This window comes from Adiantum capillus-veneris, chromosome 27 (assembly GCF_014529385.1).
Source record: "Adiantum capillus-veneris isolate H3 chromosome 27, ASM1452938v2, whole genome shotgun sequence".
Classification (NCBI taxonomy): Eukaryota; Viridiplantae; Streptophyta; class Polypodiopsida; order Polypodiales; family Pteridaceae; genus Adiantum; species Adiantum capillus-veneris.
In genome coordinates this window covers 92753276-92887862 of record NC_140957.1, presented here as the reverse complement: position 1 = coordinate 92887862, position 134587 = coordinate 92753276, and the positions used below count along the sequence as shown (strand labels likewise).

Sequence of the window (134587 nt, the reverse complement as noted above, 5' to 3'; positions counted from 1 at the left end):
TATTAGGTTGTGGTCACACGAGACTTAGTTATCAATAAGCCTAACATATAATTAAGCCTCATTTGCGATCACACAAGGAAATGGAGGAGGGGTAGAAACTATGCGTGATGTTTTGCAACTGTGCTGATTTTGGCATAGTTGAAAAAATAACGTGTTAGGAGCATTCAATGATTGAAATAAACAAGGTGAGAAGGCACTAAGGCTTGCTAAGTTAAGAGGGGGATGAGAGTCATGGAAAGTAAGTTTAAATAAATGCCCAAAATCACATGGCATTTTATTGTGTTATAATGTGAAATTGTATAATCAATTGCTTCTTTATACCATTTCACAGTGTTTCAAGATTACGAAATTTCATTGAGGTCTTCCTAGTCTTGGTCGCCTCATCTAGCGAGTGATGATTTCATCTTGTTTTCTTTTTCAATTCTTTGGGGTAATGCATATTTATCTACTCTTCCAAGTTATTTATTTAATCTTTGCTGGCTTTGCTTTCGTACCTTGTTTATTTTTTTATCTTGAATGAATCAACCACGTCTACCCATAACTCTCTTGCTATGGATCAAAAGATTGATGTCCTTTTTCAATTGCTTGAAGAATGCTTGTAGTCTCCTTGAAGTACAAATAGAGAAGTTACAACAACAAAGCTCTCACAAAAACAATCGTGAAAATGACCGAGATAACAAATAGGATGATTGACCTATACACGTGATTAAATACACTTTAGATGCTCAAGTTAAGAGGAAAGAGAGTAAAATTGCTTGAGGACTTTGACTTTTTCAAAGTATGATTGAAGAAAGGAACAAAAGCATTCATAAATACGAATTCTTCCTAGAATGTCCGCTCGTAGGTAGAGTTTTTCGAATGATGTTCAAGGAAAGTGTTTCTCAGTTTAGCCTTGTGCCGGTTAGACATTCAAGACAATCCATTAAGAGAACACCAATAGGAAAAAAAACAACATTCAGCAAGGAGAACCCAAGGTTGAAACGTTCAATAGGGAAGCTCTCAAGAGAAGAAAAAGAGTTCGAAGGTTCATGAAGGAGAGAGGACAAAGAGTGTAGCAAAGGAAAAGCCAAGGAAAAGTGTTCAAGGAGAAGTGAACCAAGAGGAAGATGGGATTTGAGAAGCTCAAAACTTAGAGTAACACAGGGCAAACCCAAGAGTCAATGTAGGATTTTTGAAGGGAACCTAGTGCAGGAAATAACTCGATGTTTTCAAATTTTCAAGGATATTGAAGGATATCAAGGGTTGTAATCAAAGATTCAAGAAGATTTATGTATGATTTTTGAATCAATTTAAGTTTAGGGTTTCAAATTTCAAAGTCAAAGTACATTATCGGTGTAATTTTTTTTGGTCGTTTATTTTCTCTCAAACCTTGCATACCCACTGTAGTAACACATCTTTCTCAAGTCACATTCACTCTCTGCCCAACATTTAGGTGAGAACCCGACATGAAACAGTCAAAACATGAGCAAAAGAGGATTTGGTCGATCTACAAGCAACAATAATTCTACCAATGATGGACAATTTTATTGCTTTTCTTCAACAAGAGGGCAAAACTGACTTGGTTGAGATGATGCCAAGTTTTTTGGATGGAGCAAAAAGCAAAACAACAAATCAAAAAGCGATGGCTAATGTAATTGCAGAAGCACTAGATGCAATGTATAATGAAAAGAACATTTTCTATAGATATGATCCAAAAGGTTGCATTGCTTGTGATGCAGTAGAGATGGAGCTCTAAGGGATTGTAGAAGTCAAAATGATTGTGGATTTTGAATAGATAGTGAGTCCCAAGCTCAGTGAACAAGTTCAATGAATTGCAAAAGAGTTTTCCAACAACTGGGGTGAACGTGCAAAGCGATTATAAAAGAAGGGCTAGATTATCATGAACTAGAGATCAAACAATGTGCTACTAGAGATGACGAAGCCATACAAGTGGAATAAACTCAAGAACTATTGCAGATTCCAAATGAATCAAAGTTTGACGCTGTTTTAGAGGCATGTCTTCTGGAAGATGACAAGTTATTATTGGGGCTAGTGATGAATACATAGGGAAAATTGTGTTTGCAAAAAAATTCTCCACGCGAGGATGAAACTATGAAGCTTCCAGATTGAGAAACTGAAAAAAAGAAGTGTTTGGGAATTCTATACAAGTAGAAGTGGCATCAATGGATGGAAAGACTAGATAAGAAACCTATTTAAACATGTTATAGGATATGGGTGATATATATAGTCTAAGTGAAGATGCAAATAAGAATGCTTGCTACTATGAATACTAATTATGCAGGGTTCTAATGATTTTGCATTGTCTATGGGTATATTCGAAAAAATTTATGGGCATCTATCTCCTATAGATTGGAAGGTTATACATCAGGATGACTTGAAGCAAGAAGAGAACTCCAACTCTCCGCTAAAGCCAAATTTGTAACATTTAATGCATTAGTAACTTGTGTGTAGCGGAAAATGACAACATAGTGAGCATTTCATTAAGAACAAGTTCCTAATGAGCATAGAGAGGGTACTTAGTTTGAGAAAGCAACATAGAAATTTACACCTAACTAGTTTGGCATATAGAATACTTGAAAAAAGAGAGAAATAGAACAATTCACAACAGTTGAGGACCGGATTTACATGGAGCCGGTCCCCCCTCCAAAAAGGCTTTGTATTATAGCTTCTTCCATCAAAGGAGACCTTTGTACAATACAGTCTTTGTGTTCCTTGATAAAACTCATTGGTGCAATGAAGATGGAAGCTTCATGCACCAAATTATGCTTGAAAAACACACCTAGTGGACCTAGCCTCAATCCCAAGACCTCACACACCTTCAAAGAAGTGTCTTACAAGAAAGAAGTATTCTCCTCACATAATCACTCTAATAGCATAGCTTAGCTTAGTGATTAGCATGGTAGAGGAGATGAGCATGCCATTGAAGGTTGGCTCTTGGTTGGGTATGCATTCCATAGCCAAGAGTTGCTGGTGTAGGCCTCTACTTCTCAATGCTTGGAGAAGGAGATGGAGTTCTTGCTCAACACATAAGTTGTGTGTGTGTGTGTAGCAAAGTGGGTTAGCCTAAAAATGCCAACTCTCTCTCTTCTTGGTCACGACCCCTCTTCCCTTTTGCTCTTGCTGGCTTCCCAATGGTTCTTGCAGGGCTTAGCCAATAACAATAAAGAAGCATAATTGATATCCTTGTGACAGGTGTTCCCCTTTCCCCTTTTTTGAGAGCTTTAGGTAATTAAAATAATTTATTTAAACTCTCATTGGACCTTTTAGTCTTCTGACCAATAGGAATCAAGAAAGCCATTGGGCTGTTGGATGCTCATTGGATCCCTTGATAGGCTGTCCAATAGTCTTCTAGGGAGCTTAATTTCTATTGGTTTCTTTTATCAAGCATTTTTAAATTGATTAGACTAAGTTTACCCTAGCCTAATTCTCATTTGTCCACCTCTATGGCCATCGTAGGTAGGATTTGAGGGGAGATTGGGGGAAAACGCTAGGAGCCTGCCATGTGTCCATTCTTCCCTTTGGGGAGAGCTTGGGTGTGTGTGTGTGTGTATGTGTGTGTGTGTGTGTTTCTCTCTCTTCCCCTACCATTAGGGCTCGCCCCCTCCTTCGTAGGAAGGTGGAATGACTTTTTAGTCTTCCCATAACCATCCAATTTTTCCCACTTTTGGCCATTGGACAAATTCATTAAATTTAGGAACTTTAGCCTATGGAAATCTTAATGGAGAGAGGACAAAGAGTGCAACAAGGGAACGTGTTCAAGGAGAAGTGAACTACGAGGAAGGAGGGATTTGAGAAGCTCAAAACTAAGTGTAACACAATGCAAACCTGAGAGTCAATGTAGGCTTTTTGAAGGAAACCCGGTGTAGGGAAAAACTCATTGTTTACACATTTTAGGGATATTTGAAAGATATCAAGGGTTGTAATCAGAAATTCAAGATGGTGAGTTTTGTATTAGTTTTGAATTAATTTAACTTTGGGTTTCAAACTTCAAAGTAAAATTATATTGCCAATGTAGTGTTTTTGGTCGTTTTTCTTTTTCAAAGCTATAGTAACACATATTTCTCAAGTGAGATTAGATCTCCACCTACAACGTGCTTCTCTTTGCTGAAATGTAATCCGTAATTGACATAATTGACAAAATACATGGAAAAACTCTTAAAGTATGGTAAACAACTTCTTGCTTCCTTCTCAATATAAATGAAAAACATTCAAAAATACATGGGATAATCTTCAATTTGTGGATACAAAACTATTACACCTTACACAGATAGGTTTTGAACAGATCTACTTGCTGTTAAAATTTGAAAAAAGCTCTCCTCTCTACCTCCAACAAAACTATGTGGTGAGTAGAAGTATACTTTGCATATTGGAGTGAATAAGTATACTTTGAAGCGAGCTATTCACTTAGGTTATGATGTTGAAGTTGTTAAATGGAGAGATCCAAATTAAAAGTCATGAATGCTTCAAAAAATCAATTTCCCTTTTTCACTTTGACATGTGCATACAACTACTTCACAACCAAGAACATCTAATGGCAATAATAGTCAACCACACAAACGCTACAATCAATCTCAACAACTGAATATTTGACATAAAAATGGTTTTGGCCAAATAAAGGTAAAAAATTACACTTCAAAAAATGTTTAGACCTTCCAAGATTCATTTCTTCAACTAGTAGAACAAAGATTCTCAAATTCACAACAACAGCGATAATGGATTAATTAACAAGAGAAAAATTTGAAGTACGTTGTTTGGCACAAGTGTCACAAGATGGAACATACAATCTCCATAAATACAAGATGACTTTGATTATGGTAATCTTGAGCAACAAGATGATCAAGATCACCCAAGTACTCCTACTCTTCAACTATTTTGTCTTTTATGTTTGCAAGTAAAGATTGATGTTTCTTTTATATTTATGCAGGATAATGGAAGGACACATTATTTTATTTTTACACATATTGCACAAAAGGTGAAATTAAATATGACTCACAAATTATAAAATTGAAGCAACTTTTCAAGGATAAATAAAGTTGTATGAACATGGTAAAAGGTCTACAATATCAATTAAGAGATTTCATTACACCACAAAATTCTTGTCGCACCATTCAAAACAATGATTTAATTTTAGATATACCTTGGAGATGCCATTTTACATTGTGAAAAGTAGTATACATTACAAGCAGACCTAAAGTTAGAAGTCTTCTTGATCTCACCCACACTAAAAGACTAGTGTAGATGATAGCAAACATTTTTGGGTCTTATCAATGAGATTGAAGCACATGAGGATAAGTTATCTCCTTTCAAGAATTTTTTTGAAAAAATATAAATAATTTATTGCTAAAGACTAACCTCTAGGATTAGCCCTCTCTAAGATAGAGGACCATACCATAGAGTTAATCTCATTAGTACACCATCATGTAGAGCACCATAATGCCAAAATCAAATTGAATGAAAGAAAATTCAAAGGCAAGTTAAGGAATTAATAAATTGTGGTTTCATTAAGATGAATAGTTCACCTTTTGGTACACTAGTTCTCTTAGTAAAAAAGAAGAATGAAACTTATTGCATGTGCATTGATTATAGAGCACTTAACAAACTCACCATAAAGAATCAAGTTTCTATTTCTTATCTTACTAATTTATTAAGTAAAAAGCCACCATTTTTATCCAAAAATTGATCATGATAAGCATTATAAATTATAAGAAAACCTAAAGCTAGAAGTATAACCTCTTTTTAGTCACATCCAAGCTAAAAGGATAACACAAAATGATATCAAACATTTTTGGTTCTTATCAATGAAATTGAAACGCATGAGGATAAGTTATCTCCTTCTTAGAAAAAACTGATGGTATAAAGAATTTTTTTTTTGAATGCTAACCTCCAAGATTACCTCTCTGTAGGGGTAGATGACCATACCATAAAGTTACTCCAACGTAGTGCACCATCATGTAGAGCACCATATTGCCAAAATTTAATTGAACGAAAGAACTTATTGCATGTGGATTGATAGTAGAGCTGTTGCAGGTCAGCGACGGTGGATAGTAGCCATCACTACATCAAGTCAAATCCCCGCCTTTTTGTATTAATTTTCTGCTCTAAAGCCGAGCTTGTAATATTTTTGCTATTCAAATGTAAAGGGTTTATCTTCTGGGGCCATGGGCTTCCAAGTTGTACTGATTCCCAACTCAAGCACACAATTGATTATTGAGCCATGTATCTATGGGAAACCCTCCTCCCACAAGACCTAAGTATAAAGGTCAAAATGAAGGGTTTTGTAGAATGGATTTTATGAGTTAAAAAAACTCTCTGCGTGGACAGCTTATCTATTTTTGTGTGTGCATCTTCTTTGATTGCTATCTTGTGCTGCACGAGTCGCATTGTAGAACCGAGACCACAGGCGCGTTCAGCTCATCGAGCTCTTCGATTCAACGCCAACCATTCGCCATGAGACGCTACTTCACGAGCATCGACCTACGGACTTATAGGTGAGTTTTAGGGAGTTTATGGTAGATTTCAGCGAAACCAACCATAGAGTAGGGTAGCTCTCCCTTAGACGCAACTGTAGAGACCATCTGGGACCGTTTCCGACAACTTTCATTTTGCTGTTAGACAGTAAGCGTGTTTTCTGCCAGGGTGCAGAATTCAGGTTTGAGGGTCTAGGTAGCTTGGGGACATGTAGGAAATTGCCTACGGTGAGTTTCGTGTCAAACCGAGGTCATTAGCCCAAGGTTTAGCTTAGTTTCGTGACGTAGGAGGTTCTTGGCAGATTTGGGTATTACCGCACACACAGGACTTAGAGATCTTAGATGACCATTCCATAGGTATTCGACAAGAGGTTGAAACCCTCTTGGCGCGCCTCCATGCCCTAATCGGGTCAGTGACGTCCCTAGTTGACATCTTTATGTGTTGAGTAGGTTCTCGCTTGCTACGAGCGACACACGAAAAACAAATGGCGCCGCTGTCGGGGACGAGTCACCTAGATTAGAGTGGATACCTTAGTGTGTGGTTATGGCTGTACGGAAAGAATCTTTCATTACTTTGCCAAAGTCGAGGTATCCTTGGCTTTGTTAGTCTAGGATAGGTGAGTTTCTTGCCGCTGTCATTGTTAGTTTAGAGTATCATTGTAGTTTAGTGTAAAAGTTGTGTTTTCAGCATTCAGTAGCTTAAGAGTGTTTGGCTTAGTGTGTGCCAAAAGTGCATGTTAGGTCAAGCACAAAGACATCCAAAAAAAAAAACACCTAAAAACTGCTTTTTCTTAGGATTTAGATACCATTCAGTGTTTTCTTTGTTGTTTCAGGGTTCGAATAAGTAGGACACGTGTGGAGTGTTCTGGATGTGAAGGTACAATTTACTTTGGATTTGCCCAAGGTTTGTGTGTTTGGTGTTGTAAAGTGACTGCAGTGACCTAGAAAAGCCATCTTGGTGTACAGAGTTGGTATTAGTGTCCAAAAGCACTTAAAATCACCTTTAGTAACCACAGCAAGTGTCAGGTACCAAAAAAGGTGCAATCTGCAAGTCCAGACAGTAAGCGCTCTTACTGTCTCCAGACCCAGATTTGGCCAACTGACCAAGCAAAAGCATGTACACATGTTGTAGGCTCAGTAACAAGCAATTTTGTGTAGTTATAATCCAAATTTGATGTGTTTTGGTCTTGTCAAGTGCTTGGTATACACAACAAAATCTGCAAAAGTGACCATAACTCAAGCCAGCAAGCCCACAACCCAGGTGAAGACTCCAGAAGGTGAGTATAAGCCCAGGTAAGAGGTTCCTATTGCTAGGAGTGTCAAAATACATCCTGTGAGCACAGAAAGCGCCCTTACTGTCCTCCGGACAGTAAGCGCCCTTACTGTCTCCAGTGCCCAAATTGTGATATTTGGCTTGCCACCTAATCTATACATTGAATGCATGTATATATACAGTTTCTATACTGAGAAATACTTCAAATAGATAGTAAAAGTGTGTAAACTGCTTGCAGGGTGTACCAGGAGCCTGAGAGCACAGCCAGTTGGAAGTAAGGTAACTTTCCAGGTTAGTGCATCCAAGGTTAAGCACGTTTCATGTTTTTGAGGTCAGGAGCTGTAGTACCCTCAGGACATAGTCCACTTAGGGACCAGGTGAGTCAAGTTTCTACGGAAGAGAATGTCAATCACACCACCCAGGTATCCTTAGTCCCAATCCCACAGGATTACATCTCTGACACATCATCAGAAGATCTATACTTTCAGACCATGGCAGGGGGACAACCATCAATGAACTTCAAAGAGGGAGTTAACTTTATGGGAGAATCCTCCAAAGACCATGAGAGACCTCCAACAATCTTGCTGTATGCCTATAACAATGGACAAGATGCCAGAATCTTCAAGGATTCTATGAACCATAGCTGTGTTCAAATTGGAGATAATCCAGTCGAATTACAGTATAGGGTCCTGGCCACTTATGATGGCAAAGGAGGTTATATGGATGAACAGGATGCTTAATACATGATAGTCAAAAGCCCTGATGTCACGGACAAATGGGGACGAAATGCGTCCAAGACGAAAGCTGATGATGAGGTCAAGGAGAAACCGCCTCTAGAGGAAAACAACAATAGAACCATGTTTAGATCTTTCACCACTAGAAGGCTTATGTCCGACAATCCTCGATGGGGAATTTACAAAGCCTTTCCTGAAGAAACCGCTGCGTACTATGTCAATGAGGATGTAAACGAGAAAGAGGCTACTCCGGATAAGACTTTGTATGTCTACCTCTTGAATGAAAGCAAATTCTTAATCGTAGACAAGTTTGGTCAGGAGTACACGCCGACCTCTGCTACAAAGATGAGTAGGTATACATACTTAGGGTTACCCATTGTGTACACTGAAGTAGCAAAGCCCGCAGCAAGTGCACCGCCTACAATCCCAGTAAGAAACTTAATGGACGATGACATCTCAAGACCAATCCAAGTAGAGAGGCAACCTATGCAGAATCCTGGTCAGACTAGTTTCTTTGAACCTATTCAAAAACCGTAATTCCACACGCAACAAGTGCCAAACATGAGTGGATATTCGTTCCAAGCGGGAGCAAGGAATCCACCACGCGACGAAGAACTCTCTGGAGGAATTCATCGACAAAATGAGACAAACATAAACTCAAGTAGAGCTACTCAAACAACGCAAAATGTAGCTAGGCCACAGCAGAGAACCACTACTGCACATACAGGGGACACTATACAAGTACTTGGGACACCAACTGTAGGATTCAGACCCCTAAAGCCGCATCAAGTCGCCAAATGCGTGTCGTCTAAATATACAGGATCTGGGGATCCATATGCCCATGCTTCTGCCTTTAGACAAGTGCTGAGAGCAGAGCAAGTACATGACTTCCATACACAATATGAGGGCTTTGGATTGACCTTAGATGGTACTGCTATGACTTGGTTCCAGCCATTAAGTAAGAGCTCATTCTCTGACATAGAGGATCTCTTATCTGACTTTGTCCAAGAATTCACCAAACGTGGGATAAAGCATGACACAGTCTCACAAATATACTCTTTCAAACAACAAGAGAAAGAGAAAGTAAAGAAATCCGCCTTGAGATTGAAGCAATATGTGGAGAGATGTCCTCCCAGGGAGATCCCTCAACAAGAAAGGCTAGCGTTGCTCTTCATAGAAGGGTTACTAGACGAGAATCTCAAGAAGGATTTGCATATTCAAAGATGCCAAACATTAGACGAGGTTATCAAAGAAGCGGTATACCTGGTCGACAATTGCAATATATATGGAGAATCCCGAAAGTATTCTGATACCAGGTCAAGCGACTCTAGGGTGACTACCAGTGTTGTGAACACGGGACCAACAACCCCTGTGCGAACCGCTGGAGAAACCGATGCCCTTATAGACAAACTCCTTGAGCGTTTCAACAATGCTGAGTTGGCACCTCAACATGTGAGATAGCCACAATTACACTTATGTAGCATCTGTGGAGGGAGTCATCTCACAACCCAGTGTCATGTGATGCAACCTCAGCCACGTGACCAACCTAGACTGCGGCAGCAAAAGTGGTGTGAAATAGAACAAAAGTGGACAAATCATTCGACGGAAGAATCCTACCACCAAAGGGGATATGTGAGAGAAAGGCAGTACCAGCCAAACCCTGTGTACCAGCCACAACAAGGGCAAGCCATTCCTCCATATCAGATGAATAGGGCACCACCACCACCACCTAGATATGCCACAGGACATCCGGATGTTCAGCCAGGGCTGGAAAGAGCGAAACCTATCCTTGGACATCAACCACCACTGCCAGGGGAAGCCCAGGCAGCAGTCAGGTACGTGTATACAGATCAGCCAATAGAGGAAAGAGCCTTAGTGCCTACACCGCCCTACCACACGGACGAGAACTATGGATGTGGTCAAACTGTAGAACTCAGTACAGGAGGGGGGGAGATGTATGATCCATGGATGTCGAATCCTACCACCAGTTACATTCCACAACCAGACACTTCCATGATGTCTAACGAGGGAGTGACTGTGGGTCAAGGAACTTTGATGTTCATAGCTAATCAGCAGGGAGGAATGAAGCCAAGATCTTATCCTCCAAGGCAAAATTTCACCCCGCAACCTCCTCAACAACCACCAAGACCATTGGGACCATGTTACTGGTGTGGTGGAGATCATTTGATGAACAGTTGTCCAGTGGGGGAACAGAGTATCAAACCTCAGTGTAATCAATGCGGAATCACCCACTTGTATACCGACTGTCCAAACGAAACCGACAATAAAGAAAAAGCGACCATAAGTAAGATTGGAGTGATACCTTCTTCGAGTGGATTGGAGACTGAAGCAGCTGTACCTGTCAAGGCAGTTACACGAGCTCAAGCTAAGGGGAAAGAAGGTGAGAAAAAGGATGAAGGCCAAGAGAGAGCTAGTCAAGCTCCTAGTCGAAGGGTAGAAAGACGTAAAATCCACTCTAAGGAGAGAGCTAGAAATCATCATAAATACAAGACTGTATCTGCTGAGCTTGCAAAAGCTCAAGAGAAATTGCAACAGCATCTTTCTGGAGTAGCATCTGATTCTGGGGAAGCAGAACCAAACAAGATAGACAACATGAACAGCCAGGAAAAGAAAGATAAGGAGAGCAGTAGCCTAAGTTCAGGTGGATCAGTCCTGGTTGAGAAGGTGTGTGAACCCTTAGATGCTATAATAAAAGCCTATGAAGCTAGGATAGAAACGTATCAAACTCAGGCAAATCAATGGCTGACTTATCCAAATGCGGAGCTGGAGAAACAGAGGTTCGAAATGTGCAAACAATTGATCCAAACAGCTCGGGCATTATTAGAAAAGCCTCCTGCGATGCCAGTTGAGGAAAGGATAAGTCAACAACCTCCATTTGACCTAAAATCTGATATACCTGAGGAGGTGAATGTTCCAGAAGCTAGCTTCAAGGAACCAGAAGAGAAATCTGATCCACAAGTAAAGATTGAAGAATTGCGGGCTGAAGAAGAGAGCAAAAGACAAGAGTTGGACCATAGAGTGGCGGAAAATAGCACAGACAAATCCATCTATAACGAACCACCCATGGCACCTGAAGTCGGAGATGATTGGCCTCATAGATTGTGGGAGCTAATCAGAAACGCCAAAGATGGAAGCATGACACTCGAGTCAGCTCCTCTAGAGGAAGTTGATGTAGAACGCCAAATGCCCGATCTAGATGCTGGGTCAATGTATGGAGACATAGGGTCAGAAAAATCGACAGAGAGCATAGATGAAAATCTTAAGGAACTCCCTGCTTATCAAGGCGAATATGAAGCCAAGTCTGACATTATGATCCTTCCGTCTCAAAGAAAGTTGTTCAAGCCAACCTTAGACTCTAACGCGCTTCATGAGTTGCTGTCCACGCAAGTGAGATGCACTTTAACGTTGGCAGAGCTGCTCAAGATACAACCACATATGTGGAAAGAAGTGAGCACATGCTTAGAGAAATTGGGTCTAAAGGATTCGCAAGAGACGCCTGAAGCAGAGTTGGGTGACGATCAAAAGACAAAAGTTAGTGTCAAACCTGTACCAGTAAACAAAGTTGGAGATTACTGTGAAGGTGAGGAAGGCAACACGCGCGATGCTACCACTGGAGTTCAATGACGTCAAAACCATGGCAATTTTGGATAGTGGAGCAGGTGTAGCCATAGTCACAAAAGATCTTTGGGAGAAATGGGGAAAACAAGCACTCCGAAAGACCAGAATGAAGCTACAATTAGCCGATGGTTATGTCGAAAGACCCTTGGGAATATTGGAAAAAATCATCATAACGTCATGTGGTATAGAATATGAGCATACATTCGCAGTAGTTGATTTCCATGACAGGAATAACTATGAAGTTATTCTTGGAAGACCCTTCATGCGCCAGCTCATGATGATACAAGAGTGGGGCTACAACTACCTATATCTTCGCCACATGGACAACATCACAAGGATAAACCTCGAAGATTACTCTTATCGTGAAGTGCAGCGAACACCTATGGAGGATTTTGACTCAGCCACAGCAGCTAATTCCGAAATTCAAGCATTTCTGGTCGAAAAACCTCAACTATGGATGTGCGGAGCTTCAGACAATGGAAGCTTGGATAGAAATGAGTGCAAACTGGAAAGAAGTGTAGTGGATGATGCATATATTGTAGAGCCATTTCCAGAAGAAGCCTTTGAGCCTTTGGAATGGATGCAGATCTTAGCTACACTTGATGTAAGCACTAACGAGACCACTCCCACAAAGTTTTGTGACAGTGAAGGTTTGGACTTAGTCCCCCTACGCATGCTAAAAGCACTTCACACGATAGACAAAGGCAATGAGGAGACTACAACGGTCAATGAAGTCGATGAGATAGAGAAGCAAGTCCAATGCCTGACAATTCAAGACGAAATCTCTATCAGGGACTTAACTCCTTGCTCTTCAGCTCCGGAGACGATAGACGACACTGAGTCAAAAAACGAAGGGATCCAACGAGAGTGCCTCTTCATAGAAGATGCAGATGACGAACACTCGAGTGGGAAGCATAGTGAGTCTGAGGATGAAATGAGGATTCCTTTGACGATACCTAGACCACCCCACTATAAATTGCAGCGCTACAAGAGGAAGATCTAGAGAAGATACAAGAAAACCAACCCGATGCCAGAGCTAGAAAGCGAATTACATTTCTTAATGCTAGTCAAGGCTGAAGACTGCATTAAAGATGGGGTAACAGGGATGTATTTCATAGAAACAAAACAAAGGATGAAGAATCAGCCACCTAAAAAAGAACCGGAGGCTAAAAGCAATATTTCCGCTAAAAAAGCGCGACGTGAACGACGACGAGAGAATTTAGCCAAGAAAAGCTTGCACACCAACGAAGAATGGACCACAGAGCTATCAAATAGCACAGAAGGAAGCAGTTCAGTGCAGGATGGAATCAGTGTTCCTTCCCACTACAAGCGATATACTATTCAGGATAGGCATATATGTTTGGAACAGCCTGTTCGAGAGAAGAAACAAGTCGGGACATCGTATGATGGTCCTGAAGAAGCGAAGAGAATTGATTTGGCAAACTCTAGAGAAGAGCCTAAACCTGCCTACATTGCCACGGATCTTACTCCAGAGGAAGAGTTAACATTAATCGATGCCCTTAAGGAGTATAGGGATGTTTTTGCTTGGTCTTACAAGGACTTGAAGGGTGTGGATCCTGTTATCTGTCAGCACACCATTCCCCTAAAAGCCAATGCAAAACCTAGCAGACAACGTCCATATACGTACAACGAAACCTTTGGTAGAAAGATAAAGGAAGAGATAGACAAACTTATGGAAGCAGAATTCATCTATGAGATTGAACATACGGAATGGGTGTCACCTATTGTGGTTGTCCCCAAAAAGAATGGCAAGTTACGAGTATGTGTCAATCTTAAGAAAGTGAACGCTGCTACAATCAAGGATAACTATCCTCTTCCCATAACCGAACACGTGCTAGAGAGAGTAGCAGGCAAAAGAGCGTATAGTTTTTTGGATGGATTCTCTGGTTACAATCAACTGGGGATCAAGCCAGAAGATCAACACAAAACCACTTTTGCTACAGAATGGGGCATATATGCGTATAGAGTGATGCCATTTGGGCTCACCAATGCACCAGCAACCTTCCGGAGACTGATGAGTCACGCATTCAAGGAGTATCTTCGAAATTTCTTGGAAATCTATATGGATGACATGTGTGTTCATTCCCTTGTGAGAGATGAACATGTAGTTCACCTTAAGAAAGTCTTTGAGAAGTGTAGAACATATAGAATCTGCCTGAATCCTGAAAAATGCGTATTCATGGTTAGACAAGGGAAGATATTAGGGCACATAGTGTCAGCAAATGGGATATCCACAGATCTTGAAAAGATTAAAGTCATAATGGAATTACCCAGACCTACAAATGCCAAAGGCGTGCAAGCTTTTATGGGCCATTGTGGATACTATCGCAGATTTATCTATATGTATGCTGTGATTGCACGACCTTTGTATGCCCTTATCACTGAATTCAAATGGACTGAAGAATGTGAGGAATCCTTTAGAAAGCTGAAGGAAGCGCTGATCACGGCTCCTATCCTCAAGGCTCCAGATTGGACGAAAGAATTCCATGTTCACATAGATGCTTCAGCTATAGCGATTGGGTGTATCTTAGCTCAACCTGGTGACGGTAATATGGATTTCCCAATATCTTACGCCAGTAGACAGCTGAATAGTGCTGAGAAGAATTATACCACCACTGAAAGAGAAGGTTTGGGAATGATATACGCTGTAAAGAAGTTCAGACACTATCTTCTAGCCAATCATTTCACCTTCTTTGTAGATCATCAAGCACTACTCTACTTGGTGAACAAACCATGCCATACGGGAAGAATCGTCAGATGTTTCATCATATTGCTAGAGTTTGACTTCACTGTAGTAGTTAAAAAAGGTACAACCCGCCAACGAGCTGATCATCTGTCTCGAATCTTAAGCAGAGAGCCACCAATGGGGATTGATGATGATCTGCCTGACGCTTACCTTTTCAATATAGAAATGATTCCTCGATGGAGTCACAAAATCGTCCAAATCCTGTCTATCGGACAAGTTTCAGTAGGGCCTGAACAACTGATGTCACCAGATGTGGTCTTTGAAAGCAAGAACTTCAAGCTGATTAGTGGAAGATTGTATTGTCAAAATGCTGACGGTATATTCCAATTATGCGTTGAGCCAAATGAGATTCCAATGTATCTAGCTGAAGCTCACACAGAGGTCATTGGAATACATCACGGATTCCACCAGACTTCTAGGAAGTTGAATCGACTTGGAGTGTATTGGCCGCAGATGAAGAAGGATGTGCACAAGTACATTCAAGAATGTGCACGATGCAGAGCCAAACCACCGGTGGATCATGCCACCTTATACCAAGTGACCATAGCACCTAAATGGAGTCAGTATATAGTCGATTATCTTAAGGGGACTCCATTTCCTGAGAAAATGAGCAAGACAAGGGAACGAGCGATAATAAAGGAAGCAGAAATGTATCAACTGATTGGCAATCAATTGTATAAACGAAACAAAGACAATCAGTTAAGGCTATGTGCATCGGAAAGAGAATACCTGCCAATCCTACAAGAAGCACATGCAGGGCAGGCTGGTGGCCATTTCTCAGCAGAACGCACTGCGCAATTGATTATGTTTGCAAGGATATGGTGGTCGACACTCCTTCAAGATGCGGAGATGTATGTCAAGCGATGTGACGACTGCCAACGTGCAAAAGTTCCTATGCAAAAGGACCATATGCCTCTTAGACCTATGCTAGGAACTAGAGCATTTGCCAAATGGGGAATTGATTTCGTGGGTCCGATCACACCGGCCTATAGGAGTCACGCTGAATACATCATTGTGGATACAGATTACTTAACGAAATGGGTCGAAGCAAAAGCCACAACTAAAAATGATGCACGCACCACCGCTCAGTTTCTATATGAAGAAATTTTCACCAGATATGGGCTACCCATAGAAATAGTCAATGACCGAGGAACCCACTTTGTCAATGAAGTGATTGAATACTTGCTTGACGAGTTCCTTGTCATACATAAGAAGTCGGCTCCATATCACCCGCAAGCCAATGGCTTAGCGGTGTTGGGATCGGAGAGCACACACACAGAGAGCCAACACGAAGAAGGAGATAGACACAGTGTGTGGCGGGGCGGTACTCACACTACAATGTGTAGTTATGAGTATAGTTATTATGAATGAGTAAATGAATGGATGTACATGGGCGGCTGAACAACGGGCAGCCGGGCACACGGGCCTTTAACCCAACAATCTCCCACTTAAAGGCAGTGTGCCTTTAAAGTGGCCAAAGTACAACAAAAGAAGTCAAGCCATACCCATCAGCGATCTGCAGTGTGCAAACCGCTGTGAGGCTAACGACTTCGTGAGTAGATCAGCAGGGTTATCGTCAGTGTATACCTTGACAAGCTCTATGCGCTTGTCCTCTAGCACCTCTCGTATGAAGTGATACCTCACCTCAATGTGCTTTGTCTTCGCATGGAAGACAGGATTCCGTGCCAATGCTATGGCACTCTGGCTATCACAATGTAGAATCGGAGCATCACAAGCCATACCAAGATCTCCCACTAGTCGTGAGAGCCATACGGCCTCCTTGGCAGCCTCAGTGGCAGCCATATATTCAGCCTCTGTAGTGCTCAAAGCAACGCATGGTTGTAAACGTGATGCCCACGAAACCGGTCCACCTGCAACTGTGAACACATAGCCGCTAGTAGACTTCCTCGAGTCCACTGACCCTGCATAGTCTGAATCTGTATATCCGCAAACAGACATATCCTTCTCACCATAACATAGGGACAACTCTGAAGTCCCTCTCAAGTATCTGAGAATACCTCTCACTGCATCCCAATGACGCTTGCCCGGGTTAGACATGTACCTGCCAACCACACCAACTGCATGAGCAAGATCTGGACGCGTAGCCACCATGGCATACATCAAGGAACCAACAGCTGATGCATAGGGAATCTGAGACATCTTTGTAGTCTCCAAATCTGTCTGAGGGCAGTCATCATGGCTGAGTTTTACATATGGAGGCAACGGGGTACTAATGGCCTTCCCCCCTTCCATATGAAAACGCTCAAGCACCCTGTCAATGTACTCTTTCTGACTAAGAAAGAGCATCTTGCGAGAACGATCACGAGTGATCCGCATACCCAAAATATGACTGGCATCCCCAAGATCCTTCATGGAAAAGGTCTCATGTAGCCTATGTTTCAAGGCATCCACATCAGAAATACACTTCCCTGCGATCAGCATGTCATCCACATACAAAACCAAAACAATAAGACTACCATCTGCAGCCTTGCGAGTATAGAGGCATGGGTCCTCATAACTGCGTACATAACCCAATGAACTCATGAATGCATCAAACTTACGATACCATTCACGAGATGATTGCCTCAGCCCATACAAGGTCTTAAGAAGCCGGCATACCATCTTCTTTGAACCATGAATAACAAACCCACTTGGTTGCTCCATGTACAAATCCTCGTGCAAGTCCGGATGTAAGAAAGCTGTCTTTACATCCATTTGCTTCAACTCCATGTCTTCTGTAGCTACCAAGGCAAACAACATACGCAAAGTAGACATCTTCACCACTGGGGAGAAGATCTCGTCAAAATCAATGCCCTTCTGTTGCTTGAATCCTTTAGCCACAAGCCTTGCTTTGTACCTAGGCTTTGCATCCATTGAACACAATTTTATCTTGTAAATCCACTTGCATGGTAGTGCCTTCTTACCCTTTGGCAAAGGAGTAAGCTCCCACGTTTTATTTTGGATCAACGAATCCATCTCTAGCTGCATAGCCTGCTCCCACTTGAGCTTGTCAACACTAAACATGTCCTCATCATAACATGATGGCTCCCCGCAATCAGTCAACAATACATAATCCATAGAAGGCACAAAACGCTGAGGCTGTCTTGCACGCCGCTCTGAACGCCTCAAAAACTGTGCAGGAGGTGCATCTGGCTGTCCCACATCTACATGATCTCCCAACAAGGGCTGATCTCCCACTTGAGGGTCAATGGGCTGCCCACGAGCAGCCATGGGACCATCATACCGATGACCATCCTCCTCAAATATCACACGCCGAACCTCAACCGTTCGCAGTGATGCTCTATACATAGAGTCCTCATGAAAAACAACATCATGGCTGCGCACAATCTTCCTGTCAATAGGATCCCACAATCGATAACCCATCTCACCAGAGCTACCATAACCCAAGAAGATACATCTCTTGCTCTTTGGATCCAATTTGCTGCGTTTTGCCTTAGGTACATGTACATAAGCTTCACAACCAAAAACACGAAGGTGACCATACGAAGGTGGCAAACCTGTCCATACCTCTTCAGGCACTTTGAAGCCCAAAGGAACACTAGGTGAACGATTTATCAAATGCACAGAAGTGGCAACAGCTTCAGCCCAAAATCCATTTGACAAACCAGCCATAGAAAGCATACTACGGACTTTTTCCTGTATAGTCCTGTTCATGCGCTCTGCCACACCATTTTGAGGAGGTGTATAGGGAGCACTAAGCTCGCGCCGTATACCCTTCTCAACACATAATGTTGTGAAAGCATGAGACATAAATTCACCCCCATTGTCCGTACGTAAGCACTTCAACTTACAACCTGATTGGTTCTCAACAAGAGCCAACCATTGCTTAAATATATCAAACACCATATCCTTCTTACGAATGGGGTATGCCCATACCTTCCTGCTAGCATCATCAATGAACGTAACAAAGTACATAGCACCTCCAAGAGAAGCATTGGGCATCGGCCCACATACATCACTATGCACCAAAGCTAGCTTTTCCAAAGATCTGTGTGGAACACTTTTCTTATGAGAAGACCGAGCATGTCGACCATAAAGGCAATGCTCACAAAACTCAAAACCACCAAAATCTGAAACGGGAATGTAATCCGCACGTGCCAACAACTTCAAACCTTTTAGTGACATATGCCCCAAACGCTGATGCCATAAAGAAGCAGGAGGTTGCTCAGTGATCCCCACAATGTGATCAGCCACACTAGCTACACAAAGGGAATACAACGTATTCCTCTTAGCACCTTTAACCAAAACAAGGCTGCCCTTAGTGATCTTCCAACCTCCATCACCAAAAGATACATTGAAACCAAGTGAATCCAACTGACCCACACTAATCAAGCTTTTTGCAAGAGCCGGCACATGACACACACGCTGCAAGACAAACGTAGTAGAGTTTGGCATAGCCAAATGAATATCCCCAATGCCATGAATCTGCATAGAACGCCCATCGGCAATCCTGACAGTACCTGTGCTCGAAGCATCGTAGTCATGAAACCACGACCTATGAGGCGTAACGTGAAAAGAAGCACCACTGTTAATGACCCAATCCATAGGCATACTACGCTCATGAGTGAGAAGAAAAGTGTCATCAAAATAGGATGCAAGCAACACATCACCAAGCTCTTCACTAGTAGCACTAGTCGGAGCACATACATGGTCATCTTGAGAGCTACACTCTCCCTGTGTTGCATTTAACTCCTCAATCTTGACATTGGATTTAGGCTTGTCCTTAGCATCATGGTCTTTCTTCTTACCATCTCCATTTTCCCTTTTCCACTTGTAACAATCCTTTTTGAAATGGCCTTTTCTACCACAATGAAAACATTCCACATCCTTTTTACTTGTGCCTGCACGGGACTTGCTTCTAGATTTACCCTTGTTGGACTTATACTTGTCCATAGTCCTGCCTCTGACAACCATTGCACTAGAAGACTTACTACCTGCATTATTCTTTCGCTTAATCTCTTCCGTGAGAAGACTAGACTCCACATTAGTACTTGTCAACTCATTCGCAGGAACCGAGTTACTTATGGCTGTCCTAAATGTGTCCCATGACTCAGGCAACGTGACAAGTAAAAACATAGCTTTTACATTTTCCTCAAACGTAATTTCCTGCGTAGCAAGTTGGCTGAAAATTGTATTGAACTCATTCAAATGCGCATTCATGGAAGCACCTTCCTCCATTCGCAAATCAATAAGCTTTTTAATCCAATACACCATAGAAGCAGCCGAATGCTTATCATACATATCGCAAATCCGCTGCCATAGCTCATAAGCTCCACCCTGTGCATCTTTCACATTGTAATAAACATACTTTGAAAGGGAAAGCCTAATGGTAGACCTGCACATCTCATCCAACTCCTCCCAATCATCCCTCTCCATGTTCTCTGGCTTAACTCCCTGCAACTTTAGAGGTCGAATCTGTTTCTTCTGCACCAAGACATCCCAAATCTGATCTTTCCAATATGAGAAGTTAGCACCATCCAACTTCTCAATATTGAAAACTGTGTCCTCTTTAGTGCCCATTACAACAAGAATGCAACAATGAGAAACCTGTAACCAACCAACAAACTGCCACAACAAAGTAGTGTTGCAAATCTGACAACACCTGCTGCTCAATCAAAGAGCAAACGCATAGAGTATAAATCAGCCCATAATATGGTCAAAAAACGTACGTAGAAATCCACAAACAAATGCATAAACCCGTGACACCTGTAACTCAACCGGCCTAGGCAAACTGTGCCACAAAATGCATCAACAATGAGCTGTCATAGAGGCATAAACATACTCCATGTCTGAATAACCACAATAGAGACATAAGCTGACCAAGCTTACACAAATCCGTGAGCATAAATGGATCCAAGTGAGCATATAACCAATGCACAAGCTCAACGAAGTCCAATCTCTACTGTCAACCAAGTACCTATCCGTACTCAAACCGCAACACTGCAATCAAGAGCAAACCCGCTCTATGTATAAGTGAACCAAATCTCCACAATATCATGCATAAAGAGTGTCTGTCAAACTGCCATATCCACATCCATCAACATACATAGATGATGTAAACCTGTAGCTCAAGAACACGCATAAACAGACTGCCGAGAAGAGTAGAAGCTCCCACTCAAACCACAACCATATACATGGCTGTCCCACAGTCAAAATACATGTTTTGTAACCACAGAAGAGACCTGTATCCAAAGCTCCCTGTAACCTGTAACTTGTACCTGTATCTGTACCTGTACCTGCACCTGTACCTGTACCTGTAGTCGAAGAAGACAATGTCGCCAAAACTCCCACTCTTTCTGTGTGTATGAGGCCACTCCAAGAAGAGGCTACACACTCTCAAATGAGTTGTGGGCTCACATAAGTGGAAGACACTACAACAATGGCACCTGTAATGGCTATGGAAGCTCTGGCAGCAGAAAACTACCAAAGAGAGCTGAAAAACGCAGCTCCTAGTCTGTAGCTCGGATGGGATTTCTGATGGCACGAATGGCTCCGAAAGGGGGGTTAAACCGCAGGACACCTGCTGAAAATACTCGTGGAGTGCTGTACCTTCCAATGCCAAGCTCAGAAAAACCTTCTGGTCTTTAGAAATGCGCGCGTGCGCGAAACCGAAAAACGGCAATGAAACAGCAGCAAGTTTCAACACACTCAACAATGATGATGAAGCTCACAATGCTCTCACTACCAAGCTCTGATACCACTTGTTGGGATCGGAGAGCACACACACAGAGAGCCAACACGAAGAAGGAGATAGACACAGTGTGTGGCGGGGCGGTACTCACACTACAATGTGTAGTTATGAGTATAGTTATTATGAATGAGTAAATGAATGGCTGTACATGGGCGGCTGAACAACGGGCAGCCGGGCACACGGGCCTTTAACCCAACAAGCGGAGAGCACAAACAAAGTCTTATGCACAGTGCTCACAAAAATAGTGAATAACAATAGGACTGATTGGGACCAGAAATTGCACGCTGCAATTTGGGCATATAGAGTGGCCTGTAAGACTGTCCTAAATACAACACCATACAATATGGTGTATGGTCTTAATGCAATATTGCCAATGGAATTCCTAATTCCTACTTTAAGAGTGGCACAAGCACTCGAATGGACAGATCATGAGCTCATACAACGCCTAGATGACTTAGAGAAACTTGATGAAACAAGAATGAAAGTTGTCATGGGCATCTACGCGCAAAAGCGCGGAATGAAAGAGTTCCATGACAAGCACCTGATAACGAAAGAATTTCAGAAAGGTGATTATGTTCTTGTCTACAAACTCAAACAAAAAACCAAGAAATTGAAGAAGCGAGGCATTGGACCCTATTTGATTACAGATATATCATCTAGTAGGGCCATCAAACTTGCCACATTAGAGGGAGAGGAAATGCCTAATTGGATTAGTGGATGCAGGTTAAAGAAATATCATCTCTCGCTAACTCCAGAAATGCTTGAGAGGGTGCATGCAGCTGGTTGTCGAAAAGCTACAGCCAATTTATCAAAGAAGAAGCACGACTTCGACAACTCAAACGAAAGCAGCAGCAAACAGGGATTCAACAAGCATAAGTGGACTCGGATGTATTAGATTACTCCTTTTGATCTGGATGATGAAGATGTTGATCCTTGCATTCCGATTGAAGTGACCCTGGATAAAGTTCCAACCTATGCCTTAGTGGATTCAGGAGCTCATTACAGCTACGTCACATACAGTTTCTTTAATTAGCTGACAGGTGTTCAGTTAGTGCCGGAATTTCGCTGCTATGAAGCCTTCAATAATGCAATTATCATAACCAAAGGCTCGGCGGAGATACCCTTGTATATCAATGGCTTGCTGTGCACTCATCAATTTCATGTGTGCGATGTTCAAGATGATTATTCCCCCATCATATTTGGTACAACCTGGCAAAGGAAATACAACGCTTATTTGCACTGGTCAGGTAACCAAATGTACTTTCAAGCAGAGGGAAAGGTCAGCAAAGTGTTGTTTGCAAGCGAGGAGGAGGTCCCTCATCAGCAACTACGAGAAAACAATAAAAAATTCCTTGCTCCACCACCTGCACCTGTTTCAGCAACTGTACAACCGTCACAGCCAAAGGAAACTGCTGATGCTGCATATCAGGTCAGCATTGAAGAACCAGTGCCACAACCTGCACTTCCTCACACAAAAAAAAGGCCTCAACATAAATCCGGAATTCCACAGTTACCTCGCCCAACATACAAGCAAGTTTGGCGGCCAAAACAATCAAATCCACAATCTCCACCGCCAAAGCCTAGCCAACAACTTGTCTAGAGAGCGAAGCCACCACTAGTGCCCAACACATCGACAACATCCAGCAAATATAGGTGGACTCCAATCAAACCTGCTAATGTCATTACTTCTATACAGAAAACCAAGCAGGTATGGTCGTCCAAGCAACCCAAGCCAGCAGTTGCTCAACCCCCGCTGCCAAAAGGCAACCGCACAACAATCACAGCTACTCGACAATCCAAACAGTACACCCGAGCCCACCCACCGCCCAGGCAAATCAAACCCAAAAGTCCTATTCACTACAAACAAGTTTGGGTTCCTAAACAGCCCACCAAATCTGCCGTCTTGTATAAATGGCAACCCAAACGAAAGATTCCACACCCGAAACCGGCTACATCCAGGTTGCAATGGCAACCTAAAAAACATCAACAGGTACTCAACACGTCAACATTGGTCAAACCACCACCATGTCCAAGAAACTTAGTCTCTTGAAAGCATTCTACCACTTGGAAACCTCGCCAGCAGATGCCCTTAAGCAATCTGCTTAAGACCCTCATCTTGCACAGCATTAATTTTTCCATGCACTGACCGAGTATGCATGCATAGGGCTAATTACACGGCCTTGCATAGGCACCAATGTTTTACCCATGCACAGCACCACTAGTATGACACAATGTCGTCCAGGAGGACTCCAGATAGGCGGGGGGGAGGCATTCCAAATGCAGACCCAAAATGATGATAGGGCAGTGTATTCAAATGTTTTCCGACTTATTTTGTGTTTTATTGCGAATTTTCTTGACCAAGTTTGCATTTTCTGCCCTAAATAGTGGTTAAAAAAAAGGGAAACTGCCAGATATATACCCCTAGGTGTGTGTAAATATGTACAAAATTTAGTTTTTATCTATCTTAAACAAATACGAGATATCGGGACATCCTATGATTTTTCGGATAATTTTTGGAGTGATTTGCTATTTCTTTGCTATTTTTCTCTTTTTATTTTCAAATAAATAATAATAAGCCGCCAAAAATAAAACAAAGATACAAGAAATGTTTCCTAATATTAGGAAACCCGCAGGAATTTCAGAATGGATTTCCAATGTCAACAGGTCAGGTTGCGGAAAATGACGGAAACCATATTTTTAAAGCGGAAAGGCTCAAAGTGCAAAAGTGATGGAATTTGGCCATACGGTGTCCAAATCGCAAAATTTTTTATCTGTAGGTCATCTAACATGTGAGTTGGGACTAACCATGGGGGTGGTTGCACTTGCACATCCTAAGCCCCAGGTATGTATACCCCAAGCCCTCATTTCTAAGCTCATTTGCTACTTGTCCTTGTGAAAGAGAGCTTGAGAGAGCATATTGCTACCTGCTACCTGCTTCCACCTGCCACCTACTTCCACATGGCAGTCATGGCTACCATGAGGGGTAAGTACGAATACTTTTCAAGTCATTTAATGCTTGTTTGACTCATTTACAAGCACGTAACAAGCACACACAGGGCTGGGAAGGCACAATCCCATAGAAAACACAGCAGACTCTAGAGACCACCAAAGGCTATAGGACTTCACAGAGACCTCAGAGATAGGTCTAATAACAATGCCACATAGGCATATGCTAACCCGGAAGGCCGAGACCAACACAGAGTCAGCAGATGGCTTTGGGAGTCTGGGAAGACACCACACCCAATGTGGATGTCAAAAATGACAAGTGACCACACCAAAAGGGTGTATAGGGCCTAGCTACAATGTCCCAACACAAAACTCCAATTGCATGTCACTCATGTGATCCCCCAGACAGTAAGCGCTCTTACTATCTCTAAGGGATTTTTGGCCAATTTCTCAACTTTGAGCACATATGCACCTCAAAATACATCAATATACATGCATTTGACCCACAAAATCACAAAAGCCCCATCCTTAGACCAAAATCCAAGCTCATCAGTCTGCCAACATCAATCCTGGTGAAGAAACCATGATACCCAATTCCAAGTTGAGAGCCAAGCTCCACAATTGCTTCTTAGAGCCTCTATGAGCCATCCATAAAGCTACATTCTCAAAAAGTTCAAAAAATTCTCAAGAGACAGTAAGCGCTCTTACTGTCTCCCATGTCCAGACTACTACCAAAGTTTCCAGATAGCTCCTATACATCACCATGATTACATTGGCTAAGCCTCCTACCAAGTAAAAATGCAAAAAACCATCACTTAGCCATTTCAGTCACCAGCTAGCCAACTCTGGACCTACTGTTGCCAAGGAGCATCACACTATCAAAGTCATCACATCAAAAATCATCAAATGATGCCTTCTAGCTAACCCTGGCATTACATATCAAAAAACCAGCTCCATATCACTCTGGAGACAATAAGCGCTCTTACTGTCTCAATGCCCAGAAGTTCACTTGCACCCCATCAAAAGCTGTATCTAGCCTCATTGCACAACGTTTGTGAAACCACAAGCACTATGCATCAAAATTTCACTAAGTTACCTATTTATACAGCTCACCTACCATCTAGGTTTTGCCATATCTCATGGTATATTGCTCCATATTACACCAAAATTGGGGAGTACACTCCACATGCATTGTATTACATGCCTATGCACTCATTGTCACCTCAAAGTGCCAAAAACACCTACTGGAGACAGTAAACACACTCACTGTCTGGTGTTGCTAAATTGTCAGATTTAGTGTTTTGGGCTTGCAAGCATGCTTTATACATATATTTTGAGTGTTACTTGCATTTGATGATCATCAAAGATTCAGTTGAAGCTCCTATCCAGCACTCTGACTAGACACTGACAACTTTCAAGTTGGTGGTCTGCTTACAGGGAAAATGCAAGAAGAAAAGAGTCCAGCCAAGAGACCCAGAAGAAAGTCCATCAAGCAAGAATTAGAAGAGATGCCTCCAGAGGAACCAATATTTGCAACTGCTACAGAGCCAGAGCCTACTACAGCTGAAGCAGCAGACAAAGAGCTTACATTGAATGAATTGGCAGAGCTGCAGTTAAGAGAGCGCATGGAGACCCTCCATGAGAGGTATCATTGGAAGAGCCTAAGCTGGGAGCAACGTATACTACACTCTGCAAATGTCGCTCACCTGACTCCCCAGCAGATAAATGAAGCTGGGTATGTGCGCATGCTTCCCTTTCCACTGATGAAGTTTGAATCTCTTGATTTCAAGCAGAGTATATTAGCTGAGCTTAAAAGGACGGCAGAGGAGCAGCAGGTGCCGGAGAAAAGTCTTGAACCTACATGGCGACAGAGATGGCTTAAGAAGCATCCAGAATTTCTTATCCATCAAGTCCACGCACCTAGATACATTAAAGAAGATCCTACAGTCTGCCCCTGTCCGCGAGTATACACATGGCAAAAGTTTGAGCACATTCAGAAGGAGCATCCCACTTGGATGAACTATCCACTACTGCCAGCTCCTAAGCCAGGTGACTACCTTACATAAGAATATATGATCAGATCATTGGCTGAAGCTGAGGAAATGTAAAGAGGTCTCCCAGACCTATCTACAGGCATGCTAAGGAAAATATGTCGGATGCTACTAACCTGTATACAGGTATACCACCAGACGGAGTTAACCGACACTCCCTGGTTGGGTTTTTTGGAGGGTACAAGAGGCCTATACTATGATCTATCCGGCCAACCAGATGAAGTCATTTTGCATGAATTTTTTGCTCGTCTAATGTTTTTGCCCAGCTACTACCTCCAAACATTTGAAGAGGCTTTCTACACCGGCTTCTTCTCCTATAATTCAAAGATCTTCAACATCGAAGTCGAAGACCTTAGAGAAAGATATGTAAGTTATACAGCGATCGAGTTGAAGCATGGGATCCAGAATATCCCACTATCAGCCATTGAAAAGGAGAAGAAGGCCCAGTTCAAAGCCCTTAAGCTTATGGCAGGGCGAAGATTAGAAAGATGTCCACTCAATTGGACAGATGAAACGCCAAGCACTTAACACACTCCACAACAACCCCATGTCGAGGACGACTTGGTTTAGGAGGGGGGGAGTGTTGCAGGTCAGCAACGGTGGATAGCGACCATCACTACATCAAGTCAAATCCCCGCCTTTTTGTATTAATTTTCTGCTCTGAAGCCGAGCTTGTAATATTTTTGCTATTCAAATGTAAAGGGTTTATCTTCTGGGGCCATGGGCTTCCAAGTTGTACTGATTCCCAACTCAAGCACACAATTGATTATTGAGCCATGTATCTATGGGAAACCCTCCTCCCACAAGACCTAAGTATAAAGGTCAAAATGAAGGGTTTTGTAGGATGGATTTTATGAGTTAAAAAAACTCTCTACGCGGGCAGCTTATCTATTTTTGTGTGTGCATCTTCTTTGATTGCTATCTTGTGCTGCACGAGTCGCATTGCAGAACCGAGACCACAGGCGCGTTCAGCTCATCGAGCTCTTCGATTCAACGCCAACCATTCGCCACGAGACGCTACTTCACGAGCATCGACCTACGGACTTACAGGTGAGTTTTGGGGAGTTTATGGTAGATTTCAGCAAAACCAACCATAGAGTAGGGTAGCTCTCCCTTAGACGCAGTTGTAGAGACCATCTGGGACCGTTTCCGACAACTTCCATTTTGCTGTTAGACAATAAGCGTGTTTTCTGCTAGGGTGCAGAATTCAGGTTTGAGGGTCTAGGTAGCTTAGGGACATGTAGGAAATTGCCTACGGTGAGTTTCGTGTCAAACCGAGGTCATTAGCCCAAGGTTTAGCTTAGTTTCGTGACGTAGGAGGTTCTTGGCAGATTTGGGTATTCCCGCACACACAAGACTTAGAGATCTTAGATGACCATTCCATAGGTATTCGACAAGAGGTTGACACCCTCTTGGCGCGCCTCCATGCCCTAATCGGGTCAGTGACGTCCCTAGTTGACATCTTTATGTGTTGATTAGGTTCTCGCTTGCTACGAGCGACACACGAAAAACAAGAGCACTTAACAAACTCCCCATAAAGAATCAAGTTCTTAATCCTTGTGTTAATGATTTGTTAGATAAGGTAACGCTACCATATTATGATGGTGATGTGTATGAACACATTTAGGATTCTTGTAGCACTTTTTATACCTTGCTAGGAATTGTTTTGCTCATGTCTTGTAAATATGCCCATAATTTTATGTCAAGCAATATCTTTGTATAAGCACACTTAGTAATCTACTTACTATGTTGTGTGCTCTTCTCCTTCGCCTTCTCCATCTTCACGTGCATTCCTACAGGCATATCTCTAACAAACGGTACCAAAGAAGGCTTTGACACCCCGAGTAGGATACCCAGCACCCTCGTGGTTCACTTTCTCTGATTGAGGTTTTTTCTTTTTTCTTTTTGCTTTCAAAAGGAAGCATAACCTTTGAGATGACTCTTTGAGCTTGGTATGGTCACAATTTTGATTCGACTTTCGTTTCATCTTTTGGCCATTATTACATAGGAAGTTTCCTCCTTTGTGCAGGTTTTTTAGCGTATATTTCTTTAAACATGCAATCTATAGTTTTTTATGGGTTTTGCTATATAGAATAAGTTGGTTTTATGTAGTTTTTGCTCTATACAAGCAAATTTTGCATCAAGCGTAGACAGTGACCATCGCTGACAATTCAATGTATTTTTTGCATGACTGGATGGGAAAAACTACCCACTTTCTACATACATGATGCAACATGTGCATATTGCAAAGGAAGTTTGAAACATTGTGCATGGTTATGATGTAAGACTAGGTTTTGTGTATACACGCTCTATGGGATGTAATTTTTTGGCAAGCATTTTCCAATGAGGGCCTTTTTGGAATTAGATGAGCAGATTCTAAGAAGATTCTTTCTCTCTCTCAACCCTTGATAGTTGAGGATCCACTCTTTTTTTTTCTCTCCTCACTCTCTTTCATAGATTTATTACTTGGCAAGAACACATACACAAGGACCAAAATACACCCAGATCATAAAATACATACAAACTCTTTTAGATATTGCAATTTATGTCAAGCTTTTATTTTATCCACCAACATAACTCGATCAAAGATTGTGATCCTTTGAGCAATACAGGTCTCTCTCTCCCTCTATCTCTTTCAACGCTTCCTTTCTCTCTCTCTCTCTCTCTCTCTCTCTCTCTCACACACACACACACACACACACACACACACACACACACACACACACAAGGACAAGTATGCACCCAAATCATTCAACACCAAGATTATTGTTCCAAAACAACTTTGCCAGTGATCCACTACGAAAATAATCCAAACCAATTTCGTCAAAGTCAATACATGGCAAAAAAAGGAGTCACAAATTATCCAATCATTGGGCTTTACTCTAAGTTTGGATATATGCATTCATGGCTAAGAGCATTGTAGACATCTACCTTGCCTAGCATAGGTTGATGTATGAACATCTTTTCATTTTGGCTCAATCCAAGCACTCTCAAGAAAATGAAGTACAAGTGCTTGCAAGCCAAATATTTTTTTTTTCTTGGTCTCCCTATTAGGGCATGTGCAATAGGGCTGATCCTTGATGTGCACCTCATACACCCCCACATGTCCTTCTCCTGCATGAGACTCCACCTTGAAGACTTCATGTACATTGTCTAAGATATATATCTCTTCAATCACCTTAACCTTCAAACCAAGCGCCAAACCAATTTTCTTCCTGGCTCCTCTGAAATGGAAGTACAAATGCAACAAAAAAAGTACAAATTGATGAAAAGTTAATACTTGCGATTATTACTTGGTAATCATTTGCCAAAAATGGATGCAATTTGCAACTTTGACCTTATGGGACCAAAGAACATGTAGGACTCCACTATTAAGACCATAACTCTCGACGGTGATGCCCCGTTATCTGCACGAAGGTAGACGCACTGCAAGGGTGAAAAATCCATGTTCTACTTACTCACTTGCAATTAATAATACCAACCATTCGTAGCTGGCTTGAGGACCTCTCTTCTTGAGCAAGAAAAGAGAAACATTGTGCTCTGATACCTGTGTAACATTTAATGGCCTAGTAACTTGTGTGTAGTGGAAAATAGCATGAACATAGTGAGCATTTCATTAGAGTAGATTCCTAATGAGCATAACAAGAGTGCTTGGGTGGAGAGAGCAACAAAAAGAATAACACCTAGTTAGATAGGCATGAACAATACTTCAAAAGAGAGAGAAATTAAGCTATTGGCAAAATTTGAGGACCACATTTACATGGAGCCGATCCCCCCTCCAAAAGGCTTTGTATTATAGGTTTCTCCCATCAAGAGAGACATTTTACAATACAATTCTTTGTGTTCCTTCAATACTAGCTAGTGCAATGAAGATGGAAGGTTTAAGCACTAAGCAAAACACTTATAAAATACAACATCAATTCCCTCACGATCTCATACCCAAGACCTCACACACCTTCAAAGATGGTGAGAGCTAGCAGGGTATGAGAGTGGATTGAGAGGAAGAAGGAGTAGTCTTACGAGAAAGATGTACATCTCCACATAATCACTCATATTAGCATAGCATAGCTTAGTAATTAGCATGGTAGAGGAGATGAGCATGCATTGAAGCTTGGCTCTTGGTTGGATTTGCATCACAAAGCCAAGAGTTGTCGGTGTAGGCCTCCCTTCTTACAAGCTTGGAGTAGGTGATAAGCTTTCCATTAAAGCTTGAGAAGGAGAGAGAGAGAGAGAGAGAGTCTTCTTGCTTCACACATGAGCTAGTGTGAGTGTGTGTAGAATAATGACTTTGAAAAATCAGTCCCCTCTCTCTCTTAGTTGACCCCTCATGCTATTTCCTCTTGCTGGCTTCCCATTGGACCCTCCAGGCTTAGCCAATAGGATTTAAGGAGCATAAGTGATAGTCTTTTGACATGTGTCCACCTTTCCCCTTTTGTGAGAGCTTTAGGTAATTAATTAATACAACTAAACTCTCATTGGACCCCTTTGTGTCCTGGCCAATAGGAATCAGGCAAGCCATTGGGCTGTTGAATGCTCATTGGACCCCTTGGGAGACTGTCCAATAGTCTTCTAGAGAGCTTAATTCTTATTGGTCCTTTTATTAAGTGTTTTTAAATTAATTAAACTAGATTTACTAACTTAATTCTCATTGGTCCACCTCCATGGCCATCCAATAGAAATTGAGTACACCTTGTGGGCATCCGGGCTAGGGAGCTGACATATGTCCCTCATTCCCTTTGTGTAAAGGAAGCTTGTGTGTGTGTGTGTGTGTGTGTTTCTCTCTCATCCCCTACTTCTAGGGGTCGCCCCCTCCTATATAGAACTCATTGAAGACTTTTTGTACACACACAAAGCATCCAATTTTCCTAAGCTTTGACCTTTGGACACAACCTTTGAATTTTGGAACCTTAGCATTTTGGAAGTCTTAATGGGCTGAACCTTAGGGTCTTTAAAGCCCATTGATGCACATTGCTATTTTGCAGACAGCCCTCCCTTTGTATCCCTATTGTGGCCGGTCTGCTAGCTTAACCAATATTCTAGCTTTTTCTGCCTTGGCACTTCCCCATATTAAATGATCAGTTTAACATGAGAAAATCATTTAGGAGAATTAGATATTAGTTAGTATGACAGTGATCAATCTCACCATCCAGCTTGCGTTTCAACTTGTAAACCCACTTCGTACCAATGGCCTTTTTGCAAGGAGGAAAATTACATAAATTCCATGTGTCATTTTCTATAAGATAATATGATTGCATGGCAGCCATCCAATTTTTTAAATTATGTGCTTCATCAAAAGACACAGGTTCATCAACATCATGTAAGCTAGATACAGTTAAAGCATAACAATCTGATGCATAAGATGCATGGCAAGAACCTAAACAAGTACAAATAGACAAAGGTGCATCCAATTTACTGTCACGCAAAGTATGCACCAGGCATGTAGACATACCTCTAGCTTGCTCATTCTCAGCCCTTTCCTCATCAAGTAAATCATGTACATCTGCATCAGTGATAGGCTGATCTGTAACATTTTCAAAAACCCCAATAGGTTGTACATTTGCCTCATTAGAATTTATATGCGTACTTCCACCACTAAAAAGAGGCAACAAAGTGTCATAAATGTCATGTGAGCTTATATTACTGTCTCTAGTACATGACAGTAAGGGCTGATCGTGAAACCAGAATACGCTTTGTTTGTGGATGATACAACCTGTAACCTTTGCTTTTAGCACTATAACCAACAAAAATACATTTAATAGCCTTATCCAATTTTCTGTGTTGTGTTTGTGGCACCAAAGCATATGCCAAAGAGCCAAAAACATGCATGTGCTCAATAGAAGGCTTTCTATCATGCCATGCTTCATATGGAGTAATAGATTGCAAAGCTTTTGTAGGACACCTGTTTAGTACATAAGTGGCACACATGATGGCCTCAAGCCAAAAAGAATGTGAAAAAGCTTTACTGACCATACATCGATCATTTCCGTAAGTGACCTGGTTTTCCTCTCAACAACACCATTTTACTGAGGCGTATAAGGCATTGTACATTGGTGTTTTATCCCACGACTAGCCAGAAATGCATTAAATTCATGAAACAAAAACCACTTGTGGACACTCACATGTCAAAAAAACCAGCACAATAATCTGAGTCTGAAAAAGCATGTAAGTCTAGCAGCAATAATCCCCCCTTGGGATAAAACAAGCCAAGATGTAAAGTGCCGCTCAAGTAGCAGAAAATCCTCTTGAAGCACCCGTCAAACACGTTTGTGAAGGCTGTATTTTGGGTAAGATGCAACGTTCTAAGTTTCCAAAGGATGGTTCAGTGAGGGATACATGCAGATTGCAGCTTGTGCATAGTGATGTTTGTGGGCCTATGCAAATTCCGTCCTTGGGCAATTACCTTTACTTCATGACTTTCATTGATGATTACTCCAGGCATGCATGGGTATTTTTTCTTAAACAAAAGTCCGAAGTATTTATGTGCTTCAAACAATTTCTGGCTATGGCTGAAAAATGTCTCAAAATGTACTATGGGCACCCTCCGTTCCGACACGCTCACCACAATCTTCAACACCCCCCTCCCTTAAAGATACAATCTTTGCACTTTTCTAACCCCTTTACTTCACAATGAGTAGCTCAAAAAAGGTGCCCCATACTTCTATAGTCTAGCCCAAATTTCCTATTCCTCTAGATTAGCCCAAGTCTTGACATGTGCATACATACATCATGGGGGTTTACAACATTTTCTAAAACGGATTCTTGGTCCTTCTCGTAGGTTCTTCCCTTGTTGGTGTCTCTTCTTCTTCTTCTTTTTCTTCTTCTTCCAATGAAATTTGCCTCCTGTTGAGGGCAATCTCTAGCAAAATATTCTGGTTGTCCACATCTATGACAGACAAATTGTCCTATTCTAATACCTTGTCCTCGTCCTCTTGTCACGTTTGCTCTTCCTCCTCTGAATCCTCCTTGGTTGAAGAATACTCGATCTCTTGATACTCCTGTTCGAGTCACTTATTATGGCTCAGTCATGTGCTTTGAGCCAAACTCCAAGGATGGAGCAATTACTTCGTCAAGCTTCTTCTCCATATTTTGCAAAGTAGACACTAGCGTGTCAAATGGTGCCTTGTCAATACTTGAGTATAACTACTATGGCTTCATCATTAGGGATCTGCTTTTACACTCCTAGCAGTTTTTGCTTCAATGCTTTGAACTTGTTAAGATGAGCCACAAGCATCTCATCACCCTTCTTCTTCAACTTGTAGAACTACATCAACACAATTGGTCTTCAAGCTCTTTGATGTGGTGCCAAACTCTCTATTGAGAGCATCCCAAGCCTCCTTTGCATCCATGATCCCATCAATATGTGACATGTCATCATCTCCTAATGATTAGGCAAATAGGCCAAGGGCCTTTTGATTAGATGCAATTGAGATTGATGTTTCATCATTTGTCTCTATTTGGCTGCAATTGACATCATCTCCTAATGATTAGGCAAATAGATCAAGGGCCTTTTGATTAGATGCAATTAATGTTGAGGCTGATGTTTCATCATTTGGCTCTATTAGATGCCATAAAGCTTTGAGCATTAATAAGTATATTGTTTTGCTATGTCAAGTGAAAATTTTTATTAGCCCTAGAGTGATGGGCGTATAGAATTCACGGGGGGGGAACTTCTAGTGAGGTTAAAAATGCCTAGGTGGTCCTAAATGTGTTCACACACATCACTACCGCATGTATATGGTAACAAATCCCCCCTGGGAGTCATGCGGTGAATGAGAGCTGGCACCTAGAGTAGAGGGAAGTTCCATGCCCTGTGAAGACATGATCAATCCACAAAGGGGAGTAAGCCCAAACCTTTGCGGAAAGCTTCAAACTTCTCACGAAACAATGCCTTTGTGAAAAGATCTGAAAGGTTGTCCTGTGTTGGCACATAAGCCAAGCTGATCTCTCCTACTGAGAGCCTCTCCCTTACATAGTGGTAATGCACCTCAATGTGTTTTGAGCAAGCACGAAAAACTGGGTTCCTCACAACTGCCAATGTGCTCTAACTGTCAGTGTAGATAGTGTTGCAATGTCCTGTCCAAGACCCAAATCAGCCACCATAAGGTGTCTGAGTTGTGAAGATTGCCATGTACTCAGCCTCACAACTGGAAGTGGCCACTATAGATTTCTTCTTGCTCAACCATGATATGCATGAGCTGCCAAGAATGAAACAAAAACCACTTGTGGACACTCGTGTGTCAAAATAACCAGCCCAATCCAAGTTCAAAAAAGCATGTACTTGTTTCCATGTGAGTGGCAATAGGTTTTCAATCCTCAAGTCCAAACGTACAGAGCCATGTCTCTATGTAACTTTTTTGGCACAAGGCAATACCATTATCACACTGCTTAAATTGTACACCCAAGTAATGATGCAACGGCCCCAAATATTTCATCTTGAAAGTAGCATTCAAATCAGCATTAAATTCAGCAATATGTCTCTCATTTGTGGTCCAGTGATCAACAAATCATCCACATAAAGAACCACAATGAGAAGTACATCACCCTCACGCTTTACATACAATGCGCTTTCTATTGGACTGTTACAAAAGCCTCGTTTGACCAAATGAGTGTCAGCTTTGTCATACCAAGCAGAAGGAGATCGCTTCAACCCATACAAAGCTTTCTTACATCTGCACACTTTATCCTCTTGTCCTTTCTTGACAAAACCACGAGGTTGTGTTACATAAACTTCCTCAAAGATGTCACCATTCAAGTGAGCAGTAACAATGTCTAATTGATGTACATCCCAACCAAAATGAGCTGCCAATGCACATAGAAAATGCACAATAGTCATACAACAAGTGGGAGCAAAAGTCTCTTCATAATCTATGCCTTTTTAGTGTGCATAACCTTTTGCAACAAGTCGAGCCTTATGGCGCATCATATTTTGATTGCATGGCAGCCATCCAATTTTTTGAATTTTGTGCTTCATTTAAACATAGAGTTTTCTCAACATCATGTAAGACACAGTCAAAGCATAACAATTTGATGCATCTTTTTCTATGTGCTCAATGAACTCGTGCATTTGCTTTTAGCTTCACAATCTTGAGCCAAACAAATTGATGGCTTCCTTGAGGACTTTGATCGAGCATAGGTTACACACTTGGGTGCTGGCTGATCCACTTTCCATAGCCGATCTTTGGTGTTGTTCTTGGTTCATCTCCATCAAGGCTTCTCAAGAACGACCCTCAAAACTTAGTACAAGATTTACCTTCAAAACTGTGCGAGGTCCAATGTCATAGCTGCGTATCAAAATGCTCATAGAAATGGAGCAAGCATTCATTGGTCATAACCTGTAGCTTCTCAAAATGCTCAAAATGAGGCACAAATTGCTTCCTCTATTATAGCATTTCAAATCTGCAGTGCAATCTAGTAGCTTGTCGACGGCTCTTGAGTAGGTGCTGGTCTCTCCAAGCCACGCCTCACCGCTACCTGCAGTTTAAAACACTGTGTATCCATAGCATGGTGATAGTTTCCTCATCCAATGTCGCCAAGGGAGCTTGTAGATGTTGTGGGTCAAAAACGCCACCAAAAACATTGCCTATTCAAATGCTACCAAAAAAATGCCAAAGTTTTTTACAAGAGTTCACCAGCGGCCAACTTCTCCGTGAGATTCTCTTCTTTGTGCCGATTCTCTCATGCGGTCAAGGAGCATGAGGCTCTGATACCATGCCAAAATCAAAAATGCAAAATCATAGAGCAATTGGGAGACCCCGAGAGAGAGAGAGAGAGAGAGAGAGAGAGAGAGAGAGAGAGAGAGAGAGAGAGAGAGAGAGAGAGAGAGAGAGAGAGAGAGAGAGAGAGAGAGAGAGAGAGAGAGGGAGAGGGAGAGACCACACTGAACCAACCAACCTGGGCCATCAATTGATGATTATACAATGGAGGCCATGTCTACTTATATAGTCACCTTAGAAAATTGCCCTACCCAGAGTTTGCAAAATAAGTAAAATAAATACCTAAATCCATAATAAATATTAGGATCACATTGGGCAGTTCACTTGAGATGCCATAGCTTTAACATGTAGGAGGACACAATGAAAAGAGTCTAGCTATGGTGGAAATTCTAGGCTCCCATTCATGATGTCGCAATTTTATGAACAACTAACTTGGTTATCTTTAGAGATAAAAAAGGGAACTGGATAAATTGTACAAAGTTTAATCAGCTTATCCACAAGCACACACATCGAGCCATGGCCTTTGATGGTGATTGGTAGACCCATAATTAATCTCGTATAGACACTACACAATAAGTACGGAATGCTTCATAAGCTATCAATTTCATGAATTTCCATGCTGCTCCAAATCTACCTTTGCTAAACACTAGGGCCATAACACCTAGTGTGCATGCATTTAACAAAACTGGTCCGAACCTGCATTTTCATGACTATAATTGCCAATCCTTATGGCGGATGTGATGCTCATAGCACACATGACAGAGTAGAGTAAATAGTTTTATAAAAAGAAACTAAATACTTCCTACATCAATAACAACCATCCGTGAATGTTGCTCATCAATGCTTGTAACCTACACAAGTCTTATGAGGTATCCGACAATTTCTAGCCACTGAAATTGTTCCTGATACGATGTGCTTGAAATAGTCTAATACATAGATCTGACCAGCATTGAGGAACTCTGTCTTGCAACACATAATTGGAATAAGAGGAGACAATGTTAATCCTAGAGACTCATATTCTCCACATATGGAATATGTCTCATATAATGATGTCCAAAAAAATGACAACCATCAAGTACAATATGTGCTTTGTGTGGAGGTAATTGTAAACACTCAGCGACATGAGTGAGAGAGACCCTCATAAACCTTACTCCACACTTGCTAAATCAAACTCCATGAGCTCTTAGACCATGTTTCACACCTTGTGACTATCAACATGTGCTAAACAAAACCCTACCATGTAGGCGTATAACTGTAGGGTCCTTAAATGTATCTAGTACACCACTATTCCAAAGTTCTTTGCTCCTATGTGACCTTGTTATGTATGTGAAGAGCAAAATAGATGAAAGCATTCTAGCATATGCATCGCACTCGGATAAACTCAAGAAAAGCATATAAAAAATGAAACTAAACCAAATCATATGCTTACTAGGAGGTGGAAAAGAGCTTACACTTATTCTGAGTCAAGTGTACTTTTCCAAACCTGAAAGGTACATTACCAAAAACCTGGCCTCAAAAGGCCCAATATTCCTTTTATACGTTAAACACTAAATTGAAGATTAGTGAAAATAAACCAATATTTAATTGATAACCCCGTGTGTTGCTTTGGCAATCCAAAACCCTCGGGTAGATTTGGCAAAATCAACCCCTTGGTTAAATTTTGCATAGAAACTGCTTAAACTATCAAGTAATGGAGACCAACATAGTCTAGCATGTCACCACTAGTGATAGAAAGAAACTTTGTAAGGTGAATTTATCTACTACCCCTTCGCCAAGAGGATTTCTTCCCTTGAAAGTATAACTGTGAAGAGTCCATAACATGACCCTCAACTCCTATGGAGTGATTTTGCATTAGTTGGGTCATACCCTGAAAATATCACTCTTATAGACACAATCAGTGATATAAATGAAGCAGCAAATCTGCTCAAGTTGGAATCTTATTCACAATTGGAGCAAACTAAGCAGTAGATCCTCTCAAGGAGGAATCTTATTCACAATTGGATCTTATTCACAGTTGGATCTTGAAACAACCATATCTCGCCATGAAAAGAAGAGAAAGATTTCCAATACCAAAAAGAAGGTAGTGATACTAGATTTTCTTTGGTGTTTGAAACAAGAGATTACGTGCTTGGAGGCTCTGATACCAATATGAGAGATCGGGGACTAGCACCTACACATCTCCACCCAAACGTGCCTAATATAGGCCCTTGGCTTGCTAAATATAGGCCCCCTATATTGCATATGTGTCTTGGCCCTTAGCCTGGCCACTATTACCCTAGGCATGACACATCCTCACGATAGGAGCCCGAGCATGAGAGAGAGAGAGAGAGAGAGAGAGAGAGAGAGAGAGAGAGAGAGAGAGAGAGAGAGTCTATCTAGGATCCTCTTCGTTTTCTCATTTTTTAAGTATTGTGGTGTGTAGTCATGAAGGGAGCATCCGACCACCTAATATGGGAGGACTAGTGTCACCAAATTTCATTTTTGGTCTACTTAAAATGAATTTTCTCTTGCTAGAATTGGCCATTCTAGTGAGAGAAAATAAAAATATAGTAGAAGGGTCAATTATGTACAATGCTCAAAGGAATAAGTTTGTGAACTAGAGAGTTTCAAAATTTGAATGCATTCTTCACAAGTGCCAACGGAATTCGATAAGGATTCAATCGGGATCTTATGGGGCAAAGACGGGATATTAACAAGTCCAAAAGAGTCCAAAACGGATCCCAAAAGCCTCCGAAAGTAAAAAGGATAACCAAAAGGTGGGAATGAGAGCCAAGGTGGTATTATCCACATTTGTCAATTTAAAGCTATGTGGAGATAAGGGATGCGGTCCACAAGCCTCCCATGCAAAAGATAAGGTGAGAGGAGTGGCTCTTAAAAATAGAAAATTTCTTTTTTAGAACATAGGGTGAGTATGTATTTTTGGAATAACTCAAAAAATAAAGTGTTTTTGTTAGAAGGCCATACCAGCCTATCCGAAACACCGAGATGAACAACTTTGTAGTTCAGTTTTTTCTTTCGAGGACCGCAAGAGGGAGTTTCCTACGTTTTTCTGCAAGGCTGTGCTGGAGAGAGCAGGGAAACTTTTTGTCTTTCTTTCTCATGAAGCTCCGTGCAATCCTTAGCCAAAAGAAGCTCTCCATGCTCTCCTCAAGGCTCATCATCTTCTCTCTCTCTCTCTCTCTCTCTCTCTCTCTCTCTCTCTCTCTCTCTCCCCCCCCCCCCCCCCACATACACACACACACAAGTCTGTATAGCTATGGCTACTTAAGTTTATACTATTTAACTATGTAGGTTATTACTTCTTAATGCTTACATATCTTCTTTCCAACCTGATTCTTGCTTAATCCTCGGAGATCCTATCACCCGAGGTGTTTAGGGCCTTGGGATTGAGTTCAACGAGGTGTTTTAGGTAAAAATTGTAATCGCAGACTCTACCAAATTTTAGAGCTTTCATCTCATCAATTTTTGCAGACAAAAGTGCGATTAGTTAGTTGTATTGATAAGAAGCTCTTTTGAAGAAGAAGAATTTAGTAATACAAAGTCCTTTCTGAGGGGGGGGTCGGCTCCAAAAAGTTCGGCCCTCAATTGGTGTCGAATTCTTCTCTCTCTCTCTTTTTTACAATTTTAGTACATGTGTGTGATGCGTGATTGAATCAAAGTTAATGCATGCTCTGCAATTGTCATGCTCAATTATGCTCAATGTTACACAATTAATTGATTACTCTAGTTAATGTATAATTTCCGCTGCACCTTAGTCCCAATTCTCTGACAACTAGTCGAGTTCTTGGTGTAGATCATCTTGGCATGTAACCCCTTCCATGATTATATAATGAGGTGCTTGCTCTTGGGCATGCCACACTCAGTTTGGGCCTAATCCATGCACACCACATTGGTGGAGTTGACGGGCATGCCCTGGGCAGTTAGGAAGTTTTCTTGGTTTTTCCACATAGACGTTACGCATCCATGTTCTTTGCATGATGCTCAGCTTCCCCTGCTTGTTTTGCAACCGATCCTTCCAAGCTGTTATAATAGCATAAAAGCCACCAATCTTACTGTCTGTTCTATTAAGATGTTGGAAGAAGAAGCAATAGACTCTGAGATGGCTTCGGGTTTCATTGCGAGGTTTGTGAACCCTCATAGTGTTTCACAAGCGACCTAATGTTTGCATAAGCGAGATGTATAAGTTCTATGCCTTGATGATGTTCGGCATGATGTCGAGTCTAGCCCTCCAATTCAGTCCCAATCTCGAGTCCAAGTTGTTGTAAGTCCTTCCCCCCATATGAGGCGTCGGAAGTGACAATCCAAAAAGTCAATTAAAAAAAGATTTTTTCTTCCGAAGGAGGGACGTGTGTGTGTAATCGTGAAGGGAGTGTCCGATCACCTAGTGTGGGAGGACTAGTTGAGTTTGGGTGATTATATCATGAGGTGCTTGCTCTTGGGCAGGACACACTCAATTTGGGCCTAATCCCGTGCACACAACAATATTATTTTACCAAAGTCACAACAATGATTTTTCTACACAGCAATATTAGTTTTTCATTGCCATACTTTGGATTTACGATCGTCCTCTCCTACATCTTACTTAGATTGAGGGCTTTACCTTCTCTGTGATGGGAGCTGGAAATAGGGGTCGATCACGATACAGTGCCAGACACAAAAATAAACCACCGTGACATATACCATCCTCGCGACAGGTGCTGGTGTCGGTGTTAGGATCTCTCTCTCTCTCTCTCTCTCTCTCTCTCTCTCTCTCCCCCACACACACACACACACACACACACACACACACACACACACAGTTCCGTGGCAGAATTGCAAATGTTGCAGATCAACCAGATGTGGGATGGCTGGTTCAACAGGTTCAAAGGTTTTAAATGGTAAGTGTTTATGTATGCAAAGCTCAGTCTCATTGAGGTTCTCTGCAAGTTCACAATCGCCCACCACAACTTGTTATTTTGATTTAGCAAAACTCTGCTTAAGCTGGCTTCCTCGCGCATAAAATTGTTGAAGAACAAGAGGGGAATCCAGCTGAAACAGTTACGGAAGGAGCTTGCACATCTTCTTGAAAATGGACAGGAGTCAACAGCCTGCATTCGGGTATGGCGTTAGCATGATATGATGGAAGAAGTTGATGTATCAGAATTTTCTTGTCTGTGATATCGGGGTGTGTTTGTTGTATTGTGTGTCATGCCTGCACGAGGTCAATGGTAGCATTAATTGAACATGAACTTTGAGATGTTTTTGTAATCAATCTAGTGCTTGTTAAACTTGTGCAGGTGGAGCATATTATAAGGGAGCAAAATATCATGGATGCTTATGAAATCCTAGAACATTTTTGCGAGCTTTTAATAGTGCGAATGCCAATTGTAGAAATACAAAGGTAGCTAATATGTCCTGTCCTTATGATTAGATATAATGAAGTTTTGGTGAAGGAGTATGGTGATTTTAAGTTTCTTGGATCTCTCCATTTTGTAAGCTCTTTTGTCATCCTAAGTGGCTCAATGGGAACTAGGGCTTTATGTATTTCTTCATTTTGTGTCCCTTAGTTCACGGTGTGGGGTAGAGATGAATCTTACTCGAGAAGGATGTGTTACTTGAGCCGGGTGCCGGGCCTTTGGCTACCCTAGAGGTAGAGAAATTGACCACAATTCGTGCTTTGATAAGGAGATCTGCACTTTTGAACCCTAAAAAGACCGTGCTTTTATGAAATAAAAAATCTAATACAACACTGTTCCCTTTTTTAACACTGTTATATTATTTCTGGCTTGCTCGGGTATTTCCTTTTCCCTCTCCTTTGGCTTTTTTCCCCGAGCATTGAATTACCTTTGAGTTTTTCCCTCCTTCGATTCTCTTTTCCCGGCTTTGTGTTCTTGTTGTTGCTTCTCTTCTCAATGCTCTGAAGAATGTCTCTTCTGGATGCTTTATGAATCCGATGTCTTACCTTGTTTGAGTATCCTTGTCCTCGTTCTCTTCTCCCCTGCGAGTGTCCACAATAAGTCTTGAAGCCCTTGAAATCCCTTCTTTTTGCTGGAGGCCCTCCACTTGGCTTGAAAGACGCTTTCTTGAATGCTTAATACTTGATGATGCTTGATACACTAAATACACATTGAATGATACACTTGATACACGGCAGTCAAAGCTTGGTGCTCGCTTCTCAAACCCTGGTAATCACCTCTCGCTCCCTCAGACTTGTTCGTCTCGCCCTTGAACTAGCCCTTGCTCTCTTTCTCCCTTTGTTGAGTGCCTCTACCAACTGCTTTAACCTTGGATTCTCCTTGGTGAATGCCCTTGTTAAGAACTCTCCTTTTTCTCCCTTGTGAGTCCCCCTTAGCATGGCTCCCCTCTCCTTTTATAGCTCCTTAGCCTTGCTTTCCATAGCGACGTTAAAACTATTTTTTACCAATCTTCGTGGAAACTCCAGCCGATGACGTGGCAAGTTGACTTTGAGTATGTGCAAAATCTGTTGCTTATGGCATAACTAGTCTTGCATGGTGGGCCTTGCTATAGAACCTAAAAGGACATATGCAGGATGACATCATCAAGCATCTAGCACTGAAGTAAACAAAGTACAAAGCGCATTGACGAATTTTTAAAAAAGAATTGCGTATATGATGATTGATTACCTCTATAGCTGTCTGTAAAATGGTCCAATTTCACGGCATTGACGGACTTTAAAAAAGAATTGCATGTGTATTTATTACTCTAAATAAAGCCTAGTCAATTTTCTCTTATTTCTCATAGAACATGAGAGAGAGAGAGAGAGAGTCTACGTGTTGTCACAATTGGAGGGAGCAAGGAGTCTCGGTTGTCGATCACAAAACCTAGTGCAAAACATATTTGAGGAGGAAAACGCTTGGATAAAGGGTTGTCCTCGTGCGACAGATCGTTATGTAGAGGAGAACGTTGAACTGCAATATATAAGATGCATTGCAAAAGGACATACGTAGATTCACATCAATGACTTAGGAATAAAGTAAACATGTACAGAGAGCATTAAGTACTGGGCAATACATAAGTTGAATTGCCGAACTGTGAGAAAAGGTGCGTGTCTATTTGATATATAGACTTAATGTACAGAGTGCATTGAGATTGCAATACATAAGTTGAATTGCTGAATTGTGAGAAAAGAAGAGTGTGTCTATTGATATATAGATTCAATGATCGAGATTGAGCATGCACTAGTGAGGAAAACATGTGGCTAAACTAAACTTAAGAAAGCATTGACAAACTCAAAAAATATAGAAAGCATCAACAAACTAAAAATTGAATTGCACTACCGACCTGGTAATCGTGTACGCCGTATGGGTGTCATCCAATTGTGCAAGCCGGAGGACAATGTTTGAATCAAGCTACATAAAAGCAATGTGAATAGTTAAACATTTCGTCTTGCGGTTAGGTGCAAAATGAAAATGTTAAATATATAGTGCACATCATGTAGAAGTGTCATACAAATGTATGGTGGACCTCAAGAACCTCAAGAACTCAAGAACCTCGAGAACCCAAGAACCCAAGACCCACAAGAACCCAAGTTCCTCGTGAACTTACGAACCCAAAACTTCAGTGTATGGTCATTACCCGAAGCGGAATGGATACTTCGCATGGAGGTGATGAGCATGGCAGTGGCGAAGAAGAATTTTCCCCACCAGGAGGTTTTTCTGACCCTCCCCCTTTCCCATCTACGCCATGGATTGCATCAAATCCTATGGAGGTTTTGGTCAAGTCAATGATGGACATGATGGCACAACAACAGGAAGCGAATCGCGTTGCTGTGGAGCGCGAAGCGCGCTTGGCGGCCGAGGAACGAAAAGAAAGAAAAGCAGATCGACAAAAAGCCGAGGAGCGTGAACGCCAAAACAGACACGAAACCTTGGATCGCGAAGCGCGCTTGGCGGCCGAGGAACGAAAAGAAAGAAAAGCAGCATGACAGGAAGCCATGGAGCGTGAGCAAGCTTGGCGGCCGAAGAAAGACAGGCAGAGCGTGAGGCACAGAGAGAACTACGCATGCAAGAGTTGATCCGACAGGTTCTCACCTCGAAGTCCGAGCCAGCCAAAGATGTTGGTAGTTCATCAAGTGGCGCAAGCCGAGATTCGGATTCCAACAACCCAGTCACCGAGAAGTTGACTTTCAGTAAGTATGATGGTAAGATGGATGCTACTATTATTCATTCTTGGTTGCATCAATTTAATGCTTATTTTGCGACAACTAAGATAACAGGCAATAGGAAGGTTTTGACGGCAGCCATGTACCTTGCCGGTGATGCCATTAATTGGTACCACGCATGGCAAGAGGCACAGTTGGCCGCGCACCTAGAGGAAGCTAACGAAGGCACACCCTTTTCCTTCAATTGGGCCGACTTCCAAGACAAGCTCAAGGCGCGGTTTATGCCCCCACAGTACCTAGCACGGTTGAAGGACAATTGGCGCATTCTCAAGCAAAATGGTATGCTAGTTATGTTTTTCTCTAATCGTGTTTTCCAGCTCGGCACCCAATTACGCAAATCGGATGATGAGCGCAAGGAGGCTTTCATTTTCGGGTTGGACGACTATATCAGGTTTGATGTCGAAGTCCTCGACCCAGTCGATGTCAACCAGCCGGTAGTTATTGCTCTGTGTTGCTAATTGGACTATTTTCTTAATTTTAAATGATTAATCTTCTTTTTTAGGATATTTTATTATGTGCACTAAGAACTGTTAAAAAGATTGTAGCTACAGGAACTGCCATCCGGAACGGACAACTCTGATGTGTCATTTGATGGGTGACGGTAAACATCGCGAAGGAGTTTCCGTAAGTTCGGTGGAAAGGGCCGGGTTACAAGTGCCTCTGATGCGTCACATGATGGGTGACGGGTGCATCAGTAAGGGGGCATCCCGTAGGCTAAGGAGGAAATCCGAACTGAGTAAGAAAATACGCTTAAGAACGCAAGCACAAGAATAAAGATGGGTTCAATGAAGCTTTTTACGAAAAGCAGGAATAGTCGTGGGAGGACAGATGTTTTCCCGCGAGGAGTCTGTGTTTGCATTGCATCTGTGTCGTGTCCTGCACCCGGGGACGCTTGGAATGTGTCCGTGTAGCATTGTTTTCACTAACGGAGTGAGTTTTTAAAGTTTGAACAGGTTCACACTTTATTTTATAAAGTGACCGGTCACTTTTAAGTGACCGGCCCCTTTATTAATAAAATAAAGCAGGCAAGGTTCTTATAGAAAAAGCCAGCGCTAAAACCAACGCAGGGTGGGCTGAATTGCGATCTCTCTCTCTCTCTCCTCTCTCTAGAAAACGCGATTTTCTCTCTCCTCTCTCTAGGAGCGCCAAGCTCTGCTTTGGGACCCCTATTTCTGCCGGGTGTCAGACCCTATAAAAGGGTAGCCAGCGTTTCAGTTTGGAGGAACCGGAAGCAGCAGGAAGTGCAAGCGCTGGGATTCTGGAGCAGAGACTGGCGACGGAATTTGCAAGTGCTCGCGTGACGACTGAGTACGGAAGTTGATTCTCCGAGCAAGGAGCGACAGGTATAAGGTGTTGATACGCATTGAGAATTGCTGCTTTGTGTGGTTTGTTTTGCAAGAACCTCCTGTCTCACGGGAAGGCCCTTCACGGGAAGTACGGCTTCACGCGTAAGTCCCTTACGAGAAAGTACGGCTTCGCGCCTAAGTCCCTCACGGGAAGGAACGGCCTTGTGCCCAAGCCCTTTACGGGAAAGCACGACCTTCGGGTCTAAGACTACAAAACGGAGGGGTTTCCTCGGGTTCTCGTGCTTGTATAAGAATTCTCCCTGAATAAAAGAATACTCTTAACGGGGGGGGGGGGGGGACCAGCCCATCTTCTGGTCCCCAATACTGTGTCGATCTTCTCCCTTCTCTCATGTTTTCAAAGAATTATAATTTTCAGATTTTCTAAGTGCCCGTGTACGCTCCCGTTTTGTGACAGTGGTATCAGAGCTTGGACTCCTCTCTTTCTCTGCAAAGAAGGACGCTTCTGGGAAGAACGGGAAGAACCATGTCGAGCCAAGGGAGAAGCGTTGAAGAGGAACTTCAACAAGTGCAAGCTCAGCTTGCGGAGTTGCAACAAATTTTACTGTTGCCGGACGTCCAAAAGCTTTTGGGCGGAATGAAGAAAACGAATGGAAGTGATGCAGCCAAGCATTCAGACAACACTATTGGCGTGAGACCACAGGAGGCAAGAGAAGAAGCACGTGCCGAGGTGCACAAAGGATCTTCGGATCGGAATGAACGGCCTACTTCAAGGAAAGGCCAGGAAAAAGCGCTCTCTCTGCTAGACGAGAGCAAGGACATCTCTATCTCATCTCCATCTTACTCTCCTGATTATACTACTTCTCGATCATCTCGTCAGAAGAAGGAAGCAGCTACTACCGCCACTACCATACATCAACCTAAAGATAAGCCTCGATTCAAGAAGCAAGGTCGCAAGTCTCAACATCGCATGAGAGTCTTCAAATTAGGCGACAAGGACATCGAGTTCGAAACCTACAACGGACGGAGAGACATCTCCAAAGCACTGTCCTTCATCAGACAGTTTGAAGTCGCCTTTACCAATGGGCACTTCACAGAAAAATCCAAATTACGCCATGTGGGGATGCACCTCAAGGAAACGGCAAGTAATTGGTGGTTAGCCAAGATTCTGGAAGGTTCTCAGGCCAGAACTTGGGAGAGCTTCAATTCTGAATTTTATGAACAATTTCTTCCGCCTGACTTCGAGCAGGACATACGGAAGGAATGGGACTGGCTTGCCCAGAAGGAACATGAAAGAGTTACGACTTATGTGGACAAGTATTGGTCGGTTCTTCTGAAGGTCACTCCCTTCATGAAGATTGCCGACGAGGAAAAGAAAAGAAAGTTCGAAGCGGGTCTCCAACCGCAGCTTCGAAAGAGTATGAAGGTGTATCCGCATGATACTCTTCAGAGGATGATGGAGTCAGCAATCATTGCTGAGGATTTGCACTCAACTGGACGCCCAGAAAGATGGAGCATAGCACTTACCGTGCAAGACAAAGAGGGGTCTACGATGACCAAGGGGGCCAAGGAAGAAAACGTCCTCCATCGAGGGACGATGATCATTCTAAGAAGCCAGAGGGCACTGGCAAGCGAACTAAGTATCTTTCTCCTACTCAACTTCAAACTTTCAGAGAGGAAGGAAGATGCTTCTACTGTGGCGAGAAAGGACATATGAAACCGGATTGCCCGCTAAAGCAGCAACGGCAAGAACAAGCCTCTACGAGGCAAGAGAAAGCAAGGAAGGAACCCGCACCACCAAGCTCGAACTCAATCCCAAATGTTCAAGGAAACACAGAAACAGAGAAAGGGAAGCGTCAACTTCTGAAGGGCTGGGGGTCTTTGAACAACCAGCGAGTACTGATTCTTTATGATCCAAGATCCATGGATAACTTCATCTCCCTGGATACTGCAGAACGTTTGTGCCTTACACCGGCTCAGCTTGGCACACCGGTTACATCCGGATCGGCATTCGAGGGGTTGACAACCAATGCAACTCCCGTGCAAGGACAGCTCAATCTTCGGATTGGCGAGTACAAGGACCGCGAATCATTTTTGATGGCACCCATCGAGGGATGTGATATCATCTTGGGTATGCCATGGCACTTTCACATGACACCTATTCCCGATTATGTGGAAAAGACCCTCACTTTTGATCATGGGGGTAAGAAAATAAAGATTCAAGCTGATGCAGGAGATTGGCAGTTCCCAATTGTAAGCCATATCTCCATTAAGAAAGAAATGAAGAAGTGTGTTTTTGCTTACTTGATTTTTGCAAAGGATAAAACTAGTAGGGACTCTCTCTCTAGTCTGGAAATTAAGCGTCTTCAATTTATTGAAAAGTACAAGGATTGTTTCACGGAAACACTTCCTGATGAACTCCCTCCGGTACGCCCGGAAGATCACCGCATAGATCTCATACCAGGTAGCTCGCCTCCCAATCAACCCCCTTATCGGGTAAGTCTTGCTCAGCAAGAGGAAATTTTGAAGCAAGTCAACGAGCTTCTAGAGAAAGGGTTTGTACGGCCAAGTGCTTCACCCTACTGCTCTCCAGTTCTACTGGTGCAGAAGAAAGATGGCACGTTTCGAATGTGCATAGACTATAGGTCTTTAAACAAGATCACAATCAAGAATCGCTTTCCGATCCCTCGGATTGATGATATACTTGATAAGTTGCAGGGTGCAAGTGTCTTTAGTCGCATAGACTTAAAGAGTGGGTATCATCAGATACGGATCGCCCCTGAGGATGTCCATAAGATTGCTTTCCGCACAACCTTTGGACTATATGAATTCTTGGTAATGCCTTTCGGCTTGACCAATGCTCCTGCGACGTTCAATCGCATGATCGACCGCATTTTCAGCCCGTATTGAGCTTTTACGGGAGTATTCTTTGACGACATACTCATCTTCTCTAAGTCAGAAGAGGAACATCGGAAGCACTTGGACTTAGTGTTTCAAGAATTGCGAAAGCATGAGTTGCATGTGAATGCAAAGAAGAGCGAGTTCTTTCTCTCTGAGATACACTATCTCGGCCATATAGTCTCCCACAATAAAGTGAGTATGGATCCTGCCAAGATCCGAGTGGTAGAAGATTGGCCTATTCCCACTACGGTACATGATGTACGTAGCTTTCTGGGATTATGTTCATATTATCGAAGGTTTGTCCGAGGATTTGCTCATGTAGCAGGACCACTTCATGATTTGACAAAGAAGAAGATTCCTTTCAGATGGGGATCGAGACAACAAGGAGCTTTTGATCGGCTCAAGTACTTGCTAAGCCATGGACCTATTTTGATAGTGCCTGACTTAAGGAAACCATTTGAGGTTCACTACGATGCTTCAGGTGATTGCATCGGAGCAGTGTTAAACCAAGAAGGCCATGCAGTGGCTTATGAAAGCAGACGGCTTCAGGATGCAGAGTTGCATGCATCAATCTACGAAAAGGAACTCACGGCTGTGATTCACGCCTTATCCAATTGGAAGCACTATCTTCTAGGAGCGGATTTTGTGATCAAGACTGATCACCAGAGTTTGCGGTATTTTCTTACGCAAAGGAAACTATCTGAGAAGCAGATGAGATGGGCAAACTTTTTGTCTATGTTTCACTTCCAGATCCTTCACACGGCTGGGAGTAAGAATGTGGTTGCAGACGCATTGTCTAGGCGGCCAAGGGTGAACGCTATCACTTCGGTGTATCACCAAGAATTAGAAGCACTACCGGATTTGTATCCGAATGATCTAGACTTCTCCACCATTTGGGGAAAGCTACATCGTGGAGAGAATGAGTTTCCCTATTCCATTCGGGACGGTTATCTCTACCACCATCAGGCTATATGTGTGGCGGAACCATTAAGAAAGAAGATCATGGATGAAGCACACGCTTCGCCTTATGCGGGTCATCGGGGTATTCTCCCTACGACCTTAGCAATGGAAAGATATTTCTTTTGGCCTAGCCTTAAAGCAGACATTGATAAGTATGTCAGGGAATGTTTGGTTTGCCAAAAAGTGAAGTATGATCGGCATAAGACGCCTGGGTTGCTACAACCTTTGCCTGCGCCTAATGAACCTTGGGAAAGTATTGCCATGGACTTCATCATGGACCTCCCTAGAACTCAGACTGGAAATAACGCGATCTGGACCATTGTGGACAGGTTTAGCAAGCAAGCACACTTTATACCAATCAAGAAAACGATCAAAGCAGATCATATGCCTAGGGTCTTCCTGGTTTGTTTTGTAGGAATCTCCTGTCTCACGGGAAGGCCCTTCACGAGAAGTACGGCTTCACGCGTAAGTCCCTTACGGGAAAGTACGGCTTCGCGCCTAAGTCCCTCACGGGAAGGAACGGCCTTGTGCCCAAGCCCTTTACGGGAAAGCAGGACCTTCGGGTCTAAGACTATAGAACGGAGGGGTTTCCTCGGGTTCTCGTGCTTGTATAAGAATTCTCCCTGAATAAAAGAATACTCTTAACGGGGGGGGGGGGACCAACCCATCTTCTGGTCCCCAATACTGTGTCGATCTTCTCCCTTCTCTCATGTTTTCAAAGAATTATAATTTTCAGATTTTCTAAGTGCCCGTGTACGTTCCCGTTTTGTGACACTCTAGCACAAGAGATGAAGCACAACAAGGGAAAGCCCAAGGAAAAATGGACTTCCACAAGTACCTCTCAGACTCCTCAGAACTCTCAGAACGGTAAGAATGGTAAGAACGGTAACTCTTCCAACCAATCTTCCAATAGTCTTTTATAAAAGAACTCTCCAAATGAACCTAAGGATGTTAGCTACACAATTGCTAAACCTAAGCTCACTCTAGATGAAAAGGCAGAACAAGGCATTTTAGGAGGATACATCACGTTGGAAGAACAAAGCATTTATTCTAAGGAAGGTCGTTGTTTTCATTGTCACATCAAGGGTCACATAAAAAGAACATGTCCTAAGCTTGAATCTAATGAAACTAAAGAACCCACAGAACCCACTTTCTCTCTCATAAATGAGAACACGAGTGTGATCCAAGTTTTTCATGATCCTTCCATTGATGAGTCTCTTATTAAGTGTTATGGTCATGTTAAGGGTCAGCGTTTTGTCATATTGTTTGACCCAGGCAGTAGGCATGATTTACTTAGTGACTATCTTGTCGAAAGAGTCTGCTTGGAGGTTAACAAGACATCTTTTTTCGAGGTGTTAAGCTTCTCTCCCGGTATGGACTCTCTTATCACGCAAGAGTGCCTTGATGTTTTGTTCATTGTTCAACGAGTGTCCTTCCGCAGAAAATTTGTAGTCTCTCCTCTTTCAGGATGTGATATGCTTTTGGGCATTCGATGGTTTCGTGAGCATAACCCTCTCATTGATTGGGCGGAAAATACATTCATTTTCAATGCCAAAAGTGACTCTCTTCTTGTCATTCGTGGAGAGCAAGCTGTTCATTCTTCATCTCTCATTTCTAATGTGCAGGCGAAGATGACAAAGAATCCGAAAACGGAGACTCTCTCAGTCTCTTCTTTTCCAAAGCATGACACACATGATTTGTATGATAATGATTTACTTAGCGACTCTCTTGTCGAAAGAGTCTGCTTGGAGGTTAGCAAGACATCTTTTTTCGAGGTGTTAAGCTTCTCTCCCGGTATGGACTCTCTTATCACGCAAGAGTGCCTTGATGTTTTGTTCACTGTTCAACGAGTGTCCTTCCACAGAAAATTTGTAGTCTCTCCTCTTTCAGGATGTGATATGCTTTTGGGCATTCGATGGTTTCGTGAGCATAACCCTCTCATTGATTGGGCGGAAAATACGTTTATTTTCAATGCCAAAAGTGACTCTCCTCTTGTCATTCGTGGAGAGCAACAAGGTGGAAAGGTACGTAGTGTACAGTACGGTTTAGGTACGTACAGAACGTACTTCCGTACTGAACCAACCTTTAGGTACGTGATAGGTACGTACCATTTGTAAAAAGAGACAATTACACTAAATTTAAGTTCACAGACCTTTCAAAATTTAGCCTCATTAACAATGCAATGCTTAAAATGAACATATTGATCATAAAACTTAATGACTCAAGACTCAATACTCAATGAGAAAACCAATGACCATAAATCATAAAACCAAACAACAACTACAAACATCATGTCCATGGCATCAGCCAGAAGTAGGCATATACCATACAAACTGAATCAAGATCCAATGAATCCTGCACATTGCAAATGCAAAAGAGTGCACACACATGAGGAGTACGGAGTGCGAGAAGAGTACGGAGTGCATGGTGGTAGAAGCAGTACCTTTTCACGCGCGTAGCTCGGCTTTGCATGACTCTGTGCACTGCTCTGCAGACTTCTTTGTAATAGAACAGAGACTCTTTTGCTACAGTGGTCGATTAAAAAAGCCTAAGGCTTCCCCCCCTTCACACTAATAAGCCCATCTGAAAGCGCTCCCTAGCGGAATTTGTCCGAGCTGAAAACGCCCAAATTTTTTTTTATGCCGTACTGTACCGTACCGTACGGAATGGTACCGTACGTACGTACGGATTCTACCCTGGAGAGCAAGCTGTTCATTCTTCATCTCTCATTTCTAATGTGCAGGCGAAGATGGCAAAGAATCCGAAAACGGAGACTCTCTTAGTCTCTTCTTTTCCAAAGCATGACACATGATTTGTACGCTGAATTTTGTGTTGATGTATGCTCATGTGTGTGTGCGTGTGGTGTGTGTTGTGTTGAGGAGCATATGTTAGTACCTAGTTCTACACCCACTATTGGGCACTGACGACGTTAGTGGGGATGTCGTGGTATTTAGTCAATACTATGCATGATGGAGCTGATGGTTATATCGTCTTGTGGGTGACTACCATGGGTCTATACCTTGCACTTTCCTTCAAGGGTGAATCTGGGTTTATCCTGGATTCATCTAGGTATATTTTTTAGTCGTATAGCGGACATGCAGACTTCACATTGTGAAGTTTTCGTCCGAGTTACGACCAATTGATATTGTGCTAATTCTTTCTATCTTTTGTGGTGCGTATGCCCTATCAACTACCTCATTTGTGCTAATTTTTTCGATTTCATGCTTCTTTTAGTGCTAGGCTTCATTATGGCTGAGTGTGCCCTTGATCTCCGGAGTCATGACAGAAACTCAGTACGCTGAATTTTGGGTTGATGTATGCTCATGTATGTGTGCGTGTGGTGTGTGTTGTGTTGGGGAGCATATGTTAGTACCTAGTTCTACACCCACTATTGGGCACTGACGACGTTAGTGGGGATGTTGTGGTATTTAGTCACTACTATGCATGATGGAGCTAATGGTTATATCGTCTTGTGGGTGACTACCATGGGTCTATACCTTGCACTTTCCTTCAAGGGTGAATTTGGGCTTATCCTGGATTCATCTAGGTATATATATATAATGATAAGCATGATGATTTGCATGATCAAGATGTGATTACTCACAAGTAGGATGATTTGCATGACAAAGATGTGATTGTTTACAAGGATGATGGTTTAGTTGATACTTTGTCTAGTGAAGCTCACCTCATTGCAGATTCAATCAATCACGAAGAACCGATCTTGGCTATCGAGTCGAGGTCCAAAGAACCCCCACATGAAGTATTATGTGTTCAAATGATTAGTCAGCACGCATTGTTCGAGTGTTTCATTTGTGACGCTTTCCTGTATTTTAGTCGCTGTCCTTATGTGATCCCTTTTTAGAGGCATGACATATTGTACGATGAACATGATTCACTCATGAATGAGTACGGATGTATGCGGATTACTCATGAATGTTTGCATTCAAGGAATTCACATTCCATGTCTCTTCCTTGGCATGACACAGTATCTGAAAGAGCACAAGAAGGTTTTAGCGTCAAGCATTGGCATTTCCATTATGTTTTGCCACAGTTATATATTGAAAGTCAAGATTCGACCCCATTGTGTGCGTGCGTTTGATGAACGGTTTGGCACTCCGTCACTTTGTTCATCTGCATTGCATGCACAGTTTTTTCGAAGGAATAGTATTTTCCCAGTCACTTTACATGGAATGGGTATGTTCATGTTTTTGTGTTGGAAGTGGTTTCAGGATTTTTCATCCTCGGAGATTCTTGAAGAAGGTAGATGCATGACTATAGACGAAGTTGAAGCATTGAAGGAGCCACAGATGACTTTCGTTTTCGGCGTGGCCCAAAGAAGCAAGCGTTGCAGACCTTTATGAAGTTCAAGTATTGCATGACCCACGCTTCAAAGTGGGACGGCGAAGAGTCTTTCCCAGGATTCCAGACGCTGTTGGTGATCTTTCTCGACGCCATACAGTTCGGTACGAGTACCTCACTTTGAAAAGGAGGGGATGTCACGTGCACATCTAACCCTATGTATACGTGGACAAGCTACTTCATGACATGGGTTCACTTCAGTTCAGTTAGCCTAGCTTAGGAAGTGATCTGACACTTTTGTGAGTCTGCTCAAGACCGTGCATGAATACACTTAAATTAGATGCATATCCTCTGGTTGCACATAACATGATCATCAGATTTCCATCAGAATCCATCAGGAGCATTTTTTACAGTGCATAGACCTATTTTCCCTATTTTTGACATTTTTCACTTATTATTTTTAAGTGACTTTTGTTGGGAATTGGATAGGGCAAATTAGTCAAGCATGTATATAAAGAAACCTAGCGCTAACACTTTCTGGCAAAAGAGGCAGCAAGAACAGAGCGTTCAACAAGCACCTGCTCAGCAAGATCCCTCTAGCAAACCCTAGCGTTTTGCAACAAGCAAGGCCTAGTGTTTTTGCATGACAGACCAGCCCTAGCGTTTTGCATAGTAGATCAGCCCCGGCAGTAGTAGAACAGCAGATCAGCCCTAGCGTTAACAGATTTCCACAGCAAGACAACATTCAGCCTAGCGTTTTTGCATCAGCATAACCATCCAGCGTTTTGCAGATTCTCCGCGACAGAACCTCAGTTAGCATCGGCGTTTTCAGTTTTCAGCAGCTAGACACCGTAGGAGAAGTCTCAAACCTCACAGATCTCACCTTCCCGCAGCAGATCCTCTCCGCACGGTCAGATCCACCGAAGTTTGCAGTTTCAGCCCGGAAAACGCAGATTTCAGCATCTGCGTTTTCAGCGCGTTGTCGTCGCATCGTCACCATCAACATTGTCACCAACATAGAGTCAGAATTCAGCAGATAAAGATTTGCAGATTTCAGCCCTTAGCATTTTCAGATTTCAGCCCGTGTCGTCGTCGTCCTCATCGTCGTCGACATCGTCGGCAAGTCCAAAGCATTGTAGAGATTTGTGCAATCAATAGTAGACTGCTCTCACCATAGAGAGTGGGGCCTTTGGAGAAGGGTTTTTGACAACATTCTGGTGTCGTATTCTTCTCTCTCTTATCTCTCAGTCTCATACACCTTCATTCACAGTGTTCATCACTTTGTTTGTGTCCATTGCACTCTCTCACTAAAGGAATGGAAGGCTCTCCCTTCCGTAAGTAAAAGGAACCCTTGAGCATAGTTCGGAGCACTCATCTTGAGCAAAGTTCAACATTCACTTCCGCTGCACCTTACACAAAGAGTCGAAAAAGGACGTTTGGCTCACCAAGTAAAAAAGATTCGCCATAGGATCTTGATTAACTTTTGTTTCTTGCTCTCCGCCATCTGGGCTTTGTATAAGTAGGCACGAGCTCAAAAGCTCTGGCGCAACCTCCTTCGTCCTTGCCCCTCGCTGGTTGTCTTTTTAAAAAAAATACCCCAAGTTCACATTGCTTATGTTTAAGTTTACCTCATGGGCAGCCATTTTGTGGCCTAAAGCCCAAAGCCTTAAGCCTTAATTAATTCCCATTGCACGGCACCTTGTGATGACCAAAAATCCCAAAGAGAAGTAATGTCCAAAGATCCCAATGTCGAGCCCATTGAATGATGAGAATGCCCAAGTTTGTTGGGCTGTTATTGTTAGGATCTGCTTTAGGGGTTCCAACAGTTTTTTTTGAAAAGAGAATGCCTTAAAAATTATCTTGACATGGCTTTTTTTTAATCGTTCGATAAGCCCTTGTAACAGGGGGCATGGGTGAGAGAGTGCCAAAAGCAATTAGATTATTTTTTTCAAGTCGGAAAATCTTTCAAGAAACCTCGTATAATTTTCTTGGATCAAATTGGTATAGAAGTGATCTTGTGCAACTTGCAAGCCGTCGGCAAAGCGGTGCATCTACAACAAACACATGGCTAAATTGAAGATGGCAAACTCTTGAATTCAAAAGAGTTTTGAAGATGAGATACAATAGAGTGTAGTTCTCCCCTAATCCAAACGTTCTTCATGGTAATTCTTTCTTTATAGATGATCATAGATAGAACTGTCGGGGAGGCACATTGCAATCTCACAACCTTGTGCTGATCTATGAGAAGTCTCCTTAGGCTTCCTTATAAAGGCACGCATGCCCAAAAGAAATTGGTAAGAAAAGTTGACGCCCAAGAGCTATAGGGTTCTTGAAGGTCAACGGTTTCAATAACTCGGCTAAAAGCAACCGTGAGTGTTATAGGCTTGGATACTCCAAGCGAGAAATCAATAGCAGCACACAAACATAACTGTAAAATCACTGAACTTAAAGAGAGAGAGAGAGAGAGAGAGAGAGAGAGAGAGAGAGAGAGAGAGAGAGAGAGAGAGAGAGAGAGAGAGAGAGAGAGAGAGAGAGAGAGAGGGGTAAGCTTACTTCCACTGGTTATCGACGAGGGATTTTGGCTATGCTACCACAGATTGCTTGGCAGGGAGATACGCAGACACGTGATGCAGTTTTTTTAGTCATCACTAGTATTACACTATGGAATATTTGGAGAGCTCGTTGCCTTCACATTCTCAGTGCGGCTCCACAACTGCTTCAGGATATCCTCACTGCCATTTGGCTAGACACCATTCACACCTTGATTTGGCAGTGGGATTCCTCCTCCGGTACATCTAGAGCAGCCGAGGCTCGTCGATTTGCCTTCCTTCGGCGTTGGGCACGATCCCCACTCTTCTTCACACTGACAGGTGGTTAGATTACTTGGCATTATGCCCCTCCTCAGTGGTTTCTCCTCCACTCCTCACACTGACCACCATGAGATTGTTCTAGTCGAGTAGTCACTATAGTGGCTCTCCTCCTTTCATTCAGCTTGTACACCCCACGTGATAGGCTATTTTGGCATCTGCTGGGATTATTTTGTACTCAGTAATATACTGCCCCGACTTTTTCCAAAAAAAAAAAAAAAAAGAGAGAGAGAGAGAGAGAGAGAGAGAGAGAGAGAGAGAGAGAGAGAGAGAGAGAGAGAGAGAGAGAGAGTCGACACGACACGACATGGTGGAGTTTCGAGCCAAGATGCACTCGCTCCAAAGACTGGTGCCCCTTCCGGTATTTCTTTAATATTGCTCTTCACAAAGTACAACTGCCGAGGGTCCAAATCTCTTCGAGACTCTATGTCTAGATGCTCTACGGAAGAGTGGCTCTTTAAGCTCTTTTAAACTTACAAGCGATGCCCAAAAGAAGAGCTCCAAAAGCTTATGATCCAAATGTACAAGCACCCAAAAGCATATACCACCAAAAGCATGCGAAAATTGAGGAAATTGCAGCCAACACAAAACGCAGAAATCCGTACATCTGCCTCGTCATCATTGTCAGCGTAGTTTACGGAAATCAGCAGAGGTCAAGCTTATGATGTTTTTAGGGTTTTAGGCCTCTCGGTCGGTGCTCCATAAGTTGGGTAGGGTTAGGTTTTCAAGAACCCTAGCCTTTTTTGTTTAGGCCCCTCAGCCACACTTTTTGGGTTAGTTCTTTAGGTTTTACTTGCTCTTGTCGACTCGGCCATTTCTCCTCTAATTGGGCACACCACGTCATCACTTTGTGACATTCCCCCCTCTTGAAAGAATTGTAATCACCCTCGATTACGCGTGCAAAAGAGCCAAAGGACAAAAACTTTCTTCAGTAGATACGGACTCTATGTACCCATGCACCAGATCCACCAATCAAACACTCTACAAAGACATCAATCATTGATCAATCTCACTTTTGTCAAGGGTCTCAGATACAAATCATGATCATTGTAACCATTTAGCAATCACATCCAGACCGCACTGATCTTTTCATGGATGTCTTGATCTACTAAATCTTGCTACTATAAGAGTCATATCCTTTCTTTTCACATTTCAATCAAGAAAACCATGCCCATGACCATCCCCACATGACAATACATCCACATAGCATGCAATTCACAAATCACACACTTAGTTCGCACTGAAAACTTGTGTTTCAATCATTCAATCTAGCCATCTCATTCTGTCCAGAACTCTTGAATCTTGATGCACCTAGATTACTGTGCAACCATCTCATCCTTCCGGAACTCTTGATGCACTCACAACAATATCGAGTCCAGCTAGACATCTTGATGCACTAGAATCTCATTCAGTTGACATTCACTTAGCCATCACATCCAGATCTCGTCAATCTCTAACAATGTCTAGATGCACTAAGTTCAAATCATTCATTAGAGAAAATGCTGTAGACATTTCATCTTTCTCAACATGTCTCTAGCAACACACACATGAAAGAGCACGTCTTCAGCTCAATCAAGGAATTTCCAATTCAGTGCATATATGCTTATAAAGCCATTCCACAAAATACTGTTAGCCTGTTAGTATCCCCAAAACCTCAAAGGGAAATTAGTGAGGCAATCTGTGACAAAGGAGTGGAGTTGCTTCCTCTTGTGCAGTCCGCACCGCATGAGATTCAACTTGGTGATCAATAACTTTTGGCTCCATTAGTTGATTTCCTTGCTTCGTCGGATCCTTCGGATGCAGTATCATTTGATTCCCTTACTTCTCTGCAATCCTTTGATGAACTTTCATCCGGTTCCCTTGGTTTGTTAGAACCCTCGGATGCACTATCATCTGAGTCCCTTACTTCTCGAAATCGTCTGATGAACTTTTATCCGGTTACCTTGATTCTTTCTCTTCACTGGAAGGTTCTTACCTTGTTGAGGTGGACACCGGCTTTGTCCGTAGGATAAGTCAATGAGCTGGCATCCATACCAAAACCTCCCATAAGTCTGTGAATGGAGTCAGACTTCTGTAGCAAACAATATCGTTGAATCTCTTTTGGCAAACCACAACAAAACCGCTCAATCTGGTCCCTCAAAGTGACCCATCGAAATGAGGACATTGGCAAATAGGTATCCCAAAATCTCTGGCAGTAGTCATCCAACGTATCTTTCTTAGTCATTCTCTGATGATGCCAAGCCATGATGACATCTTCATATTCTTTCGTTATCCAAGCAGAAGTGGGTAAAATTGAAGAGGATTTTACCCACTTCTTAGGCGCTTCTCTACGTAACAAGACGATCATGTCTGTGCATCTCCTCTCAAGTAAATACCGCCCTTACCTTGGAGCGTTCCAAGAAGTGACCTCTCGAGAAGGCGATGTCAATCTGATGTATGAACTCCCAAAGGGCTTGATGGTTGTCCTGGTAGTTTGTCAAACCTGACCGTGTGACCCCATCTTTGAACTCCTTGGTCTTCTTGTTCTTGTTCTCTCTGTCAGCAGAGGATGAGCTCCCCTCCTCTGAACTGCTAGATTGTCACGTGACACATCCAACCCTATGTGTCCGTGGACAAGCTACAGCACGACAAGGGTTCAGTCAGTCCAGTCAGTCTAGATTTAGAAGTGTTCTGGCACTTTTGTGAGTCTGTTCGCAGACTGTGCATGCCCAGGCACTTAGTGTAGATGCATATCCTCTGGTTGCACATAGCATGATCATAAGCATTCCCATCAGAATCCATCAGAATCTTTCAGGGGAATTTTCAAGTGCATTTAACCTATTTTCCCTATTTTTGACATTTTTCACTTATTAATTTAAGTGACTTTTGTTGGAAAGTAGGTAGGGCAATTTTGTCAAGTTTGTATATAAGCAAATTAGAGCTAGCACTTTCTGGCAGAAGAGGCAGCAGGAGCACCTTGCTCAACAGGCAACTTCTCAGCAAGACCAACCCCCTGCGACTACTCTGGCGTTTTCTCCACAGAAGACCTAGCGTTTTTGCATCAAATCAGCCTTGGCGATTTGTGCACAACAGATCAGCCCCGGCGTCGTCAAGACACAGCAGATCAGCCTAGCGTTTTGCATTTGTAGAACAACCGGCGACAACATTACCATTTTCAGCCCTGGCGTTTTTGATTTGCAGATCAGCCCAAGCGTTTTGCAGATTCACCTCGACGGAACACCAAGAAGCATCAGTGTTTTCAGTTTTCAGCCTTCAGACATTGTAGAAGAAGTCCCGAACCTCGCAGATCTTACCTTCCCGCAACAGTGCCTTGCCGCACGGTCAGTTTCCGCAAGGTTTACAGTTTCAGCCCGGAAAAACGCGGATTTCAGCATCTGCGTTTTCAGCGCGTCGTCGTCATCGCCGTCGTCATCGCCGTCGTCACCGTCAAAATTGAGCAGATAAAGATTTGCAGATTTCAGCCATTAGCATTTACAGATTTCAGCCCCTCTCGTCGTCGTCCTCATCGTCATCGACATTGTCGGCAAGTCCAAGCATTGTAGAGATTTCTGCAATCATAAGTAGACCGCTCTCGCCATAGAGAGTGGGGCCTTCGGAGGAGGGTTTGACAACATCTTTGGTGTCGTATTCTCTTCTCTCTCTATCTCTCAGTCTCATACACTTTCACGCATAGTGTCCATTCACTTTGTTTGTGTCCATTGCACTCTCTCATTAAGAACGGAAGGCTCTCCCTTCCATAAGAACAAAAGGAACCTTGAGCACAATTCAGAGCACTCATCTTGAGCAAAGTTAAAACATTCATTCCGTTGCACCTTACATTGGTAACAGAGCTTTGGCAGTGTTCTGTATCACTCAAGGAAAGAACCACAAGAATCACAAGAAATTTTCTGCTTGTTGCGGTCGCATGAACCCAAGTTTACTTGGGCGTGTCGATTCCTAATCGTGTTTTGAAGAGTGACAGGAATCCCAGGAAAGAAGGGCTTGTCCAGCCTCCCCTTGTGCCTCTTTTCACTCATTGAGAGCAGACCGTGCACTTAACGGCCGGCCAATCGACGTGAGGTGGGAAAAAGCAACCTTGATGTGAGTGCAAGGCCGCCAAGGGGTGCACCTGCGGAGAAGAGCAGAACTCGGGTGAAGAGAAGATCCTTCTCTAAGACAGATTGCAAGCGAAAGAAGAACCTCAAGAACCCCAAGACCCTCAAGAACCTCAAGAACCCAAGAACCAAGACTCCCAAGAACCCAAGTTCCTCGTGAACTTAAGAACCCAAGACCACAAGAACCCACGACTTCAGTGGATGGTCATCACTCGAAGCGGAATGGATACTTTGCTTGGAGGTGATGAGCATGAGAGAGACGAAGAAGAATTTTCCCCACCAAGAGGTTTTTCGAACCCTCCCCCTTCCCCATCTACGCCAAGGATTGCACTAATTCCTATGGAGGAGTTGGAGCAGATTTTTATGGACAGGAAGTTAGGAACGCGAAGCAAGAAGAGTAGAAAGAATGACAGAAATGGATCGCAGACATTCAGAAAGAAAAGCAGAAAGAGAAGCAGAAAGAGAGGCAGCCATAGAGCGTGAGCATGAGCAAGCGCGACACATGCAAGAGTTGTTGCGACTCTTTTCTCAAGTGCAGGCACAAATGCAAGAGATTCGGGAAAAGGAGTCTCTCTCAGTCTCTTCTTCTCCAAAGCATGATACACAAGATTTGCATGATGATTTGAATGACAAGCATGATAATTTGCATGATGATCAAGATGTGATTTCTCACAAGCATGATGATCAAGATATGATTTCTCACAAGCATGATGATTTGCATGATCAAGATGTGATTTCTCACAAGCATGATGATTTGCATGAAGATGACGTGATTGCTCACAAGGATGATGAGTTAGTTGATGCTTTTTCTAGCGAAGCTAACCTCGTTGCAGATTCGATCAATCACGAAGGATCGATCTTGGCTCTCGAGCCTAGGTCCAAAGCACCCCTTCAGGAAGAACCGATCTTGGCTCCGAGCCTAGGTCCAAAGAACCCTTATAGGAAGTACTATGTGTTTGCATGATTTATACGCACGCATTGTACGAGTGTTTCATTCGTGATCGTTTCCTGTATTTTAGTGAGCGTCTTTATGTGATCCCTTTTCCTAGGCATGACATTGTACGTTGAGCATGTTTCACTCATGAATGAGCAGAATTGTATGCGGATTGTTCATGAAAAGCATGCATGTAAGGAAGTCACATTCCATGTCTCTTCCTTGGCATGACATAGTTGTAGACAGAGCACATGAAGATATGAGCACCAAGCATAGGCATTTCCGTTGTGAATTGCCATAGTTGATTGCTTTAGATTATAAGAGAAAGATTCGATCTCATTGTTCGTGTGTGTGGTGAACGGTTTGGCACTCCGTCTCTTTGTTCATCTACATTGCATGCAGAGTCTATTAGGACGACAAGATTTTTTCCACTCACTTTACATGGAATAGGTATGCTCATGGTTTTGTGTTGGAAATGGTTTCAGGAATTTTTAGCCATGGAGATTCTTGAAGAAGAAAGAAGCATGACTCTAGACGAAGTTGAAGCATCGAAGGAGCCACAAAAGACTTTGTGTCGCTTTCGGCGCGCCCAAAGAAGCAAGCGTTGCAGAACTTTATGAAGTTCAAGTACCGCACGACCCACACATCATAGTGGGCCGACGAAGAGTCCCTTCCAGGATTCCGGATGCTATTGGCGATCTCCCTCGACGCCATTCAGTTCGGTACCAGTACCTCACTTTGAAAAGGAGGGGATGTCACGTAACACATCCAACCCTATGTGTCCGTGGACAAGCTACAACACGACAAGGGTTCAGTCAATCCAGTCAGTCTAGATTTAGAAGTGTTTTGGCACTTTTGTGAGTCTGTTGGCAGACCGTGCATGCCTAGGCACTTAGTGTTGATGCATATCCTCTGGTTGCACACAGCATGATCATAAGCATTCCCATCAGAATCCATCAGAATCTTTCAGGGGAATTTTCCAGTGCATTTAACCTATTTTCCCTATTTTTGACATTTTTTCACTTAATAATTTAAGTGACTTTTGTTGGAAAGTAGGTAGGGCAATTTTGCTAAGTTTGTATATAAGCAAACTAGAGCTAGCACTTTCTGGCAGAAGAGGCAGTAGGAGCACCTTGCTCAACAGGCAACTTCTCAGCAAGACCAACCCCCGCGACTACTCTGGCGTTTTCTCCACAGAAGACCTAGCGTTTTTGTATCATATCAGCCTTGGCGATTTGTGCACAATAGACTAGCCCCGGTGTCGTCAAGACACAACAGATCAGCCTAGCGTTTTGCATTTGCAGAACAACCGGCGACAACAGGACCATTTTCAGCCCTAGCGTTTTTGATTTGCAGATCAGCCCAAGCGTTTTGCAGATTCACCGTGACAACACCAAGAAGCATCAGCGTTTTCAGTTTTCAGCCTTTAGACATCGCAAAAGAAGTCCCGAACCTCGCAGATCTCACCTTCCCGCAGAAGTTCCTCGCCGCACGGTCAGTTTCCGCAAGGTTTACAGTTTAAGCCCGGAAAACGCAGATTTCAGCATCTGCGTTTTTAGCGCGTCGTCGTTGCATCGTCGTCATCGCCGCCGTCACCGACATAGAGTCAGAATTCAGCAAATAAAGATTTGCAGATTTCAGCCATTAGCATTTTCAGATTTCAGCCCGTCTCGTTGTCGTCCTCATCATCGTCGGCAAGTCCAAGCATTGTAGAGATTTGTGCAATCATAAGTAGACCGCTCTCGCCATAGAGAGTGGGGCCTTCGGAGGAGGGTTTGACAATATCTCTGGTGTCGTATTCTCTTCTCTCTCTATCTCTCAGTCTCTTACACTTTCACGCACATTGTCCATTCACTTTGTTTGTGTCCATTGCACTCTCTCATTAAGAACGGAAGGCTCTCCCTTCCATAAGAACAAAAGGAACCTTGAGCATAGTTCGGAGCACTCATCTTGAGCAAAGTTCAAACATTCATTCCGCTGCACCTAACATAGATGGACTCGTACTTTTTCAAAAATATGTTTTTCTTGCTTTTTCTCCGCTTCTTCCGCTTTTTCTCGTCCATTCTGGAACTAGAGGACGACGAACTGTTGGACTCTCTGAAGAAAAATCTGGATCATCCTCGAAACAAACACGCTTCTTGGATCTGCTTACTGTCTCCAAAGTCGACTTTCGACCCAAATAACCGAGGAAATTTGCTGATTTTTTCTTCTCCTGAGAGTGCTTTAAGCCTTTCATTAACTATTTTATCTTCTTTTCAAGAGCTTTGTCAAACTCTTAGTGCGAGTACAGTTTCCGCTTTTGTGCACTAGGCTTTTCTCTTAGCTTCTTTACCATCTTGAGAGGAGAATTGACGGCCTCTCACCATCTCGAGTGAACCTCATCAATCGGGTAATTCTCCACGTGATTCACGTATTTTGGATCTTTGGAGTACTTGATCAATCGTTTCACACATGTGTCAACCTGCAATTGACATTTGTACTCCGCTTTGTCGAGATTCCTTGCTGGGAATTGGCCAAACTCTCCGCTGGTTTCTTTTGTTCCCACGCTGGGATTCAAGTTTCTTCTTCTCCTTGGCGACCAACAATCGTAGAGTGTTGTGTCTGTCGGATTCTCCACGAGAACCCATGTGTGATGCAGAAGGGATCGGATCCTCAATAGAAGAAGAATCGTTCTGAGCTCTGATACCACTGTTACAGGCTTAGAGACTTCAAGCGAGAAATCAATAGCAACACCCGAACAGAAATTGTAAAATCATTGAACTTAATTAGAGAGAGAAAAAAGGGGAGTTGACACTGCATGGCGAAGCTCCGAGCCAAGATGCACTGGCCCCAAAGATTGGCGCCCAGTTCTTTATTATTGCTCTTCACAAAGTACAACTCTCTGCGAGACTCTGCGTCCATATGCTCTATGAAAGATTGGCCCTCTGGGCTCTTTCAAACTTACAAGGGATGCCCAAAAGCAGAGCCCCAAAAGCTTCTGATCCAAAAGCACAAGCACCCAAAAGAATTTGCCACCAAAAGCATGCGAAAACTGCAGCCAACGCAAATCGTGGAAATCCGTATAGTTGCCACGTCATCATTGTCAGCGCAATTTACGGAAATCAGCTAGAGGTCAAGCTGTTGATGTTTTTAGGGTTTAGGACCCTTGGTTGGTGCTCCATAAGTTGGGTAGGGTTAGGTTTTTGAAAACCCTAACCCCTTTTGTTTAGGCTCCTCGGTCACACTTTCTGGGTTCAGTTCTTAAGGTTTCAGTTCCTCTTGTCCACCGGTACTTAGGTGCAATGCAGACTCGCTATCACAAAGTGACGACGTGGCATGCCCAACTGGAAGAGAAACGGTGGTAACACTACATGCAACACAAAGAACTTTGGTCACTGAACAATTAATAATCACATTCACATGTTTTGTCCTTGTCGAGATCTCATAACTAATCATGACCATTATGATTTATTTAGCCATCACATCCAGATCTCATCAAAGTCTAACGGATGACTTGATGCACTGAATCTCATCATATTCATCATTCTATCACCTCCTCCCTTGGTCAGTGATCGGCTAAGACCCCTTTCTTGTCGTTTTTCTCGCCGGTGTCTCTCTGTCTTTCATCTCCTCGCACTCTCTTCCACTCTCACGTGGTGCGGGTATTTGCGGATTAAGCATCATGTGAAAGACGTTGTGGATGGAGCACAATTTGTAAGTTCTCATACCGTTTGAACAAGCTTCATGAAGAGAAGCTAGAGCGCAACTAGGTGAGTCGTTGGACAGGGGGTTAGGTTCATCTCATGTGAATGTGCCCAATTTTTAGCCTATTTATTTAGTTACTTATTTTATGTATAGAACATAATTTATTTGGGCTGGTTGGGCGACTTTCTATGGAAGTATATAAGGCCTTCGGGGCTATCACTTTGTAGCGTTTTTTGTGAACGTTGACCTCTGGCCTCCTGCGTTGTTTTTTAATGCTACATGTTCTTGCCCTAACGTTTTTTCATAATGTCGTCTTAACCAGTGAGTAGGAGTTTCTAGAATCCGAGGAGGTATTAGTACTGACAATTTTGTGAGCATGTTCGCAAGACTCGCATGTTTAGACGAGTCCATTAGATTAGGTTTTCCAGTTTTGGAACCCTCTTGCATAAATGGATTGTACAAGCGTTTTGACATATGTTGTTACACTACTATGGGCATGTGGCATGATGTGCATGTAGTTTTAGGTTAAAGGAACCCAACGAGCCATTCCCCGCGTCAATCGGATTATGACGTGCATGTAGTTTTAGGTTAGAGGAATCCAACGAGCCATTCCCCGTGGTCAATTGGGTTTTCGGGTGAACAGATGTGCGATAGTTTCACCCAGAAACTTTACTGAAGTCAAGTTTATCAATAAATTATTTCAATGATTTATTTTTAAACTTTGTCTTCCAAATTGCTCTACCTAAGTCTTAAAAAGTTCATAAGCAGTATTTTCACCTATAAAGGGAGCAGCTCAGCCAACGATTCTGACATTCTCAGATAGCGCCAAATCTAGCCCTAGTGTTTTTTGCAGTTCAGCCCTAGCATTTTGCTTCCCTTTGCGAGCACCAGCTGACCAGCAAAGTCAGCCCAACGTTTTCAGTTTTCAGCCATTTCCCTCGCTGAAAGTGTGGTGAATTAACGCTATCGCAGCTCGGACCTTCGACAGCCCATTGAGCCTCTTCTCGGCCATTCCCTCGCTCTGCAGTGCTCCCGTTGCTGTCCATCATCGGCTTTATCATCTGCATTTTCAGCCTTGCGTTATGTGACAGATGAGCTGCAATGGCCTCGCTGCAGTGCTCCCGTTGCTGTCCGTCATCGGCTTTATCATCATCTGCATTTTCAGCCTTGCGTTATGTGACGGATTGGCTGCATTTTTGCAGCCAGATCTACGATTTTGCAGCCAGCTTTTAGCCCTTGACTTCTCTCACATCGGGAGCGCAAATCAACCCCAGATCTACCCCTTGGTGGCCATTAGCAATGCCACTGTTGCTAAATTGGCTTTATCTGACATAAAAAAATAATTCTAAATGAATTATTGGATTTATAAGTGAGAGGGTTTTCTCGCTTGGAACATAAGGAAAAATAATTCTAAATGAATTACTGCGAGAGGGTTTTTCTCATTGGAGACATCCGAGTACAGAGTATTCCTAGTGCGTCATTCAGAGTAATGACGGTATAACTGTGAAAGGGAATATCAGTAAGGCCACCAGGAATGGGTACATCTGATGCGCCACATCGGATGGGTGATAGCGAGCTTTGGGAAAAAGTATCCAGCCATCCTGGAACGGATATCTCAGATGCGTCATAGGATGGGTGACATAGAGCATCGCGAAGGAGATTGTACCATAAGTTCGGTAGGAAGTGACTAGTTGATGGGTATTCCTGATGTGTCACAAGGTGGGTGACGGGTGCATCGGAAAGGGGATATCCATAGTTGAGAGGAAATTCCGAACTGTGTTAGAATTGTGCACAAGGAAAAGCAAGCACTTGAATGAAGATGGGTTCAGAGGAAACTTTGAGGAAAAACAGATGCTTTCTAAGAAAGCGGGATTGCTTTTTGGGAAAGCAGATGCTTTCCTGCGAGGAAGTCTATGTCTACATTGCAACTGTGCGTGTGATTGCATCCAAGGACGCTTGGGAAGTGCTGTGAAAGCATTGTGTTTAACTTATAAGGTTTTATTGAGTTTTTGGACAGATTCAGACCATTTTTAAAGGTGACTGGCCGCCCACTTAATAAGCGGGCAGCCTATGATTAAATAAAGCAGTAAAAACCACCTAGCGATTTTTCTCTCTCTTTTTCTGGCAGAACAACGAAAAAAAAAAAAAAGCCAAAAACCAAAAACGGCCGTGATCTCTACGCGAGCAGCCAATGCTCTGCTATCTTTGCAATGGCCAGGGAGCTATAAAAGCATCATACGCCGTCTCCCAGAGAGAAGATCAGTGTTTTGCGAGAAGAAGATGCTGCTGCAGATTTCATCTTCGTTTCGAGCGTCGAGACTTTGAAGGTAACGATTTTATGTTATTGATCTCTAAGTATTTGTTTGCAGGTGTACTTCCGCTTAGTGAGGTAGTAGGAGCACAGGAAGGCATCGGAGAAAGCGCTTTGAGGAATTAGAGCCAGATCAACCCAAGGGTTTCGTATCCGAGTTTGGAAGTAGATCGACGGATCCGAGAGTGGTAGACTCTCAAGTTGTGATCCGGAAGTTGAAATTCCCAAGGGAAGGACTTCGTGTCCAGGAAAGCGGAGTTATTCTGCAGGAAGAGGACTCTGGAAACAGAGTCGGAAAAGAGTTGCAGGGATGCCATGCCCCGAGTCTGGAAGGTGAGATCCAGAGGTGAGAACCTTGATTCTTGAGGACTTGAAATAAGGAACGGAAGTTCCTTGGTATAGGGTTTTGCCCTAGGAATAGGAAGCCTAGGCTTCTGGGAACCATCAAGTCTTATTCTAGAACGAACGTGGTAATACGTTCGGCTCAAGTGCTTGTATTGACTTCTCCTTAGTAATAAAGATACTATTATGGGGGGGGGGACCAACCCATCTTTTGGTCCCCAGTACTGTGTCGATCTTCTCACTCTCTCTCTCTCTCATATGCCAGTTGTGTCATATAGAGCCAGAGACAAAGTTACAATGCCAGGCATCCTCGGGCATGGATGATGATGATGATGATTTTCAGTGTGGCGATTTAGTCTTTCACTTCATTTTATTTTTGTACCTAGACATTAGATTAGATCCACAAGGATTGTATCTGTTTGGTCTCATAGGTCATTTTGGCCTTTTGAAGACGTTTAATATAACATTTCATTTTACTCTCTCTCTCTCTCTCTCTCTCTCTCTCTCTCTCTCTCTATTCAAGTTTAGTTCAATTGGTTGTAGTTTCCGTTTGTGTGTTGCTCTTGATTTCTCGCTTGAAGTGTCCAAGCCTGTAACATTCCGTGTACATGGAGACCCCCCCATTATATTTGCATATATCAATTATTGCAGAGCTAGCCAACGTTTGGGCCTACACTCTCCTCTTGGGGTGTGTGTGTGTGTGTGTCCATCTCTCTCTAGCGTTTTTCTCACGCCTCTCTCTCTCTCTCTCTCTCTCTGGAGAAGGGTGCGCGCTTTACATGTGAGAATTTGCGGTCTTAACGACAAAGGCAATGTGGACGAAGAAGTAAAAGAACTCACAACATTCCTGAGCCGACGCACACAAGGGCATGGAGAGTGGGCAACATAAAGAGAAATGGAAGCAGTGGAGAAACCTCAAAAGAAAGAGCACTCATCCTCCGTTTTCCCTCCATGGAAGCAAAGAAGTCATTCTTGAAGAAAAGACCAACTCTCAAAGAGACTGGCATCTTTCTCGTGGATGATCTCACCCTCTCGCAGATTGCTCATATGCAGGAAGTAATGCCGGAGATTAGAGCGGCAAGGGGAAAAGGCAAGATTGCTTTTTACCGAGACGGGAAAGTGGTGATACTAGAGCGACGCTCCACATGATGGTGCGAGACTTATGGGACCACACTCAAAGTAGCTGCGTGGAACTGCAATGGATCTATGCGTCTTGATGTGGGGGCTTTTGAGGATAGCTTTACTGGAAGAGACATCATCTTTTACTCTGAGACACACCAGGCCCCTGGGCAATCCATGCCTCACATCAGCGGATACAGGTGGGAGACAGCCTATAGACAGGAGACGCTCAGAGCACAGAGGGCGGGGCTCGGGAGGAGTGGCAGTGTTATTTAGAGAGGATCTGCAGCCATTGATACATATAGCCCGCAGGGACGAGCAGGCTAGGTACATGTGGGTGAGACTGAAAGCAGAGACATGCAGATACCTCTATGTAGCTATTTGCTACTTTCCCCCGAGTACATCAGTTCATGCATCACCCAGAGGACAGTCCCCTTTCTCTATTTTGGATGATGACATATGGGAGTTCTCTAGGGACGGTGACATTATCATCCTAGGGGACTTCAATGCTAGGACTGCCCATCACCAGGCAGTGTTTTATGATACTTCAGAGGAGATGCTAAGAGAACTAGATGTTGAAGAGACGGGCCTTTCCAGAATATCACACGATATGGAATATACTGAGTATGGGCGACACCTGATAGACATGGGCACTGCACATGGATTGGCCATCTTGAACGGCCTACATAGATTTTCTGCAGCGGGAGGATTTACATGCTTCCCACACAGACATGGAACCAGCACAGTGGACTATGTCATGGCACAGCCGAATCTCATCTCCAGTATCCAGGATCTCACAGTTGGGCCCAGTCCGGTCGGGGTGGCAGTGGATCATGCTCTGGTGTCAATGACCATCTCCTTCCAGTTCAGTGTAGCACACACGACACAAGTAGCAGCCCCTACTCGCTACACATTCACACGGGAGACGGATTCTGTATACATGGACGGAATCTATAGACGCCTATGCACTGAGGACCCGGGGCGACCTCTGGAGAAGCTAACTACTATACTGACACAGACACTACATGAGGCAGCAGCAGAAGCCTACCCACACACCCAACTTGAGTAGAGCCGCCGATCGGGGAGCATGCCTCAGAATAGCTGGTATGACAAGGAGTGCCGCCAGACTAGAGCCAGAGTTCAGAGGGAGGTGCTGTTGGGGGACGTCACTCACAGACAGTCACAAATTGACTTCCGACGCTTGGTGCGGCGAAAGAAGAGGGCTTTTTTGGCTCGACTCGAGCAGGATCTATATCAGCTATTCTTGAGTCAGGACTCGTGTGAGGCGTGGCGGCTCTTTCATGAGCAGTCCCCCCCCCCCTCGGCTATTTCCTCCACAGAGACATGGGGTCAGTACGCATCATCTTTGTACACAGTACCTGGACAGCTGCCCCTCCCCAACCCCCCCGATCCATGCCCACATGCATGTGGCTTTTTCACCGCTGAGATGGTGAAGAAAGCTATTGACAGGATGAAGACTGGGAGAGCATATGATCATGATGGCCTAGTCGCTGAGCATTTCATGCATGCCAAAGACCTACTAGCAGAGCTCCTAGCAGTTATGTTTAACCGGGCCATGTGTGAGGGCATATCGGACACTTGGAGCCTATCTACGATCGTACCTATCTTCAAATCAGGAGACCCCATGGACCCTGGGAATTATCGCACTATTATGATTGGGCACACACTGGCACGGTTGTATGCATCCATTCTTGAGCAACAACTGAGTAGATGGGCAGAGAGGGAAGGAATACGTGCAACTGGGCAGACAGGATTCAGGAGAGGCTTCTCCACTCTTGACCATATCCTAACACTCAGGGCCATCATCGAGGAAGGCAGATCTCATAGGAGACGGATCTATTGTAGCTTTGTGGACTTCCGCAAAACTTTCGACACGGTACCCAGAGCTAGACTGATGCGCAGATTACAGGAAATGGGAGTACCCACAGAACTCATTTGGGGAATCATGGCATTGTACAAATCAGTAGTAGGGCATGTACGCACCCCGGAGGGACTTTCTACACCGGTTCACTCCACTATTGGGGTGAAGCAGGGCTGCCCGCTCTCTCCTACCCTTTTCGGTATGTATGTGGATGAGGTTTCTGACTACATTGACAGCGATGGGGATAAAGGTGCTCAGTTGGCAGGGACATGGATTCCACTTTTGTTATATGCTGATGACATAGTGTTGATCTCTGAATCCCCAGAGGGAATGCAACGTCAATTGGATGCTTTGCCCACGTTTACACACGAAAGTGGTTTGTCTGTCAACCTGGGTAAAACCAAGCTTATGGTGTTTAACACCACCCCACAGTGGATCAGGAGGTCAGCACCTACATTCACATACGGCCAGGAGACTGTGGAGTACACAGACGCTTACACTTACCTTGGAGTGGTTTTTAGTGGACCTACATTCTCACTCAGAAGAGCAGCAGAGACCAGACTTACTAGAGCCCACGCAGCATTGGGTAGATTGGAGAGGATGTGTTCGCAGGTTCAGTTTCAGAAGCCCCGGACGAAGCTCTGGCTCTTTGACACCTTGGTGGCTTCAGCACTGCTCTATGGAACCGAGATATGGGGACCTTCACTGGATCACCACGAGAGGCCGGGTTGCTCAGACGGATGGGGGAACATGGAGAAACCTCTCGTCTCTATGATCTCGCGGCTCATTAGAGCCAAGGCATCAGTACCACGTGCCATTATCCGAGCAGAGCTAGCGGCCCCCCTCACTTGTGGTGGAGGCGCTCACTAGATTAGTCTCCTTCATAAACCGCACATGGGAGCTTCCTAGAGACAGATATGCTCGCATAGCTCTCGACAGTTAGCCATACAAGGAGATACAACATGTTGGTATGGGGAGATGACATCATGGTTTCGGGCACACGGGTTCAGCATAGACAAGCTGCCACCATTCCATTACTCACTGGATGCACCATCTCTCACTCTTACACAGTCAGAGATCACCAAGCTCATCCGCCAAGACCTAACCCAGCTAGACACTAGGAGGACATGGATACAACCAGCACAGGAATTGGGCACGAAGATGGCTTTCTACAGAGACCACCTTCTCTAGCTTACGGAAGATGGTTTTGTGGCGAGACCCAGATACATGGATACCCACTTGTCTCATGGGATACGCTGTGCTATTGGCCAGCTACGCACATCTTCTCACCAGTTGCGGATTGAGACTCGGAGGTACAGCGGAGTACCAGCAGTGGACAGGACATGCCCCTTGTGTAACACGGAACCTGAGACAGAGCTACACTATACATGCCGTTGCCCCGTCTACTACGAGATACGAGGTCGCTTCCACTGCCTGTTCAGAGAGGGTTTTGGACCACTCTCAAGAGTCATGGGATACGAAGATCAGAGATGTCTGGGTTTGTTCTTACTCGAGCTGCGCAGACACAGAGATAGTCTGATGAATGGCGAGGCTAGCCAGTCTCAAAGACGGATCACAGACTTCTTCAAAGCAGACACGGGACGGCCGCAAGAGCCACTCCCACAACAGAGCTCCCCCTCGTCTCACACCATAGGCACATTGATTGACTGAGCGATTGAACTAGGGAAATCCAGGCGCCCACGACTGCAAAGAACTACACAGCATCGACGGGTTCTACGACAGAAAATTCGGAGCACGCTGGCCAGGCATGCATGACGCCCGGTCAGACTACTAACCATGGAGGAAATTGATGAGATTCGCCAACGACCGATGCTAGATCTCTTGTGATTCAGCCATCCCAACAAGCCACCCAAATTTTCCCGCTTAGTTTTATGCTTGGCTCACATCGACCAGCTTAGGCCCCCATAGTAGATATCTTTGTTTTGTAATGTTGTTAGGTTATTTTGTTATTCTGACTTTGTATCAGATCCACCACTTTGTAACTTTCGGGTCTCATAGGTCATTATGGCCTTTTGAAGACGTTAATATAACATTTCATTTCATTTCATTTCTCTCTCTCTCTCTCTCTCTCTCTCTCTCTCTCTCTCTCTCTCTCTCTCTCTCTGGCGTTTTCTCATGCGATCCCCCCCCCCCCCCGGCCCCGGTTATCTTGTAGGATTTGCTATAAATGTCCACAGGTGAGCGGTACAGGGCAGGAGGACATGATCGGGGAGATTTGTCTCAATAGATTCGAGATCCATTGGCTGCTGGTCCCAAGAGGAGGTTTGCTCGTGGTTGCAGATGAGATCCACACCCGATTCTCTGCCAAGCAAAAGGCGTAGTATTACAAGGAGGGAAATTGCTTTGGGTGTGGGGTCTTCGGAGGGCACCCAACCTATGCACAATGAAAGGATAAAATCAGTCCTTTCTCTGGCGATGGTCTACTAAAGAGATCTTGTTTGAGCGTGATCTATGCAAGAGAGTTCATGCACTAGCCTCTATGCACAACCCATGGTTTCTTCTGTGTGTGTGTGTGAGTGCTTGGAGACTATCAAAGAGATTTTACTCATCACACCATCCTCTGAGAGAAAGAAAATCACATGCTTAGTGTGAGAGGGAGGGAGCAAAAGGAGTAACGGCTGACCATGAAGGTCAACACACCCCTTCCACATAAGAATCAAAATTTTCATGTTGATAGAAGTGGTTACGTTGATTTTTGTAAGTATTTTAAAGCTTTGGCCCAAATGGTCCTTTTCATACTTGCGTGTTCAATGGATAATGGTAAAGCTTTATGGCTAAGGCTTTTAAATTGACCATCCCTCTGTGTTTAATCATTAAACTTTGTGCGCGCTTGGAATTTCTTGGACTTCTTGTCCCTGCACCCTTCTGCACAAGTTTCAGCTGGTCTCGCAGATACACTTGGTCATTGGCCACGACCACTAGGCATGGACAAAACATACTTAAATGTAAATATTCCGTGGTCTTGAGATGCCATTTTCGTCTATGTGTTTGCATGCTTGCATTCCAAACTCTTTTTTATCGTTCTTCTCATACCGTACGATAATTACGCATACTGGTATTAGTACTTAAGGTACTGGCTTTTACCTATACACACTCATCAATATACAGACATGCGTGTATGTATGCATGCATATCAGGTTGTAGAGATATGTGTATGTATATATGCATACGTGTGTATGTATGTCACTGTGTGTGTATGCATATTTACGTGTGTATGCAACCATGCATCAGTAGACATGTATGTCTATTTGTAATTAGTACTTAACGTATTTTTCGTACTAGTAGTGATTACCCATACTGTAAAACGTATTTTATGTTGTTTTCGTACTGTATTTATCGTACCTATTCACCTTGTGTGTTTGATTTGCACTCTGCCCTATGTTCGGCTTCTTTTGTACTATCTTACTTCTTGGACAATGGTAAGCTCCCTATACAGTGCGTCGTAGCAGAAAACTTACCCGACTCTCAAACTGAACAAATTCATAATAAATCAGATGTGCATATTTTATTTAGTGACAGGAGCGGCTAGCAGTATAGCCAAGATAGCTACAGGGGCATCCTCTCACACGTGTCACTGTCCTCACAACATGGAGAGCAATTGGACTATTTCTTCATTAGTACATATTAATAATGATCTATTTTGTGTGTATTGGTGTTGGAAATATCCCTCTTGGTAATGGAGTCTTGGATGGCGTGCTACATGTGTCAAAGCTATGGTTATCAATAAGGTGGCTTATTACGTTAACTGAAGTCTGAGTCACACTTGCATCAGTTGTTCTCTCCCAAATCCAAACCACTTATGATGGAGGATGAGAGTATTCTTTTGGCACTCTCGTTTTGGTCATGTTCCCGTTGCTACTTTGCAGCATCCTGCTTCCAGGGATATGTTTCTTGGCTTGTCCAAGCTTCACATGCCTCATCACATTCTCTCTTTGTGTGCAAAAGGCAAGCAGCACAAGGACTCTTTTCTAGAGGAGGCCACTTTTTGTTCCTCTTGTATTCTTGAACTTGTTTATGCTGATCTTGCAAGCCCTATAGAGGTGGATTCACTTGATGGCTCTGAGCATTATTTGATACTGGTTGATGATTCTTCAGGAAAGGCATGATTTTTTCTTTCTTGCCTCTTCCTCCGATTGGTGGCTTAAAGTTTGATGTTCAAGAGTGGATATCGTCAAGTTCAAAACCAATTTAACTGTAAAGTCAAGTTGTGTGGTGCCTCCCTCTCTAGGTTTGTCTCCTCTATCTGCTTTCCCCTCTTCATTTCTTCATAGGGATAGGTGGTTGCATACATTTGTGCATGTTGATTCTATCAACGCGTGGTGAAATGATGCATGCATCGTTGTGTGGCTAGATTTCACCTCAATGGTGCTGTATGATTGTGGTTTATGCCATTAGTGAATTTGGAAAAGGCTTATGAGTAAGTGTTAAGTTGATCAGAAAACATTTAGTTATTGATAATGGTGGGATGAAGCTTCATGTGAAACTAGTTTTGATTTGTTGTATCAATGTCAATTCGGGCATTTATGAGTTTAGAAAAGGGCTTATGAGTGAGTGTTAAGATAACTGTTGCTTATCGATGATGTTTTGCCATAGTTTCATGATAAACTAGTTTTGCTTTTTTAAAGCTAATGTTGATGGTCCGTACAACTTCATGTCTCATAACATGTTTGAAATGGATATCATGATCAGGGAGTGCCCCCTTGACCTCAAAGAAGCTGTTGCAAGCCTCATCTTTGCAGCACCCAGGGCATCTGATCTGCCAGAACTGCTGGAAGTGCAGACATTAATGTCCTTCAAATATGGAAGGGAGTTTGTGGCATCTGCAACAGAGTTGCGGCCAGATTGTGGTGTCAACCGCATGGTCAGATGATATCAAACTCATTTGGTAAAAGCTGCACTATTTTCCAGTACACAAATCAATTTTGTTTGTTGTCTGCAGATTATTGAGAAATTGTCTGCGCGGGCACCAACAGCAAGAGTGAAGTTAGACGCTATGCAGGAGATAGCACAAGAATTTAATGTTGAATGGGACTCTACGATTACAGAGCTTGAATTCTCAAAAACACAACAAGACTTGCTGGTAGGCTGATTTTGCATGAGCTCTATAGGCTTTCCTAATAATTTTGATGAGACAGTTTGTTAAGTGGCTTCTGAAAAACTAAAGAAGCACTCACATTATTCTCTCTTTACAAGAGTTAATTGCTAGAAGTTTGCTAGAAGTAGGAGAGAGAATGTTGACTAGACTGATATTTGCATGTTTGTGGTTTGACTTTGAGGAGCTCCAATGTTGTGTTGGCTGAATTGAAGCATTGTGATGTGCATGTGTGCGTTTGTCAATTTAGTGAGGAAAAAAATGCTATAAGTCGGAGAGAGAATGTTGAGGGAGAGGCACTGGCAAGAGGTAGTGTGTGGTAATTTGTTGTGTCTAACTGTTTTCTCAACAGGAGCCAAATGAGTTCATTGGACCTATACAAATGTCACCCATTCCTTTTTATGAGGGTGACTCACATTTACAGGAATCCACGTCGACTTCCCACGACAAGGGTGAGGAAATTGTCCTTCCCTCTCCGAGTGTTGTAGCCGATGATCCGAAGGAGCCCAAGTTTGTTCCATTTGGACTTCCTGCACCTCAAGATGGGATGGAGGCACTGCCAAATCGTTTTTATTCCCCTCCGCGGGAAAGTTCTATAACGCAACAGTCGGAGTTGTTGGAAGAAACACTTTCTCAAAGGTCTCATGCAAGGACTAAAAGTGAGGGCAGCATGAACTGGCAGGATTATATTGAGGCTGCTGAGTCCGCTGAGGCTGCTGCAGAGTCTGCTGAGAAGGCAGCTCAAGCTGCCAGAGCAGCTGCAGAGTTATGCAGATCGCAGGTCTCTCCCACGGCCAAGGGCACATTGCAAGGAGATTCTATTCCGCAAAGTACCAACTCCGTCGTTTTGTCATCTACTGTGTTGAAAGGTGGACCAATTCCTGATGACTATGATTGGACTCAGGAGTATGAGGGGGGAAGGCAGCAACAGAACGGTAATTTTCATTCTGAGATGATGGATACTAGTAATGGTTATGAGAATATGCATAATACTCATCTTACCCAAGATGACTACGACTGGACAGTAGAATCCTATACAAAAAAGCCAGAAATGGATCATGTATTCTCTTCTCATGAGCATGTTCCAGAAAAGGATAGCTACATATTATATGGGGAAGCAGATGATTTTTCTTTTGAAAAACCAGCATCGCCTTTAAGGAAGGAGGTGGAAAACATTTTCACTTTTCCACAAGAACATATCGAGCATGATCATCACAGGCCTGTATATGATGCACCTCGATTCGACGGTTTTGAGACGGTAACCGCATCGGAGCCTTTCCGGAGGCAGGCATCGCTAGAAGATGATCCCTATTACACATATCCTAATCTTTTCTCCAAGCCTTCATCGGGCTGAGCTCATCCTTTTTCTTCTTGTATTTATTGACCTTGCTTGTAAAGATCTTACTGTTACATATTGGATTAGATGTCGTGCTTTGTATTTTAGACGGCCCCATTTGTAATATACGACGTCAGAAGGACTATTTCAAGCAATGAGATGTGTGAAAAGTTGGCGTTTTTAGCGCGTTAATGGAAGCTGATGCGGTGCATGTAGTCAACAGAACATTTCATTCATGAGTTGTATGTACCACCTGAGGACTGGATTCTGTGCCTTATTATCTTCGTCTTTCCAATATAGCTTTTACCAGCTTAGCTACTCGGTCTCTGTTATTCAAAAGAATTATTACCTCTACCTTTTTGTGTTTGAAGGTTTACAAGTCTTGCCTTGAAAGCAGTTAAAGAAGATTGTTTCGAGTGTAAATGTGTGGGGAGATATTTTTAAGCATGCGGTTAGGAAGATCCGAAAAAATGCGGTATTTTTGCTTGGAAAATGGTGATGACAGGCTCGATATTTATGAGTAATTGAGGTCCTGGCTATTGTGAATAGGCCCTTTTGGGCCAAGAAACACATACCATTCCGATGAGATTGCCAAGTGTTGGCAGGTCTTGCTGTCAGGGCATATGTTGTGCCTGTGGCTGATGTCCAAGCGGTGAATGTGCCTCCTAGACGGCAGGGTATACCAACATTCTCATCAGGGAAAGGGATGGCGGAGGGTTGGCTGGCATGGATGTGCCTAGGAAGTGAACCATTTTATCATTGACTTGGGTGCTTATTGTTTTTTTACATTTTCTTCTGAGGATCAATTTTTTCTGAAATCTCTCAAAGGTCTTGGAATTTGGAGATGTTATGGAGTACACCATCGACCATCTCAACAAATTGGGGTTTTAGCAAAGATTTAGGGTTTGTAGAGACAATTTTTGTTGTGTGTTAACCTAATCTCTTATATTGCAGGATATTCAGATAATCTTTAATTGATTTGAAGAGTGAGCAATCTTAAGGCTCTGGGTTTATAATTTGTGTGGGTTTTTAATTTGTGTCTCTAGATTGATGTGCTTTGGTCCATCAAGTCGATGTGATTTCTTTTGAGCTCATTTGGTTGGGTGGTCTTGTACTATGTTTGTGGGGCTAATATGGGATTATGAAGAGGCAGGGTGATAAGTGAACTATTACCACAAAATAATAGTTTGCAATCAAGATTGAACTATTATTTTGTGGTAAGTGAACTACTACCACTAAAGAACAGGTCACGATCAACATAATAGAACCAAATGAACTCAAAAGAATTCACATCGACTTGATGGACCATAGCACAACAATCTAGAAGCACAAATTGTAAACCCAACGCCCTAAAATTTATCCTATAAACATGACAAACTACATTGTTTCATCATAATCTGATACTGGCCTCACAAACATAGTACAAGATTGTGCTACCAAATGTGAGGTGGGGTGATGGTTACTATAATTGAGGCCAATCATCATGAACCTAATCATACATGTGTTAGATGTTGGAAATCCATCGAGGAGTTTGCAAGATCTCTATTGTGTATGCCATGGTATAGTGGCAAAGGGTTGTATTAGAAAATGCCCAAAAGCACGATGACATGCTGGGCTTAAATTGCTTAGTGTCCTTGCACTACCTTACGAGAAACGCCCGCCAAAAGATGAGGAAAGGCTCTAATTACCTGTGCATTAGTCTATGCACAAAACAAAAGGCAAGGGGCAACAATACAAAAAGAACTAAGGCATATAGTAAAAGTATTATACAAACATACTGAATTTTAACAATGTGCAACAGATTAATTAGAGCTCGACAAACAACTAGGCAACATGAGATAATACAACAATTCAAGGCCGTGGCCATTTGAGCATATTTATTATGAATCAAAGAGCCTTAGGATTTGCACATGAAGGAAAAACTCCACTTGCTCCCAATAGGGATTCAAAAAGCTTATCCAAAATTGCTTTAGTCAGAGAAATCCAACTCCCTAAAATCTGACCATGGCCGCTTCTTTATTTATTTGCAATGTGCAAGTGTGACCTTGCTAATGTCTCTACATACCATCAATTCTCATTTATGTAATGGTTCCATACAATGCATTATGGTTGGATTGAGTGAGTAATTTGGTGGGAAGGTTTTTGATAAATCATATTCGCTCTAGATGTATTCAATCCAACCATATTGGATTGTATGTGGAATTGATAGGTCTTTATGTGTGAAAATTCATACCGAAGTTTTTAAAAAATAATCCTATTTTGTAGGGGATTCAAGCAAATTAAGATCAGAAAGGCATATAGTTTTTACGTGTTGGGGTACTCTTTAGGCAATGACTTTGAATGCTTCACAACAATTGTAGCTTCATCTATCCCATCTAGGCTTATTTGGGCTACTTGCTCATCTACCAGCCTTTTATTTGGAAGGGCATGGTCACAATATAAAGCTATTTTTTGCTAAACCAAAACCATTGTTGATGATATATTACAAAGCTTGCTATTAGCTTTGCAAGTGCCATCCAATCACAATTCATTGGATTGCCATGTTCGTTAATTTTGAAGAGAGTAAAGAAATCCAAATCAGAGAGATGCTTGTTCGGACAATATGCAAGCTTGACCCAAGCGTTAAAGTGTACATTTTGGTTGAATGTGCAATACTCAATGGATTAGGCAAAGAAAGAGGAAGGGGCCAGAGAGAGGATTTCAACATTGCTATAGATTGAGTAACCACATAGTGGAAATTAAACAAGTTGCATGGACGACTGGGAATATTCATTCAATCAAGATAACCACTAGTTAATATTTCTACAAATGTGTCATTTTCTCACACTTATTGTAATTTGCAATGCTAGAAACTATAGTGTTTTGAAAAATGATACTCTAAATTCCAGTGATGATCGCACTTAATCAATGTCAATAGATGCAAATTGCAACTTCAAGTGCACATTATATTTTCAATATACACACCTTTGTTAGGCCTTGAATTTTGTTGTTAGAAGGGCCTATACTTCTCCTGCTATCTTAGACTCATGATAATATATCAGAAGGGCCTATACTCTACTATCTTAGACTCATGAAAATCCACTAGAAGGGCCTAAATGTTTCCTAATGGCTTCAAAAAAGTAAATAAATTCAATAGATGTTGAGTGAAAACTTACAAAGGAATTTCACAACAATTAAACAAAGGTAAAGAATGAACATTAGGTTGCAAAAAGGCACACACATTGCTTGTGCGCGCTCCCCAGACGTTTCATGAATTCCCAATTTCATAATGAGTACACTATCACTCTTCACTCTTACGTTCGAGATGTTGCCGAAGGCTTTTCAACTTTTCAAAATTGTGGAGCCCTATTGAGTCCAACATTTTCAACACAAGAGAGCACCTTTGACAAAGGTTTTATTATAGTGACCTCGTGTGCATGATGCCACTTACATGTAAGGCATAAACAAATAATCCACTAGTGAGAAACACGTGTATGGGTATGCCAATTGTAATGTTTGTTCCTTCCCAAAGCGATTGCAATTTGGTTGAATCTAAGCCCAAGGGATTCACTAGTAGTACTAGGCAAACGTCACCTTGGTGCACAAAAATTTCCTTTTTGACCCCTATATATGGGACCTTCCTTTGTAAAATATATCTGTTGCCTTATAAAACCCCTATATTGTACGTTGACATTAAAGCAAACGGTAACCCTTAGTTAATACCTTGAGAATTTGGAACGCCCATTCCTTTGTGGTGATAAGTCATCTAGTGGTTAGAAATGTGCCTTTCCACCAAGGAGTTGGCTAAGTGGGAAGTTGTTAATCCCTTAACCTGTATCTTTGTGTACGTAGAAGTAGAGAAGGGCAAGATATAGATTGTGTACATAGAACTTTAGAAGGTGCCAAATTTTCTAGTAGCTCTGTTGATCTCTACTTCTTCTTGATTGAGAATAGAATGCTCACATAATTCATGTAGATGAATGAATTTGCTACCCCTTCATTTTTTTAAAGCAATTCAAAGCCACTCAGTGTGATCGAACAATGAGTTGTGGAGAGAGTACCACCCCAACATAATCAAATGCCAAGTTAAGAAATAGTTAATGGCGTCAAGTTAAGGAAACTAGAAAAGGGGATGCATTCAAAGTCAAGCAAAACTGCCAGCAGATGTGCAAGGTCAAAAGAAACAACCATGTTTAAAAACAAAACATCCTTAAGATAAAGCCCAGCTCATCATAAATCATTCCGTTTTGCGAGCTAGACATTATCAATATCGCGAACCAAAGCCCTTCAAGGTCAACGACAAAACAAATACACGTACATTACATTTATGATGTCGGTCATAAAAGCCAAGAGATTCTAGCTTGATGGAGAATGATAACTCCGTGTAGCTCATCTTATGCAAGAGATAAAGAAGAGCAATATGATAGTCGATGACGAGCAACCAAGTTTGTTCCAAAAATCAAGTAATCCACTTAAAGAGAACATTGCAAAGATACAAGTTATACATACTTTACTATCCATGGTGTTAGTGATAATTTACGATATCATATTGTGCATTCAATTTTTTTCTATATATACATATGCATGAATCATATGTTATGATAGAAATTTTCCTCCTTCCAAAAAATTAACTCCCTCCCCCATATTTACAATATGACACTCTCCCTCTGCTATATGCCTTTTCTCTTAACAAATTTGTTTGTTGTAGCTACTTTATACAATCAATATACCATGGTGTGAAAATGGCCTTTGTTTTATTCATGACATGTAAGCCTTTCATGACTCACATTGGCCTCTCCTCAGGTTTCTCATGTTAAAATATTTGACCACATAGTTGCATAACTTTCTTGTAAATAACAATTATAGATTTTTTCGTGTGAAACTTGCGGTATAACTAAGGGTTACCATATGGTGTCATGTGAGTGTATAGTAGGGGGTTTTGTAAGGCAAAAACTATAGATCTTACAAAGGGGGGTCCCCTATATAGGAGTCAAAAAGGCAATTTTGGTGCACGTATGTGACATCTCCCTAGTACTACTAATGAATCCCCTGAGATATGAATCTCTATCATACTTATGTATGGTCTTTGTAACAACATAACACCACATATGAGGGAAACATACTTCTTTATAATTAAACACCACAACCAAAGAGATCCATACATGCTAATCATGTCTTGATGATCTCCAATTCCACAATCATAAATTAAACTATCCCATGACTTAGGCTATGCAAAATTGATGATATTATTTTGTTTAAAGCACGTCATTTCTCATTATGACATACATTTCTATTGAAAAAGAAAACCTAGGAACCATGGTTGTTTTAAAAGGGCTATTGCACAAAGCATATAGTTTTTCCTTTCATTATGATTTCCTTTCAATCCTACATCGTGTATTTACAAGAGATCTATTTGCTTTTGGGTCTATTGAGAAATTTACAGATTCTTTTCTTGAAAAGATACCGAGAATTCCTTTGAACATTAAGACATATGATACTATGGCTAAATTCAAACTAAATTTTGTCATAAAATATCTTTGCTAGTAAATATAATTATGCAAAAGTTGGTGGTGGTCAGTTGCAAGGAGAAAATTTGAAGAAACAAGTTTTACAATATGCTCATTCCAAAAAATCCTATCACTACAAGAGGTTGTGTGCTCTTGTGACGCTGTTAGCGATGGAAATACATTGGGTTTTTATAACCCCCGGCGTCGTTGAAACCGTCGCTAATAGCGTCGCTATAACCGTCGTTATAGGCGTCGCTATAACCGTCGCTATAAGCGTCGCTATATAGCGACGCTCATAGCGACGGTTATAGCGACGATTACATTGCAGACTATAGCGACGCTCATAGCGACGTTACAGAGCCATAAATAGCGACGGTTATAGCGACGCCCAAGAGAATTTTTTTTTGGTGGCAGGGCATTGAATGCCCTGCCACCCATCAACCATATTGTACTTGATTCACTTTTTTAAAAAAGTGCAAGGGTAGATAATAGACCCAAAATAGTCACCCACAAGACGCATTGTTTGCAAAATTGACAATTGTACACATCATAGGCAAAATGAATTGATTGGCAAATGTAATAATGACAATTGTACAACATCATAGGCATAAAGAATTGATTGGCAAAAGGAACTGCGGTGACAAATGTAATAATATACATGGTTCAAAAAGACGTATAAAATCCGTCTCATGATACATAAGCTATGAGAAACCCTAAACTAATGCTATCTAGCTACGGCTAAACTGACGTCGTCTAGTCAGACGTCTCATCGCGTCCAAGCGGCGTATGTGTCGGATTCTGCAAAAAAAGACAATAAGACAGCTTTCAGTAAGTATAAACATATAACGACATTTATAAAACAATACAAAAAATAAAAAAGAGTAAACCTTAATACTAACCATGCCGCCGTGAGAACTGAGAATGTCCATCAGGGCGTTTAAGCCCTTCCTGCCTGCGTACTCGCGCTCGTACGGTGTGGGATCACGTCCTGTCATCGACCACTGTCAAAACATACAAAGATTTCATTATGTTAGAATTAAAAAACTCATAAACCCTAAACTATCGAACATAAAGAGCAATGTGAAAACACTTACAAAATCGGCCTCAAATGATGCCCATCCACCGCTCCCCAAGTGGTGCGAGCTCCCTGTCTCTACTCGCGCTTTGGCTGCATCCTTTTGTTGCTTCCACTTGTCGGGATTCTCGCGCGCTGCTTTCTTCGCATTCTTCCAATCTTCTTTGGCCAGCCAATCTGGCCTGTTCCACCCATTCTTGATTGCTTTTTGCACTTCGAAACGCTTGTGTTTGCAGTATTCGCGCATTCGAATCTTCATCAGGTCTTCATTGAAGCGCTGATCCCGTGTTGGAACGGGAAACTCATCATGAAGTATGCTGATGACTTTGTTTTTTAAATCACTTGGTACTTCACTCCATTTGTTTAGTATATAGTGTCTAAACAGCTGAGGTCTAGTTTGCATCTTGAAAATGAAGTTGTGGAAGTTTGCTCTATGGAAATGTATCAAGTAATAGAAGCCTTTAAAGAAAGCCAAACAGTTGGCCCAGAAGTCCATGTTGAAACTAAATACAAGAGTGTAGCAAAGAAAGTGAAACTAGTAGCTTCACCCTTACCACCCAACAACAGGGAAAAGATTGAACAGGCTTCTTTACAACCAAGTTTTCGGAATCCTAAAAAGATCGGGCATACCTTCACAAAGGAGTCTTTTCAAGAGTTGCAGATTGGTTGCGAGGAGTTTCTAACACAGGAGGAGACAAAGTGCTTCAAAGAAATGCTTTCAAAGCATGGTAAGGCTTTTGCATTTGAGCCACATGAGATAGGATGTGTTGATCCTTATATTGTAGCTCCTATGGTAATTTTCACAATACCTCATGTGCCTTGGAATCTGCGGCCTATTCCGGTTCCAAAGGCTCATTAGCCAAAGTTAGTAGAGCTACTGAATGAGAAAATCAAAATGGGAATCTTGGAGCCTTCTTGTGCTCCATACTCAAACAGGTGGTTCACAGTTCCAAAGAAGAATGGTTCTCTACGCTTCATCCAAGATATGTAATTAGAAATGTAGGTACAGGTCCAATTGTGGATGAATTTCCAGAGGCGTTTGCAGGGAGGGCAATCTACTCAATGGGGGATCTCTACTCAGGGTATGATCAATTCCAGCTTGCAATCGAAAGCAGAGACTTGACAACCATGAGGACACCTTTGGGTTTGGTAAGGATGTGTACCTTGCCACAGGGAGCAACCAACTCGGTTGCACATATGATGAATGGGATGAATAAGGTCTTACGTGACTTTATTCCTCAAATCACAATGCCTTTCATTGATGATTTGCCTATCAAAGGATGTGAAGAAAGTCACAAAGATGAAGCTTTGGATCTCAAGGGATGTCACAGGTTTGTGGTAAATCACATAAATGATTGTGATAAAATTTTGTCTAGGTTGGAAGAAGTGAATCTTACATTGTCAGGGAAAAATTCTATGTTTGGTGTCAAAGAAGTGCTCATTGTGGGGCACATGTGCGGGCCATATGGTAGGAAACCTTGTCCATCAAAGGTAGATGCCATCCAAAGAATGAAAGAAACATGCACTAGCATCACTGAGGTTAGAAGGTTTCTGGGAGCATGTGTCTTCTATGTTATTTGGATTCCAGATTATGCACATGTAGCTGATCCTCTTTATCAGCTGCTTAGAAAGAATCAAAAGTTTAAATGGACAGAAGCACATGTAAAATCCATGAAAAAGCTAAAGGAGTTACTCCAGTCAGCAACGACTTTGAGAAAGGTAGACTATGAGTGTCAAAGGCCAGTGATTGTGACAGTAGATACCAGTCCTACAGGGATTGGATGGGCAATAGGGCAAGATGACAAAGAAGGACACAGGTATGTGGTAAGATTTGGAGCAAAGGTACTAAGTGCTCGCCAAAGAAACTATCCACAGATAAAGAGAGAGTTATGGGGTATGGTTACAGCCTTGAAAAGTGGGAAAGAGTACCTAATTGGTGCATGTGTGGTTGTAGAAACAGATTGTCTACCACTTCTTGGGATGATTACAAGCTGCTCAACACCAGACATTGCTATGTTGCGGTGGATTACCTACATTAAGTCCTTAAATACCGAGTTTAAGCACATTGCAGGTAAAGACAATACAGTGGCAGATATGCTATCAAGGGCAAGGTATGAAGATGAGTCACAAATGATTGATGAGGGAGATGATGTTGGCACAAAATTCTATTCTATCTCTCATGTCAAAGGTAACAATGTCTGCATGACTAATTCACTTGAATTGTTCTTGAAAGATCTTTATGAAGGTGATTGGATTTCTATTGGAAGGTACTTGAGTACTCTAACAAAACAGGATGATTGGTCTGAACAAGAATTCAAGAGGATACGCAGGAAAGCATATGGGTACTTTTTAAGGGATGGTTACTTGTGGAAGCATCCTAAACAAAAGGGTGCTACACCACAACGGGTTATATGTAAAAAAAAAGACTCAAGTAAAGCTCATGCAAGAGTTTCATGAGAGTCTATGGGCTGGACACAGGGGTGTGTGGGCAACCTTCTCCAAGTTGAAAGAAAAATACTAGTGGAAGGGTCATGTGTAACTTGTCAAATGTATTCAAATGTTCGACATCGTGATGGATTGCACCCTACATATCCACTAGCCATGCACTATAAATGGGTTGTGGATCTAGTCATGATGCCTTTAGGACTCTGGCAGATGAGATACTTGGTTCTTGCACGAGAGGACCTAACTAACCAGGTTGAAGGAAGAGCATTAAGAGCTAAGACCACAGAAGCTGTGTGCAAATTCCTTCTTGATGAGGTGATTTGCCGTTATGGTTGTGTGGGAAAAATCACTGCAGATCGAGGTGAACTGGATGCCGAAGAAGCAAGGGAGTTCTTTTCTAGATTAGGGATCAAGCTTTCTCTTACTACAGCTTACAACCCTGAAGGCAATGAAAAGAGTGAAAGAGGGCATCCTCCTATCATCAAAGCTTTGGCCAAGGCTTGCGAAGGAAGAGTTGGTGAGTGGCCAAAATTGTTACCATATGCTTTATGGACTGATCGTACAACACATAGCTCAGTAACTGGCTACATGCCTGCGGAGCTAATGCATGGTCAAAAGCCAGTGATGCCTATTGAGGATACAATTCCCACATGGAATGTACTACCTTGGCAAGAGGGGCTTAGTAGGAAAGATCTCCTTGCACTGCGTATAAGGCAGCTAGAGAGAAGACCTGGAGACATTGAAGCTGCAAAAGAACGACTCAAAAATGCAAGGTTGAAAAACAAGGACTATTTTGATAAGCGACATCGACTCAGGAGCAAAGCAATTGACAAAGGTGACTGGGTTTTAGTGTATGATAGTAGCCTTGATAACCAGCACACAGTCATGTGTAAGTTCTCAAAAAGATGGTTTGGACCGTATGTTGTAAAGCATGTGCATGAAAATGCTACTTACAGCTTGTCTGAACTAGATGGTACAGAAGTAAAGATTCCCATTGCAAGAAAAAGGATTAAAATGTTTAAGAGAAGAGGAGACAATGATCTAGAAGATATTGATGAGGAAGAAGAGAAAAACACAGGTGAATATCAAAGTGAACATGAAGCTCTGGAATCATCCAGTGAAGAAGAAGACAAGGAAGATGTACAAGAGGTCTAATCTTACAAAGAGACAATGTGGCACATACTGGAGGATGTGCAGGTTTAGAGGGGGTGGATGTCGTGATGTGACACGTACATAGTGGGAACGCATGCTACAAGATCTATCTTGTATTTTTTTAGATACATAATTATATTTCCTATAGTGTACATATGCATATTTAAGTATAATAATAAGCCTTCTATCTCATCCTATTATTTTTCTCAAGGGTAACCTATCCTTACTTTACCATCAGAAAATACTATGGAAAAAGCATCAATAGCTCCGCCTCTTTAACTTGGGGCAAAAAGCATTGATTCTTTATTTCTACTATTTCATTATCATCTCACACCCTAGCTAGATCCTATATCTAGGGTAAACTCCAATATATATATATTCTACGTATTTTTTATACTTTTCTTATATTTCTTTTTAAATAGCTACTAGGAGAGAATCAAATCCTAGTGGGACACTAGGTGGCATGATTTCAAAGATACACTTATTTTAATGCATTATTATAAGCATGATTACAAAACTTTGTCAAGGAGCAATGTCATGCTTTCATATGGCATGAGGTGTCCTTGTGAATTAAATGAAAGTCTAGGCTAAGGAAACCACATGAAGACTTTTGCTGCCATAAATGGACCCTATTTTGATGAATTTTTTACACAAGGTTCCAATCCGAATTGGAAACCGATTTTAAAATAAAAATCGTAGCTAATGAGCTGAAGTTTTTGCCCATATTTTTACTTTTTTATTTGGAGCCACAGTTGAAGAGATATGATCAAAATACCGGACCCCAGTCTGCCCACATCATGCAAGGACAGCTCATTTCCAACTTTTCCAATTCATGTTCACACTGGCTCCTCTCTTCTTGTGTAAACCCTTGGGGGTTCCCTTCACCTATAAAAGGGGACCTCTTCTTCCTTGGAAAGAACTCAAGCATTCAATCCATTGATGAGAGGAATTCTTGAGGGAGTGAGTAGTAATGCCTAATTGTACTTAGCCCCATTAACATAAGCCCAAGCCTACACTTTCTCCTAGAGGAAGACTAGCCATTCTTGTACGCTATCCTTGGAAGATCAACTCTAATCAAAGAAGGTGTTGTACTTGGCGTATCAATCAAAATTGAATTCTCCCCTCTTCTTCTCTCTCCCATCAATAATGGTGCCGAAGGGTTTCAAGTAAAATGTGTTCTACATTGATGTTTTCTTGATTTCTTGTTGTTTTCATTTTCATCTCTAATCCAACATATATATATGTATCTAATCTCATCTCCTTAACCAAACCTATCTCTCTCATTCTTAGTAATTCATCCTCTCTAGGTTCTCTTTGCTACAGGTACATCTCTCCCCGCAGTATCCTTATTGCCTACGTGCAAGAATAGGGCTTGGGAGGGAAACTTCTCATCTCTTCACTTCTCTCATATCTACATTTCTCACATACTATCCTAGATGAATAACCCACATGATGATCATTTCTATCGCTTTCACTCTGTACGATCTATTAGAATTAATGTATGGATTAGCCAAAAAATACACTTTCAAAAACGTATAGTGTTTCTCTTTGGCCCAGAAAGGCTTAATGAAATACTTCTATCACCGGATCCCATCATACTACCTCTCATAGACTATAACTTTTCTTTTGACGTAAGCGTAGTTATCTTGCTATGAACCAAGAGGATTTGTACACACAATTAATCCCAATCACTAGACAAAATATATATATTATGGTAAGCACAAAACTACAATTCCAAAGAACAATTCGTAGCCTATTTGGTCAGTCAAGATTGGATGCCATTAACTCATCTATTAACCCTTTCATATTACCCATGATACGATATGACCATAGCCTTGATGTTTTCATTTTCGTATTGTTTTGACATTCTCTTTTGTGTTCTTTCTTTGTGTGTGTGAGCGCAAGAGAGAAAGAGTGAATCTTCTTTGATTGCACTTCTTTCCAAACCCTAGTCTTCATGGCATCTATGGTTTAACTCCTTCATATAGTTTTTGTTGAGTTCTCTCACAAACTCTCATAGCCATAAGCCCGGTGCTTTCCTGGCAAGACCGCAAATTTCTCGACAGCGTTAACTTGTCAAATAACTCATCGACCCTTGGCAATGGGTATTTGTTCTTAATTGTCACCGCATTCAAGCCCCGGTAGTCTACGCACATGCGCATACTGCCGTCCTTTTTCTTCACCAAAAGTATAGGCGAAGGCCATGGTGAAGAACTGGGTTGTATAAACCCTCTGCTAAGGTAGTCAGCAAGCTGACCTTCCACCTCAGCAGCCTCTGAGTAACTCATACGGTATGGTGGTTTACTAACTGGCTTATAGCCTGCAGCCACGTCAATGCCATGTTGCACTGAACGTGTCAGCGGTAAACCTGATGGCAAACATTAGGAAAAACATCTTGAAATTCCTTTAACAATTTTTGTAACTGATTAGCAACGTTTGCATGTGTAGAATTAGAAATTGGTGGAATAGAGGAGAGAGAAACATGCGGCGCTGAGGAATGTTCAACAGACTCAAGATTGGAAAGAAAATGAGACAGTGAGTAACACAAGAAAACCTATTCTATTTCATTATCAGAAACGAGCTGCATCAGCTCAGCAGTACAAATTAGTGGTGATGATGGTATATCCTTTTCTCCTAACAACAGCACATGTGCGCCATGGGAATCAAACATCAAACTGTTGTGCTCATAGCTACGCTTCAGTGATGGTCCTAGGCTATGCAACCACTCCCTACCAAGAACCACATCAGCTCTTTCCATGTTCATAACTTGAAAATCCAAATAGGTAGAGTACCCTTGTACTTCCAATGGAACAGCTCGGCACTGAGTATCCCATACTTCACTGTCATGTCCATTCATCCTTGCTAGCTTGTAGCGGTGGGTACTCAGAGTTTGAGGCAGTTTGAGCTTTTTCACCAATCCATAGTTGATGAAATTATGCGTAGCACCCTCATCTACCAAGATGCACACCTTGTGCCCTTGCAGATATCCATGCATACGTACTAACTCATGTGGTCCAAAGGTCTGTTGCCACATGGAAGCTGTGAGACAGCATTCATGCACCACCTCAGTGTGTGTTACTTCCACTGTAGAAAACTTGGAGGAAGATTCGAGAGGCAGTAGTTGCACCGTGTGCACTGCTTTCTCCTTCCTCTGGGCAGTAGATTTCCCCTTGGGACAATCCTTTTTGCCATGGCCTCATCCTAAGCATTGAAAACATAGCTTCTCTTTCTTGGCCTTATCAAAATCCTCAGGAGAGAGAGGACCCTTGGACCCCTTGGGGTTTTTAGATGCATCTGAATTTGCAACTATAAATTTTTCATTTATTGTGCGTGTATTGAGTGCGTGTGTTACTATGTGTACTAGCAGGCACGTGACATTGTTTCAAAGGCTGCCCAACTTTGTGGTATGATGTTCTTCTCCTTCAGAGACATCCACCATTTGTAGGCCTACTAGATTTAAGCTCGTTTGCAGAGCTCTTACTGCATCCGGAGTGCGCCGTAAGGCGTGAATTCCATCCCATTTACTGAGAAAGATGTTCACTGCATCCTTATTGTGGTCCCGGTCTTCGCCTTTGAAAACTGGTGGTTTGAAATTCTTCAACAAATCATCTACCTCTTTGGCATTGAGAGTATGCAGTGTTTCATTAATTGGGCCTTGCCCTTGTGTTCCAACGTGCTCATGCATGTGGGTGTCAGCCGGACTCTTAGTCTGCTTTTGCATCAATTGAATGACTAAAGTGGAAAGTTTAGTAACATTTTCATTTAAGACTTAAAATTTTCATCCATGACTGTCATGCGTGTCTGAGTGCACGAAATTCTTGAATATCGAGCAATTCATAAGTATCTTCTCCTGCCGTAGTGTCGCGGGTACTCTCCTTGAGAGTATCCGGCCGCGAGCCGTTACTGGTAGGGTCGGGAGTACTTTGCTCAAAATCGAATGTCATGTTGATATCCGAATCCATGGCTACACAGTGCAGTGAAAGAAGTACGCAGAAAAAAAAAAACCTGATTTTGATAGCGCTTGCCAAGTATAGCAAACTCCACGTCGTAGCCGTGAATCATCGTAGCACGTAATCGAACTCCTCCCCGTATATGATTGAAGCGTTATCTCTGAGTCGAAGCGTAATTGAAAGTGAAGTCCGCACCGTGTGTGGTTAAATCTTTACCGTGTATGGTCGACTCGTATGTTGCTTTGAAGTCGTCGCTTGAACGGCTCTCGATATCGTAGCTTGAACGACTCTTGAAGTCTTTTTCTCAAAAGAAACTGCATGTGCTGTAATTTCTGCAGTCCGACCTTGGGAAAGTCGTATTGAATTTTTCTTGCTCGAATTGCTCGGCTTTCTTCACCGGAGACTTGACGGCACTTGTTTATGCCGCCCGGTTGGTGGGAAGAGCCGTCGACTATGGCCAACACTCAAATCCAATGGCCAAAGGCCGTTTTATGTGAATACTAAAGCTCACGCAACGCAGGCAGTGAGCGGCATTCAACGAGGATGAAGATGAAGCTAGCGAGGCTCGCACAGGCCGGCTACGGCCGTGGGGATTTGGCCCAAGCACTGTCTCCGCAGGGCGCTCCTTCCTAGCCCAAGAGTGCGTCAAAGCATGCACCACACACACACACACACTTCCAAAACGGGCAACTTACCCGATTTAGACAAGATCCTCGTCTATTTTTGGAAAAAGCCTTATAAAGCTACGGTTCTCACCTAAAGGCCCTATTTTTAGGAGCCAAAGGTGACCACACCTAGAGAGAGGGTGGAAGAGAGTCCCAAGCTCTGATACCAGTGTAAGAAACTAGGCTCTCTTGGATCCTCCTCCCAACCTCCCTTTATAGGCGGGCTCCTAGCCCCTTGCCCTACAAACCCATGTTCCTTAATACCAATTACATATCAACTTTCATCCAAATTTCCTGGGAGGGAATGGAGTACTTGCTAGATGTGTGTTATGAGGCACACCCCATTGTTAAACTGCCTTTTGATCTTCTCTCCATTAGCTTTACATTCTTCAATCATACTTTGAAGATGAGCATATGACCCATCCAAAAGGATTTCTTGTTGCTTATTGATGTTCGAACTATTGTAGTAGTCCAGGGAATCGTTGAGGACCTTGAAGTTAGCTTCATAACTTTTGCACAGGACCTTCTTGAGTTGGTTGACTTGTATAGAAAAAAGAGCAAACAATTTTTTTAGACTTTTGGTCTGGTAAGTCACTGTAAAAAATCCAACCATTGCGTTCCTTCCAAATGACCCAAAAAATTTCAGCTCGGATTCTGTTCCATACAATAGAGAAAGTAGCTACAGAATCTCCTAGTAACAATTGTTTCCAATTTGGGTTAAAGCCCAAAGCATTGATCAGAGGGGTTAGTATCCTCCGACTGACAGAGCAATTGAAAAACAAGTGTGGGATATCCTCCACTGCACCATTTCACCTAGTACAGGTCCCCGGACCAATCCCGGCATGTAGGATATGGATTCCTGTCCGAAGAGCTTTGTGTAGGATAAGCCAGAGTAAGACCGAGTGTTTGGTCGAGATTCTTGGGTTACACAATGATTTAAACTAAAAATTCCATTGGCGCCTGTCTAGCTCTACATGCCATCTGGCATTGAGCACCACATGGATAGGAGTTTGAAGGGTCGAGGGTAGAATGGGGGGGTTTGAGAGAAGCCCCCCTCCTTTCTAGAGCAGAGCACGGGTCAAAGAGGGGTCCCTGCACGGAAAGGTCCATTCTATCTCCTTGGAGAAGCAAGCTATCCGAGAGGTGATGTCATAATAATCAATATCTAATTCTCCTAAATGATTTTCTCATATTAAACTGATCATTTAATGTGGGGAAGTGCCAGGGGAGAAAAAGCTAGAATATTGGTTAAGCTAGCAGTCCGGCCACAGTAGGGATCCAAAGGAGGGAAAATAGGGATCCAAAGGAGGGGCCATTTGCAAAAGAGCCATGTGCAACAATGGGCTAAAAAGACCCTTAGGTCTAGCCCATTATGACTTCCATCAGCTCCCTAGCCCAGATGCCCACAAGGTGTGCCCAATTCCTATTGGATGGCCTTGGAGGTGGACCAATGAGAATTAGGCTAGAGTAAATCTAGTTTAATTAATTTAAAAACAATTAATAAAAGAACCAATGAGAATTAAGTCTCCTAGAAGACTATTGGACAGTCTCCCAAGGGGTCCAATGAGCATTCAGGAGCCCAATGGCTTGCTTGATTCCTATTGGCTAGGAGGCAAAGGGGTCCAATGAGAGTTTAGTTTAATTATTAAATTACCTAAAGCTCTCATAAAAGGGGAAAGGGGGACACATGTCAGAAGGCTATCACTTATGCTGCTTGATAGCCATTGGCTTGACTTGGGGAGGTCCAATGGGGAGCCTGCAAGAGCAATTAGCAAGAGGGCTCGCCCAAGAGAGAGAGAGAGGGGGCTGATTTTTGCAAGGCATTATCACACACACACACTTACACAACCTCATGTGTGAAGAAAGAGAATACTATCTCTTCCCAAGCTTTAATGGAGAGCTCATCACCTACTCCAAGCTTGTGAGATAGAAGCCTACATCACCACACTCTTGGCATGTGGATGCAAATCCAACCAAGATCCAAGCTTCAATGCATGCTCATCTCCTCTACCAAGCTAATTACTAAGCTAAATCTATGCTAATATGAGTGATTATGTGAGGAGATGTACATCTTTCTCGTAAGATACTCCTTCTTCCTCTCAATCTACTCTCATACCCTGCTAGCTCTCACCATCTTCGAAGGTGTGTGAGGTCTTGGATCTGAGAACGGGGATAATTAAAGTTGTGTTTGCTAAGTGTTTTGCTTAGTGCATGAATCTTTCATCTTCATTGCACTAGCTAGTCTTAAAGGAACACAAAGAATTGTATTGTACAATGTCTCTCTTGATGGGAGAAACCATAATACAAATCCTTTTGGAGGGGGGACCGGCTCCATGCAAATCCGGTCCTCAACTGTTGTCAATAGCTTAATTTCTCTCTCTTTTGAAAGTATTGTTGATGATATCTAACTAGGTGTTATGCTTTTTGTTGCTCTCTCCACCCAAGCACTCTTGTAATTTTCATTAGGAATCTATTCTAATGAAATGCCCACTATGTTCATGATAATTTCCGCTACACATAAGTTTTTAGGCCATTAAATGTTACATTGGTATCAGAGCACAAGGTTTCTCTTTTCTTGCTCAAGAAGGGAGGTCCTCAAGCTAGCTATAAATGGTTGGTATTATTAATTGCCTGTGAGTAAGTAGAATAGGGATTTTTCAGCCTTGCAGTGCGCCTGCCTTAGTGCAGTTAACGGGGCATCACCTTCGAGAGATATGGTCTTAATAGTGGAGTCCTACGGGGCTTGCCTATGGCAACCACTATTGAGCTATTTAAAGCTTGACAGGAGCCGGTGTTGTTTTGGTGTCGAAAGACCCTCTCTTCTATTCCTTGCAATTAATGGTATTCGAGCCGCGGGTACAGTAGCTTGAGTGCTTTTTCTAAAGGGGTAAAGAGGAGTAGCAACTAGGGCTTGAAGTGCCAAAGTACACCTAAAAAGTTTACACCTAAAAGTTGTTAGAATGGCTGACAATAGTAAAGAGAGTGAAATTAATGTTGATAACTTTGATTTTGCTCATGAGCAAGCTACTAATGATGCTTCAATGCTTGTTAACTATCTTGTTTCTAGGCTTCAACAAGCCATGGGCAATCCATCTCTCCAAAGCGAAGTGCAACGGCAGCTCCATGCTCACGGGATTCTCCAAGCTCATCACCATGACGAGAGAACACCTAGGAAGCCTCCTTGTGAGACTACCAAAAGAGGTCTCTCTCCGATTCGGGAAGAAGAAGAGAATCCCTACGAAGGGCTCAAGAATTTACTTCTTGATGATGCATCTCCTTCCCAAAGGAGAACTCAAGAGCCTCCATCGAAGGAACGAGAAAGAAGTGAGTTTCCCTCCACCTTGGCGGAGATGGCTCCACGAAGACGGCGGGCTAAACGCTCTCCATCACCACCAAAGAGGAGAAGACCATCGCACTCTTCTCCACATCATAATTCAAAGAGGGATGATAAAAAGCAAGAGAAGAAAAAGGAGAGAAAGAGGACACCCTCTTCTCCATCTTCTTCATCCTCTTCCTCTTATGAAAGTGATGGTGAAGACGACGAAGATCAAGACAAGAAAAAGGCAAGAAAGAGGTCACCCTCTTCTCCACCTTCTTCAAATTCTTCACCTTCTGAAGAAAGTGATGGTGCAACCTTTGAAGCATCAAAAAGAAGAGTCCATAGGAAATCCTATGCCGCATGGAAGAGGTCGTCCAAGTTGAAGAAATTCAAAGAGGGAGGGAAGAGCATCTCTTTCCTTACCTATGATGGTACCTTTGGTGCTACGGACAAAGTCTTGGCCTTTATCTAGCAATTCGATACGGAGTTTGGAGATGAGGGATTCACGGAGTCCTCTAAGCTACGCCATGTAGCTATGCACTTTCAAAAGTCCGCCAGGCAATGGTGGTCTCTAGCCTACGAGCCAACGGTGAAGCTCCACGAACATGGAAATCTTTAAGAGCTTCCATTATGAAGCAGTTTTTGGCCACCGATACCAAAGACAAAGTACTCACCGAATGGCGAAGCTTAAAGCTCTCTCCCAATGAATCCATCCACAAATATGTAGACAAGTTTTGGGACCTACAACTCAAAGCCACTGTCTTTAAAAAGTTGGATTTTGGAGAACAAAAGCAACAATTTTGTGCGGGCTTAACTGAAGAAATGGCGGAGTATGTCAACTCCCAAAGGCCACGTACCATATCGGCAGTAATACACCATACTATGGTGGCCTCTCGAATCAATTTCCAAATGGGGGCTAAAAGAAATAATAAGCCCCCGAAAAACAAGGGTTCCAACAAGCCTAAGGGGAAGGACAATGTCCAAAAGTCTCCTAACGGCAACTCCAACAAAGCTAAAGAGAAGGGAATTTACAAAGGTAAGAACAAACTCTCTCCTGAAGAGCTTGAGCATTATCGCAAGGATAACCGGTGTTTCAAGTGCGGCGAACAAGGGCATGCGTACCGCGCTTGTCCCCAAAAGAACAACCGCCAAGATCCTCATAGAGCTTCCTTGGTTGAAATCCAAGAGGAGGAGACTCACCAAACTCATCACAAAGGATCTCCTCTATGCCATGCTTGGGGAAAGGTAAGAGAACATGATGCTTTTATTCTCTTTGACCCTGGTTCTACTCACAATTTTATATCTATAGAGTTGGCTACCAAGCTAGGCAAACAATCCTACGAGATGGGAGATGTCCTACCCGCAGACAGTGCCTTCAAGGGGCAAGAAGCTTCAGTCACTCCCTTAATCGGGAAATTGAGGCTTCATGTCCAAGGCTATGTGGACAAAGAGGACTTCTTTATCTCTCCTCTCAAGCATGAGGATGTAATCCTAGGGGCACCATGGTTTGACCGCCTGGCTACCGATGTTAAATTTCCTGAAAGGAGAATCTCCTTGAAGTTCAGGGAAAAAGACATGTATATAGATGCTAAGGAAATGGGTAACAATATCCCCATTGTACATACACCAGCTTTCAACAAGTCAATAAAGAGCTCTATTTCCGTGTACATGATTTTTGTTAAAGATTCTCAAAATGAACCTAATGCTTTAGCAAAAGAAAATAAAAGCAACCAAAAGGAATTAGAGTTATCCAATTTTCTCAAGGGGTTTCAAGATGTTTTTATTGACGACATCCCTTGTGAGCTACCTCCTAAACGAGGTAATGATGACCATGCAATTGAACTTCTTCCAGGAAGTTCACCACCTAACAAACCTACTTATAGAGTTTCTCAAGCTCAACAAGAGGAGATTATGCGGCAAGTGCATGAGTTAGTTGAGAATGGCATGGTTAGGCCTAGCTCATCTCCATTTTGCTCACCTGTGCTATTAGTGCAAAAGAAAGACGGCACATATCGTATGTGTGTCGACTATAGAGCACTAAATAGGATCACTATCAAGAATAGGTTTCCCGTTCCACGGGTAGAAGACCTATTTGATAAGCTACAAGGATCGACCTACTTCAGTAGGATTGACCTAAAAAGTGGCTATCATCAAATAAGGATAGTTGATCAAGACATTGTAAAGACCGCATTTCGTACTACATTTGGTCTTTATGAATACATTGTCATGCCTTTTGGCTTGACCAATGCACCAGCCACATTCAACCGCTTGATGGAGAAGCTGTTCAGGCCTCATCGAACCTTCACTGGAGTGTTCTTTGATGATATTATCATCTACTCTAATTCATTGGAGGAACACAAGCAACATCTCCATGTAATATTTCAAGTTTTAAGAGAGAATAAACTTTATGTTAATCGAAAGAAAAGTGAATTTTTCTTGCAAGAGATTCAGTATTTAGGTCACATTATCTCTCAAGATGGCATCCAAATGGATCCATCCAAGTTAGAGGTAATAAAAGGATGGCCTAAACCAAGGAATCTTCATGAACTAAGAAGCTTTATAGGTATGTGTGCATACTATAGACGCTTCATAGAAAAGTTCTCACAAATTGCGGGACCATTACATGACCTAACAAAGAAAAGTGTTAGGTATACATGGTCTGCTAAGGAGAACAATGCTTTCGAAAAGCTTAAAGAAAAGCTTATCTCTCAACCTGTACTCACACTACTGGATCTCTCAAAACCATTTGAGGTCCAATGTGATGCTTGTGGTGATTGCCTTGGGGCTCTTTTGCTCCAAGAAGGGCACGCCATAGGCTATGAGAGTCGAAGGCTCGACCCTGTTCATCAAGCTTTAGGCATATATGAAAAGGAACTCCTTGCAGTTCTACATGCCTTAGACTCATGGAAGCACTATTTATTGGGGACTCCTTTCATTCTGCGAGAACGGATCACCAAAGTCTTAAGTACTTCATGACGCAGACCAAGCTCTCTGACAAACAAATGAGGTGGGCAAATTTCCTTTCGCAATTTCATTTTCATATTGCTCACATTGCTGGCAAGCATAATCAAGTAGCTGATGCACTCTCAAGACGACCGAGAGTGAATGCGGTTTCCATAGCCACTCACAATGATCTATCTTCAATGATAGATGAGTACGCTATTGATCCCGATTTTAGAGATGTGATTTCAGCCCTTGCATTAGGGAAGAAAAAAGAACCATTTACTTTACAAGATGGTTATCTTCTCTATGGCAATAGACTATGCATTACTAACTCACTACGTGAGAAAGTAATGTATGAATCTCATGCTCCACCTTATGCGGGGCATAGAGGGATTCAGTTTACCTTAAAGGGAATTGAAACATATTTCTATTGGCCTACCATTAAAGTGAACATACAAGAGTATGTTTCTAAATGTGTGGTATGCCAAAAGACAAAATTTGATAGAGGGAAGCAACTTGGATTGCTTCAACCTTTGCCAATCCCTAATTCACCATGGGAGAGCATATCCATGGATTTTATCTTTGGATTGCCTAAGTCTTTCCATGGGAATACGGGGATATGGACGATAGTAGATTTTATACCTGTCAAAAAGACTATCAAAGCCCATCAAATGGCAACCCTCTTCATTTCACAAATTTTCAAGTACCATGGCTTGCCAATGTCTATAGTGTCGGATAGAGATCCTAGAATGACCAGTAATTTCTGGAAGGGTCTCTTTGAGAATTTAGGGACAAGGCTAAACTTCTCTTCGGCCTATCATCCACAAACGGATGGCCAAAGTGAAATAGCTAACCTAACCATTATCTATCTACTAAAAGCCTATGTAACGGAAGTAGATCAAGATCCCAATGGGAGAAGTATTTACCCTTAGTGGAGTATGCTTACAATAACACTGTACATACTTCCACGGGAAAAGCACCTTTCGAGGTAATTGAGGGAAGATCAAAAAGTCCCTTTCTACTTAAGGTAGATGGGAAGATCTTCGTTGCAGACAAGTATAGCCGAGACCTACAAGAATCTTTTCAAAAGATTAAGGATGCTATCTCTATCTCACAGCAACGGCAAAAGGCTGCTGCTGACAAGCACAGAAGAGCCCAAGCCTTTAAAGAAAATGATTGGGTCTTATTAAAGTTTCCCAAGGCTTGATTAAGGCACACGACGGGCAAGAATCCTACGGGCCACCAAAAGTACTATGCTAAACTAGCAAAAAGGTACTATGGTCCCTTCCAGATTCTTAGGCCAATCAATGAGATGGCCTATCAACTCAAGTTGCCCAATCATTGGCTCATACACAATGCTTTCCATGTGAGCCTATTAAAACCTTACAAAGGAGATCCACCTCAAGAACCAACTATTGAAGACCCACCGGAGATCGAGGACCAAGAGGAGATGTTGCAGCCCGAGTCCATTCTCCGACATGAAGACAAGGTATTAAGAGGTGGTAAGACTATCCGACGATATCTTATTAAGTTTAAGACCTATCCTTTTGAAGATGCTAGATGGATGCAAGGCATACAATTAAAGGATAACCTAAACCTTGTCAATGCTTACAATGCTTCCCAAGAGTAAGCAAATGTACAAAATGTTAAAATTGAACAAAGTTTTTTTGGTCTTATAAGACTCTCTTTTTCTTTATTGTGCACAAAAATGAAGTAGTATGCATGCTTAGATCAAGTTTGCGGAGACGACGTCTCCCAAACACCAAGTAGAGCTTGTCACTCTACTATGGAAGACTGATAGGACTAATGTGCAGACATGCTTGCGGCAGCCTCAGGCTCTCAAGCGCCGAATGGACTAGTCATCCATTGTGTAATGATGTCGTAGGGTAACATAGGGATCCTCTACCCGCTAAGAAAAGGACTCATGAATATGCTTTATCTTCTCTACACCATAGTCGAGGACGACTATGATTTCAAGAGAGAGGTAATGTCATAATATCAATATCTAATTCTCCTAAATGATTTTCTCATATTAAACTGATCATTTAATGTGGGAAAGTGCCAGGGGAGAAAAAGCTAGAATATTGGTTAAGCTAGCAGACCGGCCACAAAGGAGGGAAAATAGGAATCCAAAGGGGGGGCCATCTACAAAAGAGCCATGTGCAACAATGGGCTAAAAAGACCCTTAGGTTCAACCCATTAAGACTTCCAAAATGCTAAAGTTCCAAAATTCAAAGGTTGTGTCCAAAGGTCAACCCTAGGGGAAATTGGATGCTTTGTGTGTAACTAAAAAGTCTTTGCATATCCCTACATGGGAGGGGGCGAGCCCTTCTTCTAGGGGATGAGAGAGAAAGTCACACACACACACACACACACACACACACACACACACACACACAGGCTCCCTTTACACAAAGGGAATTAGGGACACATGTCAGCTCCCTAGCCCATATGCCCACAAGGTGTGCCCAATTCCTATTGGATGGCCTTGGAGGTGGACCAATGAGAATTAGGCTAGAGTAAATCTAGTTTAATTAATTTAAAAACACTTAATAAAAGAACCAATGAGAATTAAGTCTCCTAGAAGACTATTGGACAGTCTCCCAAGGGGTCCAATGAGCATTCAAGAGCCCAATGGCTTGCCTGATTCCTATTGGCCAGGAGGCAAAGGGGTCCAATGAGAGTTTAGTTTAATTATTAAATTACCTAAAGCTCTCACAAAAGGGGAAAGGGGGACACATGTTAGAAGGCTATCACTTATGCTGCTTAATAGCCATTGGCTTGACTTGGGGAGGTCCAATGGGGAGTCTGCAAGAGCAATTAGCAAGAGGGCTCGCCCAAGAGAGAGAGGGGACTGACTCACACAATCTCATGTGTGAAGAAAGAGAAGACTATCTCTTCCCAAGCTTTAATGGAGAGCTCATCACCTACTCCAAGCTTGTGAGATAGAAGCCTACATCAACACACTCTTGGCATGTGGATGCAAATCCAACCAAGAGCCAAGCTTCAATGCATGCTCATCTCCTCTACCAAGCTAATTACTAAGCTAAAGCTATGCTAATATGAGTGATTATGTGAGGAGATGTACATCTTTCTCGTAAGATACTCCTTCTTCCTCTCAATCTACTCTCATACCCTGCTAGCTCTCACCATCTTCGAAGGTGTGTGAGGTCTTGGGTCTGGAACGGGGATAATTAAAGTTGTGTTTGCTAAGTGTTTTGCTTAGTGCATGAAGCTTTCATCTTCATTGCACTAGCTAGTCTTGAAGGAACACAAAGAATTGTATTGTACAATGTCTCTCTTGATGGGAGAAACCATAATACAAAGCCTTTTGGAGGGGGGACCGGCTCCATGCAAATCCGGTCCTCAACTGTTGTCAATAGCTTAATTTCTCTCTTTTGAAAGTATTGTTGATGCTATCTAACTAGGTGTTATGCTTTTTGTTGCTCTCTCCACCCAAGCACTCTTGTAATTTTCATTAGGAATCTATTCTAATGAAATGCCCACTATGTTCATGCTAATTTCCGCTACACATAAGTTTTTAGGCCATTAAATGTTACAGGTGATGAGGTTAACTTCCCAGGGTTGAAGGGAATATTTGATAATGATTTTTGAGCTGGAGAGCCATCTATGTTTTGATAGGTTCCACAAGTCCTGCCAAGTCTTTACCCCTTTGTTATGGATTCTCCTTGTAGTTCTTAATTGCCGTTGGTTAAGAGGGGGGATAGGAGGGAGAGGCCACCAGAGAGACTTAGGGGCTCTAAGATGGAGGCTATGCTTAGAAGACCAGTTAACTCTGAGGTTGGCCCTATACCAATTATAGGCCTTCCAAATGGACCTGAGAAGGTGAGACCCCCTCGCATTCAAATCAACGGGACCAAAGAAAATAGTTACCCTCGGGAGGTTTGCCCATCCTTAACTGTTGCTCAACTTGAAGTTGGGGAGATCTCTCAAGAGTAACACTGCAAGTTTTTCATCCCATCCACTAATATTGGTGAGGCCAAGGCCTCCTTGCTCCTTCATGAGGCAGCAGATATCCCACTTTACTTTAGCCAACCCCTTCTTGCGGCATACCTTGGAAATAGCTTTGAGATGAGAATCGGGAGGTCTCCAAAAGGAGAGAAAAAAGAGTACATAGCTAGAGAGGAAGTGTTTAACCACCACAGCCCGTCCAACTATGTTGCCTTGAAATCCCAGCCACCTGTTAAGTTTAGAAGTAAACCTTTCCATGACCCGCTGCCATCTCTGAGCCATGGAGACTCTAAAACCAAATGGGATACCTTGTAATGTGAAAATGGCTCCATATTGGAGAATAGTGCATCCTTGATTAATTATCCAGTCTGGCAAAGGGGACAATGAGGACCTGATTCCTGTTTTGAAGTGGTTGATTCGAGATCCAGAAGCTTTGCAAAACGTATCCAAACACTCCCAAAAGGCTTTGAGAGATTGATTATCGTTGTGAAGTAATTTATTTGTCTCATCTACAAAAATACACTATCTTCTTATATTCTTCCCCAAACATGTTGCTTAATTACAAAAATTGACTTTGTAATTTCTTTGATATTTAGTCAGTAGAAGGGCAAAATGAAATTATGTCCCTCCACCGAGAAGGGTTTTTTTTTTAATAAAGAGTACAAGAACTTTGAAACTTCCACCGAGAAGGTTGTCGCTTCCCATTGCATGCACTAGTTTGAATCAATTGCATGCACTATACGGTGCCATTTTTATCCAACAATCTAGGAGTAGCCCGTGAAAAGAAAAGACAACCCGCTAGCCAAGTGCTTTACGCTGCAAAATATTAAATAGGCAATTCTTGCAATGGCTGAAGAGCAGGCGCGCAGGAGGTTTCATGCTCCCAATGCAATGTAAGAGCCGAGTCCCCCATGCCAAGAGTATTAGTGTCGTACACAAGAATCGAAATGTGAAGTAAAACATACACACATGCTAAATGTGGATGTTAAGGCAAATCATGGGTCACTTCTTCTTTCTTTAAAAAGATCCCTAGAATTTTGCGCTCTTTTCCATTCGTTAGCCTTCTCCTTTGTTTTAGAAATGCAAGCGAAAAGGCTTGTATTTAGAAGATTTCTATCTTTACGGAAGTTGTCTTCTTAAACTATTTAATATACAAAACACTATGGGTGACTACTCTGAAAAGGGATCATATTGTAGTGTGCTCACTACAAGACACTTGAGAGAGAGACTGGACCAAACTAAGCTTGCCCTCAACGAGTGAGGCAGCTCCTTATATTAAGCACTAGAAAGGCTACATGCCAAGAACAACAGAAGTGTCCTCCCACACTAGGTGGTCGGACACACAACCACACACCACACCTCCCCCCTTAGGGAGAAAAAGATGAACATCTTTTACAAATTTGGACGGAGAAGGGACTCGACACAAAGGGATCAACTCCAACGCCTCATCCGGGGGGGAGTGATCATACAACGGCTTAGGGGCTAGGGACTGAACTTGGGGGCTAGACTCGACATCGTGCCGATCATCATCAAGGCACGAAACTCGTACATCTCGCTTATGCAAACATTAGGTCGCTATCCCAATGAAATGGACAAGACGAGGAAGGTCTGACTGAGGATTGGGACATGCATCCCTTCCCGAAGGAGCTTGGTGTGATGGTAATGGTTATTCAACAAAAAACTAGATTGCGAAAGAAACCAAAGATGAAAAGACTACCACTAAACACAATGAAAATTGAAACTTCCAAGAACTGAAATCATTAGCAAAAGACCTCTGCAACCAAGTTGCAGTAACTCCCTTTGTCAGCGCAATGTGAGTGCATTGCATGTTGCACTTGGACCCTAACGAGCAACACGGGACTAGTAGCGCAGGAATGGAGAACATTATTGTCTGGATCCACTTCACTGCCGTCGACATCATTGTCGTCGATGGAACAAACGGAGCACAAGCTACTGCTTCCACATAGAAGACCGAGATGGGGGCTGTCTCCTGCTCCATGAGAATTGGTCGACTCTACTTGACGTGTGCTTCGGGCTTGCTGTCGGGCTTGCAGCTGATAATACTGCTGCTGGCAGGTCTGTTGGTTGGAGTACAAATCCCTCTAAGATCTCCGGCTCTGTATCCATGAACATTGTAGTCGATGCAGGAACTACTTTGTTTCCGCCAAACATTATCGCTATGGGCATCTCTCCGATGCCGAGACAGGAGCTTTTCCGCCCCATGGCTGCTTTTCTACAAATTAATGGCAAGGTATGCCTGCTTGGCGATTGAAAAGCGAGCATAAGATCGCATAAGATCTTGCAGCAACCAGCTTGGGAATGCAACACAGGGCGCTTAGAGCGATTGCGAGAGTCTTTTGTTGTTGCCAAGAAGCTTTCCTAGCAAGGGGCAGAACTACTGTCAAGGGCGAAGACAACCACAACAGCAACGATGAGCACTCTACTGCTTCAAGATAGCGTTGCGAGGCTTCAACCAATGCAAGGCTCATGTGGTGCCATCATGCAAATAACTGTAATGTAGGTGGCCAGGCAGCAAGCGCTCAAGCTCTCAAGCTAGTGGACGCCACCATCTAATTGAGGTTGCAGAAGAGCATGAGCAGCATCTATCCTGTGTCGAAACAGAACGCCATGGCTAGCGAAAGTGAAAGAAAAACTTCAAGAAACTAAAGAAAAGTACCCCAAGAAAATTTGCCCGCCGCCTCCACCAATGTAGTGTGCTCACTACAAGACACTTGAGAGAGAGACTGGACCAAACTAAGCTTGCCCTCAACGAGTGAGGCAGCTCCTTATATTAAGCACTGGAAAGGCTACATGCCAAGAACAACAGAAGTGTCCTCCCACACTAGGTGGTCGGACACACAACCACACACCACAATATTAAAGTCATTAATTGTGCTAATGTGCTGCTGGACTCGGCTCTAAGCGCCTAATGAGAGGGGGCTCTAAGAGGGTGGGGAGTAAGTACTAAGAGGGCAAAAAGGAGGAGAGGGTGTGTTCAAAAAACTTGCGCAAAAATACCAAAGTTCGCATGGTTAAGGAACATGGACGCTTTATAGGCCCACTCTATCAATTTCGACAAAGTTGCTCTCTAGTCTCTCTCATGCGTGGTAGAAGACAACTCAGTTTGAGCCTTCGAGGGCAAATTGCCAAGTTGCCAAGCAAAAATGCTGCCTCTGCACTGAGTTTGCAGCATGCGAAAGTGCTCTAATAATAAGGCACTTTTAAAGTTCTCACACACGTGACAAGGCATCATCGTGTGTACTGTGTAAGAAAGGGCCCTCTTTCGGACCATCAACAGGATCACACGTGTCGTTTCCTTGCTGGTGGATTAGGATTTTGGATTCTCTCTTTCTCTCTCCCTCTCTGTTTTTTGTTGTAGGAGTCGGGACGCGGGAATCTCTTTCTCTCTCTCTCTCTCTCTCTCTCTCATATCGGGTTCTTGACCTACAGATTAGAGATGTAAAATCATGTAATAGATGATGTTGGCGCTGCCGATGCTGTTTGATCCGCAGGTGAAAAACAGAAAATCTTCTCGTCAACTTCTGGGTAACCGACCTCCTCTCTCTCTCTCTCTCTCTCTCTCTCCCCCCCCCCCCCCCCCCCCCCCCCCCCGAAGTCCTAGTTCCTAGCACCTTCACGCATGCATGCTTTGGAAGTATCAACGTGCTCTGTGTTTGTGCGTGTGTATATCTTTGAGTACATGTAGGCTAGGTATGCCCTTGTGAAATTGTGACTTGCGCGTGTGAGCGAGCGAGAGAGAGCTTGTGTGTGTGTGTGCGCGCGCGCGCGCTTGTGCAGTGAGGGTACATCCTTTTGGCAACAAATGCGAAGAGGCAGGTTACGTCGAAGGAATCTTGTGAGAATCTTGCGATCAGGTGTTCACTGCTTATGATCACACTCTCTCACACACACTCCTAGGCTACACTTGATCAATCGCTCTCATGGGCCAATAGCCATGGCCGCCAGATCTCTCTCTCTCTCTCTCTCTCTCTCTCTCACTCTCTACGTCTGGACTCTGTCTTCAAGGACTCACTTAGCACTATCTATGGAGTGGGCTACAAAAGCCTACATATATTTACATGTAAAATGATGTAATAAGATCAACACTCTCTCTCTCTCTCTCTCTCTCTCTCACACACACACACACACACACACACACATTAACTCTGAAGTGTAGTACCGATCTGTATAGCTTTCAATTTGCGTTTGTGCAATTACAATACACAGGCACTAATTGCATTGCCATGCGTTGATGCAACTTGCAGTGCTCTAGCCCCCCTCTCTCTCTCTCTCTCTCTCTCTCTCTCTCTCATACACACACAACCACAGCCAGTACTTGCAGACGTGAGTAATACCCCTATAAAGCAGTTCCATTGCATGGCAGCATTTCAAAGCAAAGGCCTCTTGCTAATCCTTCTAAGTAATACAATTCCTTAAACAAAGCTTGACGCTCAAATATTTTCTTTCCAGAGTATCTTACCTTAATTATAAATCCAAAACCTTAGTGTAAATTAAAATCAAAGGTTAGGTGGGGTGGAGGAAAGCCCAAATGCACTCCTTGTTGCAGTTACCATTTTACACATCCACTAGGGTTATTATCCCCAACCACCCCCATAGTAATTGCAACGGCAATAGTTGCTGTGGTAGCCCCTTGCAGTGGCCCTATCACCCACTTGACTTGCACTCACACTTTTTCAATGAAATGCTTGCACATTCTGATGCTCAAGGCTCAAGTGCAAGCTCTGCCACAGGCAGCGCTGCCATCGCAGCTGAAGTCTCATCCTCCGGCGACACCGCCGGTCCCCCCAACGTCAATGGCAGCTTCCAGGATCTTTTGTGTGAATGTGTGTGCGCCGTCACCCAAGGGCATTGGCAAAGATCCATCCAACTCATCAACATCTTATCTCAGAGAGCCTCTCCACTTGGAGACTCTACAGAGAGAGTTGTGTCTCATTTCGTCGATAGCCTTGCCGGACGCATTGTCTCTGCCCTGGGAGAAAGCCAGGTTATGAGCCAGCTCGTCGCGCCCCGCCTCCAAGCGCTGGACAATATCACAACCCCGTTGCTCGACGAGGACATCCAAGCAGCCTTTCTCTTCTTCAACCAAGTCTCCCCCTTCTTGATATTCTCTCATTTGACTGCAAACCAAGCCATTTTGGAGGCAATGCAAGGATGGGAGGCAGTGCACATTGTGGATATGGAGATAATGCAAGGTGTACAATGGCCGCCCCTCTTACAAGCGCTAGCGGAACGGGAAGGAGGGCCGCCTAGGGTGCGCATTTCAGGCGTTGGACAAAATGCAGGTCTTCTCGCCCAGACGGGTAGCAGGCTAACAACCTTTGCAGCCTCGCTGGGGTTACCAATGTTCGAGTTTCATAGCATACATATAACCAACAGCAACAGCTTAGGGGATTTGAATGCAGCAATGCTGGAGACAAGGCCAGGGGAGGCGCTGGCGATAAACTGCATGCCGCAACTGCGATGCATGTGTGAGTATCAAAGCCAGGCGATGTTTGTGTCATTGGTAAGCTCTGTACAGCCCACTATCATAACCATAGCAGAGAGGGAGACTAACTACAATCAAGGATCTTGCCAAGAGAGGTTTAAGGAGGCATTCCAGCACTATGCGGCATTGTTCGAATCGCTGGAGGCGATGCTTCCGCCGTCGAGCACAGAGAGGAGGGGAGTGGAGAATGTGTTGCTCAAGGGAGAGATAAGGAGTGTGGTGGCTGCAAGGGAAGGGAATGTGATTGAAAATCCATATTCCAAATGGAGGGAGGTGCTAAGAGAGAATGGCTTTAATGCAAGGCAGCACAGTGGGTTTGCATTATCACAGGCAAGGCTTCTGCTAAGGTTAAGGTATCCATCGGAAGGATATTCTCTTCAAGAAGAGGCTGACTGCCTTCTCTTAGGGTGGCAACATACTCCTCTCTTCGGAGTCTCTGCATGGAGTTGATCCATTGGAAACCCTAACCCTAATGCCAAGCCATGGTTCACCAGCCCTTATTGGATTTGAACCCTAATTTCAAATACTATTTAACCCTAATCTCAACCATGTGAAAGCCCTTATTGGGTTTGAGCCCTAATCTCAACCATGGTACTAGAGAACCAGCCCTTGGATTTGAGGTCAAATTTGAGCCCTAAGTTAACTAACCGTGGTTAATCATTTCTACCCTTTAATCTAACCCTAATCTCAGATTGTAAGTACTCAATTACAATTTGCCAATCTTGGCTTAATCATTTAATCCAATCCAATCATGTGCTGAGATCATTAATGCTGGCTTTTTTAAGCTTGACAATAGTACCTGTAGAGTCTAGAGGAGTGGGCTCCACCAACCCAATATATATAAATTAATGCTCATTTATTGGGACTAGGGCTCACAATTAATGTGCTGCATGGAAATAGCCAGCAATGGCAAAAGGCTTGTGAAATTTCCCTCTTTGTTTTTTTTTTTTTACTTTTCTGTCTTGGTGCCAAGAAGCAAGCTGGTGCTGCATCAATGCACAACTTAACTGCACAATTTCTTTGTTTGCATCCAAAGGATTGTGGACTTTGAGGAGCTAGATTTCCTTAAAGGGCAAGATTTTGTGTGTGTGTGTGTGTGTGAGAGAGAGAGAGAGAGAGAGAGAGAGAGAGAGAGAGATCTCCCTATTGGCAGTTAGTGATCGACTTCCAAGTTTCAAGATTGATCCCCTAACACCAGCTTAGAGTTGGTTCCCACTCTTGCCCCCCCCCCTTTTCCTTTGTAATAAAACATTATTCTAACTCATATTTTGCTTACCAGACGATTGCCATCAAAGCAACAAGAAAAAAGAAGACATAATTTACTAGTATTCTGAAGGGAGAATTCTAAAAAGTGCCTTTCAAGATGAAGGCCAATTAAGCTAAGCCTTCGTGGTTCTACCTTAGATTCCCATCAAACAGCAAGGGATTGCACGGCTCGAGAAGTGGTGGTATACAGGGCTAGAAAAATACATTTTTCCTAACCAAAGAAAATAAGGACAAGCTTGAAATTCTCCCGGTTTTTAGGTCAAAATATAAAGCTTTTGCCGATAATTACACTAAAATTTGTGAAAACTTACCGGTTTTCTTCAAGGCAAGCTCAAAATCTAACTGGGATTTTAGGATTTCAGTCGGTTAAAATACATTGGACCCCGGGTTTTTTTAAACACTGGTGGTATATATCTTTGGGCTTCGTACTCCAATGCCTCTCTCAAAACATGGCACCAATCACATTGGCATCTCAAACGTGTGGAGCTGATTGCTACTCAAGCCCTCCCAAAGAATTTTTAGTTCTTCTTGCTTAAATCCCCAAAAATGGAAGGCTCTCTCTTGGAATTCGATGAGTGGATGTTTTGAAATTCCCGTATATGCCTTTTTTTAATGTCCCCCACCTTCTCTCCAAAGCTCAAGCCGGCCCTCTTCCCACAAGTGTTAGAAAAAAACCGGGGTCCAGTGTATTTTACCCGGTTGAAATCGTAAAATCCCAGTTAGATTTTGAGCTTGCCTTGAAGAAAACCGGAAAATTTTCACAAGTTTAAGTGTAATTACCAGTAAGCTTTAAATTTTGACCTAAAATCCGGGAGAATTTCAAGCTTGCCCTTGTTTTCTTCAGTTAGGAAAAATGTATTTTTCTAGCCTTGCTTCACACAATTAATTTGCATTGAACGCCCAAACTTGCCACTTCAAAGCATGTCCGTTGTGCAACCCCTTAGCAAACAACCATAGCTTCACAACTATATCTCCATCATACAAGATAGCAAAGTCGACCTCCTGCAACCTCTAGCTTCATTTCATATCATATCCATTGTGCAACCCCTTAGCAAAGAACCATACCTTCACAACCATATCTCCATCATACAAGATAGCAAAATCGACCTCCTACAACCTCTAAGCTATTATCACCTTCTTGATGCATGCTTTCATCGTGGCCGCTAAAGGCATCTTCTCAAGGATTGTTCAAGTGGGAAACCCTAAAAAGAGAGAAGTTGCCTCTCCATGAAAGTTGGGGTTAAACGGCCTTTATCTCCCCACTTAATTGTGTCCAACCGCTCACTAACACATAAACTAACCATTCAAAATCCTTATCAGATGAGGTCAAGGTCATGTCTTGCCGATAGACAGGTGGAATTGGTAATGTTGGGAATTCAAGAACATGCCTATGTGAGCCTGGGCGTGAGATCTACCTCCATCTGCATGTGTCCCTGCTCTTCTATATAGAGCCCTTCACATCCCTTCATTCCTCATGCTATGTCTAGTACTCTCCCTGAGTATGGCTCCTTTCCCCTTCCCTCCCCCAAAAGAGGAGGGGGAGGGGGGGACAATGGCACTATAGAACGGTCTCCTGAATGGCATCGTCCCCAACATCATTTACACATGTGGGCTTAGAGACCACATATGTGTGCCCCCATAAGTGCCCCTAGAGCTCCTTTGCAGAATGCTATGCATATCAGCATGTAAAGTTCAGCTATGGTTACTGCTTCTCCCGGGGAGGTCACCTAATAAAAATGTAACCTATCACGTGAGTTCAACAGAAGGGTATTTAAAGTTCTTGAAACTTATAGAAATATGTATATAGAAGGGCATTATTTTTTCAAATTTGAAAAAAACTTACAGATTTTAAAAGAAAAGGGTACATTATATTCTTAACAAAATTCACAGATAAGGGTTTTTACAAACATGTCTTGAACGCACGTGATATGGTAGTTTTACATATAGTGAACCCCCCGAGCTGCTTCTACTGCTCCCATGGAGAAATCTCTCCATTTCTCTTCTAGTGCTTGGCACAATGGCCCAAGATTTTTGAATCTCTCTGTCCTAAGATTCAAGCCTCCTACATATGTTGAAATTATCGGGCTATTCTTGTACCTAAGCAAGCTAGCAGTAACAATGTTGCAACTACTAGTAATTTGTTTCCTCAAAGAGAGTAGCAGTTGGATCTCATTTGATGTTCCATAATATGTGGAGTAACTTGGATAATCACCCCCAAAATCATTTAACTTCCCAAATGCCTTCCTTCATTCAGAAAAATAAAGCATCAAAGCCAACTCACCTTCCTTCACAAGAGGTTGTTCCTCCTATGGAAGTTGGACACGTTGATGAGCCTCTCTTTGGTGACTTTGCACCCTTGGCACCCCAAAATACCTTAGAGCTGACTCAAACTTACCGTCCAAAGTCTCAAGACTCTGTCTGAAGATCTAGAAATTTCTCTCTAAGTAATTAGCCAAGGATAATGGCTTGTGAAAAACACATCCTATTTATTTCTTTAAATGGCACAATGGTTTCAATCCAAGGGGGAGAGACCCTCTTAAGTCCCAGTCTAGTACTTAACAAGGCTTCACTCAGGTCACCAGAAGAAACATTAACAAAAGCAGACAGAATGATTGCTATTCCTGGCAGGAAATAGAGCCAACAATAGGGTTGTTAATAGATCTGGGACTTTTCTCGATGATGTCTTTGATCCCTTATACGTGGAAACTCAAGGGGGTAAACAATAGGAAAGAGAAGACATTGATGCCTCAAATGCCTCTCATGATAATTATGCCTAGAAGGCAACTTTCAAAGATCCTTCTTCTTCTCCACCATATTCCAAAGCTCCCTTATCCAAAGGAGATTAGGGGGATGCTCTCTCCTCGGCCACCCCACCTAACTCCCCAGATAGTCGTGCTGACAATGCAAGGGACTTCTCTTGTTGTTTTGATTATTCTGCTGTGACAGTGAACATATATTAGTTACTCAAAAGCTACAAGGTTCTTCCTCCAATCCACATAAGGAATTTGATAAGGAGCTTGCAGATGAAGACTTAGCCTTGATGAATCAACTGGTGGCCTCTCTTGAGAACTCGATAGGCATCCTTATTCAACAAGCTGAAGAGGAGACATTACAGGCTTTTAAGAAGTTTCCAAAGCTAAGAGGAAAAAGGAGAAATCGTATGATCCTAATAGGGCTTCAGTGGCTATGCTCAAACCCCTAAAAGCTCTAAGAAATGAATTGTTCAAAGTTCATTGGTTTCTTTTTTAACTAAAAAGGTTTCACTGATGCTAGTGTCAGAGCCATGACCATCAAAAAATGGCTTGATGAAATTCATTTTTCCCCTAATTTCATTTGTTTGCACGAGCTTAAGGTTTGTGGAAATAGTTTGTTGGCCAATCTTAAAAGCTTGGTTACCAGATTTGAATGGACTTTCACTAAACAAACACATGGAAAAGGGGATACAATCATTGGTATTGATCTTAAGCACTCTAATCTAATTGACATAGTTAAATATGGCATCAAGGGATTTGGGTGGCTGTCTCCTTTAAGGACCCTATCAGCTACATTGTGGATAGGTTGTTTGTATCTAATTCCATATCTCCCAGGTATAAACTATGGAAAGAACTTGTTGGATTTGCTAATCCCATTTTGATTGCACAAGATTATAACATGGTTGTTGATGTTAAAGACAAGTGGAACAATCTTGGACAAGTAATCTCTAGGAAAGAAAGGGAAGCTTGGGAAGCACTGGTAGATTCTCCCAACCTAGTTGACATCTCAAAAAAAAAAAGGTTTGACATGGACAAGAAGCAAAAATGCAATTGCTATAGAGCAGCAATTTTAGATAGATTATATATGTCAGAGGACCTCCTCCATGAACATTGGTAGGTGAGTAGAAAAACACATCACTCTTTACTACTTTTTAACCACTCTCCTCTTTGCTTTGAATTATTTAAGAGGGATTGCAATTATGAGGCAAGGTGGGTCCACATTGACTTGTCCCTTCTTAAGCTTGACTGTGTCAAAGAGAAAGTCAAAAGCATTTCTGAAAATGCCTTCTTGTCTGATCATTCTCCTTTCAAATCTTGGGATATTGATGTCAAGGAAACACAAGTCTGCTTGCCCGCCTTGAAGAAAAGAGGTAGAAAAATTAACTGTTGACCGCTAGGTCAACAACACAACATAACTCAAGTTTCGTACCAAAGTCTTATCTTTTGCGAGTTATGAAATGTTGCGGATTATGGCTATAAACGTCATTTGTAATGAGTAGTTATTCTAAGCTCAGAAGCCGGGGTGCAATGGCACTTCCAGATTGTAAATACAAAGCCATTTGACCCTTTCAACCCCATTTTTGGTTAAACCTAAGGTAGCCTTAGTATATAAGGTACCTAGGTCATTTTGTAAAGAAGACTTTTAATCATAATCAAAACTTTAGCGCTGCCGTCTACTGTGTGTGAGAGAGAAAGAGAGTGAGCGTGAGCTTCATCCTCTCGCTACGCCCGGCTCGCTCAACGCATTGGAGATTCGACTGCACCATTGCTGTAGGCTCGAGGAGAGCTACGCGACAACGCCAAGCATTCCATGCGAGAAGAAGTGCACACGCCGACGCATCTACGAGCTATTTGTGGCCGTAAGTGTATCAAACGATGTCTGTTTTCTGCGTGCTAGTAGTCTATAGAATCGTGGCGACATAAGCTACGCATAGGTACTCATAAATTTCAGTTTCGGGCACTTCAAATTTCTGCTCTGTCATCCTACGTGTTTTCCGCAGACGGGTTTAGAGTGAGGGTTTTGAGTGTAGAAGCTTAGGGACACGTGTATCCTAGTGAGGGGATGGTGTTCCTTAAGTTTCGTATGAATCTGGCATGATTAAGTGAGTTACCTTCCGTATGTGTGTATGTGGCTAGGTGGTGTAGTTGAGAGCAGTGAGGTTCTTGATTGTGGTTTAGTTGGCCTTCCAGAGTGTTGTATGTGTAGGATGGTCTCAGCTTGACAAGCTAAAGATATTTCCTCCGTGTGCCTATCGTGTCATTTGTGTCCTCGATTGACATTATGTTGATCTAGGTAGTGTTTGCATGCACTTCATGGGTGTGTGAGTCGCTCCCGTCCAACATTGGCGCCGTTGCCGGGGACACAAGGACCTAAGTAGGTTTCCTACTAACACTCGTGTGATGGTTGCTTGATTTAGTTTCGGCTAAAGAAAGCGTTTTTCTTAAGTGGATCCGGAAGAGGATATTCCACGATCAAGTGGATAGCCAGGAAGCGTGTGTCTTGCCGAGGGTCTGCGACTAGATAGGTTTAGTTAGGATCTGTGGATTAGAGTAGTTGTTGGTGGTCGAGTGATTTGTGAGGTGATAAAAGCGTTTACTAGTCCGTGTGTGGCAGTGAAGCGTTTTTCTAATCATAGATGCAAAACCCCATATGATTTGTAGGAGTAGCTTTAGGTAAGTGATCCGATTCTAATCTAGAGCTATTCAACATTGAATTATTTGCTAAAGTGCTTGATTGCATTTGAAATAACGGAAAAGTGTACTTTTGAGGGTAAAAATGCATTAAACAAGCTTTTGTGGATATTTTTGTATGACTGACTGATGTTGTGCATATAAAGGAGCATTTGCAAGGGTTCTGTGAAGAAAACCTGCAATTCTGTAAACATAGACATCCTACGCGTAGGATGTCTCAAGGGGGTTCTGGAGACCAAATTTGAAAATTCTGACTGCACTAGTGGGTTCAGAGGGTAGGCTTTACCCTAGTAACATATTGACTTGGGTGTTTTTCCCTAATTTTGTTGAACAAAAGCCAAAAGGCGGAGTCAGAAAACGTAAAATTTCAGAAAAGGCTTAAACTGAGTGATTTTTGCATGTTTTTGCAATTGTGAAGCATACTTGCACTTGCTGAGAGCATAAGAAAGCATCAGGGACACTTCAGTCTCAAAAAATCAGCAGTAGACATCCTACGCGTAGGATGTCTACAAGGTGATCTGGTGGAAATTTTGAAAATCTGAGGTTACCAGTGTGTTTAGAAGGTAGGTTTTACCCTATTTTCACCTGGAAAGTGGAAATTTGACCAAATTTTGACAGATCAAAGCCAAAAGACGAGAACTGCCATACATCCTACCCAAATTGTGTCCAAGGCCTAATTTTGAGACCAAACCATAGGATGACTCCAAAGGCATGTTTCAAATGTTGTATTGAGTGCATGTGATAAATTTCATCTCATTTGGGTTAGTGAAAAGGAAGATTGAACAGACTTTAGCATTTTTGACTGAAAAAAGGCAAGAACAACTAAAATTTGGGGTCTTTTGACATCCAAACTCAAATCTAAGCATAGCATTGGGTTGCTGACATCAAGGGGAAGATGTGGGACAAGTCTGGGGTCAAACAAGCCAAAAAGACATCCTACGCGTAGGATGTCTTCTGTGTGATTTAAGACTCTAAACACATTTCTGAGCATACCACAGGTATCAGCACCTTAAGAAGAGTCTGTGGTTCAAATTTGGGGAAATTCTGAGCAGTTAGACATCCTACGCGTAGGATGTCGAAGGCATAATTCTGAAACCAAAATTCTACTGTGACCATACCATGCTGTCATATAACCTTAGGCAAGCCTCCTAGTCAAATTTGGTCCAATTTGGAGCTGATTTGACTTGGAAATTCATCAGAACAGACATCAGGCTTTTGGAACAGATTCTTGATCATTTGACCAACCTATAGGTGTCAAAATCAAAAAGTAAAAACAGCTGTGAGTTAAGCACATCAAGGGGAAGCTACAATGCAAGTTTGAGCTGAAATAGAGCAAAAAGACATCCTACGCGTAGGATGTCTCCAGCTTGATTTAGGACTCCAAACCAACTTATAAGCACACCACTGTTGATCAGCACATCAAGGAGAAGCTAGGGTGAAAATTTCAAGTCATTCTGAGCAAAAAGACATCCTACGCGTAGGATGTCTCAAGGCCATTTTTAGGTTCAAATGAAATTCTGAGCATACCATTGTGTCCCTGGACTTAAGGGGAGTCTCTGGACCAGATTTTGTTAAATCCTGAGCATATAGACATCCTACGCGTAGGATGTCTCTAGGCCAGTTTTAGGGTCCAACCATACTTTTGACCATACAGGAGTGTTCACAGTGTCACAGAGATCCCAAATCTTCTTTCAAAATTGAACTTGGACTCATTTTGACCAGTCTAAACTACATTTCACTGTTTTGGCCATAACTTTCACAAACGGTATCGGATTGAAAAAGTTTTTATATCAAAACGTAGCCTGAGAGCGGCTCTACAGATCTTAGAGCAAAACTTGAACTAAATGTATGTCCACGGCAACCGTTTAGGTCAACTTTGAAAAAAACGTCGTTTGAGGCCTCAAAATTCATCCGCAACTTAGGGGTGTCTGAAAGCGACAATTTGCGAGAATTGTGACGAAACGGTTGCGGTTTTGGACATAGTTTCGACTTTTCCCTAACCAAAGCACTTGTAAACAGTGGACTAAGTCTACTTGAACCAAGCCAAAGCTCTTAAGCCCAGAAATCATGTCTACCCTAGATTCAAACGCAGCTTACACAAGCTTGGAGATCCCGACGATAGAGGAATATCCTCCCACAATGGATCTTCCAAACTTGCAATTGATAAAGACCCATCTTGTTGAGAGAGTTTGGATGATTGGTCATGAGAGTGAAGGACTATATAGATACATTGACGACAATGAGGTCAATCTTTATAGGTGCTCAGATCCATACCTAGAAGAGATAACGGATTACAAGCTCTTATATATCTACACATATGGAGTCGACTGTCAATGGAGATCTATAGTTGTCGACAAGTATGGACAAGAATACAGAGTTTTAGAAAGCACAAATCCACAGACTGTACTAGAAAGAGGTGGATATTTGGTCAATGAAGGACCACAAATGCCTCCACCAAACACGAGAATTCCTATAGGAATTCCAAGAAGAGAGCCACCAGGATTCCCTTCAAGAGCGATAACGAGAGAAGGATTGGGAGAGTCTCTGGTTAGACTTGTAGACAATCGACGAGTTAGACCATCCCAAGTCCAGAAATGGGTAAACAGAAAATACTCCGGAGATAAAGATCCGAGAGATCACGTAACGGCTTTTAAAAGAGTGATTAGAGCAGAGGAAGTTTCAGATTTTGCGACACAGTTTGCGGGATTTGGATTAGCTCTAGAAGATGATGCAGCTACATGGTTCGACTCGGTGGAAAAATGGGATTTTGAGACCCTAGATGAGTTGTTTGAGGAGTTTATTGAAGAATTCTCGCCAAAAGGCATTGCTCACAACACGGTCTCGCAAATCCATAGATTCAAACAGAAAGAGAATGAATCAGTACGCAAAGTATCATTACGGTTCAAGAGATATGTTAAGCTCTGTCCGAGAGCAAAATTACCTACGCAAGCACGATTGATGTTGATCTTTATCCAGGGAATGAGACATGCGGGCCTTCAGAAGGATCTGCATATGATAAGGAGGATGACGCTAAACGAGTTGATCAAAGAAGCTCTTTATCTAGTGGATAACTGTGAGGCATACAAAGAAAAGGACTTAAAGAGTCAAGGAGATGACACATCCTCTCAGCACAGTGTTTCACAGATAAGTGAGTCCATTGCCAAGCCAACGGCACCTATTGATCAAGAAAAGCTTATCGACGACTTGGTCAAGAGGTCGATTCCTCTTGTAAGGTCTGATTCGGGAGAGCCGAAGTGGTGTGAAATTGAGAGAAAATGGACGAACCATACGGGGGAAGAGTTCTATTATAGCATGAAAAATTCTAGGGAGAGGTATGTAAAACCTATTCCAGAAGCACCTACTCCACCTAGATACATTACGGGGAATGCGCCAGGACCAGTAGGAGTTTTAAGGCCACAGCTTGTCTTAGGACAACAACCTCCGCTGCCAGGTGCTAGAATGCCGGTAGACATGAGATACATGCCAATGATGGAAGCATCAAATAAACCAACGCCAGTACCAGCTACAATGTGGTATAGCAACCAAAGTGAGTACTACCCTTCGGAGCAACAAAATGTGAGAGAAACACATGGAGTGGTGAGGCCGGTACAACCTCCACCTCCTGGGTTTTGTCGAAAGAAAGAAGGTATGAAATGGACGAAAGGACATTGCGATTCATTGCAAATAGCGGCTTATCTAGGTCAAAGCTTGCTTATAGCCAAGAGGAAATGCTAAAAGAATCTCCTCAACCAGAGACAGATTGTCACAAAAGTCGTGACAACCACTTTGTCAAACAATGTCCTCATACGAAGATCACTGAAGTAAATGCCTATTGTCTTGAGTGTGGCATCACTCACTTAATCCCCGATTGCCCGAAAAAACCAAACCAAATCAGGAAAATCACGACAAATATATCAGGGATTGTTCAGCTACCTAGTAGCTCAGAAAATGAAAATGTTGTACCAGTTCAAGTGGTTACGAGAGCACAAGCTCAAAAGAAAGCTGATGAGAATCCAGAGACAAAAAACACAAAAAGTGACACGAGTCCAAAGACAGATGATGGACCAAAGACAAACGCACCTAGTCAGAAAACCAAGAGCAAACGAAATAGTTGGAAAGCGAGAAAGACTAGGATGAAAGCACGTAGGGAACGAGAGAAAAAATCCCTAGCTGAGAAGCTTACCGAAGCTGAAAAGAAGATAAAACAGCATGAGGAAAAGGAGGCACCTTCTCTTACACAGATGGTTAAACCTCTAGAAGAACCATCCATGGATGAGAAACCGAGAAGTGCTAGTTCAGGAGGATCTGTGTTGGCAAAGAAGGTTAATGAGATATTAGATACCCTCTTGAAAGCCTATGATGAAAGGCTCAAAAACAACCAAACCCAAGAACACAGGTGGATGACATATCCCTATGCGGAACTAGAAAAGCAAAAATTTGAAATGTGCAAGAAAATGATTCAAACAGCCCAAGCTTTACTAGAACCACCAGTTGCAAAACCTGAGGATGTGATCCGTGCCATGCCTACACAAGTAATCCCACCAAACCAGGAACTAAAAGAGCTAGACTCTAATCATGAGCACAGACCAAACCTCAAAGACCCAGCATTAAAAGCAAGGATAGTACTGAATACCACGGATAACTCTTCCGAGGGATTTCACCAAGCTATACCTGAGGATTGTAAAGAGATAGATGGTCTTGACGAATTGTGGAAACAAGTCAGAGAGGCCAATGAAGCCGATGACCTAAGAAGACGAGTAGACAAGACTGGTGATGAACGAGGAGTGTTTCTACCACCAATAGAGGAATTTGAGACTAGATCTCAAATGAATCTAGACGTGCAATCGTGTTGGGGCGACAAAGGATCTTTACAATCTATGCATAGTCAACCCCATTCGCTAAGAACACTACCATCCTACATGGGAGAGTACGAGACCAAGTCAGATGTGGTTGTAGTCCCATCACAGAGACTGTCTCCCAACAAGGCCATCGATTCAAAGGGGCTAGTAGATATTCTATCTACCCCAGTCACCTGTACAATAATGTTAGCCGAGTTGCTCAGAATAAGACCAAACATGTGGGCTAATGTGGGTAAATGTCTAGAGAAATTTGGTGTAAAAACCCCAATGACTCAAATCGAGGAAGGCATCAAAGAGCTTGAAATGCCTCAACTAAATACTCAACTAAATACTAGGCCAGTGCCATTAAACAAGGTAGGCGAGTATTACGAGGGAGAAGAGGGAAACACCACCCTTCCTATGGAATTCAATAATGTAAAAACCATGGCAATCCTTGACAGTGGAGCTGGTGTGGCCATTGCAACCAAAGAGGTTTGGAAAAAGTGGGGAAAACCTGCCTTGAGATCCATACGAATGACCCTGCAGCTTGCAGACGGACACAAGGAAAAGCCCCTAGGACTGCTAGAAAAAGTACTTTTTACTTCTTGTGGCATTGAATATGAACACACTTTTGCTATTGTTGACTTTGTCAAGAAGAACAACTATGACATCATTCTGGGAAGACCATTCATGCGACAATTGAAAATGGTCCAAGATTGGGGTTATGACCATATATACCTGAGACATATGGAAACCATAACAAAGATAAACTTGAGGGACCATAGCTATAGGGATGTGACGAGAACACCGGTTGAGGAGATGGATTCCGCCACAGTAGCAGGATCAGAACTTCCAGCTTGGTTAGGTAAGCCTAAAGACCTGTGGATGTGTGGAGCTTCACAATGTGGTAGCTTGAAACGTGAGGAATGTATCCTAGAGTGGGTTATAGAGGATAAGGACTATATCCCATAACCATTTCTTGAAGAAGAGTTAGAGCCTTTTGGATGGGAACACATCTTGGCTACTCTGGACATGTGCGCCGTGGAGGATGCTCCCACAACAAAGTTTTGTGATGAAAATGGCTATGATGTCGTTCCTTATTTTGCAGTGAGTGTAATCCACGAAAATGAAGAGATCCAGACATCAACAAGCTCTCGAAATAAGGAGCAAACAAAGAAATGTGGAGGATCAAAAGATGAAGAAGACGACGAGTTCTATGACTCTGTAGAACACTTCGAGCTTCAAGAAGATCAACGACCCGGGAATCAATGTCATCGCTACATGAATAAAGTGCATCAAAAGTGGATTCCAAAGTCCTCGGTGAAGACACAGCCACCACAAGCATCCTCATACAGGGCTCCTAATAAGGATGCAAAGACTCAGCTAGGAGGAATACGACCAGAGCAACGAGCTAACAATGCTCTAATCAATGGGCTAGAAAAGTCCTCCAAGAAACTACCACCCACGAGCAAACAGACAGTAACTTTCCACTACCAGCCAAAAAATCAAGGGAAAGTACAAGAAGTCAACGTTGCTGAGGATAGTAGCGATAGTGATGAATCTTACGACATCCCCTATCATCAACTCAGGCCATCACTATCACCAACCCATTCAGCAACAACCATGATAGGTCAAAAGAACAGGATAACAAGTCAAAGCCAAAAAGCTCGACAAATCTAGATACCAAAAATCCAGATCGGCCAAAAACAGATAGGATCAAGAAGACAAAGATCTCTAATGACAAATCACAAGATCCAACACCAAAACAAAAACAAGGAAAGCGTGCACGAACGGGTAAGAATATCACAAAGTCGAAAGCTTTCACAACTCAGGTTTGGGCTCCAAAGAAGTTGATTCAAGCACAGAAAAGTCAGGAATTCATTTGGATTCCAAAACAACCACGGTATCAACTTTCAAAGCCTAAATCCCATCCCCAACCAAGCGTACAAGGGCTGAAGCAAAGACCAATGTCGACTCACACAACAAAAAGGTGGATCCCAAAGAAGTCTCTTCAAACACAAACGAAGCACGGGCAAGTATGGGTTCCCAAACAAGAGCCAGCAACAAAACAACCAATAATCGCAAAGAAATGGGTCCCAAAGAAGAACAACAAAACTGTTGTCAGTGCATCGCCGCTTGAATTCTTACAATTCTTCCTACGATTACAGTACAGTTAGAAGCGAGCAAGTCGCTTCAATCAAGCAACGATACAGGAGCTTCAAAGACCATTACATTGCTTAGAATAGGAAGCCTCGCCAACAAATGCCAATAAGAAAATTTCTTATACCCACATCTTGCACAACATAAATCTTTCCATGCATTGATTGTGTATGCATAATAGGGCTACATTATAAGGCCTGCATAGGCACAACTTTTAAATTGCCCAAGCACAACACATACCCTTTGCGATACCCTGTCGTAAAGGATGACTCCAAATAGGAAGGGGGGAGGCATTCTGAATGCGGACCTAATATTATGACTATTAGAGGGAAATGTTTTGTGAGATGCATTGAATTTTTGCGTTTTATTGTGATAATTTTTTGAAGAAATTTAGAGTATATGCCCTCATAGTAGTGTTACAAAGGAGTATGGGGACAAAATCCATATATGAGCCCCTAGGGACATGTGTATAGTGTACATAGCATTTAGATTTCTATTTGAATGATTTTTCTTTTGTTGAGTTCGTTTTAAGATTTTCTTTGTTTATTATTAAGAAAAAATAAAAAAATCCATAATCCACATGAAGAAAAGATTCACGAGAGGCCTGAGCACTACAAAGAGAAGAAGGTACAGGGAAACGATGAAACTTCACGAAGTATGTCTCAGCAGCCACTACAACAGCCGAAGAACTTGTCACAAAGCAGTGTCAACATGTAACCAACAAGTCATACAAGTCAGAGTCGAGCAGCTAAGCCACAAAATGAGTGAGGTGTTAGTCCCAAAGCTTCAAATAATATTCTCTGTGGTCTAAGCGTCTTAGCTATTCTAGGTACTGCTCAAGCTGGAAGAGTTGAGCATATTTACGTTGTGTCGTTCATGCTGGTATAGGTGAGCAAAAGAGTCGAAGTCTAAGTACTTAAGTCTGGTGAAGTGAAGGAGAAGGTCCAAAAGACACTCACGTACTGAGCACAGTGAGATACGAGTGGAGAAACTTCTACATCGAAAACCCTTCTTGGAAAGGTGGAAGCTATTGAGACATCTTTGGATGTCACATGTGCTACATTTATTCCTCGAAACACCCATCATCTCCTTCTTTCACATGGCATGCTTTTGTTGACAAAATTTCTCATATGCATATAGAGTGTCCCATAATTGGCACTTGCATCAGGCACTCTTTCCGTGTTTCACCCAAGCACTCACCTTTCATGAACATGTACTTCACGTTCAAGTGCTCAACTCCAATAAGAGCATATACCAAAGGCATTTTTTTCCCACCGGGTTTTTTTCCTTTGGTCATCCAGGTTTTAGACCCTAATCTAAGGACACCTATCACCATCCTCTTGTACATATTCCTTCTACATCAACAATAAGTAAATGCTACTCAAATCAATTGACAAATGAATTGGAGCACCAATTTCAGATCATAGCATACTTCTCCTCAATGGCGAGTCGAAGAATGGCCTACAATGACAAAGAGCAGACATAAGGGTAATCAGAGGATCTCAAAAGCTTGTCCTTGATAATGCGCATCGAATGCTCGGTAGGATTTTGAACCTCAAATTAGAATAATTACGTCCTGGATTCGGCCTGACTGACAGACTTTGCATTGGAGTGCAACTTGGCCTAAAGAAGTTAAGGGTTTAGCCATACAATTTCTACAAAATCCTTACAAAGTTGTCATTGGCTCACAAGATCAAAAAGCCAATCACTCAATTCTACAGATTGTAGAAGTTGTTTCTGAGAATCACAAATACTCCGAATTCACAGATTGCTGGAGCAAATGATGGATGGAGCTTTCTCTATCCATGATGATAAGAGTCAAGTTAAACAACATTGGGTTCTTTTTGAATTTAGATCTGACAGTAGACCTATAATGACAGAAACAGATGCTGGAGCTCGGAGCGTGGATGTGAAAGACATAAAGTTCGTCATCAATTATGATTTTCCTGAATCATGTGAAGACTATGTACATCGGATTGGATGAACAAGACAGGCTATTGCAAAGGCTATAGTCTATACTTTCTTTCCAACAACAAAACGACAGCAAAGACCACATCGCCATTGACAATCAGGTCATGTCGGGGACGACATGAACGCGGAAGGGGGGAATGTTGACCGCTGGGTCAACAACACAACATAACTCAAGTTTCGTACCAAAGTCATTTGTAATGAGTAGTTATTCTAAGTTTCAGAAGCCGGGGTGCAATGGCACTTCCAGATTGTAAATACAAAGCCATTTGACCCTTTCAACCCCATTTTTGGTTAAACCTAAGGTAGCCTTAGTATATAAGGTACCTAGGTCATTTTGTAAAGAAGACTTTTAATCATAATCAAAACTTTAGCGCTACCGTCTACTGTGTGTGAGAGAGAAAGAGAATGAGCGTGAGCTTCATCCTCTCGCTACGCCCGGCTCGCTCAACGCATTGGAGATCCGGCTACACCATTGTTGTAGGCTCGAGGAGAGCTACGCGACAACGCCAAGCATTCCACGTGAGAAGAAGCGCACACGTCGACGCATCTATGAGCTATTTGTGGCCGTAAGTGTATCAAACGATGTCTGTTTTCTATGTGCTAGTAGTCTATAGAATCGTGGTGACATAAGCTACGCATAGGTACTCATAAATTTCAGTTTCGGGCACTTTCAAATTTCTGCTCTGTCATCCTACGCGTTTTCCGCAGACGGGTTTAGAGTGAGGTTTTTGAGTGTAGAAGCTTAGGGACACGTGTATCCTAGTGAGGGGAAGGTGTTCCTTAAGTTTCGTATGAATCTGGCATGATTAGATGAGTTACCTTCCGTATGTGTGTATGTGGCTAGGTGGTGTATTTGAGAGCAGTGAGGTTCTTGATTGTGGTTTAGTTGGCCTTCCAGAGTGTTGTATGTGTAGGATGGTCTCAGCTTGACAAGCTAAAGAGATTTCCTCCGTGTGCCTATCGTGTCATCTGTGTCCTCGATTGACATTATGTTGATCTAGGTAGTGTTTGCATGCACTTCATGGGTGTGTGAGTCGCTCCCGTCCAACATTAACGCAAAGAGAAGGATGATGGTAAAAGGGAGGATCCTTCAGCTAGAAGACCTCACTCCAATTCTAGGTCCTCCCCCTAATGAGCTATTGATGCTCAAAGAATCCTTAAGGAAAGAAGAGCCCCTAGAAGCCCACGGTGCCCTTGCTTGAAACAGAGAATTTGGGGAAATAGACAAGCCCTCTAAAGATATGTGTAAGATTTTGAAGAAAAAAAAAAGTAGGGACTTTGTGCCCTTCTTCAAGAAAGAAAATGGTATAGTAGCTTCTTCTCATGAGGGTAATGTGAAGGTTGCCAAAGTTTCTTTTACTAATATTTTCTCTAATCCCCCAAAAAGAGATGGCACTGTCACAGAGGCAAGAGCTAAAATTTCTCTTAAGAGGAAGATTACTCTTTCTCTTGAAGTTGCCAAAATACGGGATATGCCTATCTCTTTAAGGGAGATTAAAGAAACAATTAGTAAACTAAATCTTGGTAAAGCTCCAGGACTTGATAACCTGCCCAATGAATTTTATATTCAATTTCAATATTTCCTGGCTTCTTATATTCTTTAAGTCTTGCTAGAAGTTGTGGGTATAGGATCTCTTTCCACTAACATCAACTCTAATGTTATCAAATTGATTCACAAAAAAGGGGATGAAGAGGACCTACCAAACTTAAGATCTATAACATGTTTTGACTTTCAATTTATAAAATCTTTGCTCTATCTCTAGCTAGAAGACCCAGCCCTCTTGTGGATCAGCTTATTCTCAAGAAGTAAAAAGATTTTATAGCATCAAGCTCACCCATAGTATCTACAAAAGAAACTTGTTCACACAAACCCAAAACATTTTCAGTAGGCTTTAGCAACCCACTCTTTTTCATGCCTATTTGTACATTATGCACATATTGCCTCTCATATCTCTTCAAATCTTCAAGTTTTGTAAAACATACTGATCCATTCCTTATTACCAAGGAGCTCATTGAGAAAGTTTCACCTATTTTTGGATCAGGCGAGACCCTTTTTCTTTCTGTACCACTGCAATCCCGCTTTACAATGGTACTTGGCAAAAACCCATCATTTCTCTATGATCATGAAACTCTTTGCTTACCTTTGGTAGAGGATGTTCTCTGAGGTTGTCACGATTTCTTTCATGGTTTATACAGACTGCGAGAAATTGGACAGCTCATTTACCATCTTTGCTACGTATTCTAGCATATGCTGAACCATCGTCCATTACCTTTGTTTCCATTCGAACTCCCACAATGTAGGGTTGTCCAAGGATGAGATGATATGAAGATGTATCCTGTACAAAGAAGTTTTGGTCAATCTTTACATCACCTATTGTTGCCTTCACACCTGGACATGCTGCATACAATTCACCGGATGAATTGTTTGCCACTTTTACCATCCAGCCATGATCTGTGTCCATCGGCCATTTGCACTTGTTGTAGAGACTCTTTGACATTATGTTTATTTCTGAACCATGGTCAATCAAGGCAACAAATGGCTCTTCAAGATCACCTACCTTGACCAAAGTTTCTGGAGTAGCCCTTGCCCAATGACTTCGTGAATAGTAACTCCTAGGAATATCTTCAACTTCTTCATCATCATTTGAGAAATACACTTGCTTCACTCTCCCACTAGATTGGTAGCATCCTACCACAGCTCCATCATTCTCCTTATTTTGCAGTTGCATCCCTTGTGTCTTCGAGGTTTCCCCTTCAACCTGTGGATGAGAAACTTCAGCAAGGGTTTGGCTCTTCCTCTTGATGATGTCAATGATCTCCTCGTGGAATTCACGCTTTGCAATGCCAAGAACTTCTCCCAGAGTGAACTCAATCTTGCTATTCAAGATCCTTTCCTCCAAGACTTTCTTTAAATCTGTAGCAACCTCAATATCAGATTGTAGTTTATAAGTTGGGCCTTTTGTCTTACCTTTTGTTGGCTCTTTCTTCTTTCTTGTTGTAGACTCCTCCATGAGTACTTCAGGTGGAGATGCTCCTTTTGTTGAGGGTGTTTGAGAAGGAATTGAGTCACTTCTTTCCCCAGTTCTAGAAGCTCTTTTTGATGGTCCTTCATTAGCATTCTCACGTCTGCGCTTCTCTTCTACAATTGCCTCATTTTGTTGGCATTTTGTAATGTAGGCATGCACTGACAATGAGTCCACTGGATCATTCCATCCTGTTTCTAGACGTATGCAATCACCTGCTTCATGTAGAATCTCATTTGTAAGCTTTCACTTTTTAGCTAATTGCATGACATTTGGCCAAATTTGACCATGATGGTCACTCATCTCTTCATCACAAAAATGCTCAATTTTTACTCCATAAGTAGCTGCCTCAACTGAAGAGGTGGCATGCTTAGTTGCCATATCTTCAACTAAGGTTTGCATTCCCCCCTTCCCAAAGTTAGTTTTCAAGGGTAGACCTGTCTCTCTTAAGTGGATTTTACCATCCTTAAAAAAGACACATCTTTTGACAAAGCATCACTAAAATCATCACAATCCCTTCTTACATGGTCTGTACTATCACACCAAATACATCTATTAACAAACCCTTCTTTGGGCTGTTGTCTTTGCCTAGGAAGTGGCCCTGATGGTTGGCCTTAATTTTTCTTCAAGCTTTGCAAGCTTCACCTTCAAGTCACCCTTCACAAGCTCATCTAGCATGGACTCATCAAACTTAGGAGTGATTAAAGTAGGCTTTACCATTTTTTCAGGAGTTGAGGTGGAAGGACTTGTAGTGTTTAGTACCATCTTGTCCCTTCTTCTTTGTCGTTTGGCAAGCAGTGAGACAACACCTTCAACCTCATTCCAGTCGGTCTTTAGTCCTTGCTCAGCATCTTTATCTTCAAGAAGAAGCTCCAAATTTTCTTGAAACTCTTTACCTGCAGCTTGTAAGAAAAGATCTGTCTTTTCTGCATCTAGTGTGGCCCTTTCAGTCCTTGTGAGTTGTGCATAGCGCCGCTCAAATTCCCTAAGTAGTTCTGTTATTGATAGTCCTTGCTTTGGCTTGACTACCCATTCTAAGAATGTCCTTTTGGTCACTCTCTCAGAGTCCTCCATGAAATATTCCTCCTTTAAAGCTATTTTGAGTTCTTCTCAATTTCTCCCATGCCCATCTTTAATTGCCCTAACATGCTCCCTAATTTCTGGAGCAACAACTAGCTCAAAGCTTTGAATCATCTCACCTTCTGACACGCGATGCAGCTCCATCTCCTTCACATACTCGCGTAAGTACTTGGTTACATCTTTGCCATTGAATTGATCCATTCTGTTGACGACCACTTGTATGGCCTTCGTTGCTGAAATCTCCCTTCTTTCAGTGGCATGTTGTTGTTGCATGAACATTGCAAATGCTTGAAACATTTGCATTGTTGTTGGGTCAAAATGCATACCTTGTTGCTCAACATGATCACCCATGGTTACCCACAAACTCTCACCCTGGCAGTTTCGCGTCGGGTTCACCAAAAATATGTCGAGAAATTTGCGGTCTTGCCAGGAAAGCACCGGGCTTATGGCTGTGAGAGTTTGTGAGAGAACTCAACAAAAACTATATGAAGGAGTTAAACCATAGATGCCATGAAGACTAGGGTTTGGAAAGAAGTGCAATCAAAGAAGATTCACTCTTTCTCTCTTGCGCTCACACACACAAAGAAAGAACACAAAAGAGAATGTCAAAACAATACGAAAATGAAAACATCAAGGCTATGGTCATATCGTATCATGGGTAATATGAAAGGGTTAATAGATGAGTTAATGGCATCCAATCTTGACTAACCAAATAGGCTACGAATTGTTCTTTGGAATTGTAGTTTTGTGCTTACCATAATATATATATTTTGTCTAGTGATTGGGATTAATTGTGTGTACAAATCCTCTTGGTTCATAGCAAGATAACTACGCTTACGTCAAAAGAAAAGTTATAGTCTATGAGAGGTAGTATGATGGGATCCGGTGATAGAAGTATTTCATTAAGCCTTTCTGGGCCAAAGAGAAACACTATACGTTGTTGAAAGTGTATTTTTCGGCTAATCCATACGTTAATTCTAATAGATCGTACAGAGTGAAAGCGATAGAAATGATCATCATGTGGGTTATTCATCTAGGATAGTATGTGAGAAATGTAGATATGAGAGAAGTGAAGAGATGAGAAGTTTCCCTCCCAAGCCCTATTCTTGCACGTAGGCAATAAGGATACTGCGGGGAGAGATGTACTTGTAGCAAAGAGAACCTAGAGAGGATGAATTACTAAGAATGAGAGAGATAGGTTTGGTTAAGGAGATGAGATTAGATACATATATATATGTTGGATTAGAGATGAAAATGAAAACAACAAGAAATCAAGAAAACATCAATGTAGAACACATCTTACTTGAAACCCTTCGGCACCATTATTGATGGGAGAGAGAAGAAGAGGGGAGAATTCAATGTTGATTGATACGCCAAGTACAACACCTTCTTTGATTAGAGTTGATCTTCCAAGGATAGCGTACAAGAATGGCTAGTCTTCCTCTACGAGAAAGTGTAGGCTTGGGCTTATGTTAATGGGGCTAAGTACAATTAGGCATTACTACTCACTCCCTCAAGAATTCCTCTCATCAATGGCTTGAATGCTTGAGTTCTTTCCAAGGAAGAAGAGGTCCCCTTTTATAGGTGAAAGGGAACCCCCAAGGGTTTACACAAGAAGAGAGGAGCTAGTGTGAACATGAATTGGAAAAGTTGGAAATGAGCTGTCCTTGCATGATGTGGGCAGACTGGGGTCTAGTATTTTGATCATATGTCCTCAACCGTGGCTCCAAATAAAAAAGTAAAAATATGGGCAAAAACTTCAGCTCATTAGCTAAGATTTTCATTTTAAAATTGTTTTCCAATTCGGATTGGAACCTTGTGTAAAAAATTCATCAAAATAGGGTCCATTTATGGCAGCAAAAGTCTTCATGTGGTCTCCTTAGCCTAGACTTTCATTTAATTCACAAGGAAACCTCATGCCATATGAAAGCATGACATTGCTCCTTGACAAAGTTTTGTAATCATGCTTGCAATAATGCATTAAAATAAGTGTATCTTTGAAATCATGCCACCTAGTGTCCCACTAGGATTTGATTCTCTCCTAGTAGCTATTTAAAAAGAAATATAAGAAAAGTATAAAAAATACGTAGAATATATATATATTGGAGTTTACCCTAGATATAGGATCTAGCTAGGGCGTGAGATGATAATGAAATAGTAGAAATAAAGAATCAATGCTTTTTGCCCCAAGGTAAAGAGGCGGAGCTATTGATACTTTTTCCATAGTATTTTCTGATGGTAAAGTAAGGATAGATTACCCTTGAGAAAAATAATAGGATGAGATAGAAGGTTTATTATTATACTTAAATATGCATATGTACACTATAGGAAATATAACTATGTATCTAAAAAAATACAAGATAGATCTTGTAGCATGCGTTCCCACTATGTACGTGTCACAGCACGACAACGTATAAACGAATTTTTTCAAAAATTGATTTGAGGTCATGATATCACCAAATCCGTATTCGGCTTGCTGATATACCTAAGACGACATTCCGAATAAGGTTTGGACATTATGAGTTTTTGGTGATGCCCTTTGGGTTAACCAATGCGCCCGCGACCTTCATGACACTTATGGATAGTGTCTGGAAACCATATCTGGGCAAATCTGTCATTGTGTTTCTCGATGACATTCTAGTTTATAGTGCTTCTGAAGAAGAGCACTTACAACATCTCAGCAGGTATTTGAGTTGTTACGTGCAAACAAGTTATATACCAAGGAATCTAAATGTGATTTTCTAAAGGAAGAAATTCATTATTTAGGGCATGTCATTTCAGCTAATGGCCTATACATGGATCAATCCAAAGTGGATACCATCCGGAAATGGCCACCTCCTAAAAATCTAGAAGAATTACAGATCTTTTTAGGTTTTGCAGGTTTTTACCGAAAGTTCGTTAAAAACTATGCTCACCTTGCTGTACCTATGATGGACCAACTAAAGGGCAAAGGTAAGGCTTTTTAGTGGGGTTCTGCTCAACAACAGAGTTTTGAAACACTCAAAGACGCATTAGCTACAGCTCCTTTACTAGCTATTGTCGATCCTTTGAAACCATTTGTTTTGGAAACGGATGCCAGTGACTGTGCTATTGGAGCAATCATGTTACAAGACAGACGACCAATTGCATTTGAAAGTAAGAAGCTGGATGCAGCTCAACAGAATTATTCTGCTTACGAACGCAAACTCTATGCAATAGTGTCTGCCTTAAAGACATGGCGTCACTATTTGTATGGTGCTCAGTTCGAGATTGTGTTTGACCATGAAAGCATCAAATGGTTTACACAACAAACATATTTAAAGGGTCGAAAAGCCAGGTGGGCCGAGATCCTTCAGGAATATGATGCCAAGTTAAGGTATCGCAAAGGCGGATACAATATAGTGGCAGATGCTCTCAGTCGAATGCCAGAGATCAATTCGCTATTGTTCACGAAACTTTGTAGTGAATTTTTAGAGTCTCTCAAGGGAAAATATGAGCAAGATGATACATATTCCAAAGTGTGGAGCCATGTTCAAAAGAGGGATCCTTCTCACTCCAATGCGGGTAGTGCACAGTTAACCTCCACACCTAGTTCTCCTTTATCAAGTGATGAACTACAACAATGGAAGCATTTTACCATCGACAATGGGTACCTACTCCACAAGGGGAGAGTTTGTGTACCGATGGACGCAGACATTCGGCGCAAAATTATTTATGAATGTCATGATAGTCCAAGTGCAAGGCACCCGGGGATTAGAAAAACTTATTCTCTCGTAAGACGACAATTTTACTGGCCAGGTCTCCATGGCTTTGTTCAAGCTTATGTCTTGCATTGCCAAAAATGTTAAGTTAACAAAGGAGAGCGCCTGAAAGCAGGAGGACTCTTACATCCCTTGGAAATTCCCAATGGAAAATGGGAAAGTATCTCCATGGATTTCATAATAGGTTTACCAACCACTATACGAGGGCATGACTCAGTATGGGTGATCGTAGACAGGTTGACTAAACTATGTAAGTTTATTCCAACCAAATCAATGGTTAAGACACCAGAACTAGCAAAATTATTTGAGGACAATCTATACAAATTGTATGGGTTGCCAAGTAATATTGTTAGTGACCGTGATCCAAAGTTTAACAGCCACTTCTAGAGAGTTGTATTTAAACGCTTGGGTACACAACTCAACCTCAGTATAGCTGACCATCCAGAAACAGATGATCAAATGGAACGGGTTAACGAGGTGCTAGAGGATATGCTAAGAGAATACGTCAGCAAAAAACAGACAGACTGGGAAGAATACTTACCTATTCTCGAGTTTGCCTACAACAGTTCTAAGCATGTCACAACAGGCTTTAGTCCTTTCATGCTCATGTACGGGTTTCAACCTAGGTCACCGGTTACGGTGGGGTTGGCAACCGAAAAACTCCAACAGGTTAAGGATTTCCTTCAAGACCACATGGATATGCTGAAACTTGCTTGTCAGAATGTTCGACAAGCACATGATCGGTATAAGAAATACGCTGATGAGAAACGTCAGCAAGTTACCTTTTAAGAAGGGGATGAAGTATTTTTACGTGTGCTAGAACATTCAAAAAGTTTGAAAACTGGACCGACACCTAAATTATCTCCCCGATATTGTGGGCCTTTCAAAATACTCAAGCGAGTTGGTGATCGTGCCTACAAACTACTACTACCATCACACTCTCGCATTCATCCGGTGTTTCATGTAAGCCGTTTACGCAAGCGATTACATGGGGACGACAACATCGTCGATCAATAGGTTTTGGTCGATTACATTGAACCTCCTATGTTACCGCATGAACCTGAACGTGTTATGGATTATCATGAGTTGCGTACACGCCATCATGTACGACAACAAGCCTTAATCAAGTGGAAAGACCGACCTGAAGAAGGTGCCACTTGGGAAAACATTAGTGTTCTTAAGAAGAAGTTTCCCACTTTTGTTTTCGAGGATGAAAAATCTCTTTAAGGGGGGAGTAATGTCAGGACATGGGTCCTGTACCCTAAGAACTAGGCTAGGCAAGGACTACGGCCAAGGTCCGGGCTAGGCAGTGTGGATAGGGGATCTGTCTAGGGCAAGGGGCTAGGAGCCTGCCTATAAAGGGAGGTTGGGAGGAGGATCCAAGAGAGCTTAGTTGCCTAGTTTCTTACACGGCTGCCCAGTGGAGAAGGGATCTTGCAAGACAAGGGGCTATAAAAAGGGTGGTTGGGTGGAGGATCAAACACAGCAGTTCCCAAGGTCTTTCACTAGTATCAGAGCAAGGTTTTGTTTGGGCATGAAGGCTCCAGTTCGGAGTTTCATCTCTTGCAGTGCACTGTTAACGAGTGCTTCAATTGAATGTATTTCATGACCAGCTAATGAAGATAAGACTGATGTGCTTAGCAGTGCCTTGGATGATAAATATGCTAAGTGGATTAAGCTCGAGAAGCATTAAAATGTCGTGCTTAGCAATACCTTGACCGTTATGCATGTTCAATGTGGTGCCCAAGGGCCCAAAGGGCTGCCCAAATACCAAATGTGGTGCCGTTACGAAAGCACAAAAAGATCTTGATGAGCTCATTGTCCGAATGAAGTCTTGTGGAGTGCATTGAGTGCAGGTGCCTTGGTTAATTCGCATGCCAAATGTGGTACCCTTATGAATGAAGGGTCAAAGGGACGCCCACCCGTAACCTTAAGAGGAGGGGCCGCCCAAGAGGTGTAAAAAGGAGAAGGGCCGTCCACTTGTTTAAAAAATAAGGTGTTTAGTGTGAAAAAGAAGAAAAGAAGAAGGGAGATGGCGAGCGGCAGCCAACGAGGGCGCAAGGGGGAAAGAAAGGACTCGCAAGCACTTTTGTGGGGTCTCAAATGAGGACGAGCTTGAAGGAAAAAATGCTCGGCATGCAAAGGCGATCAAGTTTGGGGCTGGTTTTGGTGCTTTTGGCAAAGTTCACTGGTTGGCCTGCCATGTCATAGGACCCACTCCCATGCCACGTCAGTCACAACGTCATGATTGCGTGGGGGAGGGGCTTATAAGGAGTTGGAGGGCAAGAACAAAAAGTTTTTAGGTTGGCAAGCAAGGAAAAGGAGAAAACGAAGAGGGCAAGTGGGACGAGCATGAGAGTTTAAGGGCTCAAGGAGAAAGGAAGTGCCCTCGGTAAGCAAGGCTCGCTCTTTCTCTCTCTTGACCTTGGCAAGCAAACCAAGGGAAGGGAGGCTCGCTCTTTCTCTCTCAGCTTGAGAACCAAAGCGGGGTCTCTCTCTCTCTCTCTCTCTCTCTCTCGAAGGAGAGGCAAAGCAAAGGGTTCTCTCTGTTGCTCTATCTCTCTCGGCCTTCGAGTAGCTTGAAGGAGACTCGCTCTCAAGTAAACAAGGAGGAAGTTGCATAGAAAATTCAAGGGAGCTCGCAGATAGGAAGGGAGTTGAGCTCAGCAAGTAACAAAAGGAAGGAGACGATGATAACTGAAGACTTAAAGCGAAAGACAATCGATTCTGGAAAACCAACACATAAGGATTTTGTTCCTCAATGATAGCTTAGGTTTAATTAATCTTCTTGATGAATCACGGAGCTGTTAACGGCCCGAGAGAAACTGTAAAGGGATCTTAAACTCCTAGGTCATCGCTTGAATTAATTAACAATGTTGTTAATGGCATCGCTTCATAATTGTGCATTAATTTTATCACACCCGTTGGTTAGAATCTACGTAG

The 134587-nt window shown here is 42.5% G+C and overlaps 2 protein-coding genes and 1 pseudogene across 2 annotated transcripts; all 3 read left to right on the top strand.

The window, feature by feature from the left end:
- The first annotated feature begins 22478 nt into the window (after positions 1-22478).
- Positions 22479-26604, top strand: LOC147422408 (uncharacterized; annotated as a pseudogene).
- Positions 26605-40834: 14230 nt separating this feature from the next.
- Positions 40835-77861, top strand: LOC147422407 (uncharacterized). The gene is made up of 6 exons (XM_086503270.1): positions 40835-41179; positions 41267-41399; positions 41579-41682; positions 75871-76042; positions 76121-76261; positions 76626-77861. The coding sequence occupies exons 1-6, from the start codon at positions 41121-41123 to the stop codon at positions 77625-77627; spliced, it is 1611 nt and encodes a 536-aa protein (XP_086359396.1). The 5' UTR covers positions 40835-41120; the 3' UTR covers positions 77628-77861.
- A 28891-nt stretch (positions 77862-106752) lies between these two features.
- LOC147422406 (protein MONOCULM 1-like) lies at positions 106753-108871 on the top strand. The gene has a single exon (XM_086503077.1). It carries the CDS (start codon positions 107166-107168, stop codon positions 108570-108572), a length of 1407 nt encoding a protein of 468 aa, XP_086359203.1. The 5' UTR covers positions 106753-107165; the 3' UTR covers positions 108573-108871.
- The last annotated feature ends 25716 nt before the right edge of the window (positions 108872-134587 follow it).

Coding starts and splice junctions, on each gene's coding strand:
- LOC147422407 (XM_086503270.1), top strand. CDS start 41,121: ATGTTGCAGATCAACCAGATGTGGGATGGCTGGTTCAACAGGTTCAAA. Junction 41,180..41,266: donor AGGTTCAAAGGTTTTAAATG/GTAAGTGTTTAT, acceptor ATTTTGATTTAG/CAAAACTCTGCTTAAGCTGG. Junction 76,043..76,120: donor ATTGTGGTGTCAACCGCATG/GTCAGATGATAT, acceptor TGTTGTCTGCAG/ATTATTGAGAAATTGTCTGC.
- LOC147422406 (XM_086503077.1), top strand. CDS start 107,166: ATGCACTCCTTGTTGCAGTTACCATTTTACACATCCACTAGGGTTATT.